This window comes from Meriones unguiculatus, chromosome 10 (assembly GCF_030254825.1).
Source record: "Meriones unguiculatus strain TT.TT164.6M chromosome 10, Bangor_MerUng_6.1, whole genome shotgun sequence".
Classification (NCBI taxonomy): Eukaryota; Metazoa; Chordata; class Mammalia; order Rodentia; family Muridae; genus Meriones; species Meriones unguiculatus.
Window position 1 is genome coordinate 101,951,007 of NC_083358.1, and position 144,179 is coordinate 102,095,185.

Here is a 144,179-nt window from a genome sequence, read left to right on the forward strand (position 1 = left end):
ACATGCCTTTTATTCTGGCACTCGGAAGGCAGATGCAGTCTGGTCTGTATACCAAGTTTCAAGATGATCAGGACTGCATAGAGAGACCCTGTCTCTAAACAAACAATCAAATAAACCACGACAAAAGGCAAATGGAAGCTTGAGGCATCACATGCCCCAAGGATGAAGGTCTATTGAAGGGCCAGGCCTGCTCCAGTCCTCCTGTCAACTGAGACCAGCGGAGCACTCCTCCAGTGTCAACTGCTTATCAGGGTTCTAACCATCACAGCCTCCTGTAACAGCTCCCTCCATCCTCATTTATACTTTTTAGTCTACGTATGAATATTTTGCCTGCACCACGAAAGCGCACTGTGTATGTGCCTGGGCCTACAGAATCCAGAAGAGTGCCAGATTCCCTGGAATTCTAGTTACAGATTGGAGCTCCATGTGGGTCCTGGGAACTGAGCCTGGGTCTATCCACAAGAGCAGCAAGCTCTCTTAACCACTGAGCCAACTCTCCAGTCAAAGAGCTGGTCTTACCCAGATCTCTTGTGGGTTCAGACTCCTAAGCGATTCCCTTGTGTGTTGTACTGTGTCGAGGAGGACATTCTCCCCATTTTTCAGGCAAGCATACTCATGTTCCAGGTGGTTGCTACAGGCCAGAGGCTCATTTCTCTATTAAAGGAAAATCTAGCCTCAAAGCAGAGAAATGAATGCCCAGATCTTCTTAGCAAGCAAGGTGGAAACATTGCCTACACAAGGAATTATAAAAAAAGAGGATGTAGGCCCCATGGCTGCACGGAGGCAATGATGAAATTTTATGGGCCAGAAGATATGTTTGCATGAGTTAACCTGGCGTGCACAAATGGGAGGCCCATGCCAGGCTGGTCCAGCTCTTGGGGTAACTGCTTCTTCCTATCCTGTGAAATGCTTAGAGGAACAAATGTCATCGAAGGCTGTGTGTGACTGCATGAGGTCAATGATGGCAGCACAACACATTTAGGGGTCACAACCCTGTACCAGACCAAGCAGCTAGTGGCACCACACCCAACTCAGCCACAGACTGTAGCATTTGAGTGCCTGTAGCAGTAGTAGCCAATGGCCACCAACCCAGGTAAGGAGAGCTGGGGTATATGTGACTCTGGTTCAAGCCCATAAAGACCCACACTCCAGAGTGTCATTCCAATCCCAGGACATGTTCTTAAGCTGCCACACGAGGAATGCTCAGAAAAGTGAATTCACGCTAAGTTAATAGAGACTCAGTGTGCCAAGAGGCAGGATGGCTCCGTGGCCACAGGATGTGGTGAGACTCAAAGCCAAATTAATTGGATTCAAATCTATTAAGAGTAAGACCTGGAGTAAACTAAGCCTTCCAATCTCATTTCTTCGTTGGTAACATGGCACTGATAACAGAAATTCCTTCCTCTCCTACTGGGGAGATGGAAAGGCTCGAAGCATTTGCCTGTGCATCCTTGTAATGCCAGCATTTGGGAGATGACAGCACGAGGATTTAGAGCTGAAGACTGTCCTCAGCTGTGTATTGGGTTCCAGGCCAGCTGGAGCTACAGAGTGAGACCTTGTAGAAAAGAAAGAAAAGAAGGTATGATGGGGGATGGCTATGTTCAAACCATGACTAGTGGCCAACCATGTAATAAAAGTTGGCTAATGTCACCTTCTAAAGGCTTCTGAATTTGAAAGAAGGGACAGTCCAGATATTCATGGCTACTTCCTCAGTTCACAGAAGTGAAGGGGGTGTGGCTTGCCCATGGGTAACCGTTTTAGAAAAGAGTGCCTCAGGGCTGAGAAGTAGACACTAGGCCAGAACGAGGCATCCTTACACATCCAGGGCAGCAGGTTGTCTGCGGAAAGGCCAAAGGGAAAAGGCATTCTTGTGTACAAAACTACTGTCACAACCCAAGAAAAATCAAACAATACTCCGTATCGTGTAAGAGTTCATACAAAAACCTTTAGAAATGCTCCTCAAATGTCTTTAGTGGCCAAGCTCATGTAATTAAACCCAAGCTGGATCCAGCACACACGGTCCCATTTATACAGGAGGTGGGTGAGAGGATTATTTGCCCCTAGGAGTTTGAGTCTAGCCTCAGGACTCAAAACAGAAAACACCCCAAATTCGCACCCTGCCCTTCATTGTTGTATCTATAATAGTCTCATCATCCTTGTATTCATTGACTTTTTTCTTTTTAAAAATAGAGGTTTTATAAATGTTCCCATATTAGTTTTATTATCCCACATAACTAGACTCGGGTCAAACGCTACATCAATGGTATGGTAGAGCTTTGAGGATATTAACAATTAATTTAAATGTTTCTTAAATAAAAAATTAAATTAAAAAAAATCTTACCCAACATTTGAGGCATTTTACACTATAAAATTCCCTAGGACACGGTCAGAAACAATGTCCCTAAGTATTAACTGTTTTTCCAGCATTGCTAACATCTTAACAAAGGAGAACCTCCCCCCACAGTGTGTTTACTGCTGTCTGGGGCTGTGTGATATGAAAAAGGGTACAGTAGTGGCAAAAATTTCCACTAAGGTTGTTAGTTGATTCTTGAAGTTTACAGATCAACTACACTAATAAGAAATGTTATCAATTTACAAGATCTGAGGACAGACTTAAAACATGTGTAGTGTGGAAGGCCTTTTTCATCACTGAGAGGGAAATGTTTTTAAGACAGGATCTCACTATGTGGCCCAGGCTCGTCCCAAACTAAAAAACTTTACCGTTTTCACCTCTTGGGTGTTAGAACTAATGTGAAAAGAATAAACATTTTAGCTGGGCACAGTGGTGCACACCTTTGAACACAGTACTTGAGAGGCAGAGGCAAGTGAATCTCTGAGTTGGAGGCCCGCCTGCCTGGTTTACAAAGTTAATTCCAGGACAGCCAAGGTTACTACAGAGAAACCCTGTCTTGAAAAACAGCAACAACAAAAAAAGCTTTTTTGGAGTTAATACTGTGCCATGCCTGTGTTATGACACACGGACATTCCCCCTGGGTTCCATGAGCTAATGTTTATTCTCGTTTCACCAAGGAGCCGAGTGACTATGAAAGGTCCACAGAAGCAAACAGCAAAATTACAGCTCGAACTGATGTCTGTAAAATGACCAAATTAATTTTTACCAACTATATCAAGCCCTCCTATAGCAGGGAACAATGATAACTTACAGTCTGATGTTTTACTTGGTCATTCATGTACTTAAGTTATGTGCAACCTACAGAAAGGCCAGGGTCTGCAAGGGTTTCCATATTCATTTTACTAACAGAGTTCATGCAGAGCTGTCTACGGCTTTACTGCTAAACCAAATTTATTCTTATCCTTTGCCGAACCAACCCACCATCTCTCCCCTTCTTTAAAAACATGTATCTCCGCTGTGAGGCACTCATAGGTGTCCTGTGCCAATCACAACACCACTAATAGTCTAAAGCACTGTAAAGGCAGGGGCTCATTTTACCTTGAAGTATCTCCAGTGTCCAGCAGAATATAAACTTTAATGAATTGCAATTAAGTCTCAAAAAGAAAAGAAATTCGTTTGAAAACTTTTGCAATTTTCTAATTTAATAGAAATAACCGAAACAAATGTGGATTTTAAACAAGGCTTCAAACTAATCTAATACAACTTCTACAACACATTCCAGAGCATTGTAACAAGAATTATTTACAGGCAGCTAATGTATTAAATAACCATAAAAAGAGAAAACTTGCCTTTATTACACGCAGCAAAAAACACAGGAACAGAACAATTAGAAATTGTAACCTTGTTTAAAAAATTAAATATGATCATTTAGAGAATACAATACCACAGAAACAGCACTTTTTAAGAATCATTCTGAAGGGTAGTTTAAATATGTGCAAAAATAGTAATGAGGGAGAGCAGTTGAAATACTGGAAGCAAGGAACTAGTAAGGCTGTGACTTTAACCCTTTTGTGTGTAGATATGTCCGTGTAAAAACTAACAGGCTTTCCAATTGCGCACACCTTGCATTACAGGCTTATACCCATGTTTCACTGCTTTAAAACATAGTAAATGCCTACATTCCTCAGATCAGGAGCAGACACACTTCATTCTCAAGAATGACATTTAGACCACAGCCTAAACTGCGGCACTTAAAAAAAAATCATTTTGGTGCCTTCATAGGAATTTACTGAATGTAACACAGTATCATTTAGTTTTTAAATAACACTTGATAAAAAAAAAAGGGCTAACCTTGATTCTATACATTCTGTCGTTTGACAAATATGCCTAACTTATTTTTTAAGATAATTTTGTTTCTAGATACAATAAAAATATATAAAGGATCATGTAAGGAAACATAAGTAACTAAGATTGGAGAGATGCACTTTTGACCAAGTAAAACATGCATTAGCCCAGTAAAGCCATTATATCCAAGAGTAAATGCTGAAATTGGAAATGTCTATGTAAACTGTGGCATATAAATTTTTTTCCTTAAAAAAGTACCTTCAGTTTTTTTTTTACTCAAACAGCTACTTTTAAAAAAATATGCAACTTTCCCCAATTTTTTAAAATAAAATGCCACAATATATTGTCATTACTTCAGCATACATTTAAATTTCTTAATTTTTTTTAAAAGATAGATTGGGTGATATGCATACAAACTTTCCTATAAAATCACCATCCAGGAGAGGATTATGACATGCTATTATTAGGCAACAGACTCAAAGCAGCGTTATTGCTTTATCAAGGAAGTATTAACTGGGAGAAACAAGTTAACATCCAGATCAGGTGTATGATCCAACTGCAATATACCTTGAAAATCTTAATCACCTTCAGCAGATAATTAGTAAGGCGGCATAAACGGTGTACCCGCTTGCATGTCAAGTGAGGGCTCGTGTGTGGTGTATGCACTCACATGTTGCGCGTGAGGGCATGTGTACACGCTAGGGTGCATGTGTGGAGGCTGGAAGACATCTTCAGGTGTTAGTCCTGATTCCCGTCTCTAAAAATCTAATATGCCCGTTGCTAGCCAACGGGCTTCTGGAGACTACCTCTGCCTCCCAACTTCCCATAGCGCTGTACTTACAGACAGCGCACTATGTATGTGCCCCGTTTACATATGCGCTGGGGATCCAAAGCCAGATCCTCACGCTTGTGAACAAGCCTGCTTTTGACCCACCAATCATCTCCCCGGTGCAAAGCTGCTGTTTTAACTCAGGGAGTTGGGTGTGTAGGCTTTTTCCCCCTTAAATTTTTATTAACGAAACTACTTATTGATCCAATTCAATGCTGGGTACAAGAAGAAGTGAGTATTTCGTACTTTTTCTGCTGTATGTGAAGAGGCTGGGTACCAAATGTAAAGGCTGAGGGAGAGGGGACCACAGTACCTAGTCCCCATTTTGGATAGAAGACTACTCAATAACACGTGGCAAGCCACAACCCAAGGGTATAACTGGAAGACCTGAATCTGTTGACTTACTAACACTACTCACCAATAATTACATGGCAGGACACCTGCTGAGGTAATTGAAAAAACTATAATTTGCACACTTTAAAGCATTATGTCTTTGGATTAAAAAAAAAAAATCCCAAACGCAATACCTGTTAAAAGAATAAAAACTGACTTTAATGACCTAAAATTCCCTCCTAGGAAACAGAAATGGGGGAAAAAGAAAAAACCAACCTGTTAATTCTAAAGGGGGCAGTTTCAGCAGGGATCTAATGGTTTACCTTTGCTCCGTGGTTACGGTTGGATGTCTGCATATAGAGCAAGGTCTATAACCTAACCAGACCCTAGAGCCCTAAACACTGCACCTGATAAAGCAGTACGTTCACTCAGTCAAGCGATGGAGTCAAGTGCTGAGATACGTAAATTAAGGCCAGCAGACTGGGCTGAGGAACATTCATTCTTAATTTTCTGATGGAAAAAAATAGCCCTAAGTTCATCAAGAACTTTGAAAGATGTTAAGGAATTATCATTATGTAGACTTTCCTCCACATCTAAGATACAGGCTCTAACAGATACACGAGAGTGTCAGACCTGTACTTGGGAGTTAACAGATGCTCTGTATTTGTTTTAAAAAACAAAGATATGAGATAATTTGAGTAAGAATTAAATTTTTGTATTTTTAACCATGCTTATGTTAATGCTGAACAGCCTAGAAACACAATCATCAGAGTACAGAAGGGACAACATGTAAGCAACTAAGTTAATCCCTCAGCAGCAGGGGTATCTTCACTAACAGAAACGGAGCTGACTAAATTGATGGTTAAAACAAACAAAGGGAAAACAAAAACCCCAAGAAACATGAGAATGCCTTTATGGAACGCATTCTCTATCAGGGCTTCAAACATTGAGAAACATTTGCTTAAATAAATCTGTGGGCCCCACTTAATAGAGCTTACTTACAACTTATGAACAGTTTTAAAAGGATTCGTTTTAGATGCAAATATAAAACAACTGAAACTCAGGGCATCACAAAATGAAGTTAACCCTTTAATCCCCCAGGTGTCAAAAATGTGATATTAGACATACATCTACTCACAAACACGAATCATGGCTATCAAAGAAAAGAAATAGGTATAAAGAAAACATTTTAAAAATAAGTATTCTTCCCCTCATAAAAACCTAAAACTTCAATAAAATGATAAAATGGTTTGGAGTATTTTTTTTAAATGAAGTTTGATTTATAAGGGAAGAGAAGCTAAACAGAAGCCAGGAGATGAAGCAATGTATGATCAATATTGTTTAAGTTCAGTATGACAAGGCCTAAATTAACTTTTTACCCACATCCCTTGTTAAGAAAAAAACAACCCAAAGGAATCTGTATAATAATTTCTTTAGAGCACTTTATTTGATTCAATGCACACTAAAAATATTCACTTCTTCGACAATTACGTCAGATAGTTTTCTGAGGACGTCTACAGTCTGAACTGCTCACGTTGAATGAGACAGAGGATTTGCCTCACATCTGCTGACACCTCAAACTCTTGATGATGGATTCTACTTTGGTCACTTTTTATTCTACTGTGTCCATAGAGAAGTAGGACTACAACTCTTAATCCAATGGCGAGGCGCACACAGTCTAGAGCACACTTCATCTGCGCATCACAACGAAGGAGAAAAATCAAGCAGAGCAGGTCGATCTATCTGCTTCAGGTACTGCGCCTGTCACCAGGTAGTAAATAAAGTTGGTTTACTCCAGTTACCATTCAAGTGGGGATTGGCTCGTTTTCAGGACTTACTTTCAGGTCTGTTTAAGTCGTTTAAAGCCCCCAGTCCATGCACGTGTCCCACTTGGTGGACAGATGAGAAATCTAACCCCACCGGGTTTATTTCAGTATTTTGATATTTCAATAATAAGCTGCTTCTGAAGATTTTTTTTGAGAAGTCTGTTCTCTATTAAAATAAGATAGAACCTCAAAATATGAATGTGAGCATTAGAAATAGACAGCATATATTACAAATCCATTCTTGATAGGAACATTAGTAAGAATACACATTAGCTTAAAAAAAAACAGGCTCAGCAAATGTTGCTGACCTGCCAGAAGTCTGAGCTCACTATGTACAAATAAGACAAAGTGAAATACAGAAAATTGTACACATTTGGTAGCTGACAGATTTCTGTTTACCAATAGTGGTCTACTGGAAACTGGCATGAAGGAGGGCTGGGTGGGTGTGAGTTAGTTTTCACCTTCTCAATGTCATTTACATGTACAGAAATTCTGAAATAAACGTCCTGTCTTTTGAGGGAATAAAACTAACTGTGTGACCAGATGAGCTGACCAGTAAGTGTAATTGTTTAGACGGGTTTTCTGGAAAGGACTTTTCCGTAAGTCTGTATGATCCACTACTGAAATTTATCATCATTTCAGCACACCACTGAAGTTGACTAAATGAGCAATGGTCAGACTCCTAGACTCTACATCTAAGTAGAAAATAAAACTACTGTTCAGTTCTTTAAACCAATTTAAAACCGAAGGCCCAATAGAACAAAATGTGAGAAAATACAGTGGCATGATTAAATTCATCTCTAGTGACATTCAAGTAGAATCTGATATACTCAATTTTTAACCAGAAAATAACCCATCTATGTTTGCAGAGGGAAGGCTCTTAAGTTGTTTGAGTAACTGTGTGCTCTAGCAGAGACACATCACACAACATGAGCCTTGGAGTCTTGCCTGACTCAGTACCCTGCACCAATTAACACACATGATCATCTGTTTCTAATAGCCAGAGAACCATCTTCACTTGTAACAAATCCCCAAACAATTTTACTTGTAATTATTCTTACTTTACAGTTGCAAACACAGAGTTCTCTCCCTCTTTCTTGATAAAAATGTTTTGTGTCCATTATTTCAACCTAATACTGTATGAGAGCTACCAGCTTCTTTAAAGAGGTACCCACTGTACACAGGATATTCCAGTAACACTTAAATAAAAGGGTGTTTTGTTTTGTTTCTTTCTTCTGTTACTTCCTTCTTTTGAAAAACAACTGATTTACGTCCATGCCATTTTACTTTATATGCACTGGCCTCTCGTCTGACTTTAGGCGTTTTCTGCGAGGTTGTACAAAATCTTCATCAGAGTCTTCCGTTACTTCACCATCATCCTCTTCCTGCTCAAACTCTGGCAATGGCGCGAAGGTCCTGTCTGAGTAGATCTCTGAGAGTTTATCTTCAAAGTACAAGGCAACTGCTTTCCCTGCCTGAGCTACTTCTGAATCAGCCTGCAAGCAAAAGACAGGAATATTCACCTACTGATAATGCATATTCCTTCACCAAGTTTGCATGGTCTGAAAAGCTTACCTTCAAATTAATCTCTTGTGTGTCTGCATAAACTTGAACAACTTTCATCATCTAAAAAGGATACCAGAGTCAAAAAAAAAAAGGGAAATTATAATCCTTTCTAAAGTTAAGAAACTGTATAGGATTGGTGACGAAAGTCAGCCATACTAGGGAGAACAAATTGCTAAAACCAGGTTAAGTGCTATCTAAAATTCTATAGAACACGGAACCATTTTCTTTACAAAACTATCAATAAACTTTGAAACCTCAATAACAGTCTCATTCTAAATTATTGAGGTCAATCTTAGTAGAAATTTGTCTGAAGACATTACTCGAGAAAAATAGTATGTTATTTTTTAAATGGTCAAGCTTTCCATAAGATAATCAGAACTCTATCTTTATGGTAATACATTAATCACAAATTAACCTTTTTGTCTTGTTTTTACGACAGGGTCTCCCTACATAGCCCTGGCTGTCCTGGAACTATTCATTATATATAGATCTGCCTGCCTCTGCCTCCCAAGTGCTAGGATTAAAGGCATACACCACTATGCCTGGCTGACAAATTAACACTTAATAAAACAGGCAGAATGTGTCTTTTTTGTCAACGATAGTACACAATAGTATATCCATTTGAAAGTAATCCATATTTTTAAATAAACAAAAATCTGGATTTTATAACTTGTCAACTTGAAGTAAGATTTTACTGATTTTTTCTGTGGCATACTGACGTAAGTTGACTATACTTCACACCTTATGGGGATTTTGGTTTGTGTTGGAGCTCCACCTGCATGCCTCTAGAAACAGCTAGATTCATATCTAAGACCATTTTCTTCTCCTATAATGAAAATCTTCCGTAACAGTAACAAGCGACTATATTCCAAAGATGACGGAAAGCATTTCCCCTAACAGATTATCTATTTTTCTTAAGGTATGGGTAATACATTTTTAGCTCTCAAGAAATAAAGTTAACGAAGACTCCTTGCAGAAACCAGACCCTCGCGATTACATACTGTGGCTACCATGCCACGGGCCTGTAGTCTAGTCTTAACACTCTACGCTTATGTGGCCAGTGATGGAGCGAAACAACACAGGCACCGTCAGCGTTCCCTAAGTAGCCCAATGGGGGCACACAGAAGCACATCTGTACTCAACCACAGTTCCCTCAGGAAAGGATATTCAGTAACACTCTGGGTGTCTTATAAGTAAGAATATACTCCAAATGATACACAATAAACTTTCTTCTCTGGAGTTGAGAAAAAAAAATCAAAATTTGCTTTTATAGAATGAAGCAAGAAAAAAAATCAATTGAATTAGGTGATTCTTTCAACAAAAACAAAGAATCAAGCAAAGGAAAACTAACAAGCCAATACTCTATAGGTTGGAAGCTAACATACTTCATTAAACCTTTCACAGTTCTTGAAGATCAAACGAACATCAGCCACAAAGTCATCTGGGATTTGGTAATGCTGGGAATGTTTTTTCTGAAGCTTCTTCTTCACCGTCGATAAATCCATTGGTTTCTTTATAATTTTATAGTAGTTTGGTATCTAAAAAAATAAATTATGGCATGTCAGAATTCTCTAAAATATCAAACTAAGTTGAAAATATACAGCATATTGATTACATTTGAGGTACAATGAATGTACTTCAAGTTTTCTGTCTCAATTATATCTTGAATATCAAATCTTACTACAAAATATATGCTGGTTTTCATGGTTACTAGAAGTTCTCAAGGTCCTATCATTAATAAGCATGAATGGAAAAAGCCACCTGCAGGGTAAGCTGCCTCCCATAACACCTACAGCCATATCCGGTTCATTTGGTGCCTGATGACTCTGAAGCACTCTTATAAAAAAATTTTAAAGGAGAAAGAAAAACATTTGAAAAGAATATTAATGCTAGAGGACAGTGTTGTAGAAGACATCAACACCTAACAAAGAAACCTCAGAACACCGAAAGAAAAGTTTGTATTCAGTGTTCTGATTCCACCTTTGGCCAAAAGTTTTCTACCTTTAGGACATAAGTGAGCACTGTAAGGCTGTTTAGGGTTTGGCTATTGTTTTGAGACACAGTCTATGCAGCGCAGGCTGGCCTCAAATTAACAATCCTCCTGTCTCAGATAGAGTATTGGGACTGCTATCATGTTCTACCATACTCAGCTAGAGAAGCTATCTGAAGACTCCAGGAAAAGAAAACACTAGGAAGTTCTTTTTTATTGTAAAATCCCTAAACTTAAAAAATTAAAAAAAAAAAAAAAGGTTTTCTAGAAATCAAATGACTAGTACTTTTACAAGATACTTTTCATCTGTCAAAACTTTTATGCTTTTAGACATTCATTTCTTAGCTGACTTAGCAAACAGGTCAGCTACCATGCAGTACTCTGCTAACGTGTTTAGAGCCAACACAAATCGCTAATACATGAGGTACACACAGCGTTCTAATTAGACAGTGAGAACCTCTAGCCCCTCTTTTACTTACTGTAGTTACTTCAGAGCCTTTAGTCCAGGTTTCTAGTAGCATGAACAAAGAACCTCTAACCCGCAAAGTTCCCTCCTTGTCTTTTCTCCATCTCAACTATTTCAATTAAGAGGACCTACACATGGCAAAGCCATTGTAAAAAATTCATCCATACACTTTTATTCAAAATTTACAGATTTGTTTTCTCTATGAGCAACACTGGAAAAGAGTAGATGAAGCATCTTATAAACAATTTAGTATTTTTACTATACAATTAGGAATGAAAGGCAGAAAAGTACAATGTTTTCTCAGTTATAAAGCTCGTTAACACGACATGTGGAAATTCACATTTGAAATCCTAGCTCTCTAGAGTTACAGGCAGGACCCTGTAAATAAAAGAAAACATGGGCTGGAGAGATGGCTCAGAGGTTAAGAGCACTGACTGCTCTTCCAGAGGTCCTGAGTTCAATTCCCAACAACCACATGGTGGCTCACAACTATCGATAAAGAGATCTGGTGCCCTCTTCTGGCATGTACGTGCACAGACAGACAGAACATTGTATACATAATAAATAAATAAATCTTTAAAAAAATTAAAAACGAAAACCACAAAGGAGCAGGTGAGAAGGGAAGAACTAAAAGAACAACTTTCTGCCCCAGTTCAATGTTCTTCCCATTAAAATTATTCCCCATGTCAACCTTAAAAGGGGAATGAAGAAATAAAAAAAGTTCCTATCAGAGCAACATGAACACACAATTTAACTTTTTTAAAAAACATGGCACATGTCTTCCACAAGCTCAGGCTGGCCACAAAAAATTATCTTCCTACCCTAGCTACCCAAATAATAGCAACACCATGCCTGGGCAACAAATGGCTCTAATATCATTTAGCTCTAATAAGGTTTCCTTTCTTTTTTATCTTTCCTTTTCCAGTTTTATTTTAAAGTTTTAAAATTACAACCACAGCAAAACTTTCCCAGTACTGGTAACACTTGTTTAAAGGTCTGTGTTTACGTGTGCGTCCTCTTTTATTAAAATCAGAGAAAGACAACTGTACAGGTTTTCCCCCAGTTCCTGAAGGGAGACTAAGCACTAAGACACAGATATACACATGCACACAGTCCTGGCAAATTCAATTCAACTGTGCTGTGTCTTACAGTCCACTTCCTGCCTCTCCCCCTCCTAGGCTACTTAGAAAAGACTCAAAAAGTAAAAGAGGTTTAGGGATTTTAAGTAGTAGCTGGTAAAAAAAAAAAAAAAAAAAAAAAAGGAAAAGAACAAAGTTCTCCAAGGACACAATCCATCAATGGTGTGGAAAAAAAACCCCAAGTTTCCATAGACACGATGAGGCACTTGGCTGACTCCCCAGCCCTCCCTAAGCCCACTCCCATTTAACCAGAGACTGTTGAAAAGACCCCGTCTTCCCTGATGGCTAGATCTAATAAGGTTCTGATTGTGAAATGAGAAACGGTCACGGAACACTTGCCTTACTTGCTTTACAGCCCGGATTCAATTTCCAAACCAATACACATACAAATTAACTTAACAGACACTTAACAATGTTATATAGCATGTACATATTTTACACTGACTATTTCAGAAAAAAAGAGAGAGAATAAAAAAGAATTTCTACATACTTTATACTATAAATATTTATCAAATGATCAAACTGTGCACCAAAAATCTGTAAAGAAAAAAAGGGGGGGAAGGCTGTCTGAAGAAATGAATCAATGTTCTTGAAGAGGGCATGGGCTCAGTTCCCAGCATCCACATGACAGCTCACAACTGTCTGTTCTAGGGGGTATCTGACACCATCTCCTGGCCTCCAAGAATACCAGGCATGTACAAAGTAAACATACATGCAATTATACACACATTTATACATTTTTTAAAATAGTAAAAACAGTATTTTAGGAGTTAGAGAGATGGCTCAGCAGTTACGAGCACTGGCTACTCTTCCAGATACCTGGGATCCATTTCCACCACCCAGAACAGCTCAAACTGTACATAACTACAGTTCTGAGGGATTCAGTGTCCTCTTCTGGCCTCCCTGAGCACCAGGCATGCACGTGGGGCACAAACATAAATGCAGGCAAAACACCCCTACACACAAAAATAAACTTAATAAAATAACTAGTATTTTAATTTTTTTAAAGGTTTCTATAGAGCATTTAATCCCAGCACTGGGAAGGCAGAAAAAGGCAGATCTCTGTGAGTTCCAGGACAAAGTACATAAAAACCCTGTTTCAAAAAACCAAAAAGCAAGCAAGCAATCAAAGGTGAAAAGGTGATTACAGAGTCTGGAGTGAGAGGCAAGATAATAAAAGATGATGTTACCTAAAGAATATAAAACTTCAGTTAGACTGGCGTAAAAGTTCTACTGCTTCACTTACATATAAATCACATTCAGTGACAAACTGCATATTTCAAAATTCTTTAAAGGAGTTTTGAAATTCCATTCTCATCACAAAAAAGTTAAATTGATGGTGATGGGCATGCTTAGTCTGATTAAATTAAATTTTCAATTTGTATGTAGGTCAAAAGAGCATATTGTACCCTACAAATATACATAACTTGTCAATTAAAATTAAGTTCTAAAAAAATGATGGGGAGGACGTATTGAGTCCTATAGCAGTTAGGCGACTTACTAAAAAAGGCCTATCTAAGCCACAGCCCACAGACTTCATTACCAGGATAATACAAAGGCACACAACTCACCGAAACAGGAACAGGCTCCTGGAATTCAATACTTAATTCATGGCAATAGAGGTAAAGCAGAAGACGTTCACATTTCTGGGCCCCAAAAGGAAAAGAAGACAACTATTTTTTTTTCTGCTAAGATACTTTGGAGAATATAGCTACAAAGTATTATTAGAACAAACTGAACAGTTCCTTCTATATAATTAATATGAAACAAAAAATTTTGCTTTCCATTAAAATGAGACTTTGATCTATTCTACTTTAATGAAATGTATCTTTATTTTAATATAACTAAGGTACTTATAGTTTTTATTTACAGAAATATAAATGAGTCAAACAACTTACAGTAAATGAGTAAAGAAAATTTCACCTAATACCATCCCCTAAGGCAGGCAAAAATGAGTATTATTCCTCGGCTTTTCTTTTTTAAAGCATTTGTTTATTTATGAGTGTTCTGTATTCCTGCACATCTGGCACAACAGAAGACGGCATCAGATCCCATCACAGATGTAGTTGTGAAGCTACCATGTGGTTGCTGAGAACTCAGGACCTCTGGAAGAACAACTAGTGTTCTTAACCACTGATCCATTTCTCCGGCAGCTTTATTCTTCTGTTTCTTAGTGACTCTACTCAGATTTAAAATGAACAAGATCTTTCTCTTTAATCCAATTACAAAAATCTTCCCTTTTCATTCTTTCTTTTATCTTTTTGAGACAGGTTTTTACTATGGAGCTTGTTTATAACTTCTATGTAGACCAGGCTAGTCTAAAATTTGTGGCCACTCCCCTGCCTCTGTCTCCTGAGTGCTGGACTTACAAGATCTATTTTTAAAAGAACCATTACACTAAATTTATTTTACATTAATAGTTTGTACTTACTTAAACTTTCTTTAACGTTAGTTTGTATTTTCAAATAAATAATTAGGTTAGAGGTAAACGTACTTCTAATGATCACAGAACTATGGGAAAGGTATCCAGTCATTAGACATCAGGCTGAGATAAGATCAGCAAAAATTTGAGTGAAATAAAAAAGAAAAATTGAGTTTCATTTTTAACATGAAGGGAAGCTGTTAAAGAATAGCTATTTGTAATTAATAAAATAAATAAATAAAATTTAAAAATAGCTATTAAAGAAGTGGTAAATTTATTTGTACTTTTTTAAAGAAAAAGAACACTGTTTAAGCGGCAAGAGAACAAACAAGGAAATCACCAAAAAATTATAATAGTCCACATAAGAAATTATGAATGTTTTATGATAGGAATGGTGGAGAGATAAAAGAAAATGGCATTATAATCACATGACTTTTTAATCTCAGAGGTTTCTGGTTATAGCAATAAAGGTGACAGGGGAATACTAAGGAAGGAATTCTCTGGTGTTGGCTATCTTTTGAAATTAGGATTTAAGTTGAAGCATATTAAGTGTGAAGTCTGGTCTGATGACACATGCCTGTACCTCACACCCAGCCAGGGCTGTACAGAAAGGGACAACTACCTTTTTAAAAAGTTGTTGGTATAATGTTCTTTTGAAATGTATACAAAAAGTATTGAATTCAAAACTAAAACTAAAGACTTTAAAATAAAAGTCATAATACACCATAATACACATGTGCACATTATAGAGGTGGGGCTTGTATACTGGGTGAGTGGGGAAGGGAACACGAGATGCATGGGCTGACAAGAAGTGTCAGCTCTGACACTTACCCTTTGGTCCACAGGGTTCAAGCCCTGTGCAGTTTTCCCCTTCTTACTATGTTGCATATTATCACAATCATATTCAACTTCTGGCTTCCCAATATCTCTGCAAAATGTGCATATCCAGTCCCCACTACACAGGGAAAAAGGCAATTAGTCCATGTAATTACTATTCTGGAAAAGATAGACAGTTCCTTAGTGCAAGTCTATAGTTTATTTTCTTTTGTTTCCAATTTTCTGGTGAAAAGGAGTTTCGGTATTTGTTAAATCTCTTGTACAATAAACTCTTCAAAACTTTTCCCAATCACAATCAAGTGACAAACTTCTGGAAAACTATAAAATAGAATCTCTACATTAAACATGGATCTGGTCATGGAACAAAGTCAATGACTAGTTCCTGCAGCAAAATGCCTAACAACTTCTCTCAAGTCCCCATTGTCAGTATCCCATGGTCCTAATTCTGTGAGAGGAAACAAGCTATCATTTACTTTCCTGCAAGCACAAAGACCTAGTGACAACTTTAACTCCCATCACTAGAGAAGAAGGGATGGAGAAAGCCTGGGGCACACTGGCTAGCAAGCCTAGCTATTTGTGCTGTTCAAGTGGGCACCTGAGGAACAACACCCAAGGCTGTTCTCTGGCCTAAACATGTACATGCATGTACATGCACTGTGTGGGGAACCATGCAATGTACATACACACAAAACAGTACAGGATATGAAGTTACTCAGGCTTCTTACAGCGTTCTGAGTGTATTAAACACATCAAAAACAAATCAAGTCTTTTTCAGGGCCTCTTAAAAAAAAAACTGGATATACAAACACATGCTTGTACGCAAAAGTATATATACTCCCTTAACTTTTAAGTCAGATAAAATATATACTGTTTTTATCAACATTTCTATTAAATTATAATTTTCACAAATTATTTTTTTTTGTATTTTTCCTTTTCCCTATTTTTCTATACACAAATATACAGAGATAATAGATATATTAATTATCTAGGTAGATGAATAAATAAATTCTAATTCCATGAGTTTTATTTAGAATCTATGCCAACAGTTTATATTCCTCCCTAAGTGTCTCCTTTTGAAAATTGGCAAAACCTTAGCCAGGTACTGTAGCACATGCCTTTAATCCCAACACCAGGAAAGCAGAGGCAGGTGAATCTCTGTGAGTCCAAGACTAGCCTGCTCTACATAGCAAGTTTCAGGATAGCCTGGAGTATATAGTGAAATTCTTTCTCCAAACAAATAAAACAAAACAAAGAAAGAAAGAAAAAAAGAAAACTGATATTACCACCCCAAGAAAAGAAGGTCCAGCAAGCTGGCTCAGAACATAAGAGCACCTGCAAGTTCCCCAGAACCCACACAGTAGAAGTGACTCCTCTAAGTTCTTCTCTGACCTCCATACTCGTTCCAAAGCACCTATATACACATGTGCATGCACATGCACAGACATACATATAAATGCGTTATATAATAAAAAGGAACTGCTTCATAGATCACTAGCAAATTACACCCACTAAGATTCAGGCAGGTATTACAATTAAAAAACAAACTATTGCCAGGCCTGGTGGTGCACGGCTGTGATCCCAGCACTCAGGAAAGAAGAGGCAGGCAGATTTCTTTGAGTTTGAGGCCAGCTTGGTCTACAAAGCCAGTTTAGGACAGCCAACACTACACAGAGAAACCCTGACTGGAAAAAGAAACAAACAAACAAAAACCAAAACCAAAAAATTTTCTGGCATTTTTTTATATAGCTAGTTTTCTTTTCCCATCTTAGTGCTTCAGATTGAACTCAGAGGCCTTATATATGCTAGGCACATGCTCTACCACTGACTACACAGTCTCAGACTCATTATCTGCTGGATTTTGCAGTAAAAAAGTTAGATCTTTAAAATGGACTTTTTTGAGGAAAGACCTGAACAACTTTCTGCTCTATGTTTAGATTTGGGAATAAAAGGACTCAAAACAACTATTTCACTGATACCTTGGAAAGCTGAGAAGTGTTGGAACATGACAAGTAAGATGAAAAACCTTTGGACATTTTTCACAGCACAAAAGATCCCCTCCGTTCTGGCAGACAGCACACCAGTCTTCATTTGGGTCATCATCTTTGCTATTGCCATCTCCTCCGATCCTTGCCGACCTGTGCATGAGGTTTCGAATTGGAGACTTTCCATTCACGAGGCTACTAAGTCCTGACTGTTTGCAGCTTCCGCTGAGATCTGCAGGCTCAGTCTTCACGTGGTTCTCCAGGCTTGTTAATGTGTCCAGCTCACTCTCTAGATGGAGGTGAGTTGAGAGAGGTGGTGTCAGACTACTCTCAGGACTGCTCAACTACAAGAAAACAAAGACAAGTTTTTGTTTTGTTTTGAAAATCATTTGATCTTTAGTTGTTTATAGTCTGTGTGTGTGTATATATATATATATAAAGCTACTTTAATATACATATACTTACTAAAATTATTCTGTAAATCACATTAGTGAAATAAAAGAATACAAATAAACTCCTGATTACTTACATATGCTAACATGATTTTGTAAGTTTTGTCCCTCTAATATTGTTTCACTCAGACAGTTCCAAAATTAACTACACCATTATACAGCAACTACGAAATGAACAATCATACTTTTTTTTTGTTTCACAGAAAGCTTATTACAGCACACTATATTTTTCTAATCAAAAACAGTTAATTATAAAGCATTTGAGAAGTATTTTATACTACTCTTTGGCAAACCTATCATTCAACTAATGGAAGACTATAGCAATATAAAATAGATCTTTCACAATAGCACTCATTTTTATGGGGCGCTTTTTGTTTTTGTTTTACAGGGACAAAGTTTCTCTGTGTAACAGCCTTGGCTGTCCTGGAACTCACTTTATAGATCAGGATGGCCTTGAGCTCAGAGATCACCTGCCTCCACCTCCCTGAGTGTTGGAATTAAAGGCATGCATGGGGGCATTTTCTAAATTGAGAGTTTTAGTGAAAGAAATGACAGTGTTATAAACAGAGCTGAAGTTGTAGCTCTTTAATAGACATTGTACTGAACATAGTAATATGCTCCTATGCCTATATGCCAATAACGTAGGTAGAAAAGTAAGAAGCCTGGGCAAAAAGAATAACAAAAAGTGAAATTTCTGGGGCTGGAGAGGTGGCCCAGTGGTTAAGAGCACTAGCTACTCTTCCAAAGGACCTAGGTTCAAATCCCAGCACTCACATAGCAGTTCACAACTGTCTGTAACTCCAGTTCCTATAATGTCCCCCCTTGCATAGACATACATGGAGGTAAAACACAAATGTAAATAAAATAATTTCAGAAAAAGTAAAATTTCTAAATGAAGATGGGTTTGGACTTTCCTTCATTCTATTTTATAAACTGTATAAACTATTTCATCTGAGAAATTCTAGAGTGATTATAAGACAAAAAGGAAATATTTTTATTATAAAAAGTCTTTGATCAACAATCTTCTTTCATATGAATAATCTTGTTGAGCTCTTAGGCTATAGACAGCAGTTAAGGTAATGCTGTGGCCTTCAGCTCCTATGTATACACTGAGACCAATAGTAGAACAAAATTTAGCACCATTGGCATAAGCATTGCTAAACAGAAATTCTAAGAGAATATCAAAGAAGTAATTAAAGCAATCAAATCTTTTCTGATTAATTACAGCTGACTCTTAAAAGCAGAAATAGAAAAAGAGATACTTAGCTTGTGTCAAACACAAACATTTAAAGACAAATAAGTATGTCTACTGAGATGGAAGATTGGTGTTGTGACTTCCTGATATCCTGTCAAACCGTGGTGGCTTACCATACAGGCACTCCTCCTGCCATCCTCTGTCTTCTCTTGTTTCACAGCTCCTGAAAAGCTGCATATCTCTTCTTCAGTCCCAGGTTCTTGCTTCACCTTCACCTGATCAGACTTGAAACTATGACCACTTTTCTCAGTAGTTCTTCCTGATGATCCACAGCTAATAAGAAACAAGGAAAAGTCACATATTTGATTGTATAGCATAAATAAAAAGTACTTTTTATTAAAGGTGGTAATTACCTCAAAAAAGAAATGTAGCAGACCTAAGCATAGACCTTAAAATTACATTTCATGATCTAAAACACGTAAGAGTAAACCACTGAAGGAGTCTAATTCACATTTCTCCATGCCACCACAAGTTGAGAATCCCTATCTAAAAGACCTGAGACTAGAGTTTTGAGATATTCTCTCCTATTTTGAAACATTTAGTATACAGGCTTGGGATAAGACGCAGGTATAAACATGAATCCATTTATGCTTTTTACATATATAACCTGAAAGTTACTTCATACAATATTTTAAATGCACCTGGCAATTTGGTGGCGACCTAACACATGAGATCAGATATGGAATCTTCCACTTGAGGCATCATACTAGTGCTTACATTTTAGAGCATTTCAAATCTCAGGTTAGGGATGCTCAACCTACAGCATAAAATGTCAGTGATTGTGTCTCTGTATACAGGTAGGTTCAATTCTACCACCTCAAACTTCGGAAGAATACAACATCAGCAGTGTTGAACTATACAGATTCCTAAAAGTAATAATAGTCAAACTGTTGGGTCACTTTGGTGAAGCTCATCACCAAAGTCAATGAAGAAAATTTATCCTGCCTCCCTTAACTTAGTAATTGACATAATTTCTTTACAGTGTGTGTGTGTGTGTGTGTGTAAAAAGGAGGCAATTGCAGAACAGTGGTAGGGTGCACCTTTAATCCCAGTACTCCCAGTAATTGGGAGGCAGGGCCAGGAGGATCTTTGAGTTCAAGGGTTAGTCTGTTCTACAGAGTAGTTCTACAAGAGCCAAGGCTACAAAGAGAAACCCTGTCTCAAAAACAACAAACAAAAAGGGAAGCAAACTAATAACAATATGAGAAATAGAAAAGTCTAGAAGAGAAACGCCTACATCTGCAGAAAAATAAAGTGATGCTTCTGTAAATGCCTCTGGGGATGACAATGTACAGGGCTTATTTAAATGTGGCTCAAAGAAATGACTTGTTTAAAAAAAAAGCACTTATGTGACTAAATATCTACAAGAACATAAAAAATGTGTTGCCACCACAAAAAGGGGGAACTTTATTAATAACTGGATCTAAATAATACTGAATAGTTACAAGTAAAATAATGTAATTTTTGAGATTTGTTTCAAATAATCCAAATAAGAGGAAAACCGAAAAGAGAACAAAGGAAAGAAGACTTGACATAACTAATGTACTAATGTTAGAAGTTGGTATATGAAATAAAAGTTGTAATTAACATAATAATGGGGGGGGGAAACCCAAAACATTCTCACCTGCCTCGACTTCCAGTGCTGGATGTACTAGGGGGTCTCACAGGTGTGTGTGAATTGGATAAGCCTGAAAAACAGCAGGTCAAACTGAGACTCAGAATGAAGTCAGAGATCGCAAACATAATCATTAGTAGTCATCAAACAGTTTCTTTCAGCTGAGTTCAGACAGGACTTATAGAATCCTCTTCCAAACAATCAATATCACCCATAAGCAAAAGCAGATTAAGAAAGCTGTCATTTTTTTCACATCACAAAATAGTCTGTATAGTCCTTTATTTTTAAAAAGTTGAGACAGTTTTTCATTATACAGCCCACACTAGCCTTAAACTCTCAATTGTCCACTGCCTGCATCTGAGAGTTAAGGTTACAGGTACATAAAAACTAATCAGGCATTTGTGCTTTTAAATGTCCCGAAAAAAAAAAAATTCTTACTAAAATTCAATGATACAATCTAAAATGTTAATAATATGCCTCCCATAAAAATCCATGTGTATACCAGGCAGTGGTGGCACATACCTTTAATCCCAACACTGGAGAGGCAGAGGCAGGCAGATCTGTGAGTTCAAGGACAGCCTGGTCTACAGAGCGAGTTCCAGGACAACCAGTAATACACAAGAGAAACCCTGCCTCAAAAAACAATCCATGTTTACCTCTGAACTATTCTTCCTACAGAAATAAGATACTCTGTTTTAATTTAAAAAACAAAACAAAACAAAAAAAACCCCACTTCATTTACATCAGAAAAATACTTCAGAGCTGGATGTAGTAGTTTATGACTGAAATCCTAGCACCTGAGAATCTAAGGTAGGAGTTCACCTACTTCAGTAGATACTAAGTTCCTAGCTGGCTTGGGCTACAAGGTGAGACTCTGTTCCAAAAATCCGAAAGAAAAAAGGAGTGGGGGAAGGAATATATTCTATACATAATGACCTGACTGTTAGCCTGTATGGCATTACTCCAATCATGAATTTTGAATGTCTCAGCTGAAATCACATGACAGTAGAAAGAATAAATCTGGGTTTGAGGAAAGAATCACACTTTACAAATATTTTAATTGTTAAAAGGCAAATTTAAGCTTTTTATTTTAAAATTACAACTTGAAAATCCACATGGTTTTCAACTTCATTAAACAATTTTTTCATTATTTTAAAACTGTTTTGAGTTTAAATTTAAAAACTCAATTCCTTATCTACACTGCAAAAGATAGGACATACAAGGTTAACAGACTCCAAACCCACCAAGAATGAGTACAGCGTGATTGGATGCTTTAGTGTTATTGAAAGACAGGGTACACATATGTTTAGCACCACTCTAGTCCGCTAAAGACTGTCAACATCACTTCAACATATATGTATGCAAATTTGAAAAGTCAATAGACGGTGAACAAACAAACTATCCTTCAGAATCCAAGTGGGCCTCTTTAAGGTAGCTGAAGCCCTTGAAAAGTTAAAGCTATTCCTTTCAGACACTTACTGAATTTTACTTCTGGACACTAGACTGCAAAGAAACTCTTCCCTGAGTCTCCAGCTTGCTAAAACGCCCTGCAGATTTTAGACTTGCCAATATATAGTACCACATTTTTTTTTTAAAGTCTAATACAGATACAAGAAGACAGCCCTCACTCCTCAAACCCTGGCTTAAGATGTTAAGAGAAATGAAGAACAATAGCTCTACTTGTTTTACCTGAAGATCCAGGTGATAACGCAGAGGGTCCTGGGGAAGGATTCATGGTGCTTGTAGGCTGTGGGGGTAGATGACTGCCTGAGATGTATCTACTCAGTAGATTATCTAAACTACTTGAGCCAGCATCTTCCAACTAAAAAGAGACAAAAATAAATCTGCTTTGATTAAACTGAGGATGAATGAATTAATGTCACTGTTTACATTCACTTTACTAAAAGTTAACATAGATTATTCAATATCAAGTTAAACCTAACTGTTGCTTCCTTAGGCTATTTTGAGAACTCACACAGTATGAAGTTTATGTGACTGGTACTATAATTTATATTATACAACAGATATCCAACTGCTAAGACAAACTTAAAAATCCCTAAGCACTGTGTGTAACTATAAAAACAGTTCTGAGTAACACTTCACTTCCTTTGCTCAAAATTGCAGGAGTACTACTGTCCTCAGTCTCCTCGACTTTAGAGTCCCATCAGAATCCTTCACACAGGGAGAAACACATGTCAAAACCCAACTTTAAGCTCTGACAACTTCTTACATCAGCATCCAGCCAGTCTCATCACTGTACACACACAAAAAAGGGCAGAAATCTGAACTCATTTCATAGTTAGAAGCAGTAGGATAGGGTCAGAGAATAAACCATTGCAATTTTGGGACAGTTCCTGCCCCGAAAGCAAATCAAACCAAACAACAAATCCACATCAGTTTCCTGTCCTAAAATAAGCCGTCTACCCTACAGAATGCGATGTTTAAGTGAGAAAAGTTTTACAAGTAAAACAAAACAAAACAAGACAAGAAAACCCACACTATTCCTAAGAAATTGTCAAGTTATTATTACTTGTTTATCTTCTTGCTTATTCTATTTATTTTCATACTTGCTCCCTTTTTCAACCTGTGCTCCAGACAAAACTATGCATTTATTGCCTGCTCTCTGAGAAAACTGAATATAAACCAAAGAAGAACTGGAAACTAAGAATGCAGCAGGTCATGATAACATGCAGGGGAATATCCTCCTAAAAAGCAAAACTGACAATTTCCTAAATCCCTTAAAAAAAGGAAAAGAAAAACAAAAAATAGGGCAGTCACAGTGGGGCTAAGGTGAGAAGGCTGAATTAATCAGAACAAAAAGTAATAGTTCTGCCTATCCTGTGGTCACAGATATTGATTAAACATCCTTCTGTAAGCTGTAAATAACCATAGGATAATCCTTAGCTGTAATTCAAGTTAACTAGATATAAATTGGGAGCTCTTTTTGTTTCATATTTTTAAAAGCTTTATAATTATTTTTAATATGTCTGAGTGTTTTGCCTGCATTTGTGTACACCATGTGTGTGGCCGCACAGGTCAGATGAAGGGACTAGATTTCTGGAACTGGGCGGTGGTGAGGCACTATTGCACTGCTGAAAGCTGAACTCCAGTCCTCTGTGGAACAGCAAATGCTCTGAGACATCTCTCCGGCCCCAGAAAGAGTGATGCATAGCACATAAAAGCAAACAGGGAAAATGACAACCCTATTCCACTCCTTTTATATTCCCTATCTACCATTTTTATCTCTAGCTAAATAGACGGCCCAAAAGTTGAAGGAGCCAACAGGTCAGGAAGAAATAGACATAAAGACTGTCATAGAGTTAAAAGTCATCTAACTGGTTGGATGTTAGGGAAGCAGGAGTCAGGAAGATCTCTGTGGCAAGCCCAGCCCGATCCACACAGCAAGTTCCATGGCAGCCAGAGCAAGATAGTGATAGACTATCCTAAAACAAATAAATTAAAATAAAATAATTTTAAAACTACCTAATTGAAAAGACATCAATTCATTTATTATTAAATGTATTTACTAGTATCCTCAAATAACTACACAGGCATTACCAAAGTTGCATAACTAATCTGTAAAACGAAAGGCAATACAAAAAAATATGCATAACATAACAAAGAATAGAACACAAGATGAAAATCAAGCTGTGATGGTGTACATCTAGAAGCTTTGCACCCAAGGCTGAGCAGGGACCACAAGTTTGAGGCCAGCCTAGGTTACACGGTAATCTGCCTCAAAACAGGGAGGGAGGAGGAAGAAAGGAGTACGTAAAGAAAAAGGGAGGGGAGCGGGAACTAAATCACAATGATGTCATTTTACCTATCAGACTGGCACAGATGAACGAATGAACCACAGAAAGAGCAAGCTGGTCCAATAATGTATACATGACTTGTCCTGAGACTGATGACCTTTTTTTTCCAAGTGTTTCACATCCCCAACAGCAGTATGTGAAGAACCTGATTCCTCTAATTTCTCACTAATGGTACACTTACTATGTAAAGTTTCCATCATTTCCATGGTGACTTACAATGATTTTTCAAATGAATAGCCTTTTTTTTTTTTAATTTAAACTTATTTTTGATTTCTGTTTGTGTGTACAAATGTTTGCCTGCACGCATACATATGTGCACCATGTGCATGCTTGGTGCTCAACAAAATAAAGTACCATGTAGTTTTAAAAGAAAGAAAGCAAGGTTGGGGATTTAGCTTGCCTAGCAAGTGAAAAGGCCCTGGGTCTGGTCCTCAGCTCTGGGGAGAAAAAAAAAAGAAAAAGAAAGAATACTGTATAAAATATGCCTCCAACAGAGAAAGGATACACTCTCTTGAGCCCTCTTGCCATAGTCTGATCATTTATGTCAGACCAAGGAAAAATAATTACACACACTTACACACACACACACACAAGCAATAGAAACTGACAAAAAAAGGGGGGGATTTCACTTTTTTTTCTCATTAACAAGGGAAAAAAAAAACACCTATAATTTTTATAGAAAGTCTACAGAGGCCTCTGAAAATCTCACAGGCAATAGAATATTCTTCCTATCCCTACTCACCCACCATGAAGTCCTTAAATAAATATAAGGCCATTGTTGAATTCAAGACAAAATGTAAAATCCTTTATGTAGCTTACAAAGGCCCGATGCAGCCACTTCCTATTGTCTCTAGGCTCCTTTCATGGCATTTCTGTTTCTTTTTCCTTTCCACATCAGCCTTATTTTTGTGCTTGAAAAAGCTCCTTTCTAGTGGAGTGGTGGTGGTGCATGCCTTTGATCCTACCACTCAAGAGGCAGAGGTAGGCAGACTGCTCTGAGTTCAAGGCTAGCCTGGTCTACAGAGCTCCAGGACAGAAAGGGCTACGTGGAGAAACCCTGCCTTGAAAAAAAAAAAATGTTCCTTTCTACTTCATTGGGCTTTGAAATTGTTCCTTTCACCTCATACAATGTATTGCAAATGCCTCATTTCCTAATTCCCACACAGGTTTCAAGGAAGTTCAACACGAGTCTAGATCTGATTTGTGCTTTCCCCTTTAAGAAACAATCACAGAAAGATTTTAACATGTGTACTCTTCTGCCAGCAAGCCTCTCTTGTTCCCCACTACTCCTTAAGAAAAGAGCTTAACGTATTTGTTAAGGAAATAATTATGTTTCCCTTTAAATAAACGCTGGGTTCTTACACCTAACACAACTTTATAATAATAACAGAAGGCAATCTAATCATAACAACTAATATTTATTGAACATTTACATTGCAGACACCAACTTAAATATACAAATTATTTAATCTCCCTAGTAAACTTAAGAGGCAGATTCTAATAGATTCAAATGTCTAAGAAATTTAAGAGTGGCAAGCAAGGCCAGTATTTAAGAAACCACAAACTCTAATTTCACTTCACTATATTGCCTCCTGAATTACAACCAAGTAATTGATACCCAGGTACTTTTGCATGAGTAATTCCTCCAGCCTGCAGTTTCTTCCATGAATGCCTGGGACTCTTATCCCTTAAATCCATGTTGAAGACAATCTCATATAAAGTCTGACATCTACTGGTAGGAAACTTGGAATGTTCTGCTCTTCTACCAAAATCATTATATATATCCAAATGAAGCAGCAACTTCATGTTTTGAACATGGCTAGAAAACTATATCCGTATGAAGACTGTTTCTCTTTGATCTTCAGACAACCAGTACTGAAAGCCTAATATGTGGCAAGTTCACAAATCTTTGAAGAAAATGTACTATAGTATAGTGATAGACGTTTCCAGGATCTATAGTATAGATCCATGTGTCTACACATGTATCTAGTCTTTAGACTACAGTATACCAAAAATCTGACCTTGAACCTAATAAAAACTATTTACTAATCATGAGGAAAATATTACATTCTGCCAAGACACATTACTGTTGTAAACACAACCAAGCAAGCACATACACTATTACTGTAGGTGAAACATCAAAACATGAAGCACCCTGTTTTCCATTTACTACCTCCTATTACCTTCTCATGGAAGGAAACTATTTTTTCAACAGTTTTCACTTTAGGACAACCAAGGTGGCTCAGCAGGGAAGATACACTTGCTGTACAATCTGCATTTGATCCATGAAACCCATGCAAAGGTGTGTGAAGAGAACTGGCCCTGCAAACTTGTCCTCTGGCCTCTGCATACCTGTTTGGTGCATAGGCACGCATGCATGTGCACACAAACACCCCACACATTTAATTTCTAAATCTTAACTTTATGATTTTCTGGCTACCTAACTGTCAAAATTACAACATCTTAGTTAAAAGGCTATATAATATAGTTAGTAATTTCATTTGTCTTTCTCTCCTATATTTTATTATCTCCCAGTAGTACCTTTTCAAGCCTTCAAACTATTGCTAATAATACTTTCACATCTAAAAATCATACTGACCAACCAAACCACACAGCGTATCCATGTACTCAAGTACAAGTCAGCTGTTTTCTGGATTGTGCAAAATAGGTCAGTCTGAGACTACATCTCTCTATTTCACATTAAATGTACTATTTCTACTATTCATTTACTTTAAGGTTAATGCTGGATTTTCTCTATGTGAATTCTTAATTTAGTCTAATTTCAACTTTACTACATAATTTATTGGAATATTATTATATGTGTGATTGCTACAGTTCAAATCTGCATTTTGGAACAAATGACTACACTGTGTTTTTAACTACTCTTCTAAATACCTATTGCCTAATGATGGCATTCACAACACAAAGACATTATCCATGTTTCGATGTTGCTGGTGCAAACAAACCTACACCATGACAAATTATGTGAAGTGGAACACAATTACATACAGCACATAAAACTTGATAATGAAAATAATGACTGCTCTTGATATATGTATTTAGTACACTTTTTGTTACTTATAGGTCCTGTAGTTATAAAGAAACTTTTCACCGTGGTTTGATGGTGCACACCTTTAATTCCAGCACTTGGGAGACAGAGGCAGGTGGATCTCTGAGTTGGGAGGCCAAGTTGGTCTACATGGTGAGTGCCAGGCTAGCCAGGGTTATAAATTGAGGCTCTGCTTTTTAAACAAAAAAGGAAGAAATAAAAGAGGGTAGATAGATCCCCTGTACACATACTAGATAAGCACTACCCAACTGAGTCACATGCCCAAAGCACGGTTTACTGTTTGAAAGGTTTACTGTCTATGTTGTAATGGCAACAGCTTCATAAATTTAATGTTTAACCATACTTGAGAGAAGCCCCCCATGCCCATCAGTCGATGGCCTACACAAAACAAACTCAATGGTATGATATTTTTTGAAGGGTTTTCTTTTCTTTTCTTTTCTTTCTTTGGGGGGAGGGGGAAGATAGGTCTTTTGCTTATATATTATGGTTTTTGATTTTGTGTCTTCATGGGATTTCTGTGGTATGAATATGTGTGCCTCTACATGTTGTTCCTTGCATTTTTTTCCCCTTGGCTCTCTCTTTTTTTCCTGTCCATTTGTTTTGTCCTATTCAGGTTTATTATTACTTTATCTTAGAGAAATAACTTACACAAAAAGAAAACTTACAGACCAGTAGCTCTCAAACTGTAGGCTGCTACCCTTTTGGGAGTTGAATGAGCCTTTCACAGTGGTTGCATATTAGATAGCCAAGTATCAGATATTTACATTATGATTCAAAACAAAAGCAAAATTACAATTATGAAGTAGCAACAAAATAATTTTATGGTTGGGGTCCACCACAACATGAGGAACTCTATTAAAGGGTGGCAGTATTAGAAAGGCTGAGAACCACTGTTACACATAGTAGACGACAGAAGTATTACTCCTTACAGGCAGAAAGTAGAAACTGAAATATCCATCAACTAATGCATGAACATACTGTGAGATAGATCCAAAGCCAGGAACAGGCCTGGGCTACATGCCTATAATCCTACCACATGAGAGAATGAGGTGAAAAGTCAGTTTGAGGACAGCCTGAGCTACATAGTGGATTTCCAGGACTGACTGTTCTGTATTTCAAGCCCTTATCTATCTTCAAAAGAAGAAAATAAAAGAGTATTCTATACAACAAAGTATTACTCAGCCACAGAAGAAATTAAGTTATAACACAGACACCAGGTAAATAAGAGCTAAGTAAAAAAGGCAAGCATGAAAGGCCATGTGTTATATCTATACATAACGTTTAAAGTAACAAAAACAGGGTTATTAGTGGTTTCTAGGAGCTAGAAAATGGAATGACTGCCGTTATTATATCTTGAAACCATGAAAATACCAAAACTTAGAGGCGACAGCTGAACAATGTTGCAAACATACTAGAAACAGTGACAAAAGAGTAACTTTTCAGCCCATCTCAAACTACCTTCTTAGTGTTTCTATGAATAATGAAGAGGGTCCAATTTTACAAGTGGGAGTTTGAATCAAATTCCAACTACTACCTGCATAGGAAAGCCACTTACCACTCTTTTCTTATAAGTAGAAATATTACATATTCAACCAAGTGATTTCAAGCTTCAAAGCATTGCCTGAGAAAGCTTTTTATTGTAAGATAACTTACAAATACAACTTTTTAACTTACATTCCAAAAATTATTCCATTCTATTGTATAGTCTAATCCTCTCAGCAACAATACTATTACCATTCCCTTAGCCAAAAGAGACAAATGTCTTCTATTATCAAGAAACTGTAATAGAATAAAAGTATCACAAGAAGTCAGTAGTTTCAAATAACTTTGAAGTTATGAAAGCACCTTTTGAAACTCTCACATAACCAGGCACTGGTGGCTCATGCCTTCAATCCTAGCTCAGGAGACAGAAAGAGGTAATCTCAGTAACTGTGAGGTCCACTAGGGATACATACTAAGACCTGTCTCAACAAAACAAAATGGCCCCACTACTTCAGCAACATCACTGCTCCTTGCTGCCACAGTGACCTCCAACTCTAAAATTCATACAATAAGGGAGAAATAACAGTATAATCCTCAAAGACTTTGTTTACAGTTAAGAAAAATATGAAAAAAAAAAGAAAAATATGGTATGAGCTGGAAATTTCAAAAGGCAACAAAGACATGTATCATTAGAAAAATGTCTCAGTTGAATGAAATGAGAAAGAAACCTCAGAGGCACTTTGCAATTCATCTTCTCTTTTTCACCATCATTTCTTCCCTTTTAGGATATTCCCCAAAGCGCCTCATATCTAAACACAATTGTTCAATAAAATGTTCATATACCATTTCAGCACAAGCCTTCTCTTCCCAACTGGTCTGTATGAGCAGTGGACTACCTTTACTTACGTTATCTAAAATAACAGTAACAAAAGATGAGACTGCTTTTTGGTCCTGGGTCTCTTCTAGGCTCCAAATTCTTATCATAAAGGATATTATTTGATTGAGGTCTGACTTTGGAAGGTGCTAAAAAGTGTGAAGAACTGGCATATCAGCAAAGCTAGTATTGGTATATTAGATAGACTCTTAACACAGAGTATTCAGTTTCTTCTAACTTTTAAACATGGAAGAATGTTAGTTTCAGCACAGCAACTTTAAACGTTACATATGTTCCCTTTACTCTTCGGAGGGTTCAAGGAAATAGTGGTCCTGAAACTAAACAAAATCTGAAATACGCATCTTCTTCAATTAGTATGAGATTTTAAATGATTCATTTAGCTTAGATACAAACCTGGATAGGTGGAATATCTGGTAACGATGGAAGGTTTTCTGGATTGGTAACTGAGGGGATTAGTTCTATTGCTGTAACAGAAGGACTGGTGGGACCTCGATTTGCATTTGCCATAGTTGCTGTGGTAGGGCTTGTTGGGTTGATTGGGTTGTGTGCTGATACAACAGGAAAAGGTCCAGCATGCCCTGGGTTTGAGTGCTGTTTAAGAAAGAAGGTGGTATTATTATTACTATTATTATGTGCTCTGCCAACATCAATGAACCACGCCTTAGCAATAATTGTAACTATTTGTAGTGTATCCTTTCCAAACTAAAAGTGCTTGCAGCTGACAAAGTGGAATCCCTTAAACTCAAGCAAGAGAATAGTTTGAACTAATCTTTTCATTTTTCACTCATTTTTACGTACTATTTGGGGAAAAACAGATTTGCAAGTAACTGTCAACCTGTCAGCCTACTGATATGATCTTCATAACATAGATGTATGAAGATGATATGGAAGCCACCAAGCTTGCAAAGAGCAGGCCACAGAAAACACAGTTCTGAAGATATTCCACTTTGATCTTTCAATCTTCTAGCTAATGAAAAAAGAACTACAAAATTTAAGTTGATATGGTAAAAAGAATGGTGAATTTCAAAAAAGAATGACGACGTTGATTTCTGGCTCTGATACTGTACATTCTTAAACAGTCACACAATCTCAGTAATTCTAAATTATGGATAAATGATCCCTTTCTGATTTCATTAAGAGGGCTACTATAAGAGTTATTTAAGGACATAAATGTGTAGGTCTTTGGAAATAAGTTACTGTACACATACAATTAAATCATATAAATATTTAAAAACTAAAAATGCTAACATTGATTTCTGATGAGAAGACCTCAAAACCCAATAGCCAGTTAGTCTGATTCTGTTTCATTTGTACTCTTTCAAATGTTGAACCTTGGTACTAAGAACTACATGAGTATCTCAGCAGTCATAAGGAAACCAGTATCTTCAACCTTTCCTCGGTATTATTTTAAAATCATATTTGCCTAACAATGTGTCATGCATGGTCTTTGCACACCTGTCCTTCTCTCACTTGATAAAATATACTGCTAACTATTATGAGGAAAAAACTAAAACCAAGTAATAAAATTAAACAAAGGAACAACTGGTAAAAGCCTTAGGAGTTAAAAATGAGCTAATACTGCAGACCAACAAAAATTAAGAGCCAATAAACCCCTGCCAAGTGAAACGGAACTATGAGAAGAGCTGTTACAAAACATTCAAAAAGACTGATACATTTTTTGTAATAAAATTTCAACTCTACAATTACATATTTTGTCAAGTTTCTTGAACATTACATAAAAACAAAAACCTGAAACAAAAACTATTCTTATTCCAACAATAAATAATAAGCAAACATGTAGCTAAAACAAAAGTAAAAATTTCAAAGAAATGTACACATTAAAGAAATTTATATTATCTGATTATTATTGTTTTAGATTGTTTTAGATTGTTTTTATATGAATGAGTGCCTGAATGTATGTATGTGCACGACCTGTGTGCAGTGACTACAGATGTCAGTAGAGGGCCACAGATACCTGGAAATGGAATTAATAGTTTGAGCAGTTACATGGGAGCCAAACCCAGGTCCTCTGCAAGAACAGAAGTGCTCTTAACTACTGAGCCATCTCTCTAGCCTTGTCAGCTTGTTCTTAAACCAAATAAACATATTTTGTTTCTATAACTGTGTACAAAAAATACAATTATAACTTTTCAACAGAAACATTTTAAATCTTAATAGGAGCCTCCATTATCAGGAGTAAAAAGGAAATTCAAGTCCAAGGAAAATAGTCTGTAAAGTTTTGAATTTTTTTTCCTTTAAGATTTACTTATTTTGGTCCCCCAACCCCACTCCCCAAAGCAGGGTTTCTCTGTGTAGCCTTGGCTCTCCTGGATTCACTTTGTAGACCACAATGGCCTCGAACTCACTGAGATCCGCCTGCCTCTGCCCCCGAGTGCTGGGATTGCAGGCGTGCGCCACCACACCCAGTTAAGATATACTTATTTCTGTGTGTGCGTGTCTTCCCAGCATGTGTATCTGCACACCACATGCAGAGGCCAGAAGATGTCAGATCCTGAGAGTGGAGTTGCAGATGTTTGTCAACTACCATGTGGGTGTGGGAATCCAACTTAGAAGGGCAGCCAGTGCTCTTAATCACTGAGTCATCCGTCCAGCCCCATATTGTATATTCGTGAGTGTGTTGTGCGTGCACACATGACATGGTGCCAATGTGGAAGTCAGAAGACAAAGTTCCAGTATGTGGTTCTCTCCTTCCACCCTCAAGTTTCTGAGGAACAAATACAGGTCATCAGGCTTGGTGGCAAGTGACTTCACTTGCTCAGCCATCATACACATCCCAATTTTAGTTGTAAATAGTTACAATTTGCTAGAATATCTCAATACTTTTATAAATGTATAAAAATTTATACAAGGTGAGTAGACATTTTCACAAGTCTATCTGGGTGTATTCTTGGCCAGAAGGCTGGGGAATCGTTGCTCTCAGCGTTTGACAGTCCAAATGTTAAACATGTGGACGAAGTAAACTGAGCGAAAGTTTGCCCTATTCCTTCCTTCTGGAAATTACTTGATTCTATTTAAGATTTACTAGTTTGTCATGCATGTGTGCACGCCTGACTGAGTTTATACGACCCATATGTATACAGGATAGGGTATTAGAAACCCTAGAATAGGAGGCTACAGGCAACTGCAAGCTGTCATGTGAGTGCTAGGAAGTGAACTTACTCATCTGCAAAAAGGAAAATGGTAAATGCTCCTAGCCCAAGCCATCTCCAAACGTCCCATCCCTCAAATTCTAGTTAAATGGTTATGATGCACAATCTGTTACAGCAGTACCACCACTGCACTTTACATGAACTGGTGATTTTTCTAAAAGCCTCTACAATCTGCTTGTTTAATTTTGAGACAAGATCTCTACAGACCAGCCTGGCTTCCAATTCATGCATGTTACTTCTCTATCTTGAATCCTAAGATTACAGGTGTGTACTTGTGTACTTGTACTCAGCTCAAAGCATGTTCATGTTCTGAGAAAGTACCAGGAGTTTAAAAAAAAAAAACAACAACTCTATTTTTAACTTATATTGTACTTAAATAATAAAATTTATTTAAAGATCACTTTTTTTTGCTTATTTTTAATTTTATTTATATGTTTGTGTGTATGTATGTGGCTGCATGAGTTTCTGTAATATGTATGTGCAAGAGCCAGAAGATAGTGTTAGATCTTCTGGAACTGGAGTTACAGGTGGGTCTGAGCTACCAGGTAAGTGCTAAGAAAGAAACATAGGTCCTCTGTAAGATTAGTAAGTGCCCGTAATCACTGTGCCGTTTCTCCAGCCCTATCTAGTTGGCTTTTGAGACAAAATCTAATGCCGGCCTTGAATTTTTTATGAAGCCAAAGATAACCTTGAACTTTTGATTCTCCTAACACTACCTCTCTAGTGTTGAAATAACAGTCACAGACACTAAAGCCAGCGTAAGTTCCTTTATTATTATTATCTTGAAGTTTTTGGCAGTAATGGTAAACAAGTCCAGAACCTCAAGCATTCTACAACTGACCTATACCCAAACCCACACTAATTCTTAACATGAAGTGTATCTATACTCTAAAAAGGAAAAAAAAAAAAAAACATACATACATATAGCTAGCACTATTACTTAAAGAATTCTTTGTTATCAAGATCAAATACCATGTTAAAAAGTAACAATATTAGAAAATTGAAGATCTAACCTTGATTTTCAGAATTACTATTTCTGATTAAAGGTAAATCAAAAGTTCCTTGATTTGTTTTTTCACTTTGTAATGAGTTGTTACAGCAGAGTATTTTAATCCATACATAGCATGTGATAAATTTAAAGAGACAATTTTCCTGTGTATGTACATTTTTCTGGAGAAGCAAATATATATGTGAAACATCAAATTACCAGAAATATCAAAGACCCACACCAACAACTAATTATAAAAATGACGTCTTTTAGTTTTAAAATTGTATGACTCTTACAAATGTAACTCTAGGCATACTTGTCTTTGGAGGTGTGGCTGCATCATGGAATACTGAGGGCCGCTGTGCCTGGGTATCCCTGGTATTCTGGCAGCATTCTGAGCCAGTCTCATTTGATGGGCTTGAAATGCTCCACAGTTCATGTTGCCTCTTTGCATTGTTTGCACACTGATCAATCTTGGAGGCTATAAAAAGTAGAAATTGCAATTCATACAGTTTTTTTTTTAAATTTTGCTTTGGTTTTATTTGGTTTTTTTTGAGACAGGCTCTCTCTGTGTAGCCCTGGCTGTCCTGGAACTCACTCTGTAGACCAGGCTGGCCTTGAACTCAGAGATCTACCTGACTCTGCATCCTGGGTGCTGGGATTAAAGGTGTGCACCACCATGCCCAGCTGATAAAATATTTCTACAAATTGAATGTTCAATCATAAAATGTTAAAGTAATTCCATTAGAACAGAAGGGTATAAAGCAGATATTATAATCCACATTTCCTTTTCTAAGGCCAATAATTACAGAACTATTAATTAGTATAATAATTTTTCTATCTACCTTTTCAGGAAGGGAGAGAGGGAAGGAAGAAGGGAAGGAGGAAAGACAAAAGAGAGGAAAAGACAATTAATAATACTTGTTGTGAAGCAGCATATAAGCAAGAAAGAGCAAAGATAAGAATAATTTGAGTGAATGCCTAAAGAATGCATCAGATCTTAGAAACAATCTGGTTCTTTGGCTCACAATTTTATGCATGTGAGGGAATATATGATACAGAGTGAAAAATGTAACTGCGTCCCATGGTCTTACTTAATACCTTTATTCTTCAAAGGTTCCCCACACCCCCAACCTCTGAACTCCATCCAGTAACCCTGAATGTGTAATTCATGTATACACACTGCAGTGTAGTCTTATCATCTTTTTACTTTCTATCAATAATGGAAGGACACAACGCTTACCTGTTGCTGTAACATCTGTGGGGCTGCTTGCCTAGGATGCTGCTGTGTTGTTGCTGTTGTTGTTGGTACCGGGGCTGGCGGCTGCTGCATTCTCATCTGCTGTAGCTGCTGGTGTTTCTGTGCATACACCTGCTGCTGCATGTGCTGGAGCCGAAGCTGTGCTAAGTTAATCTGTCCAGGGGTTTTACTAATGTGGTTTGTCCCTGGAGGAACTTGCCCAACTACAACATTGGGAGTATAACCAGGAGCTGGCTTACTCTCTATTACTAGATTACCTGAGGGTTAAAAAAATAAGAAGGATTTACAAATATTAACTAAACTTTCCACTTTACAAGTGAATCACTGTTTTCCTGCTTCTGACAATTAGCATCTCAGAGCATCCAACAGCACAGCACAGAGGAGAGCTAGGTTTAAGGATGGTAGTTAGAAACTAGATAGATTCCAAAGCCCCTTGAACCTCCCACAAATAGATTCATTATTCAGAATATACTATCTGTTCTCATATATGTATATGTGTGCAAGTGCATTTCTTGGGGGAGGGTGGATGGTTGTGGGCATGTCAGTCCTCACCTTTCCAGCTAGTTTGAGGCAGTGTCTTTGCTGCTGCATAACCCAGGCTAGCTGGCTGGAGACTGAAAGAGACATTATCAGAGGAAGGATCCGGTCAGGCTGACCAAATTCTTCCATGACAAGGACTCCAGGATGCTCATGAAGGGAGCTATACTCATTCTATCTGCTTTCTTTCTTTCTAAATGTTTATCGGTGTTTTGACTGTATATATGTGCGTGCACCAACCCCAGTATGCCTGGGTGCCTGAGGCTACCAGAACCCTAGAACTGGAGTTATAGACAGTTGTGAGATGCCATGTGGGTGCTGAGGCCCTCTGGAAGGGCAGCCAGTACTTTTAACCATTGAGCCATCTCTCCGTTGCCCCATCTGCTTTTGAAATGCCAGTGTTAAAGATTAAAAAAAACAAAACAAAACAAAAAAAAAAACCACTTTTTCAAAATAATTTTCTGTGGAAATTCTGAATGCTTTGAACCATCTATTCCTTTAAATTTTTCCTTCCTTTTTATACAGTTGTTGCTTTCTGAGAATAGAGGATAAGTCCTAGAAAGGCATGCTTTCAGGTAATGTTGGCAAACCACCAAAACAAAAACAAAAACAACACAATCTGTCCCGGTCAATGAATTTTTTTAAAACTTTTATGAAAATGCAGCACAAAATCACTCATACACACTCACACACACAATTAAACCAAACAGCAATGATATTCCGGTGCTGTATTAATGAGTATCTTTTTTTCCGTTTACCCAAAGAAAGCCTTAAACAGTACAATCCAAATCTCAAGAACATGCTTACTTTGCTAGTGGAAACACTAGAGTGGACGGCAGACTTCACTGAGTCACAGTGTGCCATTTCATTTGACGTTAAGAGACAGGGCCTTACTATGTCACCTACAGTGACTTGAAACTCCTAGGCTCTAGCGATCTTCCTGCCTCAGTCTCTTTAGAAATTAAGATTAGATACATCACTTGCTTGGCTTTTTGTCTACCTCAACAGCTTTCACCACCATCTTTGGGCCACCGGTGTGGAGCAACAGAAGCAAAGGCTTTTTCTTTACTTCTTCTGCCTGACACTCCTTGGACATGGCTACAGGACACTTAGTGTACTCAACTTTCTCCTCCACTGAGCCACCTGACATCAAACTACTGAACATCTAAGTAATTATTCACAAAATAATCATTTGCTAACATTTCCATATTAAACAATCAGTATTAATTTTGAAAAAGACAGACAGGAAATGGACCACGCTGAGAAGCAAGGATGCGAAGTAACAGGGCATGCTCAGCATGCTGGAGGCCAGGCTCAAGCCCCAGTACCAAGACCAAAAAATAGCCTACACCTAAACAGAGTTTCCAACACATAACACATCTCTTATCATTCACATCTTAAAGCTTAAAAGCTTTTTCCAGAATTGGCTTAAATGGCTTCTCACCTAAATTCACTACGTTTTTGGCCCAGAATGTGGGATCACAATGGAAACGAATTGCTCCATTGGCAGCAGGAACAGGATCACACCGTGCTTTCAAAATATGACGTAACTGAAAAGTAATCTTAAAGGGAAAAATTTCACATTAGTCTTAAAATAAAATGTCAGTTAAAAAAGCAAACCAGAGAGATTTTTAAAAGTTCATAAAGCCTCACAGTAGGTATCACAGAAGACAGTGTCAATGTCTAAATTAGCAAGCAAATAAAATGCACATATTTGAACTTCTGCCACTTTTGACAATAAACCTATATTAAAATACTAAGTACCCTCAAAAGAATCTATGTGGCATGATCCCTATTATGGCATGATTCATTTATGAAATTCCAGGAAAATGTCAGAAATAAGATTAGTGAATGATAAATAAGAACAATAGAAAAATACAATTTTTCCAGCTCTCTGAATTGGGGAACTGCTATGAAGTTCAGATTAGCCTTGAACTCACAACTGTCTTGCCTCAATCTGCCAAGTGCTGGCTGGAATTACAGTTATATGCTACCATGCTCAGCTTTTCTCTATCTTTATATACAGATGGTTACATTTGCTAAAATATGTTTACATAGGATTTCAGATTTACAACATAAACATTCTTGTAAATAATAGGTCTATTAAGTAAAAATAAAGATTGTACGTCTCACCAGACGCTTGCTATAAAGTAGTGCCGTGCTGCTGCCACTTGCAATGGCCCAGTTTGTAAAGTTCATAACATGCTTCACTTGCCGGGAGAGGCCTGTGATGTCATTCTGCTGTTGTAGTAGCTTCATCTGCCGTTCTTTTGTAACATTCTGAAATAAAAGAGCTTCACTGAAGAATCAAAAACAAACAAACAAATCACATACTCAAAAACCTATATTTTTTTCAAAAATTATACGAGAAGCTTGTAATTATCTAATTAATCTATGAACAATCAGAAGAAAAGTAGCTTTAAAAAGTGTGACTAAACCTTCCTGCTCTAAGTTAATCCATTCCATTCAGAACATTAGCAGTAGTTTATGGCTTTTCTTTCATTGAATAATAGCTGTTCAAAATAGTATCTTCCTGTTTTTTTGATTGATCCAATACAATATGAAGCAACACTGAGGAATCATTTTATATAATCTTAACTGAGAAAATACTGAGCTACTAGTGCCACCTACTGGTATAGTTTGAGGATGAAAATTTCTCTTAACCTAAAACAAAAGGGGGAGGGGAGGAGAGATAAATTCCAGAGGTCTAAAGATGAAGTTAAGTAAACTGGTATAACAAAGTTCACAAAGAAAAAATAGTTTTGGAAAACTGCTGCAAGAAATAATCAAGTGTTGAAAAGAAATCACTGCCCAGAAGGGATGGGCACTGCCCTGTATACCTTGAGATTCAGTGTACCAAAAATAACCTACCTACTGCTTAACCATTTTCTCCCCATAGACTATTCAACTTCATTTACTAAATGGTATTTTTTGAAGGAGAACAAGTTCACTTTAAAATATAAATCAATGAATGAAAGTGTTCAACGGATGAAAGAATTTCAATCTACAGCTTCACTACAATCAATTATTTAACAAAGCTTTCAAAAATGTCTCTTTTACTGTTTAGAAAAATACTATACAAAAAATTTGCTATTTTAAAAATTATTGTTAATTCTACATGAAATATTTATCAACAAGTGCTTATATACAGTTTAGTCTTAAGATGAATGTTTTAATTCTGAAGCTCTTGAAAAGGGTTTGCAATTACCACTTTTAGATGCATAGATAAATGCATGCATTACATGCATTAAAATGTATCAAAAATAGTTACTACCAACTGCTCTGGATTCATAGTTATTCTAGAGACAAAAATCTATTAGTGTTAAAATTTACTGACTACAAATACAATAGGTAAGAGACACATAACTTTAATGTTCAAGACTTTTAATCTCACCACTGTTTTTCAATGTAAGACGTATTTAAACGATAAAAATTCAGATTTTTCACACATTTCTTTCATTTATATGTAACTACCTATCTCCTATCTTTAAAGGGTTCTACGGATAAATAAATTAGCAGAAAAAAAACCCTCTAAGGACAATCTAAGGTTAATAGAAATTAAATTAATCAGCTACATAGTTTAAAGTTACAACTTTTCAGTAGCAAATAAGATAGCCTCAATATAAACATACTGAAAAGCATAAGGTTTATCCTTAAAAAAAAAAAAAACAAAAAACAAAAAACACACAACTCAATTGCTATAAAATTTACATTTGAAACTTTCGAGGAACACATCAACTGTGGAACGTAAAGATTTGGATTAAAATTTTATTCCGGGCCTGGCAGTGGTAACACATGCCTTTAATCCCAGCACTCAGGAGGCAAAGGCAGGCAGATCACTATGAGTTCGAAGCCAGTGTGGTCTACAGAGGGAGGTCCAGAACAGCTACAGAGAGAAGCCCTGTCTCAAGCAAAAAACAAAACACAAAAACTTTATATGGATTTCAGAAAGTGATTATCAGAAAATATATAACTACTTACATATTAATTTCAAAATATGAAAGAGACCTAATACTATAAAATTAATAATTAAGTTTGAGGTTTATATATTTCAAAATGTGGAATATTTTCGACAAATTATAAAAATACACAAATTGCTCAAACCTAAGCCTAACTGCATTTATATAAAAAAATTAAACTGGGGCCTCTTGCTAGAAAAGGAAAAGATTTCAAAGGGCTTGCTTTGTCTTCATTTCCATCACGTTCAGTATTAATTCTTTTCTAAGACAGTTATCACTATTACCTAGTTATATGGCTTCAAACAAGCAAGCAAACAAACCCACCCCCCAAAAAAAAGTGTCTTAGGCCCAGACAGTGGTGACACATACTTAAAATTCCAAAAGTCAGGAGGCAGAGGCAGGTGGATCTCTGAGTTCAAGGCCAGCCTGGTCTGTAGAGAGTTCCAGGACAGTCAAGGCTGCACTGAGACCCTGTCTCAAATAAACAAAAAAACAAAACAAAAAAAATAGTGCTTTATGTTAAGCATGGTGGTATACACCTTTAACCCCAGCTCTTGGAAGACAGAGATAAACTCTAAACATTCAAGACTAGCATGGTGATTTGCAAGCCAGCCAAAAAAAAAAAAAAAAAAAAAAAAAAAAAAAAAAAAAAAAACAAAAAAACAAAAAAACAACCAACCAAGCAACCAAACAAACAAAAAAACAAAAAAACAAAATATTCAACCAGTGTTACAAAATTAAACTACAAAGTAACTACACATAAGTTCTCTTTCCAAATAGAAAATTAAAAAAAAAAACCACCTCATTTCTTATTTTACTTTATTTCCATTATTTCCAATCAATTTAAAGAAACTTTTAATAAACATTAAAGACAGTTAAAGAGTAAAAGAAGCAGTTTCTGTTTTATTTTGGCTTTGAAACATACCTCTAGCTGCTGTAAGAGAGATTTTCCTTTCTTATTAATTTCATTGATAAGGGTGAAGATGGCCACTTTAATTTCCTGTTCTACTCGTTTGTTAGTCTCATTTACTTCTTTAATCCTGAATAAGAGAAATGCATCATTAGGTCATCAAATCAATCTGTGTCTGAATCATCAACCATTTCAAAAATTCATCCAACTAGTCATTATTAAGTCATTAAATTTGTAAAATGTGTTAAAAATCTGGGAGAGAGATGACTCAGTAGTTAAGAGCACGGAATGCTCTTCCAGGGGACCTGGGTTCAATTATCAGCCCCCACACAGCAGCTCACAACCAGTTGAAACTTCAACATCTGACACCCTCACATAGACATCCATGTAGGCAAAATACCAAAGTACATTATATAAAAAAAAAAACAAACAAAGGAAAAGGAAAAAAAAAAACAACCCTCAAAGTATGGAACTTATGTTTCAGCAGATCTAGCCATTCAATTCAATCCAAACAAAGAATCAATTCAATAGATAGTAATTTAAGTTAAGCTCATGAAGGCCAGTTTATTATTCTGTAGAACAGTCTCAAATTGCTAAAGCATGAATGTGATACATAAATATCTAGTACTATTGACTGGATGTCAATCAAATTTGCTGTATTTATTCTGTTTAATCCATTTTTATTCCATTTAAGATGCTTTCTGGACACAAAACACAAAAGAATATCACAATCAAGTTAACAACCTTTGAAACAGCAGCAATTTAAAAACACCCATTTTCACTTCAAACTTCACTTCAGATATGGGTTCTAATTAAGCTTATTTCCTAATTTCCTCTCACAATGGCTTTAGACTGTAGACAGTAAAAGCACATAATAAATCACTGGGGCGGGGGGGGGGGGGAGGCGCACAACTGTTAGCAGTGACCCAGGTCTCTTTTGCTAAGAATGTGTTCTACCCCACAGATCCTGAAACACTCACTCCATTTTAAAAACAGCCACTAAATATTTTAGAAATAAATATACCTATCTACTAAAAATTACATTTATGAAAGTTTTGCTTAAAACTATAAAGTGCTTTCATTATTATTGCTTTCATTATTTATAAAATGAGAATCAGGCAATCTCATTAATATAAGGAAAATGTCAAACGTAACCATAATATGTCATCATCTTATGTATATTCTACTTTTGTATAAACTGTCTTTCATTAGTCAAATACATACACAAGTAATTTTAATACGCTTGGGAATGTGTAACAGTTTTCCTCCTGTGTGCCACTGCTTGTTTAGATATTTATTTGCAAATTTTACTGAATTCTTATTAAAGTAAATAGAAAACAGTAAATAAAAAGTGTTACTAATCACTGATAATAAGATATACAGATCTCCAACATAAAACAACTGAACCAAAAAACAGAAGTCATACAGCATACCTGAAAGCAGGAAATAGTCTCAGACTTATTATACTTAAAAACATGTACACTACAAACTGGGGGGTTGGGAGGGTGGGACGGGGCTGATAGATGGCTCAGAGGTTAAAAGCATTTCTAGAGGACCCAGGTTCAATTCCTAGAACCCACAACCATTTGTGAGTTTAAAAGTTTCCAACTCCTCCTTCTAGCCTCTTTAAGCACCAAGCATGTAGCGTGCACACATATACACAGGCAAAACACCCACACATATAACATAAAAACTGTGGGCTGGAAAGACGGCTCTGTGGTTAAGTGCAGAGCACCTAGGTTCACTCCTGGCACCCCCATCAGGTGGCTCACAACCATCTATACCCCCAGTTCCAAAGGTTCAATCCCTTCTTCTGGCCTCTGTGGGCATTCACTAGTACAGATAAGCAAATAGATTAAAATATAAATAAAAATTTTTTCTTAAAATGGAAAAATATTAAATAAAAGTTTTAAGTAAAAGGGAGGGGAGTCATGAGGAGATGTGTGATTAACAGAACTTGCTGCATACTTAAGGAGACTGACATGAACTCAGTGGCTGGCTCTTTGATCAACTCCCCCTGAGGGGGGAGCAGCCTTACTAGTCCACAGAGGAAGACAATGCAGCCAGTCCTGTGAGACCTGATATGCTAGGATCAGAAGAAGGGGAGGAGGACCTCGCTCATCAGTGGACTGGGGGAGAGGCATGAGAGGAGAGGGAGAGAGGGTAGGATTGGGAGGGGATGGAAGAGGGGGATACAGCTGGGATACAAAGTGAATAAACCGTAATTAATAAAAATTAAAAAAGAAAGGAAGACTGAAGTTCAGATCCAAGTACCCACACAACAACCCAGACTGTTGTGGACTCTGGGTACCAGTCCTAGATCCTCTGGAAAGGCAGTAAGTATAAAACTGCTGAGCCATCTTTCCAAATCTTGCCCTTTATTTTGTTTTGATCTTACTGAAGATAAAAATTCTACCATAATAAGCCTCTATTGTCATTCATTAAAATATTTAACACCTTTGTGCATCTTATTATGTGTCATTTTAACCATCATAAACTAATGGATTTTACTATTCAAGACAAAGCCTCAATGTCATTGATTTTGCACAATAACTACAATCTAACCCATTCACACTCTCAGGAATTTTCAGGCTTAAAGTGTGCCAGTTGCAAGTGCATGTTTTTTTCAGTGTCAAGAGTGCTAACTTTGTAAATAGGCCCTCTTTACTACTTTCCCTACATATAATCTAGTTTATTTATAAATGTACCTAAATAAAATAATGAGGGCTGAAGAGTTGGCTCAGTGGTTAAGAGCACAGGTTCTTGCAATGAGCTTGGGTTGTACTCCCAGCACCTACATGGAGGCTCACAACTTCCTTAGGTACCAGACATGCAAATGGTAAACAGATATATATGCAGGCAAAACACTCATACATACAAAATAAAATAAATGTTAGGAAAAAAAAAAAAAACACAAAACATCTTTGCAAATAATACTAATGAGGATGATGGTCATGGCAATGATAAAAATAGTGGCAGCTTGAATGCTTAGGATGGTCAATCTGTGTTAAACATTCATCCTATAATGCTGCTAGTACAGTAAGTACTTTAAATGCTTGTTTAATAGAAAAATAAATTTGTTCAGTACTGTTTTTTTTTTTTTTTGCTGCTGCTGCTGTTGTTTCTCACCTGTGTGTTACATTTCCACATATATGTGTGGGTGAGGGCAAAATGTAAAGGCTAGGTCTATCACCTATCCCCTTATTTCCTAGAAATGGTCTCTCATCTGGCCAAACACTAGGCTGGTGGGCAGCAAACCCCAGTCATCCTCCTTCTCTACCTTCCAATGCTCTGTATTTACAACCATACTCAGCTTTCTATGTGGTGCTGGGTACTAGGTCCTCATCATTATACATCAAAAATTCTTATCCACTAAAGCCTTTGTCTATTATCAATAGTCTCTCCTCTATATTGTATCTTCCACACAATCTGTACTCTTGTACCTTACAATTCAATTCTCTCCATATCAACTCATTTTCCAAGTTCAAAGCTTAAATACAATGAAGTCTTATTAATTATAAAAAGTCAAACATGTCCAGGTGTGGTGATGCATGCCTTTAGTCTCAGCCCTCAGGAGACAGAGGCAGGCAGATCTCTGAGTTTGAGGACAGTCTGGTCTACAGAGTGAGTTCTAGGACAGCCAGGGCCACACAGAGAAACCCAGTCTCAAACAAAGACAAAAACAAAACAAAAAGTCAAAGATGTATCCTAACAATTTTTAAATGTTTTGGTAAACTTGTTTAATTAACAAATATGTCAACCTCAAACTTGATCATTTTGTCTATTAAAAATGTATTTTATGTTTAATACAGTAAGAACATAAATTTAATCTAGATGCATTCTTCCTTAACAATCTTTAAGGCAAAATTGTATTTTTTAATGCAATAGGCTTACCTATTCTGCACTTGTGTAGCTGCAAAATGAACGTAATTCTTCTTTTCAAGAAGCTTAGCCAACAGATTTTCAATTGCACCTTTCTGATTTTGAAAAGCTTCTTCCAAAAACTGGTACCTTAAAAAAAACAAACAACAATATATTCAAAACAGAAATTGTATAATTAAAACTTGGGAAATGAATTACATGAGTCAAGCCTGAAATAACTCTTTCTTTTTTTTTAAAGATTTATTTATTATGTATAGAATGTTGTGTTTGCATATACATCTGCACACCAGAAGAGGGCACCAGATTTCATTTTAGATGGTTGTGAACCACCATGTGGTTGCTGGGAATTGAACTCATGACCTCTGCAAGAGCAGCCAGTGCTCTTAACCTTAACTCATGACCTCTGCAAGAGAGCCAGTGCTCTTAACTCTTGTTGGTCACTTGTATATTACTACAATAGAAACCCAATGCTATCTACCTGGAAAAGCCATCATGAAAGAAAAATTTCCTCAGAAAACTGTGAGTACTTTGACTTACGTCACAATCTTATCTGAGGTTTCTATTTTTTTAATTCAAATATCTGAATATAGTGCATACAATTTAAATCTGAAAATATAAAATACAACACACTATACAAAATACTATCAAAGTCACTAAAGTTCCAAAATCACTACTAACAGTCTAATGTGCTAGCTACTCAGTGACTGAGTTCTGTAAATCAAACTCATGTGCTAGGCAAGTACTTTAAAACTGATGTACTCCCACAAACCTAATTAAACATTGTAAGATAGAACTGCAGTTATGATACACATGGAATTTTGGATCAGATTTTTATTATCCACTGTTTTATGAGGTGTTCTAAAGAAATTCTATCAAATAAAGACAGCAATGTAATTTACTCTAACAGTGTCAATATGCTCAAACTTTTTAACTATAACACTAGAAATTTAGATTTAATGTTAAGTTCAGAGCCCTTGGCTACCAGGATGCTAGTAGAATAGTTTTATTTCATTTTTATAATTTATTCAACAAGTTAATTTCAAGTTCCTTCTACATGCTTTCATCTTTGTTGTTGTTCAGTGTACTTTCTATGTAAGTAAAAAGACCCCTATCACTTACAGTATAGAATAAGTAAACACAAATATACATTGATGAGGTATAATCTGTACCTACAAATGGCTTCAAGACCTAGGAAAGCTTCAAAAGGAAATCTGAACAGTATCCTCTGTGGTTAGCAGAGGAATTTAGTACATTACTTACTTCATTTTCAACAGGGTCAAAGAATATTCAAATGTCAAAATGAGACAAAACCTAATTTAAAATAAACTAAGTACCAAGGGCCATTCCTTTTATTCTCCAAATAATGAGAAACCCTTAAAGAACTCTAAGAAAAATGTGAAAGTTCAGAACACTCTAGGAAAATCATCCAACAGAAATATAAGACTAAAAATATCATCAAACCTAAATGGGACATTAAAATAAGAGCAGTTTAAACTCTTAAGACAGAAGCACAGGTAAAAGACTGGGGTACTTTTACTGGTTGGTACACCCAAACAAGCTTAAATAACTGATTACTGTGAGAAAACAGATGTTTCAATGATGTGAGAGGTCAATTAAGGCACAATAGTACAACCACAAAATTATATGAGCCCATTGGTACATACAACAGTGGCATAAAAATTATGGGGTAACCAATTACTTCAGAGGTTGGATTTAAGGTCTGCTCCACAGGATGGAATTTGAGCCCTGACTGTAAATCTGGCCCATGGTTAGATAAGTCATAGGCCCTAGGCAAGAACCCTACCACTGTTCTTTTTCCTGAACAAGTTGTCAAACTACCTTCACTAAATATTTATGCTCAGATCCACAAAGGCCTGCCCTTAACCCTGACCAGAGAGGCTTCTCTGTACAATACACAGCAGGTAATGCAGAGAACTGTAACTGGTCAAATGTGCTAGAAGTAAGTCTCTACTGAGTAGTCAGTCCTAAATAGAACCTCTATATCAACACCAGCACAACATATCACACCACACCACACCACTCCATCCCATACTGAGAGAATATCACAGAAGAGCTTATGAATATGAGATACAAGAGAGGAAGGAGAACCGTGAAATGCTGTCTTGGGGATAATGGCGTGATCATTGCAGTCATGAACTCACCGGAGCTATGATCACCTACACAACATCAAGTCAACAACAAGGTCAGTCAGCATTCCACAACTGGGAGCACTAACTTGACTGAGTAGGTACTCAGAAAAAGAGCAGCCAGGCATGGTGGCTCACACCTTTAATCCTAATGTGGGGCTTGGCTGGATTAGGCTAAAGTCTGACATCCCCAGATAGCCATTTTTTTTTTTTTTTTGCAAGCTCTGCTATGATAATAGACTGCCTTTTCTCACGGGGGTTCTAAAACCACCCCTTGATCTAAGTAAACCCAGATCTTGTAAGGAGTATCACACAGCCCCTAGGGAAGACCACAGGCCAAACCCTTTCTTGATAAGGAAACCCGTTCAATTATCTATCTATTCCTAAAAATACCCCATCCTGCTAAGGATCTTGGTCTTCAGCAGTAACCTTCAATTGTACTTGGAGATTTTCTCCTCATTCTCAGGATACTTAAGTACTGTGTTTTCCTTGTGATAGGACATGCTACTGTATGGAAAATGAGGCACTGTACCAATGCATGTAAATCAAGTATCCCTCCTCTTGACCCCAGCGAATCAAACACATTCATCCTCAAAATTCTTCCCACTGCCCAAGGTTTATAAATCCGATTTCAAATAAACCTACTGACTAGCTGCGTGATGCCATCAGCTTTCCACCATGGCTGCCTGAGATTCGTCATTTATCCCCTGCCAGGCCACATCTCACAGGCCTTCCCTCCAGCCTGCTAGGCTTGGGCCTTGCCAGGCCGGTGCCTCTGCTACAAACAGACAAGATGTGGGTTTTTGCCCTCATCTCTGCCATGCTCAGCACAGCAGCTTAACCAAGAGCTGTTTGGTATCGCCCATAGGCTTTGGAATGCCCTTTTTTATACTACCACTGGCAATCTCATGATCTCATTCTAACAGAGATAAACACTTTTCCACATCCCTGCTTAGCACATGGGCCTCTCCCTAAGGTGCTCTAGCTGGCCCTGAAATGGAACCCCCCCCCTCCTTTCAGAAGACAGTTCCAGTGCCAAGTGAAGAACAACACTGCCAAACACTGCCAAGTGAAGAACGTAAGCACATAACATAAGGAGGCAGAGGCAGGTGGATCTGTGAGTTCAAGGCCAGCCTGGTCTACAGAGTAAGTCCCGGACAGCCAAGACTCTGCTACACAGAGACCCTTTTTGTGTCTTGAAAAAACACAAAAGAAAAAAAGAGAGAGAGAAGGGGAAGAAAAAGGCTGTTGAATGCCTTACCAAAAAGAGCCAGGGCCTTCTTCCCTTACAATCCTTGGGACGCTATTGAAGAACTCCCATCCACCCTCTGCAAGTTTTGAGGTCAGCTTGGGCTACCAAGTTAAGTTCCATACCAGCATGGGATAAAGTGAGACCCTGTCTCCAAAAAGCAAAGGAGGATGAAAAGAAAGAAAAGAGGAAAAGTAGGACAGCAGGGATGAGGAATTTAATATACTAATAATTTCAGTTGTATATTTGGATACTGAAATTATAAATGGAAAGGCAAGAAGTGAGTAAGAAAAACTATGATCTTGTCTTCAGTGAGAGTTTCAGCTAAAAATTTTTTAAATGCTGTAAAATTAACATAAAAGATACCTGTTACCAAAAAGGGATTTTAGTAGTGAGATTAAAAAAGGGAAAGAGAATCCCAGCCATGAGAGGCAGAGGCAGCAGAATTGGGAGACTGGGGCCAAGCTTGACTTCAGGAGACCATCTTAAAAACAAACAAAACATAAAGTACAAAGTATGGATATCTATATTTCAGAAACAGCTGCTAAGGTTTTATTTTATATGCTAATCTAAGAAACTTTTTCTGTGGTAAAATATGTGTAATAAAATTTAAATTTACCAGTTGAACTAATTTTTTAAGAGTACAATGTTCACATGGCATTTGAATTCTAACAATTGGCTACTATTTCTCAATACAGAGGATAGAGTTTGACCTGTATGGAAGTATGGCAAGCCACTTAACATTACATACATTTATGTCAATACAACAACAAAAATCTCACAGACATTATGGATAACCCAATAAAACCATACCCAAATAAAAACAATCTATATTATTCAATTTTTATGAAATTCTGATCAAGTAATGATAAAACAGTGCAAAAACAGAAAGGTGCTTTCTGGATGAGGTAAGACAAATTTTTGAGCAAAAGGCTGTTATCCAACTTCACTTTCTATTTTTAACAATCTGATTGACTGAACCTACACATTCCTTCTTGCTATCCACTGTAAAAATTTGACATAGATATTTCTATTAGACACTTTAAGAATACAGTGGAAAGTAGCTTCAAAATGTAATCCATAATTAGCATGAAATAACAGAATTAGAAATTATTATATGTCTAGCCTTAAACTCAGGCCATTCTGAAGTTTTTTTCCCCCTCTAGTTCATAATTAAAACTACTTGTCTTTGCATATGTTTTAGCATCTGAGTTAGGAATACTGATACCAATGAAATGCCTTTATTCTCAGCTTGAGATTCCTATTCAGTTATTTTATACAAAGTTTTTTTTATTTAAAAACTTCTTATTTTTATGATATTTTAATAGGACTGCATAAGAAAAATTATGCAGAGATTTATTACCCATGCCAGGATCCACATAAAGAAAAGTCCAGTTGAATTTGCACTTTCCTCTTTTTCCAGCTCACCTTCACCACAGCAGCAGCAATTCAATGTCTGACTCCTACAAATGATCTCAGTGGCTACAGTTTATACAGTGCTGGCCTAGGTGGATCTTGGTGAGTTTGAGGCCAACCTGGTTTAGGTAGTGAGTTGAGTTCCAGGACAGCCAGGGATACATAGTGAGACTATGCACCCTCAAGGTAGAGGAAGGGAGAAAAAGGGAGGAAGGGAAGAAGGAAGGGAGAGGGAGGGAAGAAGACAGGAAGGTGGGAAGATTGTTTTACTTAAGACCAAGAATCAGGCAGGTAGTGGTACAGACCTTTAACCCCAGCACTTAGGGGCAGGTGGATAGATCTGAGTTCGAGGTCAGTGTAGTCTACAGAGTGAGTTCCAGGACAGCCAGGAATACATGGTGAGACTATGCACCCTCAAGGAAGAAGGAAAAGAAGAAGGGAGGCAAGAAGGCAGAAAGATTTCTTTTTTTTTTTTAAGACTAAGAATTAGGCAGGTGGTGGTGGTGGTGGTGGTGGTGGTGGTGGTGGTGGTGGTGGTGGTGGTGGTGGTGGTGGCGGCAGCGGTAATGGTGGTGTCTGCCTTTAATCCCAGCACTCAGGAGGCAGAAACAGGGGATGGATCTGAGTTCCAGGCCCACCTTGTCTACAGAGTGAATTCCAGGACAGCAAGGGATGTTAAAACAGAGAAATCCTGTCTTGAACACCTCCCTTCACCCCCCCCCCCCAAAAAAAGACTAAGGATCAGAGCTAGAGAAATAGATCAGTGCTAAGAGCACTGGCTGTTCTTCCAGAGACCCAGGTTCAATTCCCTGTTCACAATGGCAGCTCACAACTGTCTATAACTCCAGTTCCAGGAGATCCACCAGCAATCTCTTCTGGCCTCCTCTAGCACACAAGTAATGTACAGACATAGATGCAGGCAAAACATCTACACACATAATACACTGAAAAAGACTGAGAATTGCTTGCTTGTAACTTCAGTTTTTTTGACTGCACATTACAATCTTGAATTAAGTCATAAACTATTCAACTTGCCAAATGAGTACAATATTGTATTCTTAGAATTGTCACTGTATATTGATGATTTAACTCATCCCAATTTGCACCCAAGCTGAATATACAGGGAGACCTTCGTATTAATGTTTCATTTTTCTTCAGCTACTCCATTCTTAAATACATAATTCTGTTGTCATTTTTGTTTCATTGTTGGTGATAATTTGTTTTTTTTGTGGGGTATTTTTTGGGGTAGGGGTTGTTTCTGAGACAGAGTCTCACCATGTAACTCTAGCTAGCCTAAAACACAGTGATCTGTCTACCTCTAACTCCTGAGCAGGGATTAGCTCACGTATTTTAAACATACATTCAAAACTCAATTTCAATGATCCTACCATCAACTTTTATCTCTTTGAGCCAAATTTATCTGTCCTAGATTACTGTACCTAAGTATTTCTTAATCTACAGACCATAACAACTATCCTGTTTTGAGAATTTACTAGCTTTTCAGGCACTGTGTTATCTCATGTTGAACTTTCTTAGTGCTTGGAGACATACTATGGGAGTCTCCCACATTTTAGACAAAGCACTTTATCATACTGACATGACTTAGATATCATTAATATGGCCCACAATCAACAGCTAGATCAAAGAAACAACTTTTTATGTCCTAGTTCTCATAAGTAAAATACAGAATGATCATATTTACCTTTATCAGAATATTCTAAACGTTATATTGGTCAAAACACAAAAAGGACTCATAGCAATAAGGATATATAGCTTGTTGTTATTCTCTGTAATTTGTATGGGTGTTTTGCCTACCTATATGCCTATGCACTGTGTGCAGCCCTGGTTCTCTTGGAGACCTAAAGGCCCCTGGAACTGGAGTTACAGCTACCTGTGAACCACCATGTAGGTGCCATGAACTGAACCCAGTACCTCCAGAAAAGTAGCCAATGATACCTTAACTTCTGAGCCATCTCTCTAGCCACTATAATAATTTTGTGTATGCTCATGTTCATGTGTTTCAAGACAAGATGTAAACACTGAGGGTCATGCTTTAGGGACTACCTCCCGCCGGAATACAGGGCTCACTGACTAGGATATGCTCACCCCAGGGACCCAATTGCTTCCCCACAGGCAGCAGATGATTGTAAATGTATAAGGCCACACCTGGCTCTTTATATGGATGCTAGAGACTGAACTCAAATCTTATGCTTATATGGCAAGCACTTTACCAACCGAGGTATCTCCTCAGCTCTCTTCACAATAACTTCAAGTGTTACAATACAAAATCTCCAGTCTTCAACAGCAAACACAAAGATTTATACACAAAGATCTGATGAGAGGTTTCAGACATTTTGTAAAATGAGTTAGGTTCTTTATTTGTGTCTCGATACTGAGAAAAGTGAACAAAATGAGTTTTATCTTGAAAACTAGCTACATTTGCAGCATGCGGATGAACTAAGAGAAAAGCAGATTGAGACCTCTTTTCTCCATTAGACAAGGTCTGTGATTAGAACTGTAGCAACAACGATATTGGTAACTATAATGAGGTCTCTTGGGCAGATTCCCACAGAAACAGGTATAGGACACAATTAATGAAGTAGCTGGTGATATTTACAACAAGGATAACTTTCTTAAGGATTAGACAATGATAGCAAACAAAAATGAAACTTACAGTGAAGTAAAACAAATCACAGAACTGAAGGCTGGAGAGATGATCAGAGGTTAAAAGCACTCACTCTTGCCATAACATGATATACTTAATCAGCCTGGACTAGGATCATTATTTTTTATTATTGTAGTTGCTGTTGTTTGTTTTTAAATCTTAGGTCTGGGCATACTTTTTAAACTGTAAGCAGTTCTAATACATACCTATATTAAAAATATCTGCCATAAAACATATCTATGTAAAAATCACATTCAAAGTCAACCAAATACCAAGAAAACTACTTCTTTAGAAAAATAATGTAGAGAAATTTCACTTACAGAGTTCCACTCAAGTGACCTTTATGCTACCTTACACTTTTTGTGCATACACACACACCTACATACATATACTTTTAAGCAGCCACATAAATTCTCAATAACACCAAATTGCAATAGGGTATAAAAAAACATTAAGGTTAAAACAAAGATAATTCCCTTTTAAAGCATGATATAATAGCCAATACTATACTAGTCTAGTCACTAAAAACTATAAAACAAGGCAAAAAAAAAAAAAAAAAAAAAAAAAAAGAGGCAATATTCAGGAATTGTCCGCAGGCAAAGAAAGTTACAATCACCCTGCCTTTCTGTCTACAATCTAATTAGTTTTATGATAGGGTTTCCCAAGGATCGATCCCAAGGCTTTGTACATTCTGTAAGGGCTGAAAGGGAAAAAAAAAAGGTCAATTTAGAACCTTCAAGTGGCCTTCTCTAAAAATGTTTCTATGAGCAGCAGCTGCATCACTGCCAGCAATGCTCTAAGAGGGCGAGTGAGATGGCTCAGTCAGCAGAGGTACTTGCTGCAGTAGCCTGGTGTCCAGAGTTCAATGCACAGAACTAATGTAAAGGTGAGCCACCCACCTGCTTTTGTTTGTTTTTGATTCAGGATCTCTTTCTAGCCTGAAACTCAGAGATTAGGCTAAAGTGGCTGAGCCATGAGCGTTCCCTCCCCAGCTCCTCCCCTGCCCTGCATTCAAGCTTGTGCCACCATGCCTGGCATTTTCCTCACTGCTTACACAGAAAACCATTTACTGAACTAGCCATCTCCCTGGTCCAAAAAACAGCTTTTGTTTTTTTTAATTGCTTTTCGCTAGGTAAGGCACTTGCTTCACAAGTGAGACATGAGTTCACTTTCCCACAATTCATGTAAACGCAGAAAAGAACCGCTCCCACAAAGTGTCCACTGACCTCTACACCACACTGTGGCACGCAATTACACAAATTTTTAAAAATTAAGTATCTATCTAAGATAATAATATGCAGTGAGGTTAGGAATTTAACATGAAATTATTTTGTAAACTTACTAAAATTGTGAAATGATAAATACTAAAACTACTTAAGACATTAAGTTGGTAGAGTTACAGACCTAAAGCCACCCCTAAGACTAGGAATAAAGAAGTACAGCTTTAAGGGCCAAAAATAAACACAAAGTAGTGAAAAAGCATTTATAAGCCGAACAAGAAAAAAAATAACAAGAAAACAAAGAATGGGAAATAAAAAACAAACAGCCAGGCTAGAGATGTGCAGTTCAATGGTAGAGTACATGTTAAGTATGTACATGGTCCTAGGTTCAACAAGCAGTACCACAAAAGACAAATCACATGCTCTGACATGTAACAGAAGGAAACATTCTAGTTAAAAGAAAGGGACCGGGGAGACGGCTCCGCTGGTTTACTGGCCAAGCAAGCCTGAGGATCTGACTTCGGATGTCCAGCCTTACAAACCAAAGCCAGGTGTGTGCTGCATGCCTGGAACCCCAGGGCTGAGGTGGTGAAGAGACAGAAAGATCCCTGAGGTTTGCTAGCCAGCTAGACCAGCCTATCTGTAAGCTTGAAGTGCAGTAAAAAACTTGTCTCAAAAAATAAGGCAGAAAGTATCAAGGAAGAAAGCTGATCCTGACCTCTGGCCTGTACAAACACATGCACTCACACATGCACACATGAGCATGCATATACCACATACACAAGATAAAGAGGAAGGGCCTCCAGTTTAAAAGATAAAGCAAGAGGCTCTCAATTACTCATGCAACTTAAATTTTTTCTGTAAAAATATAGTCATGTACTACATAGGCTGTTTTGGTCAAGAACAGACTATTTTTATTAGTCTATAATAGAGTTAAAATTCCCATATTATGTATCTGTTTAAAGCTCAAATCTTACTATAAAAACATTAAGTTTTAAGATTTTTTAAATCATATTTTAAAATTTAGTGCAGCCCAAGTACAAAGGCCTCATGAACAGTAACATTTTGAGGTCCTGGTTCTTCAAATTGATTCACCTTTTATGAACTCATCCAGAGCAGCTTTCAGGCGTGCAACTACAATTTGTGGTGTCTTACAGAGTGTAGGATTTTAATTTTCAATGTCATATATTTGCTGTATTCAGTGTATTTGAATTTTTATATTTATATAAAATTTGTATATTTGCTGATATACAGTGACTTCCAGGCTAGGCTGAGCTAAGAAACCCTATCTCAGAAAACAGAAAGAAAGGAAGGGGAAAAAAAGCGGGGGGGGGGGGGCTACAAAGACAAATGGGGTCTGAGGGAACAAACTGCTACGTATTACAACTGTCAGACATTAAGGTAATAACATTCTATAGTTAACCACTGAGTTAAAAACTAACATGTTTAAAGAGAATGACCTGAGAGCTTTTGGAGAAGAGCAATAACAATTAATTATAGATGATGGCATAATTTTAAAATCTGGAGATCTGAAAGGAGGAAAGAGAAAACATGACCTAAACAACAAGTAACTATCTCATAAGGTCCAATAATAGAACATTAACGACAACAACAACAACAAAAAGACAGTCACTAGTTAAGAGAACCACAGGAAAACAGTGTCTAACTGCAGGGAAAAGGACCTAGAAAAGGGTGGAAGAAGAGGTTGAGAACACAATCCATCGACAGCAAACCACATCAGTGAACAAAGAGACCAGACACATGATGAGTCTTAAGGGAATAATACATTATGGATGATACCTGGGAATGTAGTACTCTCTTGGGGCGACAAGAGTAAAGGATAATATTAGTCTCAGTAGACTAATGGTGATAGAAAACCTTCAAAAGGTGATAGTAAAAAATAAAGTCTGGGCTTTCTTTTGTAACCTATCAATGTGAAAGAAACTAGTTTTATACTATGCCAAGCCCATCTTCATTTGAGATAGGATCTTAAGAGTGAACAGAATGTGACCTTTGAATGACTATTCATTTCAAGAGAAAAAAGCCTCACTATTAAGTGTGTATGGTCCATTTTATGGCATGCTGACATTCTCCAACAGTTTCCCATTAACATCTTTATTTTTCACAGTTAGTGTGACTAAGCACTCTAAACAGCCCCAGCCATCTAACCTCACTGCCAATATAAGCAGAAAGCGTACTACAGCTAAACTTTTGTGGCTATGATATAATATTGCATCTTTATGTTTTTTTACCTCTCTCTCAAATGGAATAATGGAATAATATCATGTTTAAGTCTGATTAACTTTTGCCAATAGACTGATGTGTATTTCATAGTAATAAATGAGAAAGAACACTGTCTATACATACATAATAATTCAGAACAAACTTCAAGTTTTCTTATTTGAATCTATACTTCACTACACACATTATCTGAGAGTTCTTTCAGAATAGCATTAATTTCAAAAAATAAAAATAAAAAACATAGTAAATGGGTCCACATATTTCAAACCTTTATGTTCAAGGGCTACCTGTATATACATGAGTGGGTAAAAAAAGCGAGGTAGCACAGAAGGACACTCCACAGGGAAACCCAATGCACTAGGATTCTAAAACCCATTGTCCTAACAGTTACAAAAGCTAAAGTCTGACACACAATAAAGTTAGACTACGAAGTCACAAAATGTGCAATGAAATTAAGGGAAAAATTAAAATGACTTTAATTGATTTATGGGACATAGTTGTAATTGCTTTACCTAAACATTATTACTAGATGGGTGAGCACATCACCTGCCTAGTATTATAAAATGGACAGCCAAATGGTAGGTACTCACACCTTTAATCCCAGGACTCAGGAGGCTAAGGCAAGCAGATCTCTGTGAGTTTGAGGCCAGTGGGTCTACAGAGCAAGTTCCAGGACAGCCAGGATACACAGAGAAACTGTCTCGAAAAACAAGTAAGAAGCAAGAAAGTTCATCTGAAAGACAACTTTGACAAGCTAAATGGAAACCATTATAACTACTACAAGTCCAGAGATTATTAAAACATAATATACCTGGTAAACAAATTAATCACTTTTTTTTTAAAGAAGCCAGTACCAATACATTCTCTGCATAATAACCCTGGTTTAGCCTATTTTAAAAGTAGCTACGTCAGAAAGACTAACAAATAGCAACACTTGAAAGAAGAAATGCCACCCACCCCTCAAAAGTCCCTGATATTCCAAGCTAAGGAGTTTTATGAAAGAGTGGGAGGAAGGACTGAGAAAGCCAGAGGGGTCAAGGACACCACAAGAACACCTACAAAGTAAACTAATCTGAGCCCATGGGGGCACACAGAGACTGAACCACCAACCAAAGAGCATGCATGGGCTGGACCTAGACCCCATACACATATTTATCAGGTGTGCAGCATGGTCAACAGGTGGGTCCCCTAACAATGAGGTATGGGCTGTCTCTGACTCTGTCACCTGCCACTGGATCCCTTTCCCCTAGCTGGGCTGCCTTGTCTGGCCTTGGTTGGAGAAAATGCACTTAGTTCTGCTGCAATTTGAGTTGCCAGGATGGGTTTATACCCCTTGGGTACTTCCCCTTCTCTGAGAAGGAGGGGGAGATAGGGCAAGGTGGGCGTGAGTGACAGTGCAACTGGGAAGAGAGGAGGGAGGGGGCTGGGATCAGGGTGTAAAGTGATTAAATAAGTAATTAATTAAAAAAAAGTCCCTGGTATGGCCTTAGCTTCAAAAGCTTTTAACAGGCCCAAACAGTCCTGTTCATGATTTCCCACCCTACTGTAGTTCCCCATCATAGTTAACTAAACCTTGCCTTCACATGAGAAGAATCCAATTCGTAGTTAATATACTTATTATCTACTGGGTAATTTCAAATTACCATCTTACTGTTACAATTTGGTTAAGACTTGTTACAGGTCTCAAGTGTAATAATACACTAGATTTAAATGCAATGGTGAATGTGGGCTTAATAGAGACTTGTCCAAATGGCTGAAATAAGCTGGATGTATGATATCTCACAGATGAAAAATTGCTTTCATCACAAGCTCAGTATTTACTTGGATTTTAAAACATCTACTTTACATATGGGAATACCATTCACACCTATCATTAAATCTTCCAGACAAGCCGCAGAGGTGTCATAGCAAGTAAGAGCTCTTGCCATGCACACTTGAAGCTTTACTTCAATGCTCAGAAGCTGAATGTGGTGGCTCAGATCCACAGTCCCAGCACTCCTACATGAGTTGAGGCAGAGGCAGGAATGCCAACAGGCTTCTAGAAGACAGCATAGAATATGTAGTACAGCAGCAAAAACAAGGGACCCTGTCCCCAAAACAAAGTGGAAGGACAGAACCAGTGAAACATTGTCCTCTGACCCCCATACATGTACTGTTTACACAAAACAAAATTGTAAATTAAAATTTTTCAAATTAAAAACTCCCAGAAAGCACAGCTCCATGCAGTTGTCTACTATTTAGAGAGTATCACACCCTCGCTCCATGGGTACACCACTTACATCTGGGTTTTTACTCTACTCCAAAGACGGTATCAGAAGCAAACGTTGTCTTGTGAACAGATGGTGAAGAAAGAAAGTTAGATAATATATGGTATGCTGAAACATACCTTTTTGACTACAGAGAAATTACTTAAAGTATTTTGTTGGAGTTGGAGTGATGGCTCAGTGGTTAGGAGCACTATCTGCTCTTCCAAAGGACCTGGGTTCAATTCCTAGACCCACATGAAAGTTCACAACTGCCTGTAACTCAAGTTCCAGTGGATCCAACTCCCTCACACAAACATACATGCAAGACAAACACAAATGCACACTAAATAAAAATATATAAATTTTGTAAAAGTATTTCACTGTTGCTACTGAAATTTTACATGATCATATATCAACTAAATGTTGACAGGAAATATTTTAACAAAACAGGCCTCAGAGCAGACAGACCAGTGATAACTTCTTTGTATAAATGGGAAACAGGGCTTTTGTGGTTGTTGTTGTTGTTTTCTTTTTCAAAAGAGGGTTTCTCTGTGTGGTCATGGATGCCCTATTGCTCTATAGACCAAGCCGGCCTCAAAATCAGTGAGAACTGCCTGTATCTATGCTGCAATTGGAGGTATGTACCACCACGGCCTGGCAAACCAGCTTTTAAAGTACATTCTACAGACATACGTCCAGGCAAAGTATAATGGAAGGGTAGGTAGGCCTGGGCTGATGGCACATTCGTGATCTGAGAAACTATGGCAGGACAGCAAGACTGGACACAGCATAGATTACACAGCAAGACATAGCCTCAAAAAACAAACATTCACTTAAAAAAAAAGAAAAAGTGCAAACACAAGAGGAAGATATGATGATACTGTGAAGTCTCTCAACAATGGGGCACATTGTAAGTGCTATGTCATTAGGAAATGTCATCTCTGTTCTCTAACCTTAAAAGGGATGGTTTGAAGGTTGAGCTGGTCACAAATGACCAATGATATAACAATCATGATTACATAATGAAACCGTGTTAAAAAAAAAAAGGCAGAATTTGGGTAACTTGGTCTCTGAATATATGGATAGTAATAAAGTTCCTGACACATCCCTTCTCCTATAGCTTGCCCTATGGAACTTATCACATGGCTATTCATTTATATTTAAAATATAATAATTAACACTCAATTGTAAATTAAGGAGATATAGGGTTCTCTGGATCATAACCCAATTTACAACTAGTATCTCAAGTAGGAGCACCCACCAAAGGACCTTTAATCAGTTGAACCAAACTAACTCCAGGTATATAGGTGTTCTAACTGAATTAAAGGACATTTATTTAGTGTCAAAGAACTGTTAACACTGATAATCAAACAAACAAACATATGAGATGTCATAGAAATGTTCTGAAGCTGGATGCAGAAGGAAAAGGTTTTCCCCTCCCCACCTCTGTACTCAATACCTACGTTAGGGCTCAGCAACAGCACACTTGTAATCCCAGTACTTAGGAGACAGAGGCAGAAAAGTTTGAGGCCAGCATGGTCTACACAGCAAGTTCCAGACCACCTCAAAATAGAGACAGAGGTAAGGACCGACAGAAACAGGAATGCACTGATATAATTAGGACTAAGGTGTAAATGGTAAACTTCAAGGTGGAAAAGCAATTGAGGCTACTTTTCTACTACTCCCTATTCATGAATCCTCTACTCTTTTAATTTAAGCAATGACTAATAAAGCCATTTTGTCACAGGGAAAAGTATATTTTCCTTTTCTCGATGCTTTTAACAAACAATTCTGTAACATGCTGCAGCCTAAGAGATGGCACAGCCAGACTAGAACACTTACAGCAAACCTTAGCAACCTAATTTGTGTTGAAAAGAGAACAAATTCTCAAAGTTGTACTCTGGCCTCCATACTGAGCTTTGACAGTCCCTGCCCCAAATAATCAATTGTAATAAAAATTTTTAAATATTGGAGCAGTGGTGGCACACACCTTTAGCCTCAGAACTTGGGAGGCAGAGGAAAAGAGATTTCTGAGTTTGAGGCCAGTCTGATGTACAGAATAAGTTCCAGGACAGCCAAAGCTTCAAGAAAAAAAACCCTGCCTCAGAAACTTAAATAAATAAATAGATAGATGGATGACTGGATTAAAAAAATGCTATGTAAGAAATCTGAACTATCAGGGCTGGAGAGATGGCTCACAATTAAGAACACTGGCTGCTCTTGATTACATCCAGGGCAATGTTGTTTTTAACAGGCATTACATCTTTTAATTGCTCTGTGGATGAGTTTCTCAATACCAACAGGGAGCATCTGAATCAAATTTGATGTCTGGCCTATGGGAGGCCCCCTTTGGGCATCTGCCAAGAACTTCCAAAGTTTAAAACAAAAAATTTCAGGAGAGAGCAGAATACAAGTATTTTTCCAAACTACTATAAATGAACTGAGACCTAAGCTGAAAATACAAATAAATGGCATTGAAATTGGAGTTTTAGTAGAGACAGGAGCAGATGTAACAATAATTTCATCAAAATCCTGGCATCTAGATTGGCCCCTTCAGCAGGTAAATATCTAACTTCTAGGGATTGGAACATGATCTAACATAAAACAAAGTGCATGATGGGTCCAGTATATAGAGCCAGAGGACAAATAAGGAAAATAAAGCCGTATGTGGCTAATACAGGCATGAATGTATGCAGATGGGATTTGTCGCAGCAAAGAAAAACACAGATTATCATTCCTCCAATCTCAGAAACAAACCATAAAATAAAGCATGCTTCTGAGAAAAAAAATGTTAAATGTATTATCAAGAATAGTCATAGACATTTAGTCTCCATTTTAGTTATAAAGTAAAATGAAGATGAAGTTTTTAGGCTCTGCCTCCCAATGATTAATATGCTGACACTCTGTAAGGTCAGAATAGGTTCTTTTCTTGTTATGTCTCTATGGTTTCATTTCTTATGTCTCAATGGTTTTATTACTCAAACTTTGTATACTTTGTTATGCTCATATTCTGTAAAGTCCCCAACTGAAACCCCACTTAGGCCCAATAAAATTAAAGGTCAGTTAGAAATGCTTTGTCTACCTAGTAAAAATGATGTAATGTTCCCCTCCCTTTGCTTCCTACACCTGATGGCAGTTTTGTTACCTGGTTAGTACCTGGTTGCAGTTTTTCTTATAAAAAGCCTGCCTTAGAAGCAGACCAATGTCACAGGTTGGCTAGTAAGTCTACTCTGGGTCCCTGATCAAGATCAGTCTTTGGCATGTGTGTTCAATAAACCATCAATATCTGATGGGGAGGGGGGCACTGGCTGTTTTTCCAGAGGACCTGGGTTCAATTCCTAGCACTCACATGGCAGCTCACAACTGTCTGTAAATCCAGTTCCAGAGATCCAGTGGATCTCACACCCTCACACAGATAAATATACAGGCAAAACACCAATGCATATAAAATAAAAATAAATTTAAAAAAAAAAGAAACTTGAGCTATCAAAATATCTGGATGAAGCTATGACAAAGATAATTTAATGGCTTACTGAAACAATTAAAGGTCAAATAACACTGTGATTTGACCCTAAAGGTGAGCTCCTCCCAAGATTAGTCACTTCAGGTAAAATACTGGCCAAGTTACATGTAAGACACATAAAACATGTCTGAATAGAATAAATTAAGGCTATATTTTTAAAAAAAGTTATGTAACAGTCAGAGTTCTCTGGGGGGGGGAAGGCATTACTTTTATATAATAAAATATGAGCGGTTTTTATATACTGTAGTATTATACAGTCTCTATACAATATGAGGAGAAATCAACATATAAAGAGATATGGTACTCAAATCATGGCTCTACCACTTGTACAAACCACAGCCTTTTGAGAACTGGTTCTTTGACCTTTGAAACAGTCTTAGCACCAGCACCTCAATACTTCATAAACTAAATGAGAATCTGGCATTGAGAAAAGTGCCTAACATGAAATACAGTAACTGACAGCAAATAGATGATAACACCCAATGACTCAATAAATTCAGTAAAGTATACAGTTAAGAAAAATATTTACTCCAGGCATAACTGAACATTCCTATAATCCCAGCTGCTTGGCAAGATCATGAACTGGAAGGCAACTTGGGTAACTCAGCAAGACCTCATTAAAAGCATAAAGGAAAAGGCAGAAAATATAGGTTAGCTGTGCTTTGGAGGAGAAACCTTTTTACTATCCTTTCTTGACAGAAGACTGAAAAAAACTTAACTTTCATCCATTCAGAAATCTACTCTTAAACAAAACAACTCTTTATTCTAGTTTGTGGATGGGCCATATCACCTATTATTTGTAATAAATGGATGCCACGGAAAGTGAAAAAGCTTGTAAAAACTGTTATATGTCTAACTAAAACTCCTACTACAATTCTAAAACAATTCAGACGAAACAGATGTGAGCATTGCTGATTCAGTTAAAATATAGTTTGTTTTTGTTTTTCAAGACAGCATTTCTCTGTGTATAATTTTAGCTGTTCTGGAACTCACTCTGCAGACCAGGCTAGCCTTAAACTCAAAGAGATCCACTTGCCTCTGCCTCCCAGTGTTGGGATTAAAGGCGTGTGCTGCCACCAGCCAGCCAGTTAAAATATAGTTAATAAAAAGTTATACATTAAACAGTTCTATACTAAGTAATATTTACTTGTCTATATAGTTTTACTACAAATTAGACATCTAATGTGAAGCCAGTATTTTGTTTAGATATTAAAACACGGTATCAGTCATAAACATGAGAATAGTTTATCAGTTCCCTCCAAACAAATACTGTCTTTTCATATCATAGCCTCCACCCTAAATAAATTATATTTGGAAAAAGCTTATTTTGAACCATAGACAAGTGAACAAGGAAAGAATATATCTACAATCTTATAAACTCAAATTAATGATACACCATAATAAATATAATTAGATATGAACATGAAAAACATCAAACATACATTGCTTCAAAAAGTAAATTCTGGGTTTAAATACTATAAGACAAAATTTAAGCAATATTTAAGAACAAATTTATCAGTACTATTTCTAATATTTTTCAGTAAGCAATTATGACTTCTGTACCTATGTTCTTTGTGCTCCAATAGCTGACAGTCTCTACATGTCAGTCTATCACATGTTTCACAGAATAGTTTCAACTGCTCTTGTTTATGTACAGGACAAAACACAGGGCGTTGACCAGATGTTCCAACAGACTCTGTAACAAAATAAAACATTTTTTATCAATAAGATTTTTGACTAATTTTCTCTATTTTCTTAGTGCTACCATTCCAAAATCATAGTAGAACATGTTATTTTGCACTCAAAAGGTTAAATATGATCATTAAAACTAAACTACAGGGACAAGCAAGACAGCTCAGAGATAAAGGCATATGCTGCCAAGACTGATGGCCTGTATCAATTCCTGGAACTCAAATGGTAGAGAATACCAATTCCTGCAAGTTTGCCTCTGACTTCCACAAATAAGTGCACTGTGGCTTGAGCATACACACATATACACGCACACACTCATTTTTTTTGAAAAACAGCAACTGTATGTATCATACCTGAGACATCTTCTTTTTTCCTGATCAGATGATCTTTAGTGAATTTTACTCTTTGATGTGCTTCAATACATGTCTTACATAGCCACTCTCCACATTCTACACAAAAACCAACTGCACTTGCATTGTCTTCACAACTAGTACATACCTAAAAAGAAACAAACACTATTATACATTACATTTGCCAAATGTTGATCCACAAAATATAGAAGTGAAAACTTTGTAACTTGCTCTCAAAAACAATTCATTATACAAAGCAAAATTTTTATCCATTTATCATCAATAAAATTTCTTAATAAAACATTTAGAAAGACAAAAAAATATTCAGAATAAAAAGCCTATGCAAAAGTTAAGTTTTTAAATAGCAACTATTTTATTCCACCAACTATGAGGGTGTAAAGGGTTATTTTTTTATTTCTATATACAGGTAGAGCTATAAAAGAAGTGCCTAATTACTTAATCAAATATTTTTGTTATAATTTACATTTGAAAAGAAGGAAAACATACAGGAGTATGCGGAAAAACTGAGATTCATACCTGTTCTGACTTCTCATCAGAACTGCTAGGCGCTTCAGATGTGTCTTTCACAAAATAATTATCCACAAGATCTATCTGTCTGCATTCTTGGCGACACACAGGACATCTTATTACACCAACTTAAAAAGAGAGAGAGAGAGAGAGAGAGAGAGAGAGAGAGAGAAAGGGATTAATGTTCTTCAAGCAAATTCTTCATAAAACCCATATAGAAACTACTCGTGGTACCACAGGAAAGACCAAAGACATGAGAATAAAGCAACCCGAGTTGAGAAAATGACACCCATTTGGGAAAAGAAAAGATGTATTAAAATGCTGACTAACAGGGTTAGCTGACTAACAGCCCTAAAGAAATCCTAATCTTCAAAGCCTACGAATGTATAAAGGGGAAGGCATCTGGATGCTGGTGGAGCACTTCTTTAATCCCAGCACGTAGGAGGCAGAGGTAAACACATCTCTGTTGAGTTCAAGGCCGGCCTGCTCTATGTAGTGAGTTCCAGGATAGCCAGGGCACAGGGTACAGAGTGAGACCCCGTCTTAAAAAGGGGGTAGGAGGAAGGAGGTATCATCAAGATGCGTAAGACAGATTGTTTCTGATTTATTCAGAGGGACTCTAGAAAGTGAGGTAGATGCAGATTAGTGTGTGTGTGCAGGTACCCAGGGAAGACAGAAAAGAGTTCTGGATCCTTTGGAGTTACAGGCAGTTGTAAGCCACCTGACTAGGGTGGGTGCTGGGAACTGAACTTGGGTCCTCTGGAAGAAGAGGAAACGTTCTTAACCACTGAACCATCTATCCAGCACTCAGATGCAGATTAGAAAACGAATCAGCTGAAGACGATCAGAAGACTGGAATGATGTGCCAAGGAAAGTGGCCACTAAAAGCTAAGAATAAATGAATTCTTCCCCAAAGCCTGTGCAATCAGTCCTGTCAACACTGCCTTTAGGTGATTTCAAACTTCCTGCCTCCAGAACTTTAAGAGAGTCTATGTGTTCTAAATCAACAAATTCTTGGGTGATTTTTCTTGCAGCAAAGAAGAAAATAAGCATCCTATGAGTTTTAGTTTGGTAGTTAATATAATCTATGCAGCTGTGTAAGAGCTCCCGTGCTTTTACCTATTCATGTTCTACTATCAGACAGGGTCAACTGCTGAGTAATATACACAAGCTAAGGAATAAAACATGGAAAAGTCAATAAAACAAACTACTGACACGTCAACCATGAAACTAAAGGTGCATATACAACACAAATGAAACTATCTGAGCTGACAGGTGACTTAGCAGTTAGGAATACAAACTACACTTCCAGAGAACCTGAGTATGATTTCCAGTACCCATGTCAAGCAATTCACAGCTGCCTGTAACTCCAGTTCCAAGGGTGAGCCAATGCCATTGGCTTCCGAAAGCACATGCACTCATGTGCACATGCCCCCACACAGAAACATACTTTTAAACACACACATTTAAAAATAAAATAAAATACACTTAAAAAAAACAAGTTATAAAAATAAAATTAAAATGACATTACTTATGCTAGATATGATGGCAGATGTTGCTAATCCTAAAACTTGAGAGACAGAATGATCCTAAATAAAAAGCCAGTCTGGACTACAAAGCAAAACCCTATCAACAAACAAATGAACAACAACAACAACAACAAAAATATATAATCAATACAGGCTAAATTTAGTGCATGTTTACGGCTTATGACATGCAATTCTAGGAAATACCATATGTAAATACCAAGGTAAGTTCTCAAGAATTACTTAGTACACAAACCACAGAATCTATACAATCATTCTGACAGAAAATAAAAATGTAAACAAAACTTCTCATTCTAGCCAGGCATGGTAGAAAGCTTGTCAGGAGGCTGATGAATGAAAATCACTTGAGCCTGAGAGTTCAACAACAGTCAACCTAAGCAACATTAACTAAAGACTGACTCAGCCCATCCCCACCTTACACACACACACTCATTCTAAAGCAGTGGTTCTCAAACCTCCTAATGCTGCAACCCTTTAATACAGTTTCCCATACTGTGGTATCCCCCAGCCATAAATTTATTTTCATTGCTACTTCATAACTGTAATTTTGCTATTATGAATCATATGAATATCTGTGTTTTCCAATGGTCTTTGGAAAGCCTTGTAAAAGGGTCGTCTGCCACGACCCCAAGGCGTTATGACCTACAGGTTGATAACTGCTGTTCTAAAAGCTCATTTCCCAGGAGACATACATACACTGTAAAAACAAACCTACGAGATGGAGTTGCTTGTGTCAGCCTTTTCAAAAGTAACTAAAAGCCAAGAGATTATGAAAAATGCTTTTAAAACATGGTTACCTAGCACTGTCTTTTAACCTCAGTCCCTACTTAAATTCTACTTATTGTATTTGTTTCAGACATAGACATATTCCACCTCAAAATTTAAGAAGTTAAAATAGAAAGTGGGGAAATGAAATAAGCCTAGCAGAAATTCTTTATATTCTCTAAGTTCGTGTGATAATGGAGTTTATGTAACTGGGGAAAATGCCTCATAACTTTGTTTAGTCTATCAGTAAAATTTAAGTTTGTTTATTTATATCTTATTTATTATTACAAGTTATTTTTGCTTGCTTGTTTTCCAAAACAGGATTTTTCTGTGTAGCCCTGGCTGTCCTGGACTCATTTTGTAGACCAGACTAGCCATGAACTAAAGAGATCACCTGCCTCTGCCTCCCAGAGTGCTGGGATTGCACACCCGGCTTACTAAGAGTTAAGACTTTGAAAATTAAACAATGCTGAACAGGCTTAAACTTTGTGAAACCATGTTCATTTCATACTATTTGGATGTACATTTGAAGATCACAACAACTTTGAAAAAGATATTACCCTTCTTCCGATTGCCAAGCTAAGACTATTTCCAAGTCAAGGAGCCAATCAAGGAAAAGGGAGAAGGAAGGAGAAAAAAAAAAAACAACACTAACACTTTGTTTTAAAACAGTAACTGAGGATTTAAAAATTGGATCACGGGCTAGAGAGATAGTTCAGTGGTTAAGAGCACTGTCTTAGAGCACTCCAGAGGTCGAGTTCAATTCCCACCAACCACATGGTGGCTCACAACCACCTAAACTGAAATCTGATGCCTTCTTCTGGCGAGCAGGTGACCTGCAGATAGAGGATTCATGTAAAATAAAAACTGGATCACATAAAATAGCCCAGTTGCTGGAAAGTCAATCTGTGTAAGCCAGCTCACCCACTACTTTCAGAGGTTAACAGAACAGTTGGATGTCACACCAACACTACAACTCTGAGGACCTCACTCTATATTTTGAAAATAACTATTCTAAAGTATGGGCAAAATGTCCAAGAATCTCTGTTGGTACCTTTTATTTATCATCAGCTTGATCCACAAAAACAAAAATCAACAACAAAACAATACCCATAAAAGCAGTGCAGACAAAGGAACAAACTCTACTACTCCCGTCCGTCTGATGCTTTGGGCCCAGTTCAACTGTACTCAGCAGTTTACTTTCATTCAACATCTAACTTGCCCATTAATTTGAAAATAGACCTATGACTGAGACAGGAGTCAATAATAAACAAGTTTTATTTAAAATTTCATTAAAACGAGGATCTTCTTTGCTTTTTTACAGTTTTTTTCTTTTAAGATCTATTTATTTATTCATTCATTCATATGAGTATTTTGCCTGCCTGCATGTCTGTGAGTTACAGACAGTTGTAAGCCACCACGTGGGTGCTACAAATGGAACCGAGGTCCCCTGAGGAGTAGTCAATGCTCTTAACTGGTAAGCCATCTCTCCACCCTTTTTCTTTTTTAAGACAGGTTTCTCACCATGCAGCCTTGGCTGGACTCACCTTGTAAATGCACAAGAGATCCACTGGCCTCTCACTCCTAAATTCTGGGTTTAAAGAAATGCACTACCATACTCTAACAATACAAAGTGTTACTGTAAAATGTATGTGCTTAGTTTCACTTAAGTCTGTAAGTATGTGCTTAGTTTCACCTAAGTCTGTAAGTACTTTCAATTACTGGCCCCATTTTGAAGGTGAAGAAAACTTGCTCAAGGACATATGGAGATATAATATAAATGGGTCAGAGGCACTTGGGATCTAAAATCAAGATATGAAGATCTGTAACACATGCTCTTGAACTGTTAAATCCTTAGACTGGGGCAGGGGAAAGAAAGTACAAATTAAAACTACCTTGAGATTCCAACTCACCTGAGTCAGAAAGAATGACAATCATCCAAAAAAGCAAAATCTTGGAAGGATTCGAGGAAAGGAAACTCCTATTCATTGAGAATGTCAACAGATATAGCCACCATGGAAATCAGTGTGAAAACATCTCAGAAAAATAGAACTACCATACAATCTATCACTCCTGGGCATGTCCCAAAGGACTCTACATTCTACCACAAAGATGCTTATATAGCTATATTTATTGCTGCTCTATTTATGACAAGCAGCAAATGGAACCAGTATATACATTATTACAAATAAGTAATGAAAATATGGTTCATATACAGAATGGAATTTTATTAAGCCACAAAGAAAAAGTAAACTATTACATCTGCAGGAAAATGGATAAAACTGGAAAATATATTAACTGAGATAACCCAGGCTAAGAAAGACAGTATGCAGGTTCTCTCCCATACCCAGATCCTAGCTTCTAAATTTTATAGCATATTTAAACATATGATGTAAGTTTTAAATTAAATTGATTAAGTGATGAAGAGTTAATTATTAGTGATTAAAAGTAGTTTAATATGTTTATGTGTCTATGCAGTAGTGTACGTAAAGGCCAGGTAGCCAGGGGGAACCCCACGGGAGGGGAGTGGTGTAAGGTGGTCGGGCAGTGCAAGAGCGGGGTGCAGTGGTGCACACCTGTGATCCCAGCACTCAGGACAGTCAAGGTTGCGCAGAGAAACCCGGATTGGAGTGAGGGGAGGGAGGGGAGGGAGGGGAGAAGACAGCAGGGGAGCGGAAGGGAGAGAGTAGTGAGAATACTAGGCGTAGAAAGATTGATTTAAACAGGAATAAAAGGCAGAGACATGAAGGAGAGGTGGGAAAGGGTTAACTAAAACAACTAATGTATGAAAAGGGAAACATGCATTTACATATACATATGCAGGCAAAATACTCATACACCTAAAATAAAAAATAAATAAATCTAAAAAGTAAGTTGCCGAGCATGGTGACACACACCTTTAATCCCTACAGTTGGGAAGCAGAGGCAAGAGGATCTCAGTGAGTTCAAGTTCAGTCTGGTCTATATAACAAGCACCAGAACAGCCAGAACTATAGAGAAAGACTGCCTCAAAAAACATTGGATGGATGGATATAATAAAAAGTAATTTAATCTAATTAGAGGGTAACAGCACTTCCTGCTTTAAGAAAGGACAGAATTCTGCAAAGGACCAGAGTCTGGTCCCCAGGGTGCTCCCAACTGCCTCTAACTCCATCTCCAGAGATCCAGTGCCCTATTCTGGCTTTTGCAGCATCTAACACACACAAACACGCATACACCAAAATAAGCGTTTTTGGAAATCAAATTAACAGACTGAAGAGACAAATGAGGAGAGCACGGGTTGCTCTTGCAAAGGGCCTGAGTTTGATTGCCAGCACTTACACCAGGTGGCTCACAACCATCTCTAACTAGTTCTGGGGAATCCAATGCCTCCTCAGGCACCTGCACACACATCCACATACCCAAACACATATGCTTATAATTTTAAAAGTAAAATAAATATTTAGTAATAAATTAACTAGTTAAATTGAAAAGAACTGTGTTAAGGCTGGATGACTCAGAGATTAAAAGCACTGGCTCTCTCCAATAGGACCTACCTTCAACTCAACATAGCATTTTACAACCACCTGTAATTCTAGTTCCGGATAATCTGATTCTCCATTCTCCATTCTCACTCATGTGTTGCGCAGACAAAACACCCATACACTTTAAATAATAATCTTAAGAAAAAATGCAGCAGAATCAAACGGACTTAAATGATTGCATAGGGGCTAGAGAGAAAATTAAATCAGTAAAGTGCTTGAGAACCTGATCCCCAGCACATACTTAAAAGCCAGGCATGGTGGTATTTGATGGGAAGTAGAGAGGAAGATGAACCCTGGGGTTTGCTGCCCAGCCAGGCTGGCCTACCTGTTGAGTTCCAGGTGACAAAGAAACACCATCATCCTCTTCACATCTATCTACTATCACCTCCACTGATGTAAAATTTCTGTAGGAAAGATGAGTGACCTCTTGCTTCAGGGTCTAGTTATTACCTTTTTGTCTTCCCACATGTGAACAGTTACATATTTCTTCCTGACACATACAACATACAAAACATAAATAAATGCCTTCATGATGATAAATGCAGTAAGATTTATAGTTAAGAAAGAAATTAAGACTTCTAGATGACTATCAAGTTCCATGTTGTTAATTTTCATGAAAAACTACACAATTATTCAAAATAGGGACAGTTTAGTCAAAATGTAACTAGTAGGTTTTGGATAAATACTATTTAACTTGCTTCTCAGCTGAACCACTGGGCTGTACGCAAGTCAAACCTAAAATACAACTTTGATTACTGAAGAAGTAAAGGACAGAAAGCTTGGGCTTGGGCTGGATGAGGACATAGCTCAGTGGTAGAAAACTTACCTAGCATGCCTAAGGACTGAGGTTAGGTTCCCAGCCTAGACATAGTACCCTTGAAGAGACCAGTATTTACACATTTAAGGGAAGAAAGAGAGTTCCGAGATATAGAAAGCAGCTTTCCAACTGAGGTATATAAACATATAACTGAAACAAACTGCTTTCCCATTAATCATTTATAATTAATGAAAGACAGAATGGCTATTATTTGATATATGAAGTTGGATAGATGCTGTAGAGATGTCTCAGTGGTCTTCTTCTAGAGGACCTGGGTTCAATGACATCCACATGGCAGCTCACAACTATCTATAGTTTCCAAAACTCTAATGTCCACTTCTGGCCTCTGAGAGTACAGTATGCACATGGTGTACAAACACCCTTACACATAAAATAAAAATAATACAGAAAATAATTTGTGAACTGGCTCAACACCTAAAATAATACCACAGAGTCACACATGTTTAGATTATGTTCATAAGTATCCAGCAAACTTTCACAAGTCAGTTTTAACACTATGCATAAAGATATCTATTGAAATTATAGTTAAATTGTCATATGTGCACACATGATCATATTAAACCCAATCCTACTATCAAAAATAATGAAATATAAAATTTAGAAACTTATTAAGTATATAATAATGTAAATAATTACTGACAATCTTAGTTTCATAAATTCTTAAGAATCTATACATCTATAAATGTTTAAATTTTATGTAATCAGAAAGTCAACTTGTCAAATATAGCAAAATAATAATATTCAACATCATTTAAATTAAGGTACAAGTTTTTTCAATGTGGCAGAAACCTGTGTAAAAAATTTACAGACTTTTCAAATAATGATACAAATAATTAAGATAATTACAGCTTTTTAGCTATATTTTTAAAGTAGAGCCAACAAAACTACTCCAAACACATGTTGGGGGGGAGAGAACTGACTCCTACGTGTGCTGACCTCAAGAATGCCATGGTAGAGTTGGCAAGGTGGCTCAGCGGTTACGAGCACTGCCTTTCCAGAGAAGACCCAGGCTCATTTCTCAGCACCCATATGGTGGCTCACAACTGTCTCAAACCAGTTCCAGGGGATCCAATGCCCTCTTCTGGTCTCCATGAATACCAGGTATTTGTGTGTGTGTTGTACAGATAAAATAGTAAAAAAATATTTTTTTACTATTTTATGTGTATGGTTGTTTTATTTGTGTGTGTACAGACACACACACAAATAAAACAACCATACACATAAAATAGTAAAAAAATATTTTTAAAAAACAAGCCATGATGCAAATGCATACACAGACACTGAATTAATGAGTGAATGTATTTTAATAAATGTTTAAGTAAAACAAAGCCGTAATTGTAGGGCTTTGAAAGAGTAAGGGATGGGCATGGTGGCCCAGGCCTGTATCCTAGCACTCAAGGAGGCAGAGGCAGATGAATCTCTCTGAGTCTGAGGCCAGCCTGGTCTACAAAGTGAGTCCAGGACAGCCAAGGCAACACAGAGAAACTCTGTCAGGGGCAGGCGTGAAAAGAAGAGAGAGAGTGAGGCAGGAAGACTGCTGTGAGTTTAAAGAAAGTCTGGGCTATAGGGTAAGATTCTATCTCAACGGAAAAGCAAACCCAAACCAAACCAACAGTAAAATATTTAAGCTGCTAACTAAAGAATTACTTTTAAGTAGGAGGAGGATTTGGTGAGGTGTTCACAGTAAGGGGAAATAAGGATTACAAAAAAAAAGCCAAGAAAAAAATATATATATGAAATTGTAGAATATTGTTTATTTTTAAAATGATTTTTGTATTTTTACAGAAACATTTACTATATAATCCTTTACATAAAGTTTGCTGAGTGATTTTTCACTAAAGTAGACAGAAATAATTGTACCTCATAATCAGAAATTTCAAGATAGCTCTTAAAATATTCAATTCCACCCCAGCACCCAGGAGGCAGGGACAGGCAGGTCTCTGTGAGTTTGAGGCCAGCCTGGTCTACACAGTAAGTGCCAAGACAGCCAGAGTTACACAGAGAAACACTGTTTCAAAAAAAAACAAAACAACAAAACTGTTTCAATTCCAAACTAAGGAAATCCCAAGTCTAACAATACATTCACAGGACTTAGGGCTTTTTTTCTGCATACAGACACATATACTTGCATATGTAAAGTGACATACAACTAGATTTTCTCCTTTTTTTTTTTTTAATGTAGGAAGGAGGTACTAAACTGTACAGAGCTGGGGAATCTATGACTGCCAGGAGCCAATGCAGCAGCTTATTCACTGGCTCCTTTAGAGGTCATCTGAATTCTGTACTGAGAGGCCTATTCTAACCGCGTTTGTAGTAGCTGAGAGGGGAACAGTGAGGATCTGTTATTCTTGGTCTAGGACATTTAATTTGAAAATGTAGTCAGTATAGGGCAAATGAAACAAAGGTGTATCATGTCTACTATGGTCTGCTGGCTCACCACTGACCAGTAACTACAAAGTCACGCACTAACTTGACCCTGTAAGGGAGTCACACTCATGAATAAGCAAAGAACATGTATATCCCATTTAAGGAGACTCGGTAACTTGAAGGAAACCAAGCTGAACAATCTGAACAGGCTGTGGCATTCCTACTGAGGCATAACTAATAGAGGAAACAAAAGAAAACCTGAGGTTTTTGTTGTTGTTGTTGTTGTTGTTTAATGGAGGAGGGAGAAGAGGAGGAAGAAAAGAAAGAGGAGATCAAAAGGAGGAGACTGCACTAGCGTCCGCAGCAGCAAGAACTCTTAGAGAAATTCATTAAAAAGGAAAAAGCTCTGCAAGGGTGAAATTAATGATTTCTACATTTTAAAATCTGGAAGACAGGTATATACTCACTCATATAAACATACAACACAGGATAAACCCGCTAAAATCTGTACATCTAAACAAACTAAGCAAAAGAGAGGACCCTAACTAAAATGCTCAATCCCCATCCTGAAAGGCAAAGAGGATGGACATCGGAAAAAGAAGAAAACAGGAAACAACCTAGGAACCTGCCAAAGAGGGCCTCTGAAAGCCTCTGCCCTACAGACTATCAAAGCAGATGCTGAGCCTGATGGCCAACTGTTGGGCAGAGTGAATGGAATTTTATGTAAGAAGTGGGAAACAGCAAGAGCTGGAGAGGACAGGAACTCCACAAGGAGAGCAACAGAACAAGAAAATTTGAACACAGGGAACTTCCCAGAGACTCATATTCCAACCAAGGACTATTCATGGAGATAACCTAGAACCCCTGCACAGATGTAGCCCACGGCAGTTCAATGTCCAAGTGGGTTAATAATAATGGGAAGAGGGACTGCCTCTGACATAATCTGATTGGCCTGCTCTTTGATCACCTCCCCCTGAGGGGGGAGCAGCCTTACCAGGCCACAGAAGATGACAATGCAGCCACTTCTGATGAGAACAGATAGACTATAGACTAAGATCAGAAAGAAGGAGAGGAAGACCTCCCCTATCAGTGGACTTGGGGAGGGGCATGCATGCAGAAAGGGGAGGGAGGGTGGGTTCAGGAGAGGAGGAGGGAGGGGCTTATGGGGGGGATACAAAATGAATAAAGTGTAATTAATAAAAGTTAAATAAAAAATTAAAAAAAATCTGGAAGACATTTAAAAAGAACAGCAACAGAAGCAAATTATCTAGGAAGGTCAAATTATAAAATGTAATTAAACACTCAAAAGCAAAGGCAACAAAACCAGAAAAATGAAACTTTTTGTAACTAAGAAAACAAAGTGGGCTGGAAAGATGGCTCAGAAGTTAGAAACACTGGCTACTCTTCCAAAGGTCCTGAGTTCAATTCCCAGCACTACATGGAGGCTTATAATCATCTATAATGAGATCTGGTGCCCTCTTCTGGTGTGTAGACATACATGCAGGCAGAATACTGTATAAATATTAAATACTTTTAAAAAAAAAGGAAAAAAAGCGAAGTACACAAAACACCTTCAAGATGGGAAAAAATATCTGCAAATTATTCACCTGACTAGGAATTAATACTAAGAATATATAAGTAAAACAATAGCAACTACCAGTAGTAGTTTTAATCCAAACTAAAATAGGGATGAAGCTCAGTAACAGAGCACTAGCCTAGCATTCAGTCAGTCCCAATCAAAACAAATGAAGAGTGATCTGGATACTCAAGACATACAGATGGCCAGCAACTACATAAAAACTATTCAAGGACTAGCAGCATGGCTCAAAATGTGCAGCTAAGCCCAAAGGCCTGAACTCCACTCCTGTGATCCAAGAATAGGAGAAAACCAACTCCCAAGAGTCATTTTTACACACACACTATATGGAAATGGAAAATTTACATCACTGATAACAAAGAACTATAAACCAATACCACCACAATGAGTTATGATCTTATTCCAGTTAGAATGGCTATTATCAGAAAGACAACAGAATATAAATGCTGTTGGGGAAGCAAAGAGAAAAAACTCTTACGCAGTGTGGGTGAGAATGTAGAATTAGCACAGCAATTATACAAAGCAGAATGGAGGTTCTGAAAAACCAAAATAACACTTCCCTTTAATTCAGCTGTCCTATTATTGGGTATATATTCAAAGGAAATGAACTTAGCATGCTCTAGAGATACCTGAATTTCCGTTGTCTACTGCAGCACTAGCTACCAACATATGGAATAAAATAAGGTTCCAGCAATGGGTGAATAGATTTTTTAAATGTGGTAAAAACATACATGAACACATATCATGCACACACAAACACAGGAGAAAACATTATTCATCTGTAGTGGCTTGAATAAGTATAGCCACCATAGACTCATGTGTCTGGATGTTTGGCTCAAAGGTGATGGCACTATTATGAGGTGTGGCCTTGTTGGAATAGGTGTGGCCTTTTGGAGGAAGTGAGTCCCTGTGGTGGAGGGATTTCAAATCTCACAGAAACTCAAACTCCACCCAGTGTGAGTCTTTTACTGCCAGCAAATCACAGCTCCTCCAGCACCACGTCTGCCCTGTACTCTGCCGTGCTTCTTGCCATGATGACAACTGAAGGCAGCCCCAATGAAATGCTTTTTCTTTATAAGAGTTGCCGTGGTCACAGTGTCTCTTCATGGCATTCCAAACTACATCATCCAAATAAAATCAATTACATTCTACAAGGCACTTGCTATTGTGCAAGCCAGACCTGAGTTTGACCCACTGAACCCACATCTCCACTAAATGTATAAAGAACTTAAAAAAATTAAACACCCAAAATAAAATCACAATGAGCCAATGCATTACACAGATAAGATCCCAAAAGTAATGAGAAAAAAAAATTACCTATAATATACTTAAAACAAGTTTTTCAAAAGTCTTAACTATCAGGGAAATGCAAATTAAAATTACAGCAAAAGGCTAGGAGACAGCTCAGTGATTAAGGTGCTTGTCCCACAAATGTGAGGACTGAAGTTCAAATCTGGTGAACCCATGAAAATGCCAGGTGGTGAGGTGGACACTGAGGCTGCTTGTAATTCTAGCCTCTGAAAGAGGAGTCAAGGGGCCCCCAGAACAAGCTGGCTAGTGGGCATAGTGGGTTCCGGGTTTGACTGAGAGACCCTGTTTCAATTAATAAGGTGGAAAAGCCACTGAGGATTTCTGATCTCAATGCTGGACATCCATATGTATGTGCACATGCACCCACATACAAACTCCTTGTGTGTGGAAAAAAACAAACACCTACTTTGAGATTCCATCTTACCTCAAGCAGAATTGATTATCATAAAAAAACAAACAAACAAAAAAACAAGCAACAAATGCTAAAATGGTAAGGGGCAAGGAACAGATCTCTTATGTACTTTCATTAGATTATGACTACGGGTTTCTTTTCCACTATCAGTCTTAATACACAAAGAGTAAATGTGAGTTGTTTTTTTTTTAATTAAAGCTGCAATTTAGGATACATATGCATCTCATTCATGCTAAATATATTTTCCATAATGAAAATTACGGAAGAATCTCATCACTAACAAATATTAACATCTGGAATACGGGTCGGTTTACTCTGTGTAACAAAAGAAAAGCTGTGCTGTTTTACTACAGAGCTACCTAGTACCTTGCATTTCAAAAAGTTCTAAATTGCTTTTTCCCAGACAAACGAAAGTATAAAATTAAAAAGTTAAAGCCAAGCCAGGCATGGTAGCACAGGCCTTTAATCCCAGCACACATGAGACTGATGAAGGCAAATCTCTGAGACTTCAAGACCAGCCTCATTGCAACAAAAATGATGGAGATGGCTTAGCAGTTAAGAACAGTGGTTCAAGTTCAATTCCCAGCTCACACAGAACAGCTCACAACTCTTTATAACTCCCATCCTTGGAGATCCAACACGCTCTTTTGGACTCCACTGGTACTGCATGCACAGAGTACACAAACATACACTCAGGCACAATACCCACACACATAAAAGGCTAAAAAAATAAAGATTATTTTCATATACTTTGTCAATATTGATATAGACTAATTTTGCTGTTAAGAAATAAGGCTGTAGCTCAACATTAATTCACTGCTGATATTAGTGTGTACACTGTAAAGTTACCAAGATAATATCAGTACTATCCACAAAAAGGCACTATTACATTTAAAATCTGTTCACTAAAATCACTAGACTCAATATTTATGTTTACAAAAAAAGTGTCTGTAATATGCTGTACATATCTGACAGATATAACATTATTACATCTATAAATGTCACCCATAGTGACATATACTCCATACACTTCAGAGTATAGTTATAAATTAATTAGGGTTAAAGAAAATAAATCTTACATGATTTATATAAAGTAAGATTGATCATAATTGAAATGTTTATATAGGTTTTTATACTTTGTATCAAAGCAATTAGACTTTCTCAGAATATTACTCTACTTCTAGTAAAATTTCAAAAGGATAGACCTGACAGACTAGGATCAGAAGGAAGGAGAGGAAGACCTCCTCTCCTATCAGTGGACTTGGGGAGGGGCCTGGGTAGAGAAGGGGGAGGGAGGGTGGGATTAGGAGGGGTGGAGGGAGGGAGCGATACAAAGTGAATAAACTGTAATTAATAAAACTAAAAATAAAAAATACAAAAGTTTTAAGAAGATGAAGCCTGTAAAACAAGTATTAAATGTTTTGATTCCTGTTAAAATTTTGTCAGGCATTTAACAGCATTGGAGCACACTTAAATTTCTAAGGGCACAGAAACATAAATACACACACACACACACACACACACACAACTTGGCAGAGCCTAATTGCTAGCTGTGACATAAAGAGGCAGAGCACTCAACAGAGATCTGTCTTACTGAACCTGCTAAAACCGTTACCTCTCATGAAAACCACAAAGATTAATGCCCTCTCAAAGTAGACACAGACAGTTCACAATGCAGAATATACACTAAGAAAAATCAGTAAATAACTGAGAGAACTAGAAGTGAGGACAACCCACAGCTGAATCAGGTAGTAGGACAGGGATGCTCGGTTGTTAGAGTACTTGCCTAACATGCAGAAGGTGTGATCTTGACCCCAAGCTTGATCCCCAGCACCTCATAAAGTGAGCTACGGGCAACCACTATGTAATCCCAGTACTTGGGAGTGGGAGGCACGATGATCAATAGTTGAAGGTCATCCATGACTACAAAGCAAGTTTGAGGCCAGCTAATACATGAGACGCTGTCTCAAAAAAACAAAAACAAAAACAAAACCCACCTAAATTAAATAAATATACGCAATAATGAGAAGAGGAGCATATGATATATGAGATATAAGATAAACCAAAATGGCATGTGTAAATCCAAGTCTACCAATAATATCATTAGGTACGAATGGATTAAACAATCCAACCAAAAGGCAGACATAAAGCAGTTCTGAGTCATACAGCAGTGGTAACTTAACATAAACACGGCCCTCAACTCAAGTCCCAGAAACAAACAAACCAAAATTAGATTAAAATCAAGAACAAGATCCAACTATATGTTGTAAGTGAAAGACAGTTTACACTCAAATATATAAATACATTCAGAGTAGAAGGGCGGGAAAAGATGTTATCATGCCAACAGCCAGGGTGGTGGTGAACACATGCCTAGAGAAATGGCTGAGTAGTTAAGAGCAGGCCGCTCTTCCGGAGGACCTAGGTTTGATTCCCAGCCCCTACATAGTAGCTTACAACTCTCTGGAACTCCAAGTTCAAAGAGACCTGACACTTTTCTACTGCCCAGATATAAAAAGAGACAAAACATCCATACCCCTAAAATGTAAAAAGGAAACAAAAAACAAAACAAAACAAAAAAACTGTAGTGGCTATATCAAGACAGAAATAATAATGACACTCTAAAGATGTCTACAAAATGTTATAAAGTAAAAATCAATACACTAATTTTAATTGTATTTGTGCAGTAAGCTGGGGGTGCAGCTCATGTGTGGAGGACATAATTAGCAAAAAAGCCCAAAGGGTCAGTCCCCTGCATGGCTGAACAAACAAGATTGTGGACCAAATGAATACTGACATACTGATGTCAACATCTATCTATCTGCAGTGAAAGTCCAGGAACCCAGAAATCCTTTAAGAACAAGGTAGTGTTGGGGAGATGGCTTAGCCGTGAAGCTCTTCCAGAGAACATGGAGTCAGTTTCTGGTGCCAACATGTCGGCTCACACCTCCAAGCCTTATGCCCAGCCAGCATTTAAGGTTTGTTTTTGCAGTGACAGGGATTGAGCACCCAGGGCCTTGTGGCTGGCAAGGCATGCCCCCTTCCAATAAGCTATATGGCAAATGGGAAAAATAAGAAGTGGCTATATTAATATCAGAACAGTCTGCAGTAAAGTGTTTCCATTTACACTGATGACTTTATTTGCATTGACCACTCTCATTACTTAGGATAGTTATCTCTATAAAGTTGCTTACAAACAAAAATACTGAACTATTGTCCTGTGAAAAATACAGGCGAGGTTTCTGCAAGGCTCTGGGTACATCTTCATCAACCATCATTCAATACACAGTATTATTCTAAGCACTCCTGTGTTTAAAACACTTTAATATGTATTGTTGGTCTACTGACACAGAATCCACAAAGTTCTGTAAGTTGTTTTTTAAACATGGGGGTGGGTCTCTTTTTCCCTTTTTTATATTTTGTATGTATGGGTGTTTTCCCTGGATGTATGCCTACGCATCTGGATGTGTGCCTGGTTGACTAGAAGAGGGTTTTGGAACCCCTACAACTGGAGTTACAATCAGTTGTAAGCGGCCATGTAGGTGCTAGACTCAAATCTGGGTCCTGTGGAAGAGCAGCAAGTGCTTTAAAAGCTGAGACACCTCTCCAGCATTTTGTTCTGTAAGTCTTCTTGCCTGAACAAAGCCTCTACTACTTTCTAAACATACATACACAATACATATATATAATATCCATATTACAATAAGATATACAATAGTATATGCAGTATACAATATAGCTGCACAAAAACCCTGATATACTTAGAAACACTAGAGGGCAATTCAAATTTCCACTTTGGGGGCATTTTTAAAACAGTGAAATCTCAGCTTGGGTGTGGTGGTGTATGCCCTAATCCCAGCACTGGGGAGGCAAAGGCAGGCAGATCTCCGAAATAGATAGATGGATGATTGATTGATAGACGGACTGACTAAGTGACTGATTCAGAAGGCACATACACAAAAGGAGAACTATGTAGCACTACAGAAACCACAGCGAGGATTGGGTCCTTATTGTCAAAGGCTGAGAAAAGGCAGAACAGTGCCTAGTTCAGCTTCATACCTAAGTCAAACAAATACATTAAAAAAAAAAAAAAAGGCATGCAGGCAAAAAAACAAAGCACATAAAAGAAAAACTAAACAAAAGCGTCACAATCACTGATATCGGGTTTACAAGTATATTTCAATGATTATGTATTTTAAAATAGAGAATCTTGCCAGGCAGTGGCGATACATGCCTTAAATCCCAGCACTCAGGAGACAGACATGTGGATCTCTGATTTCTCTTAGTTTGAGGGCAGACTGGTCTACAAATCAAGTTACAGGATAACCAGGGCTACAAAGAGAAATCCTGCTTTGAAAACCATAATAGACAGACAGAAAGACAGAATAAAATAGAGAATCCAAACAGATAGACAGACAGACAGACAGACAGTGAAATAAAACAAAATATAGAATCCTGAAACTGAATATAGTTCAATGGCTGAGCACTTGCTTCTTATGTGCCAGGCCATGGGTTCAATAAGCATCACAGTGGCAGTACCATTTTGTGTTCCTGCCAGCAATGTACAAGAGATAGAAATTCCCCACATCCTGGTCAACAGCTCCTGTTTGTTTCTTTCAGACATCCTACTGGGTGTGAAGTAGCAGCTTACTGTGGTTTTGTCGACAACCTCCACCCCCATCAATCACACAGTTTTATGCTTTATATAGTTCTACTGAGCCACATTTTCAGCCCAGGATTATACAACAAAGAATTCTGAACACCTTTCTGTGTGTTGAATGGCTATATTATGCCTTTCTGCACAATATACCATTGTCCAATATATTAACTTTAAAATGTTTTCTACATTCTATAGGTTTTCTTTTCATTTTCTTTTTTGAACAGTTATTTAATTTTTGTGTGTATTTTTATGTGTGGTGGTTCCCTTGTGTGAAGACATGCACGTGGATGTAAGAGGATAATTTGTGGGTGTCAGTTCTCTTCTTACACAATGCAGATCCTGGGACATAAAACTTGGGTCAACAAGTTTTTTGCTTGGCAGCAAAAGCACCTATCTGCTAAAGTATCTCACTAGCCTTCTTCACGTTCTTAATATTCTTGTCTATGTTTCTGTTAAAGTCCAGCTTACCTTTTTCTGCATTTTGCTGCTCATACTTTTAGTGTCGTATATCAGAGTCCACCATCAAACCCAATCATGAAGCTATACTACTACTTCCTTCAATGAGTTTTATGATTTCAGCATTTATCCTTAGGCTGTTAGTCCACCTGAAGTTCGTTTCTACACACAGTATATGCAGAGCTGACTTCATTTGTCCTTGAAAATCCAGTTTTCCTGAAGACACTTTATTTTCCATCGGACTTGGCACCCAACTAGACATCAACTTGGATACACTGACAGTCAAAATAAATTTAACACGGGCTATGAGTTGGGGGCCAAGAACCTCTTCCTTGTATAGTTTTGTATACTTATTTAATGTTTGAACCAACGTAAAAATGAATGTAGTTTTTTAAAATGCAAGTATGGATCAACAAATGAGTTAAGCACCTACCAAATAAACCTGATGTCCTGGATTCCATCCCCAGAACCCATATAAAGATGGCCAGTGAGGATCAACTCCACTGGCTTCCATTCAAGGGTTGTGGCACACATGAATCACCTTGTCCCAGGATATCTGATCATACTGTAAAGCCCGAGATTGTGCTGGTTACTAGAATAACCTGTTTCTATTTGTGGTGTGGCTCAGTCCTAGCACACACCTTTAATCCAAAAGTTTTCTGCTTGTAAACAGGATTAAATAAAGTCAATTATAGTTCCAGAGGCAGAGGAAGCAACCAGTTGACAGGGAGTGAACATAGGAAGAAAAAAAAAAAGAGTAAGAGGAAGTCAGGAAGACTAATAGAGATACACACAGGAAGTAGAAGGGAGGGACATTCAGTTTAAGAGTTTTTGAAACAGCTGGGAAAAAGAACTTCATTTTCCTTTTGGGATATCAGCTGGGGAGGGAGGTCAGCTGGGTGATTTTTCTACCTCTCTGAGCTAGCTATCAGGCTTCCACCCCAGCATCCGGCTTCTGAGTCTTTATTGATAATATTGAATGTTTGAGATTATGGTAGAAACAATTATTTGCTGCTCTAACATGCAGCAAAGACAGAGAAATCACACCAGCTGCAGACAAACTGAGAAGCCATCAGATTTGGTAAGTGACCTGGTAAGTTCTTAAGGAGAGAGTTAAGGCATTAGGACCCTGTATAGTGCTACTTTAGATGGCTTGAAAACAAAAGCAGAGGGGCTGGAGAGATGGCTCAGTGGAGCACTATCTGCTCTTCCAAAGGATCCGAGTTCGATTCCCAGTCACCCACATGGCAGCTCACAACTGTCTGTAACCCCAATTCCAAGGGATCTGACACCTTCACACTAATGCACATAAAAAAAATTAGATTATTAAAAAAAAAAGAAAACAAAAGCAGAAAAATAAAAGGCCAAATGGCTTAACTGAAATTGGCTCAATACAAATAACAATTATCATTTTGGTATTTCATATTTTATTCTTAATAGAAATAGTGGCTTTCTAAACCCTCTCAAAGAAAAAAGCTTTAGAAAATTATGAAAAATGGACTGATAAGATAAAAGCCAAGAAAAATTAGACTTATAAATGAGAAAAATGCTCAGACACAGACAGGAATTTTGGCAAGAATCTACTGTGCCACCCTTCAGATGAAACTGAAGAAGGGTGGCCCAAGGTTGTTAGAAAACCAACCTTAGTTTATCCAGGTAGTACACAAGACTTACCAGAAGAGAATGAGCACCCCCAAGGTTATGAAGAAATTAAATAGAATCCTAGAGACGCAATAGATGTGAGGAGATTTTAGGAAGCGGCCTTTTTACATTCACCCCATGTGAAACAGACATTAAACTCATGAGCAACTCAGAACACAATTATCACCCAACACTGGAAAGATCTGGCAACAGTAATATTGGAAGCTTGTCCTCAGTTACAATGGTGAACATGGTAGAAAGAGGAAGCTGGGACCATAGAACAATGAAAAAGGCCAGGGGTATTGATATTTCCCAGGATCAACTGCTAGGTGAAGGTCAATATGCTGAGTTAGAAAAGCACCTTTAATTTAAGGATCACACCTATGTGTGGCGCTATGTCATGTAGCACCTTTAAATACTTGGGACATGGTTGAAGAATCAAGAAAGAGGTCTGAGTCATTTACTAAAGTATACAAGGCCCAAAAGAATCCTTTACTGATTTCTTGCAAAGACTGACTTCAGCTGTAAATAGAATAGTATCAGATTCAGAAACCAGACAAATATTGAGCAAATCTTTGGCTTTGGAAAATGTTAATGCAAAAGGATGATCAAGCCTTTAAAGGCAAGATCGGCACCAACAGATACGTGGATTAGAAATACAGCTGATATTGGATCTCGTATTTATGATGCTATTCTGATAGGAAAAGTAATTTCTAAAAATTTTAAAGAAAAATCAGAATGTCAGATGTTTTAATTGCGGTAAGCAAGGTCATTTGAAAAGGGATTGTAGGCAAGCATTCCTAGAAACAACGTTTTTTTCTAGAGATAATTCAAAAGGTGGCCCCAGGCCTCTAGCGTTTGCACAGTGGCAAAGGCCAGCACTGGACTAATGAATGCAGATCTACAAACAGGCAGATCTCTCTAAGTCAGTTTTCTAAATTCTAGAGTTACAGTGAATGTGACGGTGGTGGTGGTGGTGGTGGTGGCGGCAGCAGTAGAACAAAACTCAAATACAGCTTCTACTTGCTAAGTTTGCACACTAGAGAAATCACATACCATATTTACAGACAAATATTAATTATAAAAGCCCTCTACAGGGTTACTAGAAAGGCAGCTAATTTCCAATGGGGACAACTGCCAGTAAGCTCATCTCCATGCATGGAAACCTAATACTGAACCAGATGATAGCCTAATTACGGATATCATATTCTTGGTGAATTGGTAACTGGGGACTCTTCATAAAACAAAAAGGTGTCCACTAATATTTGCTTGTAGGCTTCTACTGCAAATGCTTTCCAGATACAAAGAAGAAACAAATCTGGACATTTTACTTAAGTCACTGCCAACAAACCTATGGTCAAAGGGTGTCCCTTGCAATGCTGGACTGGATCCATTTGAAAGCAGAGTCCTTTGTAGCCTTAGCCATGGAAGGATAGAACTGACTATGGAACTGGTATCTACTGGAATCCTTTCTTGACCAGGATGTAGTAGCCAAAGGGTCTGTGCCTTCTCTTGCAGAGGAAATAGCTCAGAGGCCTATAATCCCATCTCTAAGCCTATTACCCCTCCCCAAAAGAGGTGGCAATGGGGACTAATGGAATGGTCTCAATATTTGGCTAATACATGGTTAATGATGAGTCAACCATTGATGGAACTAATGGAAAACTGCAGCCCATAGACTGGGGAGGGGAGAGTTGGAATGGTCAATACTGAGGAAAGAACCACAAAGTCAGTACAGTACTAGTAAGACAAGCAACTAGGAAAGCAAAAGGAAAATCTCTCACTTCTCCAAGTCATGGTGCATGTGGAATGTATAGTTATATGGTCATGAAAATGAAAAACCAGTACCTGGCAGATAAACAGCAAAGATATCTGGTCATGGGAGCCTGAATCGAAATAACAAAACCTAGCAAAACGTATCAAAGTCATCAATTTTATGTAGCTCATACAGGCAAGAGATAAAATGTCTGAAAATGATGAAATAGTGCACAAATTGGTATCGTGTTTAATTAAGATTACATATTTCAATTTGCCAGAAACAAATTCAGAATAAGTCAGAAAGAATGATAGATTACACATTCAGAAGAACTTGCAGAGGGTGGGATTGGGAGGGAATGAGGGAGTGGGATGCAGCTGGGATACAGAGTTAATAAAATATAACTAATAATAAAAATTTTTTAAAAGAATGAAAAGAAAAAAATTTTTAAAAAACTTGCAAGTTTACCCCAGCACTAAAAAAATAATTAAAGAACCAAATTAACCAGGACAACCCTATGAGAATACCTATTATAAGGAACCTATAGCCAGATGGTGGATCACACCTTTAATCCCAGCACCTGGGAGGAAGAGGCAGGCAAGTACGAATTACAGTGTTTTAAATTTAAAATCTGCTTTCAAAAGGCAGGCTGAAATTCAAAGTGAATGTCCTTTGTGATATAAAAATAAATACACTTAAACCCTGAATTGATATAGGAGAAAGGGGAATATAGGTATATTTATCCACACATACTAAGATATATTTAGTTTCAAATTTTCAAAAGAATTTCTTTAATTACAACTGAAATTAAATTAAATTTTCTGCTGCCAAAAACATTCTGCCTTGGGAAAGATATAACCTGCCCCCCAAAAAGAACTCCCCAGAGTTAGGGTTGGAGCAGGGTTTTGCTTTTATCTTTTCAGGAAAATAAAAGCATCTAAGGAATCCAGAGAGTACTGGACAAATGAAACACCTGAAGAAAAAGGATGGAGCATCAAGAGAAAGTATCCCAGGAAAAAGAGTAAATTAGCCAAGTGGTGTCACTTCCCTCTACAGAAAGAAGTGGCAAGTGGTCTTTATGTGGTCCCAATTCCATTAAAAATTAAAGCTGGCTTTAATTTGGAATTGGAGCATGGCTCTCTCTTTCTCTAAACCCATGCATGCTTGTTAAAGGAAAATCCAAATTTTCTGTCTCCTATCAGAAGAGCCACCGGGTATGGGACAGAGGAAAACAAAAAATAAGGGATTATTCTATTGCCACTAATCTCATCTTTTGGTTTTTCATTTGACTCTTTAAAACTTTTCTTAAGGTATAACTATCTCAGATCTATAAGATTATTAGATAAACTGTAGTGATACTAATACTCATGAAGAGTACTAACTAGTTCTAGAAATAAGCTTTATCTAGCTTTCTATATGTGTATTCAGATTTGAGTCTGAAGCAGGTAACTAGGAACAAAGTTTTTATACCTCAGATGTACTCAATAGATTGTGGTCCTGAAACCATTTGGCGATCTCCTGATTATGGCATTTAAAATGTTTATGTTTTCTATAACAAACCATGACTATTTCTAACAATAACCTCTGAGGTCTCCAAGAAGATGATGGGGCCTTGCAACAATGAATCCACCTGTATTGTGGTAATGCTAATCACTCGCCAAAACTGTCCCGTGCCTCTTCTGTTGCCAGGTCCTGCACAAACTTTGACACCTTTGGGTTGACTGCTATGTTCTAACTAGTCAGCACTGCCACGAAGCTGACAAACACTACCCAAAAGACCAGCTTCAGACTACAAACTGCTGAGGACATTCAAACTGCTGGTTTATATGAGACTGACATACAACCAAACTGGACATTATGGAAAGCTTGGCAGAAATAGCCTCATTACTGTAAATAATTTTACTCTTGTTGAGAATTTAAAATCTTTCCTTCTTATTTAGACAAAGAGGGAGAAATGTTGCAGGATACTTGATCACACTGTGAACCCCGAGACTGCATTTACTAGAAAAGCCTGTTTCTAGTTGTGGTGTGGCTCAGCCCTAGCACACAGCTTTAATCCAAACCTTTTCTCCTTGTAAACAGGACTAAATAAAGTCAACCATAGGTCAATAGGTGGATCGAGCAACCAGTTGACAGGGAGTGAACACAGAAAAAAAAAAGGGGGGGGGGAGAAGAGGGGGGGAGAGAGAGAGAGAGAGAGAGAGAGAGAAAGAAAGAAAGATGTGGGGCAAAAGAAGTAGAAGGGACAGTCCTTTTCCTTTTGGGAGGTCGGCTAAGGAAGAAAGCCAGCTGGGTGCTTTCTCTGCCTCTCTGACCTCAGCACCTGGCTCCTGAGTCTTTATCAGTAAAATCAAATGTTTGAGATTTTGTTAAAAAGAGTCTCACCTCCCTTTTCATATAGACACAAAATGCAAAAAAATAATTTTAATTATAAAACACAAGTATAAGCTGGGCACGGTGTAATCCCAGCACTCAGAGAGGCAAAGGCAGGCAGGTATCTGTGAATTCGATGCTAGCCTGATCTACAGAGCAAGTTCCAAAGAGCCAAGGCTATAACAGAAAAACCCTGTCTCAAAATCAAAACCTAAAAAAAAAAAAAAAAAAAAAAAAATAAAACAAAACAATGAAAGCACAAGTGTAAGGCAAATCAGAAACCAGGCTATATACCGAGAAAAAATTATAAACAGAAGCACTGGGGGAAAAAAAAATAAAACAGAAAACCCACCAGGAAAATGTGAGCACACTGGAGTGAGGAAGTATAGCTCAGTGGTAGAAAAAAATAAGACCAAGTTCAATTCCCAAAATTGCAAACAAGAGGGAGAGATGAGGAGACAGCACACAAAATAATGTTCAACATTACTAGTTCTTAGGGAAATGAAAATTAATATCTAGGGTCAAGATAGGCCTTGGCAGAAAAAAAAAAAAAAAAAAAAAAACCTCTTATCAAGTCTGATGACCTGAGTTCAGTACCCAGAACCCAGTGGAGGAAAGAGAACAGATTCGCACAAACTGCCTGCCAGCTGAACGAACGAACGAACAAACGAACGAATGAACACACACACACACACACACACACACACACACACAATCTCTCTTTGATATTCTAGCCAGGCATGGTGGTGAGCACCTGTAAATCTCAGCACTCGGGGAGGCAGAGGCAGGTAGATCTCTGTGAATTCAAGAACAGCCTGGTCTACAAAGTGAGTCCAGGACAGCCAAGGCTACACTGTCTTCAATATTCTACACTATTACATACTCACCAGTAAGATTCAGTGTTATTCTGAAGACACCTATACCATAATTAAAAGGGCTTATGTGAATTTTGAAACCTAAACACCACTTACGTTGTTGCATTCCAATCATTTTCCAAATACTACAAGATTCAAATATTAATTTGAAAACATGTTTGCATTTGTTTCTTGTACTACAAAATACTGATGATTATAATGATGCTTGTTAGTAACATATTATACAGTACTGGGAAGAAGGCTCACTGGGTAAAGTGCTTATGACCTAGCTGAAGAATCTAAGTTCAATTCCCAGCACCCAGATAAGAAAGATGGGCTAGACACTGTGGTACACACTGGAGAGGCCAAGATAGGAAAGTCTCTGGAGTTTGCTGGAAGCCAGTCTAGCTCAATCGGTTCAGTAAGAAACCCTTTCTCAAAAAAATAAAGTCTAGAAACTAACTTAGAAGATCTGACTTCAACCTCTGGTTCTAGGCATACCGCAGACAAACGTGAACAAACACATAAAACACACTCACACAAGTAACATCAACGTATTACAATACCGCTACTGAAAACTCTAAAAAGGGAAAGTTTACTTAAGTACTTAAAGAACTTAAACTTCAAAGTTAGTCAAAATGAGGAGCTAGAGATGGCTAGGCGGTTAGGAGGCTGCTGGGATAATCTGCACTGTATAAAGGCTGTCTGTATATTCAAACGCTGATTTCTGCACTGGCAGAGAGTTAAGAGCAGGCTGGCCTTTGGGATTGTTATTTTTATGAGGCATCACCTGCCTCAATGTTTTGTAAACATTTTTCTCTGTTACCTTCTGATTGGTGATTGGCCTATAGCAAGACAGGAGAAGATAGGTGGGGCTTCCTGGCAGATAGGAATGCTGGGAAAGCATAAGGCATGGGGGATTTCCCCAGCCAGTAGCAGAGGAAGAAACAGTGATAAAACACAGATTAGTATAAATGGGTTAATTCATGTTATACAAGTTAGTTGGAAATAACTAAATTTAAGGCCAAGCTTTCATAATTAATAAAAGGTCTTCATGTCATTAATTGGGCGGCTGGCAGGCTGACACAATCTGGCCATAATTGTAGCCCAAAATGAGGTGATACCTAGCTGTTAATCCAGCTAGATTCAATCCCCATCACCTACACAGTAGCTCACAACTGTCTGCAACATCAATCCATGGGTCCAACACCTTCTTCTCAACTTCAGGCTCGATTTCCTCATTGCTCCCTTTATCTCATACGCTAATTTGAGTATGATTTTATCAATCTACCTCAGTGGCCTTGTTTGTTTATAGATAAAATTAAAAAAGGTGAGGGGCTTTTTTAAAAGAGCCAATGAATGAACAGGAAGGGATGGCCCTGGGTTTGGTTCTTAGCACGAGAGAAATGACATTACCCCTATGAGGAGATCTTTGTAAGCAAAGACGATATCATGAAAATGTTTTACATTGGGACTGTTTCTTTGTTTTGTTTTTGACAGAGATCTTTCTAGATGTAACCCAAGCTGGCTTTAAATTCCAAATCCCAACTGCTAGGATTATAGATAAGCAATTTTATAACTAAGTGGTCTAAATGAATTCAAGAAAAGTATTCAAATAATTCACTGTCTAGAGCTAAATTGTCCTGTCATTATTAATTCAGAAAAATCTATTTGAGTTGCAACTGAAAGGATAAGGAGCAAAATCAACGATATATAAAATGCATTTAAGAGAAAGCGATCACCTCCAAGTGGGCAAAAGCAGCAGGTTTCAGCCATAATTACTCTCTACTCCTGAATATTTCAATGAGTATTTGCCTTACTGTTGGAAAATACCTTACACCATTTTTTAATTAATTTGAGTGTTAGTCGCCTCAGCAATGTTCAATATGTTCAAGGTTTATTACATATACCCTATAAAATGCTTCACAATACATGAGGGTAATGTTGAGAAGAGAACTATACGGAGAACACTGAACTGCAGTGTTTTACTACTTTTGATTCTTCAGACTTACAAGTACAAACAGTGACATTATATCGAAGCACCCTACCCTTGTATCAACTGTTTTTCGCATAAAAATGGGTACATGTGGGGCTGGAGAGAGGGCTCAGAGGTTAAGAGCACTGGCTACTCTTCCAAAGGTTCAATTCCCAGCATCAAGATGGTGGCTCACAACCATCTATAGTGAGATCTGGTACCCCCTTCTGGTGTGTAGGCATATATGCTGGCAGAACACTATAAATAATAAATAAATATTTTTTAAAAAACTTCTAAAAAAAATAGGTACATGTTTTCAATGACATTCACTCTGCACACTAGCACTTATTATATAAGGTTGTTTCTAAAAAACGTGTTGTACAGTTTGGGTTATTAGCATTCTATTAATAGATCACAAGTGGGTAAGAAGCCAAAGTACTCCAAAAATTTTATTCTAGCAGTCATTTGTAATGTTCCAAATAAAAATCTAGGTGATCTCTTTCGAATCCTGCATAATATACCAGATTCTCCACATACTTCTTAAAACCTGACTTGTAACTGTTACCTAATAATTTTCACCAAATCCAAATATGGGGACACGGTATCAAAAGGCACAGCAAATGTTTCAGGTTTTGAGACAGTATCAAAAAATGAGAGGAACTTAAAAAATACGGAAAACTAAGTTCTATAATCTTATTGACAAAAATTTTTAAATGAAGTAGTCTAGTAAAACCACTTATAATTACTGTTTTGTTAATGGAACTGTTTTTAAAAGAATTTTGGACAGAATTTTACACAAAGAAACTGTCTTGAAAAACAAAAACAAAAACAAAAAACAAAAAACAAAAAAAAAAAACACAAAAAACCCTTCAATTCACATATTCAACAAAAAGTAATGTACGGAATCCATTGAGAATTCTTGCAAAAACAAAGTACCCTGAAAAAAGTAGAAAACATACGGCCAATTCATAGACAGAAGGAAGATAAATCATATGTACGCACTCAAAAAGTATTACTGGAGCTATGCTCAGCAGCAGAGCATCTGTCTAACATTTCACATAAAGGTCCTGGGTCTGATGCCCAACGTATGGTAAACGTGGGGCGGGGAGTGTTCATTAGTACCACGTTGTGCATGGTTTTTTGTCACTAAGCCACAGACTTTTAAGTATTTCTCCACAAAGGATAAATCTGTGTTCATTCATTCTTGCAGTTTTTTCCCACTGTCCCTTGGGTCTAATGACTAGGGACAGAGGAACAGTTTGTGACTCACAGAAGAGACAGAAGTTAAGTTAACCATCACCCTGAGCTTGATCTCTAAACGTGGCACTAGGAAAATACAGTGATGAAAATGTAACTATAAAGAAAACCAAATAAGTAGGTCTATGGTGAACTATTTATGAAAAGGCCAACTTAAGGTAAGAAAAACTCATGTTTACATTCTGTTAGGGGCTCACTGATGCATCTAATCTAAAGACTTTAAATGAAATATTATGCCTCCTATCCTTCTCACTGTCCCAATGACTGTAAATTATCATTTTCTTATTGTCCTAAGGAAGGAACCAGGTCTTATTTTGGTTTCAGAATCCTTACATTCTTGTTAAAGAACTCAAAGCACTTCTGCCTATGTTATAGCTATTTATATTTTCACTATTAAAAATTTTTAAATACTACTCTTTTTTTAATCTTCATGTTTTAGTATTTTAGGGAATGGGGAGATGCTCAATGGATAAAATGTTTTGCTGTACAGGCATGAGGACTAGAGTTCAAATCCCCAGGACCCACATTTTAAAAAAAAACAGGGCAGTGCAATGCTCAGCATGGTAGCTTACACCTTTAATCCAAGCACTTGTGAGGCAGAGGGCAAAGGGAAAGGGCAGACAGCAGAGACAGACAAGCAGATCCTGAGTCCAAGGCAGCCTGGTCTACATAAAAAGATCCAGGAGAGTCAATGAGACACTTATTAAAAAAAAAAAAAATGTAGGAAATGTCTGATTGCTGACAGTAATCTCAAAACTTGAGTGTCAGAAACAGGGGAAGCACCAGACGACTAGCTGGAAGTGGGAAGAAACCCTGCCTCAGTAATGTGGAGTATTCAAGGAAGACACCCAACATAAACGTCAGGCTTCCACAGGCAAGCACCCACATGTGAACATATATTTGCACATATGTGTGCCCATACACACATAACAAAAAAAAAAAAAAAAGAAATTTACCACAAATAGTTTTTCAAATTTAGAGAGAAAAAGATAACTCAGTGGTAAATCACATGCATGAAATGTTCCAGACCATGAAGTCAGTATCTACCACCAAAATACATACATAGTTAAGAATAGCACTGTGCTACATTACTTTCAATCCCTTTATTGTCTGCTTTAGTAGACACTAGCCTGATAATACACTTCTGCATTTGACCTGAGTTGTCTAGCCAAAGTTCCACTAGGTTGAAAGCAAACTGGCCCCGACCTTGTAGACACAGGCAATCCTCCTCTCTCAGGTTCTCAGGTAGCACCACCAAGCCACGCTCATTTAGTCTGTCTTTAATTTTTTCCTTTGAAGAACATAAAAAGCTGACCTCATATAACTATACTTAAGAAAAAGGAGCCACGCCTTTAATCCCAGTCCGTGGGAGGCAGAAGCAGTTAGATGTATGAATTCAAGGCCGTCCTGGTCTATCGAGTGAGTTCCATCACAGCTAAGGCAAAACAGAGAAATCCTATCTCAAAAAACCAGAAAAGGAAGGGGGAAAAAATGGAAGGAAGGAAAGAGAAAAGATAAAAAGAAAAGGAAAACACATTTAGTAGTATTTCCAGGTAATGTAGAAAAAAAATGACAATCCCTTGGTAAAACAAAAACTTAAAAAGTATTATTTAAGTGCCCATAGTAATGTGGATTCCTACTTCTCTCTCATATTAATGTCTATGTATTTCTTGTCTGCTGTGCTTTGACTCTCTTTCCTAAGCATATCACAGCATTACATATCAGTCAGTTGGGTAATATTCATTCACTGAATTGTATAGCTCTTCCAAATGCTAACATTTTATTATCCAATATAAATATATACAGCCTGGAGAGATGGCTCAGAGATTAAGAGTGAGCGCTGGCTGCTCTTCAAAGGTCCCGAGTTTAATTCCCAGCAACCACATGGCGATCCCAACCGTCTATATTATGAGATCTAGTGCCCTCTTCTGGGGTGCAGGCAGACATGATGACAGAACATTGTATACATAATAAATAAGTAAATCATTTTTTATTAAAAATACATGCACACGCAAACACTATACAAATCTCACCAGAAAAGGATTTAAATACTGAAAAACTATCAGGATCACAGCAACAGATAGCCTTTTCCCAAAATTCCAATTTTCATCTAGAAGCTCAATTTTTATCCTTGGCAAACATATACTGCAATTTGTTTTCATAGAAGTGACAGGCTCAATTCATTTATTCTTGAGATAATGGCTGCCAAACACCCATGACTGAAAACATCATCTGTCAGTCACTTTCAATTAAAATATTATTTTCCATTAAAAAAAAATGTAACTCAACTCAGCACTCACAACTAAGTGGCAGTAAGGATAAAATGACTTGGGCTGGGTAGCATGAAGCCACCATCTTATGCTTCGAGGCCAGCAGTTACTGCTCTATTACCATCACTGTGTCATCACGCAAATAATGTAGCAGTGTCGCTATAAAAAACAAAAGGCTTTATCCCTGCAAACCACTGAAAGGGTCTCAGAGGTAACAGCACTCCCATTCTGTAGACAACCCCATAAGAACTGCTGTTTAGCCAGTCAAGGCAGTCCCTAGCCTAAGGTCCCAATTTCTCAAGAAACTGAACCGGGTAGATCAATTACTTGAGCCCAGAGCCCAGGGTTCAAGGACAGTCTGGACATAGCAAGACCCTACCTCGAAAAACAAGGCTGAAATTATAGGTTGGTAGAATTTTTGCCTAACATGCATGAAGCCCTAAATTCAATCATCAGCACCACATAGCCCAGGAGTACATGCCTGTAATCTCAGTACTCAGGAGATAGAGGCAGGAAGATCAGATGTTCAAGGTTATGCTCAACTATATATGAGAGTTCAAGACCTAGCTATATAAGACACTGTCTCAAAAGACTAGAATTAAGAAAAAGGTTAAAGTGAGGTTGACTCTGCTATTATTAGGACATACTCTTCTTCCAGAGGACCCACACAATTACCCATACCCACATCAGGCAGCTTACAACTGCCTATCTTAGATCTCCAGGAAATCCAAGGCCTCTGGCCTTTTCCGTCACCTGCACTTGAATGCACATACCTACACATAGATAAATACACATAATTAAAAATAAAGTAAAAATCTGCTAAAATAGCAATAATAATAAATCAGTGCCCAAATAAGTAAGCCACACAGAATCTAGAATCACCAGTGTGAGTGTGTGTGTGTGTGTGTGTGTGTATACACACTTCTTGGGACATAAACCCCAAGGGTCAACCCCACACAAGACTTTAGAGCAGCTCAACCAACTATGGTGAACAGTCAAAAATACTACAGAGGGCTACTCTGCAAAAGATGTTCAGGATTTCCCTTCCACTTACTATTTAAGACTTTGCACAGTAAATAGAAGAAATCAACAGAATAATTTTAAAGTTGAGACAGGACATCATTCCTACTTGAGCAACAGGATTACAGACACAGACCACTAAATCTGGCTTTAAATCATTTTATGTTAATTCTTTTATCATTCCCCACAAACTGTAAGAACATTAAACCCAGACCTAAGAACTGAGCGCCAGCCAGGGATGAAGAGAAAGTCAGTATGTCTATGTCTGTCTCTGCCTGCCTGACCCTCCCACATGCCCCCTCCCTCCTTCTCGCTCTATCTCTGAATATAAATTTATATTGATATAACAGGTCAGTATGCAACAAGAGAATCTTAGAAATTTACAAAAACTCAACCTCCTCAGATTGTAGAAGACCTAGACTGGTTGGACCTAGACTGGCTGCCTAACACTTAACCTTTCCTAAGTGTTACATAGTTACAGCAAAACCCAATGTAACTTACTCTGGATTCACTTCTTCAGCCACATCACTGTGCTATCACAAATGTACCCAAACAGGTCTCCTCTTTAAGAGTTTATCTGAGGGAAAGGGAGGGAGAATGGGAATGGGAGGGGAGGAAGAATGGGGCTACAACCAGGATGTAAAGTAAATAAAAAATAAATAAAAAAAAAGAAAAAGTTTATCTGAAATTTTTGTTCAGATGCAACAATAAAATTTGTATTTCTACTGCTACTTCATAACACACTACTGAAAGTTTTTCTGACACAACCTGACAAGGCACCAAACATTTTTTAAACCACAAAAGCACTTTTAATGGCTCACTACTGAGATTCAACAAATATGAACTAGTTTTGATTTTCCAAAGCTCTCACAGTAAATTAGACTTGTTCCCCAAAATAGTTAAGTCCAGAGGCTGGAGAGATGGCTCAATAGTTAAAAGCACTTACTGCTCTTGCAGAGGACCCAAGTGAAAACCAGCTTCCACCATAACCCCATTTCCAGGGCTCCAGTGCCCTCTCCTGACCCACATGGACACTGCATGCATGTGGTGCACATACACATCCAGACAAAACACTTGTAAGATAAATTTTTAAATTTTTTAAAATTTAAATCCAAATTCTTCAAAATATGGTAAATATTGTCTGCACCAGAATCTCAGGAGGAGATGTTGAAAGTATATGTACAGTCTGGTGGCACATGCCTGTAATTCTAGCTTTTGGGAGATCAGGGAGTTCAAGACCATCCTCAGTTACACAGCAAGTTTGAGGCCAGCCTGGACTACATGAGACCATTTCAAAAACAACAATAAAAGTACAGAGACAAGAGATGGAAGTATAACTCAGTAGTAGAGAGCTTGCCTCAAATGCTTTTTAAGGCCCTGGATTCAACTTCCCTGCCTTGGAAAATACAAAAAGGCACAGTGCTCTTACCCACTGAGCCATCTCCTTAATTCCTCTAGATCAGTGCTTTTCAACCTGGGGGTCACAACCCCTATGGCAAACCTCTGTCTCCAAAAATATTTATGTTACAATTCATAACAGTAGCAAAATTACAGTAGCAACAAAAGTAATTTTATGGTTGAGGGTTATCACAGCATGAAGAACTGTACTAAAGAGTCACAACATTAAGGAGGTGGAGAACCATGCTCTAGATGATTCTTACTTGTTCAAAAGCCATTTATTAAACAAATATTTTATACTATTCTAATTGGAAATAGAGATGAACAAATAAAAAATTAGATTTTAACTCTGCTATGAAATGCAAAGGGTACATACACAAATTACTATTGACAAAATATTTTCTAGAATGCCTGGCTAAAATTATGGCTGATTCCATACTCAAATTGTTTTGGCTACTCTTCAGAAGTAACATTATTTAGAAATTAGCACTATCTAGAAATGACTGTGTTTAGCCAGGCACAGTGGCACACACCTGTGATCAATGCAGAAGGAGGCACTGAAGGCCGGCCCAGTCTACAAAGCAAGTCCAGGAGAGCCAGGGCTACACAGAGAAACCTACACAGAAAAGTCCAGAGGGGGGAAAAAAAAAGACTTAACTGCATTCACTCCTTTCCACTTATTTTCGTTCAAAAACATAAGGGTAGATAACTGAGGGAATTAACAGATTATTCTTTCTCCTTCACAAAATTTCACAGAGCCAACTTTGTAACCTTAATCCCTCAGCTAATCAGTCAGATTCATTTGCATCTTTGGTTCCCACTTACTGCATCCTCAACACAGGCTTTCACAATACTGAATCTCATGTGTCTTACTCACTGTGCTCTTCAGGGTCATAAGCAGTTACACTCTTTACACCTATTATCACTTTGGTTGACAGTATCTCTGTCAACCAAAACTTAATTTTCAATTTATTTGGTGTTATTGTCATCATGTAGAGAGACAGAGTTTCTTTATGAACTCAGTATGTAAACCGGGCTGGCCTGAGCTCAAAAGCATTCCTCAAACCTCAGCCTAAGTGATGGAATTATACGCATATGCCACCACATCCAGATCAGAACTATATTCTTGTCTGGGTTGTGGTGGTTCACACCTTTAATCCCAGCACTAAAGAGGAAAGAAAGACAGGCAGATCTCTGAGTTCAAGGACAGCCTAGACAGAGTGAGTTCCAGAAAAGCCAGGGTGAGAAGCAGTCTCTAAAAACAAACCAACAAAAAAAAAAAAAAGGAAACTTATTCTTAACATTCTTGCCTGTATGTTCCAGTAAGATTTCAAAAATAAAATCATCATATCCTCCTTGCATCACCAATACCTAACTCTGTGCCTAAAATTTACTTAAATAGAGGTACAACCCACCAAACAAAAAACCTGAAATTCATCTAGCAATGGTGATCTGCTTTACACCAATCTCACTACTCTCCTCCATTTCTATAGTTACTTACACTGAGTTACTGGTAATAAACTGTAAATGTTGTTTTTATTTCCTTTGATGAGAGGATTAGATGAGAGCTGAACCCATGCTTTACTGATCTATGGCTTGGGCTGAGCCCAGAGTGTTTCTATCTAAATATCCCTAGGCCGAGGCCTGGAAGCTACTAGCCCCATTCAATTTAATCTTCTGCAAGCTTGGACCTTAAAGGCTACAGCTTCCAGTCTCCATCTGCTAACTTAGGTCTAAAATGTTTTCAAATTGGCTTCTCTCCACTTCTCCCTGAATTTCTCTGCTTGGGAAAACTGCCTCTGAACTCCATAAACCAAACGGCCTACACCGAACTCAATCAAGCTGCACCAGCCTGCACTGTACTGACTGCATGAACTCTACCTACTGTGTTCCTGTACTGTACTCTACTCCTTTGTACCCTCTGCACTGCTCTTAAGTAGCTTCTCTTTCCTGTCTGTTCTCCTGAGATGTGGGCATGTCCTATCTCTGCCTCACTCTGTCCAATTTTTCTCTGATTTGTCACTTTGTCTGTCCCTCTACTAGACATCATTGTTTGGGATTAAAGCTTTGTACAAAAGCATGTCTGTATTCCAGGCAGAGGGATTAGAGGTGTGTCATGTCTTTATTCCAGCCAGAAAGACTATATGCTAAGGTTGTGTCTGTACTCCAGGTCTGTAGTTCAGACCTAGGTCTTTGGATATGATCCCTTGCCAGAGTAGCCATGTTGCCAGATTAAAATTCCTCTACAATAAACTGGCTGTCATTCTGTGAGTAACTACCATGTACTAGTTGTTTTACATTTTCTCTCTCTTTATTTTTCCAACCCTACAGTGTATGTATCTCTGTCTCTATTCTACAAATGAGGAAAAATAAGGCTATTAAATAATTCATCAGTCCAAATCCTAGGGAAAAGCCCAAATTCAGCATTTCTCACGAAGCAATACCTACCCTGATACCAAATGTGCCCTTATTTAATATCTGGTATCAGTCTTTACTACTCATTCTAAAAAAGTTCTTGCCTAGATCATTACCAAGGTTCTCCTAACTGGGGTCCCCACCTGAAACCTTGCCTCTAGCCTCATCCCTCCAAGTGCCCTGAGTCATTTTTCTGGATCACAAATCTGATTTTTTTTCCCCTCTTGATATACAACTCTTCAGGAGTTGAGCTAGTTCAATTGGCTAAGTGCTTACCTAGCACACATGAATCCCCACCCCCGCCCGATTCCATCACCCAGCACTGCATAAAACCAGGAGTAGTGGTGCACAGATGGCTGTAATACCTGAACTTAGGCAGAAGCCCCAGGATCAGAAGTTCAAGGTCATCCTAGCCACTACATAGAATTTGAGGCCAGCCTAGGATAAGAGAGACCCTTCAGGAAGGTCTACAGGATAAATTCCAACCAACCCTTTGGCACAGTCCACAATCCTTTCCCTGTAGTTCCAAAATTAATTCAAACACTTTGAAATTTTAAGCCTTTTAGCAACAAGCTTGTCACAAAACCTAACAAAAAACTAGAAGATGTTCTCTATGCCTCATTCATATATTATTTAATTTCTACATAGAACACCGTTTCTTAAGAACATGCTAATCTAGACCCTACTAGACCACTACAGAAGAGATCTTTCTAGGAAAACGGAAAATTCCAAAACAGAACCTCAAATCCAAAACACGTCCAAAGCTAACAATTTCCGAAAGTGAAGGACGAACGCCTAAGTATTCAGCCCATTAACAGAACCGAACTTCCACCAGTCACTTAGAGTTGTGCCGGGGACATCATCCACCCCACGGAGAGGAGGATCACTCTTCGAGAACCATGCTCCAGGACTTCCTTTACCAGGAAGCTTCCCAGACCTTCCATCCATTATGCCACAACCACGGTACCCCACGTCTACTGGTACCCCACGTCTACTGCTGCAAGGTTATACACAGGATTCCCCCATTCGACGGAATGACATCCTCACGGAGTATTTCATTCAGTCCTAGCACCGTGCTCTCAACACAAACAAACAAATGAACAAATGAAAGAGCGTAACAAGACAAACTCTCCCGAACACTCTGTTCCCTCCGAAGTTCGGTTCTTCATCCTCAAATCCAAGGATTTCCCCTAACCATGCATGCCTCTCACAACTCCTATCACTTACCAAGCTCCCCACTGCAATGTCACCAGGGGCCTTCTTTCACCCCAAGACCTCCAATGTCTTTTCCTACCATTTAATCGGTAGGTAGTTCTTTCTCCTGACAACAGGCCAATTCCCCAATCCAATGCAATCCATCCCAACCCGTATCGGACCACACTCTCTCGGACCAGGCCCTTCCACCCAGAAACACTTCTCAGGGGGGGGTTTGCACACCCCTCTTCGGTCTCCGTGAGGCCACCCTCTGCAGAAGCGCCTCAAACCTCCCTCGCAGCATCCCCTCCCCCAGCCCCTCGCAGCCGGCACCCCTCCCTCCTGCCTCCCCGCACCTCCGGCGATGCAAGCTTCTCTGGTAACCGGCCTCGGCGCCGGGGCTCTCGTCCCTGAGACCTCTCAACACTGCCCGCTCCGCGCAGCCTCGGGGACACCCCCACCCGCGTCACCAGACCCTCCCGGGCGCGGCCCTGCTGCTCACCTTGCTGGACGTCGCCGTTGCTGCCCCCGGGGATGGGCACGCTGAGCTGGCGCTCCGGTTCCGGCAGGCAGCGCAGGCAGAAGGAGTGCAGGCAGGGGAGCAGCTTGGGCTCCGCCTCACGCCGGCTCTGCAAGCTCTGCTGACACACCGCGCAGGTGTCCAGGAGCGAGCCCGGCGGCCCGAGAGGCGGCCCCGAAGACGGACCCGGGGCCGGGGCCGAAGCCGCAGCCGGGGCCGGCGTCGAGGTCGCGCCCCCGGGGACCGCGGAGCCCACGGAGGCCGCGGGGACCGAGGCGGCCGGGGCCGAGCCCGAGGAGGCCGCGGCCACCCCCCCGTCGTCGGGCCCAGCCGCACCGCCCTCCGCGCCAGCCCGGCCGCCTTCCTCCTCCTCCTCCTCCACCAGCACCGCGGCGAGAGGCGGCTCCGCCTCCTGCGCCGCGGGCCCGGCGGCCCCGGCGGTTACCGGCGCGCTGCCGCTGCCCCCGCCGCCGCTCTCCGCCTCGCCGCCGCCTTTGTTTTCCGCCATGTTTTCCTCTTTGAACCCGCCGGACCGCCCCGCGCCGCCCGCCGCTCGCGCCGCCGCCGCCGCCCCCAGCCTCAGCCGCAGCCACAGCGAGAGCGGCCGCCGAGAGCGAGCGAGGCAGCGAGCGAGCGAGCGAGCGAACCCGCGGGAGCGCGCGCGCACGCGGCGCCCCCGCCCTCGCGTCGCGCGGCGGGAGGCCGGGGCGCGCGCACGCACGCGCCGACGTCCCCCCGGGAGGGAGGCGGGAACTCCGGCGGCGCGCGCACGCGGAGCGGTCCGCGAGGCCGGGCCGGGCCTCGGTGTGGTGCGGTGCGGTAGAGCCGGGGCTCTGTAGCTCTGAAGGAGGTTTTTTTCTTTCTTTCCTTCTTTTTTATTTATTTTTTTTTTAAAGCCTGAAGCTGGTGGAGCTGGGTCCCTACGGCGTGGAACTGGCTGCTGGCGCCCACATGGCGGTGGGGCGTGGGGGAGAAGGGAGGGACAGCGAGCGTCCCCTCGGCGACGCCGTCCCCAGCGACGGGCGCGCCTCACGGAGGCTTCACCTGCCGCGCGCGCGGGCTGGAGGGCCTCCTGGTACGGACCAGGAGGTAGGGAGCGCCCGGGTGCTCGCTTGGTGCTGCTGGACCGCGATCTCTGGAGGGCTGGGGCTCCGGAGAGCGGCTGCGCGGAGCGCCCACCCCCGCACGCACACCCCCCGAAAGGGCTCCAGAAATAGGCTCCCCCGGTGAGAAAGAAGTCTCCTAGCAGCTATTTTTAGCTTCTTAAGGTGATTCTCCGGCGTTGCTACCTACCTGAAAGCCAATCGAAGGAGCCTTTCCTAAACAGAGATGCCAGGGCCACACCCCAGAACAGAATCAGGAAGTTGGAAAGCAGATGAATGTCGAAACGCCCCTGCGGCTGATGTGCCAGTTTGGGAGACCACGTTTCTGACCAATCTTAGATCCTGAGAGTCTCACCCGGCGTCCCTGGGCGAGCTAGCCCACTGTCCTCATAAGCTCGGTTTTAGAAGCTGTCCGAAAGGGTTTTGCTTTATTTTTCTGAGATCGGGCCTCTACCTCAGGCCGCCGTCTGACCTCCACTTCCCCAGTGCTGCGAGTCCAGTCCAAGTGTCACATGATATAGTGCCCACCTGCAGGAACACTGGTTGAGTTAAAGGCCTGCTTAGGCTTGGTGGGGACACTTTGCCTCTGAAAGGAGATGAGGGAGGAGAAATGTATGTATTAGCAACAGCTGTTTTAACGTCAGTGTCAGAAGTCCGATCTGGACAGTAGGTAGTATTACAGAAAGTTTATTTGAGTGAGTCCTTAAATTCACAGAAAAAAAACAAACAAACAAAACGTTTTTCATCAGTTCCTTCAAAATTTCTGCTGATCTCTACTGTGTTAGATACAAAAGCTGGGGTTTTTGCAAGGCTGGAACAAAGAGGCTCTCTGCCTTCAAGAAGCTGACAGTTTAGTGGATGAACATGGATGCTAAGGAGTTAAACTAAGGAGGGTGGAAAGGTTTAGTGCTTATTGAGCAAGGGCTCTGTGGATAAGGTGAAGACACCTGGCTTGCACAAGAGTATCCCAGATAGAGGAACAGGTAGCAAATACAAAGGGCCTGAGGCAAATAGAGATTCTTGGTTCAGTAGAGGAGCAACCTGGAGTCCGTGTGGTTGGAATGACTTCAACCAGGAAAGGAGCAAGCAGAGGATGAAATGAGAGGTGTGGTGGTTTGACCAAGAATGGCCCTCACAGGCTCATTTAAGTGAATGGTTGGCGGCCTGGGAACTAACTGCTTGAAAGGATTAGGAGGTGTGGCCTTTGGGAGGAAGTGTGTCACGGCAAAGAACAACGTCCAGATGCTTTGTCACTAAATCTGACAATCCCAAATATCAAATGAATGAGAATAGATAGGAGTTCTGCATCTAATCATTATCTGTCAGCTTTCCTGTATTTCCAAGATCACTGAGAAGCACATTGGTATTCCAATAACAAATACAACAGTATTTAAGCAGAAACTTCTAATTTACAAAGTGCTTTCAAACATCCCTAATGGTTTTTGTTTGGTTTTGGTTTTGGTTTTGGTTCCCCACCCCACACCCACTACCCACCCCCAAAACCCCCCAACCCTGAGAATGGGGTTCTCTTTGTAGCCTTGGCTCTCCTGAACTCACCTTGTAGACCAGGCTGGCCTCAAATCACCTCCCCAAGATCTGGGATTACAGGCATGCACCACCAAACCAGGCTTTCAGACATCCCTAACTCTTACAATTAGTAAGATATATCTTAATTTAGACACTAAGTAGATTTTGAGTGCTACATAAATGTATTATAATGCATTGGGTATTTATTGCTAATCAATAAAGTAGTTTCTGTTTTTTGGTTTTTTTTTTAAACCAATACTATGATAAGTACTGTGGTCATACTTTACACATCTCTATTTCTTATTTCTTCCGAATAGTATTTTTTTTCTTTTTTCTTTTTTTTTTTTTTTTTTTTTTTTTTTTTTTTTTGGCTTTTTGAGTAACACAGCCCTGGCTGTCCTGGACTTGCCTTGTAGACTAGGCTGGCCTCAAACTCATGGAGATTCAACTGCCTCTGCCTCTCCAGTACCAGGATTAAAGGAGTGCAACGTCAAACTGGACTCTTCTGAATAGGATTGCTAATTCAAATAGTATGGCCTTTGTAATGGTTTTTAATAGTACAAATTCACTATCTTAGGCTATTAAATAATCATTAGGCTAGGCAAGAACCTTCTGAACAGAACAGTGACACAGGACTAGCACCAGGTGTCAACAGATGGAGAGTACAAGGCAAAGGAAGCTACCAGAGAACAAAGCACACAGGATGGGATAAAATCTTTATTCCTCAGACCAGGGACTAGTAACCAGGAGTTATCAAAAACAGAAAAAAAAAAAAAAAACAAGCAACTAAATGACCAGTCATCAAAGAGTTAATGGATACTTTCCAAAAAAGAAATACAAATAAATGGCCAATAACTATTTTTTTTTAAATATTCAACTTCCATAGTCATCAGGGAAATGCAAATTAAAACTAAACTACTTTGAGATGCCATTTCACCACAGTCAAAATGGCAGTCATCAAGAAACTGAAAACAAATGTTAAAGAGGATGTGAAAAAAGAGGAAACCTTATTTTAAAAAAAAGTTAATGCATTTTTATCATAATTACGGATGAAATTAACTTTCCTTTTTTTTTCTTTTTTTTACATGCTTGTCTCTATCTTATCATATTCCACTCATTCCTGAATTCACTGGCCAGGTTTCCAGTCATAGCACTCTGCCAAGACTGCTTCACCAATACTGTAGTTTCTATATTTTTGCACTCAGTGTACCTGTCTAACCCTTCACCTTCTTCTCAAGGGGGGGGGGGTTAACGCTGCTCCCTCCCTCTTCCAGAATTGCTTCCTTGGCTCTCATGCCATGTGCCTCCCATGACTTTCCTCATGCCACTTGAACTGCTGTTTCCATGTTACACACTGTGTCAGAGGCCCCCAGTACCAGCTCTGGGCTCAGTGATTTGCTGAATGGACCTACAGAATTTCAAATGTCTGCTACAATTTATAAAGTTGAGGGGAATAGGTAAAAATCATCAAAGGCAAAAGTCATGGGGAACAAAGTCCAGCAGAAGACAGGCTCAAAGTTTCCAGGTGTCCCCTTGTGTTACAGTTACATTAGTCTCCAACAATGATGTGTGACAACATGTATATTGTGCCGACAACCAGGAAGCCCACCGAAGCCATGCTGTCAGAATTTTTATTGGCAGTCAGTCTCATAGGCATGCAGTGCCCTTGTGACCTCTCAGCTACTCAGACTCTACCCTCCCAGAAGTCAGAGTACACCATGGCCACTTCGAAAGCAGAAGAAACTCATTTTAGAGTATTAGAGTATTCAAGGACTCCGAATTATTTCCTAGGAAGCCTAAAGACGAGCTTTTCATTAGAATGTGTACAGTTTGAACAAACAGGCCTACTAAGCTAAATTTTTGTGTGCACAGTTATTAAATACTGGAGCTTCTCAGATCCTGACTTTTTCTTCTGAGTTTTTCTTCTCAGTCATTTTCCCCTAGACAAATTCATTCATGCCACAAGTTCATTTACTGTTGGTGGAATGACAACTCCCAAAATTTTACGTCCGTCCAGATCTTTCCTTTGAAGTCCAGGCCCTCCGGTACTGCCTTCTTTCTCACTGGTGGAAGGCTCCACAGACTCAGCATGCAGAAGATGCACCTCCTCCATGCAGGTGTTCCTCCTGCCCCACCTTCCCAACCACAGGCAACGGTGGTACTGATCGCTGGGTTCCAGTAGACACTTTCAGAATAAATACTGAAGGCTGTAGAAATGGCTCAGCCATCAAGGATGGTGTTCTTCCTGAGGACCAGAATTCAATTCTCAGATCCACACAGGCTGGCTCATAATTGACCGTAACTCCAGCTCTGGGGGATCAGGTGCCTGTGGCCTCCGTGAGCACACATGGCAGACACTCAAATACACACACACACACACACACACACACACACACACACACAAATAAACTTAAGGGAGGTGGAAAGATGGCCCATCAGTTAAGAACAAGTTTTTTCAGAAGACTGGTTCAGCTTCCAGCTCACAGTAGCCTTTAACTGAAGTTCCAGGGCATCTGATGTTCTCTTCTGGCCTCTGCAGGCACAGACAAGTGCACACAGTCTGCACATGTACATGCAAACAAGCATTCATACAAGAAATTACAAACTTTTTAAATGATAAATACTTTTCCTTTATGTTGAACATAGAGCGGGTCATGCTTGCAGCATACCATTTCTGACTCCTCCGGTCCAGTCTGCTCCTGCCAGGAATGGTGGGCCAACACTTGTAACCCCAGCACTTGAGAGGCTCAAGGAGAAGAAACATGAATTAGAAACCCTATCTCCCTATCTCGAAACAGAACAAAGCAAAATATATTATCCATTCTTTCAAGTTTCATTTCCCAAATATTTGTCCAGATCTCTCCATTTGTCTCCATTTCCACAGTCACCCTCTGCAATCAACTTTCTACCCTTAGACCAATACTGACTTAATCTGTGTTCACTGTCCTCTGAAATCCTTGTCCAGGCTGCAATAATTATTTAGGAGGAAACTGATCCTTGCTCCCCCAACCACCATCCCCATGCCTTCCCACTGCTCTTAACATGAAAAAGAAGCTCTTAAATGCTTCCAAGGCCTTCTCTGATCTGGCCCAGGCTGTCTCTAACTACCCAGTTCTCTCCTGGCTCCCTCGTAGCTTCACTGGCCTTCAATGGGTTCTCTGTGCCACACTCTCCTTGCCTTAGGGATCCTGTACATTTTCTTATTTAGCTGGACTGGCCGTTCCCACCATCATCTATTCAGGCAGTACCCCCTCAGAGAGGGCCCTGACTTGATCAGCTCTTTGTTAGATATGCCTCTCGATTGTCAGTAAGTGCAGTCAGTAAGATAAAGCCTAACTTTAGGTGATAGACTTCATTATGTGTTTGTATTTCTTTTTGATATTTTTATTTTTTATATTTTACTTTATTTATAAAGTACATATTACATCCTGTCTGCAGCTTCCCTTCCTTCTACCCCCAGTCTCTCCCCTACACTTCCCCTTTCCCCCAGATCCACCCCCTTCACCTCTCCTCAGAATAAGGTAGACCTTCTATTGTATTAGCCAAATATAGTGTAACAAGCTACAATAAAACTAGGCACATATTTTCACATCAAGGCTGGACAAGGCAACCTAGCAGTCCCAAAGGCAAACAAAAAAGTCAGAGACAGCTCTGGCCCGCACTATTAGGAATCTCATAAGAACACCAAGGCACACAACCATAGCATAGATGCAGAGGACCTAGGTCAGACCCATGTGGGCTCCCTGATCTCTGAGAGCACATTGGAATCCCATCAGCTGGTTTTGTGAGTCATGTTCTTGTGCTGTCTATGATACCTCTGGCTCCTTCAATCCCTCCTCTTTCTCCTCCAAAGATCTCTCCCAGCTCCACCTAACATCTGGCTGTGGGACTCTGCATCTGCCCCCATCAACTGCTGGATGAAGTCTCTGATGGTAACTGCTAGGCTCCTGTCCCAGCACATCCTACTGGCATGACAAACTGTAGGTCAGAGGTTTTGTGGATGAGATGGTGTCCCAGTCTCTCCACTTGAGGCCTATCCTGGTTACACAGGATGGCTGGTTCAGGCTCCATATCCCCCATTACTAAGTTCCAGGACAGCCTGGGCTACAGAGAAACTGTCTCTAAAAACCAAAGACCTAGTAATGGGGCTCATGGTAGAATGCTTGCCTAACATGTTTTAGGCTGTATGCTCAATCCTCCGTATGTTTAATTAATTAATTAATTAAAACAATTTAATTAATTAAGCAGAAAATTATTTTATTAAAATAAAAGTTACGTAGTAATTTGCTATGAGGACTACCTATATATTATTATCAGATCATGAGAAGAGTTGAATTATGAAATACATGATCATACAGCTGGCTTTTCATACACAGCAAAAAAAATTTGGAACATTGACTATCTCACTGCTTTCCAAATGCTTTTTGGAAAGCTTTAAGGTTTAAAGATGAAAGGATGGAACATTAAGATGCAAAAAGAGAATTGGGATGAATGTTTTTGATAAATTTGGGATGGGAAATGTCTGGATTTAACATAGAACAAACAAACAAAAGCTAAGACTGTGGATTTGAGTACAGGGCTGGTAAAATGGCTCAGTAGTTAGCACTGGCTGCTCTTGCAGGGAGGCTGAGGTTTTACTTCCAAGCACCCACATAGTCACTCAACAAACATGCAACTCCAGCTGGTCCAGGGGATCTGATGACCTCTTCTGACCTCCCAAGAACATTCGTGTGTGCAGCCACGCACACAAACATACACACATAGAAATGAAAATAAAGTTAAGACAGGCTTGCTCCTCCCTTCTTAAAAACTGAGAGTAGCTGTTGAGATAGTTCAGTGAGTGAAAGTACTTGCTGCCAAACCTGACAACATGAGCTCTGAGTTTAACCTCTGGAATATACACAGTGGAAGAGGTAAACTGTCTCCCACAAGTTCTCCTCTATTACACACACATACACACACATACACACACACACAGAGAGAGAGAGAGAGAGAGAGAGAGAGAGAGACTAAATACATAAATAAATAAGTTAGAGGGGGAAAAGAGAAAGATTAGGAAAAATTAGGGGTATGGTTCAATGGTCAAGTAAAAACGTGCTTAGATATTTAGCCTGTGGAGGCCCTGGCTTCAATCCCTGTATAGGGGACCTTCACTCACATTGTATTAAGGTGTGTCTCTATATATTCTGTTAATTGCTGAACTGGCAGTGAGCTAAAAACTAAGAGATTCTGGTATTGTCATTGCTATTGAGGAATCTCCTGTCCAAGCGCTGTGTGAAAATGACTCCCCAGTTATCTCTGATTGGGTTAATGAAGAAGCTGAAAAGCCTATGACTGGGCAGAGAAGAGAATAGGTGGGACTTCTGCTCCCAGTCTGAGGGTCCCATGTAGAGAGAAAGAGGGAGGAAAAGAAGAAAGTCTCTAGGCCATGATGTAGCCATGAGGCCAGGCCAGGGCAGGCCAGGAAGGTTGCCAGAGAAGAGGTTGCAATGCTAAGAGAAGGAGGTCACCATGGAGGAGCCCATGGGGACAAGGATGGAACAGAGGTGGCCAAGGTGAGACTAGAGGGCAGGTGACAGGACATGTGGCTGGGAGGTAGGCCAGGCTAGCTCAGACAGATTGGAATGGATCAGCATCTGCCCAGTTATAATAAGCTCAAAGCTTAAAATAAATGGAACAGGTCTCTATATCATATTTTGGGAGCTAGAGCAGGTGTAGAAAAAAAAAAAAAACCACATTAATTCCAACAAATCCCCAAATCCCCAGCACACACATAGATGGATGGATGGATGGGTAGATGGATGGATGGATGGATGGATGCAGGTTAAAAAAAAAAAAAACCAAGACCATAGAGGGGAAAAAAATCAGCATATATCAGGTCTGGTGATACAAGTTAGTTAATAGAGAGCTTGCTTAACATGCACAAAACCCTAGGTGGGTCCCAGGATCATATAAAAATAAGCATGTCTATAATCACAGGTGTGTTTCTTTACTCACAGGACCTGAGGGATGCAAGCAGGAAGATCAAGAGTTCAGGGTCATTCTTTACCACATAGCAAGTTCAACGCTACTTAAAAACTCTTTCCAAAAAAAAAAAAAAATCCTCTTTAGCTGGATATGATGACACATGCCTTTAATCTCAGTACTTGGGAGGCAGAGGTAGGATCTCTGTAAGTTTGAAGACAGCCTGGTCTACATAGCAAACTTGCAGCCAACCAAAGCCAGGCGGTGAAAGCCTGTCTTGAAAACAAACAAAAACTCTTTGAGGAGGGCCCAAGCCATGTCCTCGCTGGCATGATGTCTGTCATTAGACCCAGCTGTGGGCTCAAGAGACCCAAGGGACTCCTCACCCCCTGCTGTTGGAGACATTCAAACAGCACTGTTCCTTCCGATAAAGGGTAGGTGACATCCATCTCATCAGAGAGACATCAAGATCCCGGTGATGTTAGAACAATAAAAGGGTGACAAACAGCTGCCTGTCCAGGATGAAATCAAGGTCTGGTACCGGACTCTGTCGGCATGAGCAAGCACACCAAGAGAATTAGAAGGTGCTGATCACTTACCTTGCTCACCAAGCCTTGCTCCCAGCATGGTGGGCCTGTCCATACCATCTCTGAGATGACGGACATGAAGGCGTGTCACTCCAGGAGAAACTTGGAGTGACATAGCCTAGCTATGATTAGAATAATGTCTAAAGTTGTTTGTGTTTTGATATTTATTTAGTACGTGTTCGTGTGTGTGTATGTGTGTGTGTGTGCGCGCGCGCACCCACAAACCCACTCATGTGTGTTTGCATACGTGTTTTTCCCTACCCGCAAAAGAGAGGTATATGGTATAGATACCCCACTCCTGAGAAACTAGGCCCTTACAGAAAAAAGGGGCAAGGGTCTCATGTTCTGCTGTCTAGAGATAGTTCAGGAGACTTTATCTGGATGTGCAAAGGCCCGGGGTTGAAGGAGCTGGAATAGATGAGGACTTTGTGTCTCTTTCAGCTGAGTAAGCTTCCTAGGCTCCTCAGAAAATTGTGAGCAATTTGGAAGCCACAAGGAGAGATGAGCACCCAGGAGGCTTTAGCTGCAATAGTGAGTGTTAAGAGAGGGCTGACCATGTTTGTTCCCGAAGAGCATGGGCTGTCTCATACTAATTACATTAGGGTAGTAAGATATCTAAAAATCAACAAGCCAAGAAGCAGCCAGGCATGGCAGCATACACCTGTGATGTCAGCTCTCAAGAGGCAGAGGCAGGCAGAGCTCTGGGAGTTCAAAGCCAGCCTGGTCTACAAAGCAAGTCCAGGACAGCCAAGGCTACACAGAGAAACTCTGTCTCAGGAAGAAAAAAAAAAGCATTTAATATGAAATAAAACCACAATGAACAAATTACACAAAAATAAAAATAAATGATATATATATGAGAAAAATGTGCAAAGTATATTAGCCATGAAAAAATTACACAGAAAACAATACAAATGAAACATGACATCATTTGTCATATACTTGAGATAACCAAAAAAGGTGACATTGATTGTGAAAGATGTGAAAAATATTTATTTCCAGAATCTAGAGGTGAAGAGTGCAACAAATCAGTATTATGTAACTTTTAAAGTGCACTATTCAAAAAAATAAACACAAGTGGGTTTCTAAGGGGATAATTACCCATTCACTCAAAGATTTGGTTTTTTGAGCAGTCACTGTAGCACTGTAAATAGTGTAGTTGATCCGTGCATACAAAAGGCCACTGTGCCTTGGAACGGCCATCAATAAAAGAGACTGGTGCAATGCACTCCAAATTTATGAGAGTCCTCAGATTTTCATTGTTCTAGTGCCTACATTATTAGAAGATCACTCACTACCTTCCAACACACACACACACACACACACACACACACACACACACACTCCTAGCTAGACATAAATTGCAGCAAATGCAATAAGCTGTTTGTGACAAGGATGAAAGAAAGTAGTCAAAGTTGAAGAGTGATGTATGCTGTACTCATATTTCAGGGGCTGAGGAAAGATGACTGGGAGTTCCAGACCAGGAACTGGACTACATAGCATAACACTCACGCACCCCACCCCTACCCTACACACACACACACACACACACACACACACACACAAAGTTGAGATATATATATGTATTTATGGGTGCTTGTGTGGGGTGTGTGGACATGAATTCAGGTGTCCACAGAAAAAGGTGTCGGATTCTCTGGAGCAGGAGTTACAGGCAGTTATGAGCTACCTGACCTACAAGCTGGGAATGGAACTTGGATTCCCTGCAAAAGCATTACATGATCTTAATCCCTGAGCCATCTTTCCACTTCCCGCATTACATGATCTTAATGATCGAACCATGTCTCCAGCTCCTACCCCATCATCCCCACTCCCTCCCACAAAAAAGGTAAATGAAAAAAGGAAATAAGAAAGGACTGGAACGTCCCAGCATACAGAAAATTTGACATTTTGTTGTTGTTGTTGTTGTTGTTGTTACTATAAAGAGTGCCTAGTGGCTGGGCATAGTGGTGCATGCCTTTAATCCCAGCACTTGAGAGGCAGAGGCAGAAAGATCTCTGTAAGTTTGAGGCCAGTCTGCTCTACAGAGCTAGTTCCAGGACGGCCAAGGCTACACAAAGAAAACTCTGTCTTGAAAACAACAGCAGCAAAAAACCCCAAACCACAAAATACCTCACACTTATTACCTTCTTTTCGTCTCCTATTTTGTTAGTATAAATACACATAAATTATTGTTTTATCAGAACATAATACACATCGCATATTTTGATCATATTCATCTCACCCGTTACTCTCTCTTGTCTCCCTCCCACCTCCTACTTCTCTTGATCTTCTCCAGTAGTTCGAATGAGGTGTCCTCCATTAGTCTTGGGCATTTGAATATTTGCTTCTGAGCTGGTGACCCTTAGGGAAGAATTCAGAGATGTGGCTTTGTTGGAGGGGTGTGCCACTGGAGATGGCCTTAGGTGGCCATCTTCAATGCACTCTGTTTCCTGTCTGTGGATCAGGATCAGCTCTCGGCTGATGCTGCAGTGCCACGTCAGGCTGTCTGCTGCCCTGCTCCCTGCCATGAAGTTGCTGTATACCTACCCTGCAGGAACTGTGAGGCACAACGAAGCGCCTCCTTCTGTAACTTGTGTTCATGTTCATGATGTTGTCTTATCAAAACAAAAGAAAAGTAACTAACTGCACCTTCCTCTTTCTACTTTCCCTTCCACTTTCATGTCTGTCTGCCTGCCCCCACACCTGTGTGTGTGTGTATGTGTGTTATTGTTGTTGCTGGGAACTAACAGGAATTGAGCTGGAGTCTCACATATGTTAGACAAGCACTCTACCTGGCTTTTACGTGGGTGCTAGGATCCAAACTCAGGCCCCACTCCTGCACAGTATGTATTCTACCCCCAGAGCCATCTCCGCAGCTCCAATACTTTCCTCGGCTCTTTATATATTTCAGGTTGTAATCTCTTGTCTGGGTGTGGTTGGCAAGGATGCCAATCCCCCAACCTCCACTGTACAAGCCTTTCAACGTGACATGGAACAACAGCAGAGACAGTGGTCACACTTGCCTCATTCCGGATTTTGGAGAAAATGCTTTCAGTTGCCCATTCAGTTTTCCCCATTTAGTAAAACGCCGGCTGCAGGTTTGTGGGGTCCACCCTTTAATATGCTGAGATATGTTCCTTCTATTTCTAGTTTCTTCAGGGTTTTTAACGTGAAGCCACGCTCAACTTCCTCAAAGGTTATTTCTGCTCTTATCAACGTGTCTTTAAATGTTCTCTATTGCACGCATTGATTTGTATATATTGAAGCAAATTTGCATCAGGGATGAGACTAACTAAATCAAAGCATACAGTCTTGTAGTATGTTCTTGAGGACATTTGGGAAGAATTTAACTGAAAATTTCGTATCTACGTTCATGGGGAAACTGGTCTCAATCAGTTCCCCTTCTCCAGTCTTAGTGTTGGAGTTCTGCTGGCCTTTGCACTGGCCTGGAGCTTGGCAGTGCCTTCTCTTTGTGTCCTGGACACTTTGAGCGTGGTGCCCTTCCTCTTTCACGCTGGGTAGAGTTCAGCAGTGAATCTGTCTGACCCTCAGGCTTGCCTTTGTCAGGACCTTTCCAGTTACTGTGTCACTCCCATTGACTGTTAATGGAGCTGTTTAGGCCAAGGGTTCTCAACCTATGGGTGTCGACCCCTTTAGGGGTTCGAACAACCTTCTCATAGGATCGCTATCCCGCATATCAGATATTTACATTGTGATTCATAACAGTGGCCAGGCAAAGGTGGCGCATGCCTTTAATCCCAGCGCTCAGGAGCAGAGGCTGGCAGATCTCTGTGAGTGCGAGGCCAGCCTGGTCTAGAAAGTGAGTTCCAGGACAGCCAGAGCTACACAGAGAAACCCTGCTTAAATTACAGTTACAAAGTAGCAAGGAAAATAATTTTATCATGAAGAACTGTATGAAAGGGTCACAGCATTAGAAAGTGGGAACCACCGGTTTAGGCTTTTCGTACTCACTTGATTTAACTTTGACAAGTCACATTTGGCTACAAATTTACTTACCTCTGGGTTTTCCAGTTTTTCAGAGCCTCAGTTTTCAAAGTTCCCTGTGATGTTCTTAGATGCCATTAGCATCTATAATAGCCATCCTTTGTTTTTATTTATTTGTTTGTTTTGTTTTGTTTTTGAGACAGGGTTTCTGTGTGTAGCCCCTTAGCAGCCTTAGCTGTCCTGGAACTCACTCTGTAGACCAAGTTGGCCTCCAAAGATCTGCATGCTTCTGCCTCCTGAGTGTTGGGGTTAAAGGCATGCTCCACCACCGACCAGCTTCTTTTCTCTTTTTTAATGTTCTTGCAGCTCGTCCTGTAGCTCTGTGTGGCCTGGGACTTCTTATTTAAACCAGGCTGGCTTTGAACTTACAAAGATTCGCCTATCATTATCTTTTGAGTACAGGGATTAAAGACATGGGCCACCATGACCAGCGTTTTTCTTTAAAACAAAACAAAACATTTATTTATTTATTCATTTATTTATTTTGTGTGTGCATGTGCCACAGTGAGTGTGCAGAAGTCAGAGGACAACCTGCTGGAGTTAGTACTATCCTACCACCATTCCACCATACGGATCCTGAGGATTGAACTCCGGAAGTCAGGCTTTGCAGCAAGCACCTTTGCCCACTGAGCCATTTCACTGGTTCCCACTCTGCTTTCATCTCAAGTGTTATTAGTTTATTTGTGCTTTTTTTTTTTTCCTGGTTAGTTTGGCTTGGGTTTGTCAATCATTTCATTTTCTTTTTTTAAAGAATAAGTTCTGAATTCTATGCATTATTCTTTTAAAATCTGTTCATTAATTCCTACTATAATCATTATTTCTTTCTCTCTACTGCTTTTGAGTTTGTATTGTCCTTGTTTTTCTAAAACCTTGAGATTATTTAGGTTATAACCTAGAGTCACATTAGGTTATTTATATGAGATCTTTCCTGTCTATCTACTTATCTACTTTCCTATCTACTTATTGGCTTAGCTGGTCTAGAATTCACTATGTAAACAGGCTGACTTTGATTTTGTGGCAATCTCACCTCAATTGGGATTACGGGTGTGCACCACCATTTCTGGATTCTTTCTGAGATCTCATTGCTGCTTTTGTTCCTGGTTGTGGCAGGCTTTAGAGGCCCAGCTAGCTCCAAACTCACTTGTGGTTGAGAATGACCCAACTCACAAGTTCTAGGGTTACAGGTACGAGCCACCGCACCTGTTGTCTGGTTAGTTAACAGACAACTTGACACAACCTAGAATTATTTTTGGCCAGGATGTTTTATCACAGCAACAGCAATGAAATCCTGGGGCTAGAACCTGGGGCTTTCTGCATATTAGTCAAATGCTCAACCATCCGAGTCCCATCCTCAGCCATTTCTTTCTGCTTTTCATTTCTTTTATTAATTTGTTCTGTGTGCGTGTGTTTGGGTCTGTGTGTGTTTGTGTGCACAAGTGGAGGCTGGAGAAAAACTTGGCAAGTCAATGTTCTCCTTCTGCCGGCTAAGTTGGGGGAGGGGTCAAATACCAAGCTTGGCAGGAAGTTCCTCTACCCACTGTGGTGATTTAAATAAGAATGGCCACAATTGGCCCATGAGTTTGAATGCTTAGTCACCAGGGAGTGGAACCTTTTGAAAGGATTAGAAAGATTAGGAGGTGCAGCCTTGTTGGAGGAAGTGTGTCCCCTGGGGTTGGCTTTAAGCTTTTTAAAGCCCTTACCAGCTGCCCTCCCCTTTCCTCTCCCTCTTTCTCCCTCTCTCCCGCCCTCCCCCTTGTCCCACCCCCTTCTCGTTGCACTTCTTTGCTGCCATGCTTCATGCTATAATGGTCTAAAACCTCTGAAACTGTATGTAATTCCCAATTAAATGTTTTCCTTTATAGGAGTTACCTTGGTCATAGTGTCTCTTCAAAGCAATAGAACAATGACTATGACAGTCATTGAGCTACCTTTCAGATTTTTTTTTTTGAGACCAGATCTCCCCTTGTAGCCTTAGATGGCCCAGTACTCAGAAATCAGCCTGCCTCTGCCCCTGGAACGCTGAGATTAAAGTCTTTTGTGTAAATTTCCTCAGAGATCAAAATAATCCATCCTTCAGGAGAGCTCCTTAAGCAGGAAGGTAAACAAGTAAAAAATAGTTTCAAAAACTTCCTGAAACTGACCAGACTCACTAGGCCCCGCCCTGCCAGAGTAAACCATAAAAAGAGTCCCTCTCCAACAAGCAGTAGCTCTCAAGAAGACTCAGAGAAGGAAAGCTGCATAGAAAACTCAGACCAAAAAAAAAAAGGTGCCTGGAAGAGACTTAGGCTAACCTAGACACTTCAAAAGAACATTCTCCAAAAATACAGAGCTGCCCGCAGGCTGTACAGCGTGCCCCAGGTTCCCAACTTTTGTGGGCTGTCACCATGCTGGAGTGGGCAGGTCTCCATATTACTGTAGGAAATGCCAATAAATGTATTGGTTCACCAAGTTGGACCTTGGTGTTCTCTGTAAGGTCATTTGTTGTGGGTTCCCTTATCTAGGGTGAGTAGATGTTTTGTTTGTTGCATTTCCCCAGGAAAACTTTTGTTACACAACAAAGTCATGCTCCACAAGGCTGAGCATCCCTTTTCAGATTTTTTTTTAAATTTTTATTTTATGTACATTAGTATGGAGGTGACAGATCCCTTGGAATTGGCGTTACAGACAGTTGTGAATTGCCACATGGGTGCTGGGAATTGCATTACAGACAGTTGTGAGCTGCCATGTTGGTGCTGGGAATTGAACTCAGGTCCTTTGGAAGAGCACACACAGTGCTCTTAACCACTAAGCCACCTCTCTAGGCCCCCTTTCCAGATTTTTTAAATTTTATTTTTTATTTTATTGTTTCGTGGGTCTGGGGTTTTGCTTGATGCCTACAGAGGCCAAAAGAGGACATTAGGCTTCCTGGAACTGAGTGATAGACCATAGTGAGCTGCCACTAGGTGCTGGAAACTGAATCCAGGTCCTCTGGAAGAGGCCAGTGCTCTCAACGTCTGATCCACTTCCCCCACAAAATAAGTGACTAGTCTATTGCCACTGACCTCATAATCTTTTGGTGTCCCTTTGACTCTCTAACTTTTTTAAGGTATAAAAATTATCTGCAAATCTGTAAGAGCATTATGTACATATTGTTGTGTTCGATTCGCAAGACCCCAAAAGACCACCACCAGGCGTCAAGTCCACTGTGAAACACATGAGAATCTTTTTATTAGAAGACACAGCTTGGGCTCACACATCCTCACCGCCGAAATGGTGAGAGTGGAGAGCCCTGTGCTCAGATTAGTTGGGTGATTTAAAGAGTCTGGTCCCTCCCAGGGTGCCCAAAGCAAGCAAGCATCTATTGGTCAAAACACAAAAGGGGATGTTGCATTTTGAATTGAGGCTTCCCTTGTTTGGGTGCCCTAGAGGAGAGGGTCCGGTTTCCTAGCAACTGTATCTCTAGTGGGCAGGAAAAGACTACAGTAAGGCTAGTTCTTCCCTTCAGGTGGCTGAACACATCTCCACCTAGACAGCCTTCATTCAAGCTTGTGCTTTAAACTTTAAAACAATACCCACTGATTTTTAATTCTTTGGTCTCTCACATAAACTTTCTGTCATGACACTAGTAGTCATACAGAGTATTAACTAATTCTAGAAATAAGCTTCATCTAGCTTCCTGTACATGTTTCCGAGTTTGAGTCTGAAGCAAGTAACTAGGAACAAAGTTTCTGCACCTCTTACGTACTCAATAGATTATGGTCCTCAAACCTTTCTAAGACCTGCTGAACATGGCACTGAAAATGTTTAGGTTTTCTACCTCTCCTAACAGTAACCTTTTAGATTTCCAAGAAGATGATGGGGCCCCCATGTATGAATCCACCTAGACTGTGTAACACCAACCACTGGGAAAAACTTGCCATACTCCTTCTGTTGCCCAGTTCTGTAGAAACAATGGACACCCTCAAGTTGACTGTTATGTACTACCTAGTCAGAATCACTACCAAGCTGACAAACTCCATCCAAAGATCAGCCTCAGACTACAGACTGTTTAGAATATTCAGTTGCTAAGTTCATATGAAACTAACACAAACATTTTACAGAACTTTTAATTCTAAAACTGCCAAATACAACCAAGCTGGACATTGTGGAAAGCTTAACAAAAATTGCATCGTTTTTGGAAATAGTTTTTCTTTATTAGAGTTAAAAATCTTTCCTTTTTATGTAGACAAAAGGGAGGATATAGAAATAATATAGGAACAATAGAAAAAAGGGCACATTATTGAATCTACTCTTATAGATCTTTGTACAAAGATTGATACAAAGTTGATACAAAGTTAAGGTTATAATTGGTTACATTTGTATAGATATTTTGTATATTGATACAAAATTAAGGTTACATTTTGTTTACAGCATACTATGTATCAAATGTATTTAAGGTATTGTACTTATGTAATTCTTAAAAAAGCAATGTGAAATTCTAGTCCTTTTGAAAACCACTATCACAAACTCTTTAAGATAATTAAGAAATTCAAACTAATAGTCAATCAAACTTGTGGTTTATTAGGTACTAGTTTAGTTAATCACAGGTGTTTTCTAAGTTAACAGTAAGTGTATAGCTAGAAACAAGCAAACCAGATATACTAGAGATAGTCTTCAAAACCTCAAAGATTTACAGAACATGGCGTTTAATGATGTTTTATTAATTCGAGAGAACTTTCTGACAATGATACATGTCAGCTCCTGGCAGCACCCCCTTTCATCTTTGAAGATGATGATGAGCATCAAAAAATTCTCCTTTAGGAGATGGCTTCATGTGTGGCTAGCTAGCCACTGGGCAAGCAATGCCCTTGCTTCTACTACTACAGAATACTGGACAAACTGGATGCAGGAAAGTCCGCTGCTGAGCTTTGCAAGGACAAGTTAGGCAAGTCCTTCATAATACCTGTGTCACAGAAAAGTCTGTCAGATATTCTAAGCCAGAAGGCTGAAGATGACGCGCCAACATTATAGAGAAATCTTGAGTGACTGTCCAGGCAAGTCAGCTGTCTCTTATTTTTATAGTTTTGAAAGCTGCTTGCTTGGCACTTCTGTTTGTTCAGATAATATTTATCCTTCTCAGGGATGGGGTTGAAGACTAAATAGTTCTATAGTCTTACAATTAAGCTTAAGTTGTTTAGGACTGAAAAAGATGTTTTTTGATTGGTAATGCAAGTTATGATACAAAGTGATTTAGGTACAAAACCTTGGACTCACCAAGAAAAGATTGATGATAGAATGCTTTCTCCAAGATTGCCAAATACTAATAGACTGAACTTTATGAATGTATTTTTTTTTACCAGATAGTGTATAGTTTATTGATGTTAGAGAGAAGTCTTTTATTTAGACAAAAAGGGGGCAATGTTGCAGGATATGTGATCCCACTGTGAACCCAAGATTGTGAACTGCAAAAACCTGTTCTTGTTTGGTATTGTTCAGCCATAACATACACCTTTATTCCAAGAAATTTGTTTATTGTAAACAGGTGATTATAGTGTGGCTCATACCTCACACACACCTTTAATCCAATTGCTTACTGTATACAAGATTTAATAAAGGTAACTCAAGGTCAAGAGGCGGAGCAAGTAACCAGATGACAGGGAGTAAATAGAAAGGAGAGACTTTTATTTTATTATTATTTAAAAACAAATGTAGGGGCTGGAGAGATGGCTCAGAGGTTAAGAGCACTGTCTGCTCTTCCAAAGGTTCTGAGTTAAATTCCCAGCAACCACATGGTGGCTCATAGCCATCTATAATGAGATCTGATGTCCTTCTCTGGCCTGCAGGCATACATGCAGACAGAACACTGTATACATAATAAATACGTAAATCTTAAAAAAAAAAAAGAGTGAGTTGTGTTCAGGGGGCTTAAATGCTTTATTGACAAGGGAAAAAACTGCTCTACAACCAACATATTCATCATCTTCATCTTCCTCCTCTTCTTCCTCTCCCTCATCTCTTCATCTTCTCCTCTTCTTTCTTTTTCTTGCTCTTTTAAGCCTTGACCACCCCACCCCCCTTTTCTTTTTTTTTCTCTCTTTTTTTTCTTTCTTTTTGTTTTGTTTTGTTTGTTTGTTTCTTTTTCAAGACAGGGTTTCTCTGTGTAGCCATGCTGTCCTGGTATTCATCCTATAGATCAGGCTGTCCTTGAACTCACGGAGATCCACCTGCCTCTGCCTCCTGAGTGCTGGGATAACAGGCTAGCACCACCACCGCCAGGCATCCACCCCCTTTTCTGCTGCATCAGGTTTTCCTTTACCTCTGTAGGCAGCAATATGAAAGGAGTTAAAGAGTATTTAAGACAGCTTGGAGAAGCGGAAAGCTCTTTAGCTTTTTGGCTTTCGGCTTTCTCCTCCTGGGCTGTCCAGTGAGCTAGCAGGCGTTTTCCTTCTAGGCTGTCAGCTGAGCTAGCAAGCTTTTTGCCTTAGGTTTTTAGCTTTTGGCTTTTTTGGCTTTTTCCTTTGGGATGTGAGCTGAGTAGGAAGGTCAGCTGGGTGCTTTCTCTGCTTCTCTGAGCCAGCAAGTTTTCACTGCAGCTTCTGGCTCATGAGCCTTCATTGGTAAAATTGAGCGATTGGTATTGACTTTTTTTTTTTAATAAGAGGCCAGTGCTCTTAACCTCTGAACCACTTTCCCCAGTCCTTTCAGTGTTTTTATTGAGAACTTAGAGTTTCAATCTTTGCTCCTAGAACTCCCTTACCTCTGTCCTGAAGGTTCTACTTATGTTTAAATTTCCATTTGAGTTTAGGGATTTTCAATTTTTCTTTCTGGTTTCTTCAATGACACGGTGGTCTGAAGTTGGACTGAAGAGATGGCTCAACCAGGCTGGCCTCTGACTGACAGAGATTCGTCTGCCTCTGTCTCTGGGATTAAAGGCATATGCCACCACTGCCTGATTTATTTGACTTTTTTTTTTATGTTTTGAAGTTTCTGGAATTTTAGTTTGGATGGCTTCTGTAAAGGTGGGAGTAGAGTACCAAAATCACCTATCATAATTATATCAGGACCGATCTGACATTTTATGCCCATTGATATTTGTTCTTTAAAACTGAGATGGCTCAGCAGCTGGACAACTGATAGACTGCTGCTCTTGCAGAAGACTGGAGTTCTGTTCCCAGGAGCCATATAGGGTGGTTAGAACTGCCTGTAATTCCAGCCAGGAGATCTGGATAGTTGTACCTTTAGCATTTATCTTAGCTCCTTAGGCTTGGTCTCTTGGTTATGTCCCAGAGGACATGGACATGAGGTCATGCTCTTTTTTTTTTTTTCCTTTTTATGTTTGATATAGTATTGTAGCAACATTGGCTGACTTGGAACTCACAGTGCAGCCAAGCAGGACTTTAATTTTCAATTTTTCTGCTTCACCCTCCTGAGTAGATGGGATTACAGCAGTGGCTCTCAACCTGTGGGTGGAGAACCCTTGGAGTCACGTGACAGAAATCCTGTATATCAGATATTTATGTTACGATTCATAACAGTAGCAACAACAGCAAAAAAGTTTATGATTGAGATATCACTACCAAATGAGGAGCTGTATTAAAGGATTGCAGCATCAGGAAGGTTGGGAACCACTCAGTTACAGGCTTGTGCCGCTGGGAACAGCAGTTGCCTGGTTTTCAGTGGTTCTTCTAAATGTCCTTCCCGCTCCTGGTTTACTTTCCCTGCTCTCACAGTGAAGACTTTTCTTTTTTTTTTAAGTGATTCCTTTTCATCTTATGTGCATCGGTGTTTTGCCTGATGTGTGTCTGTGTGAGGGTGTCAGATCCCCTGGAACTGGGCTACAGACAGTTGTGAGCTGCCCTGTGTTCCTGGGAATTGAACCAGGGGCCTCTGGAAGAGCAGCCAAGCGCTCCTAACAGCTGAACCAGCTGAGCCACTTTTCTTCGCCCCCTCCCCCTTCGAGACCTGGTTTCTCTGGGTAGCCTTGGCTGTCCTTGAACTCAGAGCGATCTGCCTGCCTCTGCTTCCCTGGATGCTGGGATCCCAGGCGTGTGCCACCGCGCCGGGCTCTGAGCCACTTTTCTTAATTGAGCATTAGTCCTGCTGAAACAAAACAAAACAAGAAGCCCGCCGATGGTGTGAGCCTCGCTTCCTGGCCTGGCAGCAAAACGTGAGCCTTGCCCGAAGAGAGGCCTGTTCTTTGCTCTCACTTCCTGGGACATAATCTCTCAAGTCTTGGAATGTTCTGACTGATAAGAATGTCTGTTTCCCTGAGGGCCCCAGGGCCCTGCCAGATAGTCTGCGCTAAGAATGTGCTTTGCGGGAGACACTTTGAGCCCGCAGTATCAGCTCACGCTCAGGAGGGCCTGGGGCGGCAACCACACCATCTGTGTCTGTGTGATCAAGCCCCAGTGGAAAATTCTAGAGGCCCGGGGCTCAGGTGAGGTCCCGGGCGCAAGCAAGCCACATGCAGTGTGGACAGAAGAACCGAGGGCAGACTTCCACTAGGAGAGGGCAGACAAACGGATGCTCCAGAATGAAAACAGTCCTGGATCACGCTGCGTATGCCTCCTTTCTTGAGTATTTCATCTGCAGCCTCTGTTTTTAATAAACTAGAATACATAACCTGAATATAACTGCTATATTATATTCAGTGGGTGCTGTGTTAGCCAATAGGATGTCAAGTGCAAGACTGGGTGATGAATGACGGATAAGGAATAAGCTGAGGCTTCATCTTGGGTGCTCTCTCTCATGCATTGCTTGCCCAAGATGACTGCTGTCACGCCCTCAAGCAGCTTGTAGAGATGCCCACTTACCTGGGGACCAACGACCTTACAAAAGAGCTTGGAGGTAGATCCTTCCCTTTGTTGAATCTTCATGTAAGACTGCAGCCCTGGAGGGAAATTTGACCTAAATCTCATGAGAAACCAGGAGCCACAGAGGCACGAAGTTTAGCCATGTCCACAATAATGAAGGTTTGGTTTATTTATTTTTTTAAGACCCTATATTTTCATTTTAATTACAGTTTTAAATTTTTATTTTTCTGCCTGTGCGTGTGTGTGCCATGGAGGTTAGAGGACGGCTTTCTAAAACCGATTCTCACCTTTTACCACGTTGGGTTCTGAGGATCCGACTCAGGTCATGGGGCCTAGATCAAACATCTTTACCCACCGAGCCATCTTGCCAGCCCCTCAAGTCCCTAAATTGTCGATAGCAATTTGTTTATGTACAAGTAAACTCTGAGGTAAAGCCTCATGTATTCCAGGCTGGCCTTGAACTCAACCCTGAGCTTCTGATTCTCCCGCCCTCACCACGCTGGGTTTATGCAGTGCCTGGGCACAAAACCCATAGCTTAGCTTGCCTGACAAGTACCCTCCCAACGGAACTACGCAGTCTCCAGCCCGGCTATCCTCGTGTGGCAACTGTGTAAAGGACACTTATTCATTTATTGTGTGTGTGTGGGGGGGGCTGCATGCATGCATGGGGGTCAGAGAACAACTTAGGGGTGTCAGTTTGCTCTTTCTATTTTTATGTGGGTTCCAGGGATCAAACTCCGGTAAATCCCCCACCCTCTAATCCGTCTTGCTGGCCTTCGTTCACAACAGTGCCCCCGAGAGTAGAGACCTGGATGCCTGAGTTCAAGGCCTAAAGCTGAAGGTAGAAATCTCTGGCCTGAACGGGTATCTGCATTGACAGCACATCTCCTCTACACACATGTATATGCTTTAAAATAAATCTTTTTTTTTAAGTCAATAAGAAAGTAAAGATAACCCCGTGATGAATTAAAAAGAGAGGTGAAAGAGCGTGGGTGGAAATGGCCTGACACAAATAGGAAGTTTCAGCACCTCTACCTGAGGAAGATGGTGGACTTAATATTTAGATGACATTATTGTCTTTCTAAGAAGGTAGCCAGGCCTGGCAGTGCATTCCTGTAACTGCAGTTCTTGGAAGGTAGAGGCAGAAGAATCAGGAGCTCAAGCCAGCCTGGGCTACACATAGCAAGCTCCTGCCTCTGAAAGGCCGGTGGCTAGGCTGCTGGGGCCTCTCCTGGCTGGTTTTTCAGTGCAGGCTGGCTCTTGTCTACCTGCAGCAAAACCCGTGTACATCTGCACAGGTTTTGATCTTAATGGCATGTCTGTGGATCTCTCTTAAGTGTCTTGGTGGTTGACTGTAATGGAACTATGTCACCCAAGGGATGTACAGAGACGGTCCCTTAGTCCTGGGGCTGCAGTGGCTGACAGGAATGCTGTTCTCCTGGAGGCCTTTTTGCATTTTACAGTTTAGTCAATTGTGGAGAGCCGGAGGAAGGGCTTTAAGGTCTGGACTCTCGCAGTCTTTCCCCAAGACCAGAGCATTGATTTGTTGGGTTTGCATCAAGCCTGAGTAGAGGTAAGTGGGAAAAACACAGCCAGATGCAGCCAGTAAAAGGGCCTCCAGCCTGAGGCCATGAAGAACCCACATCCCTCCCAGGGCCTCTCCCTGCAGCTCAGTCTGGGGTTGCCAGAGCTCCCTAAGAGGAAGGACAGTCCCTGCTCTAGAGAGATCTGCCCCAGGGCACCTTGGCTACCCAGACCCAGCCTCTGCCAGGAAAAGCTGCCTCTCTCTGGATAACTCAGAAGCTTTTATTGCTCAGCTTGTCTGTTCAGGATGAAGGAGCCCGCCAAACTTCTTGTACCTGCAGACTTTCTCCACTGCCCAGAGGTCATGAAGACCGGTACACCTGTCCCAGGGACACCACCCGCTCACACCCAACCTTGAAGTCAAACTTACAGGAACTCTCCGACACGCCTGCCCACAAGGCCGACCCCAGCTGCTACAGCATCCCAGCTTTCTTCGTTTCTAAGTCTGACTGGAGTTCCTCTTTCCAGCTGTGACTCAGGACCTTGTAGAGATGTATAGACACTGTGGGTCATCAAAGACTCTGTGGATGTGCAGTTACTATATGTTTACAATTGGAACTTTTTTTCTTTCTTTCCTTTTTTTGAGACAGGATTTCTCTGTGTAGTCCTGGCTATCCTGGAACTCATGCTATAGACCAGGCTGGCTTCAGAGATTCTCCTGCCTCTACCTCCCAAGTGCTGGGATTAAAGGTATGTGCCATCATTACAATTGGAAATATTAAAGATGTATCCGATTGTCTGAAAAGAGGGAGAGGTCTAAGGATATACACACACACACACAAAATGCATGAACCTTATTTTATTTTTTTCGAGACAGGGTTTCTCTGTGTACCCTTGGTTGTCCTAGACTTGCTTTGTGGACCAGGCTGGCCTCAAACTCACAGAGATCCACATACCTCCACCTACCAGAATGCTGGGATTACAGGTGTGTGCCACCAGGCCCAGCAAAATGCATGAATATTGAAACACATTTTAAAATAAAACAAGATAGATGGGAAAAGATGTCACTATATTTTAATTTCAAAAAGATAGGTGCGAGGCAGTGGTGGTACATACCTACAATCCCAGCACTAGGGAGGCAGAGATAGGTGGATCTCAGAGTTCTAGGCCAGCCTGGTCTACAAGTGAGTCCCAGGACAGGCAGGGCTACACAAAGGCACCTAAATAAATAAATAAATAGAATAAAAATAGGGGTCTGGAGAGCTGGCTAAGTGGTTAAGAGCACTGACTGTTCTTCCAGAGGACCTGGGTTCAGTTCCTAGTACCCACATGGCAGCTCACAACTGTCTGTAACTCCAAGATCTGATACCCTCACACAGACATACATGCAGGCAAAGCACCAATATACATAAATTAAAAAATAATACATTTTTAAAAATTAAAAAACAGTAAAAAAAAATAAAAAGAACATAGGCTAGTATATTTAGCTCAGGGGCAGAACACTCGTTTAGCACATATTAGGCTCCAGGTTCTATTTTTAGTCCTGTGAAAATCAGTCTCTCTTTGTATGTGAAAATACACAACAATAAATATAATATTTATGTCCCTAACTAAGCAAATAATGCATACATAGATTACAAAACTATAAAATTTTAAAAAAGCATATGGTTCTCATCAGAGTGGGGGAGGTATTTCTCTGTGTAGGGGATTACAGTTAGGAAGAATGCCAGCAAGTATGCATTTTCTGCCTTGAATAATGCATTCTATATTTATTGATTCTTTGTAATTTATATTTTATGTATTTTTCTGTATGCCTGATATATTTAATAATTAAAAGTTTTATTTCTGTATGTTTACCTTCTCTCTATAGACAGATAGATAGATGAATGGATGGGTGAGTGGGTGGATGGATGGGTGGGTGGATGGATGGATGGATGGGTGGGTGGCTGGGTGGGTGGGTGGATGGATGGCTGGCTGCCTGGCTGCCTGGCTGCCTGGCTGCCTGGCTGGTTGGGTGGATGGATGGATGGATGGATGGATGGATGGGTGAGTGGCTGGCTGGCTGGCTGGGTGGGTGGATGGATGGATGGATGGGTGGGTGGGTGGATGGCTGGGTGGATGGCTGGGTGGATGGCTGGGTGGATGGCTGGGTGGGTGGGTGGATGGCTGGGTGGATGGATGGGTGGATGGCTGGTTGGGTGGATGGATGGATGGATGGATGGATGAATGATGGGTGGCTGGATGGGTGGGTGGATGGATGGATGGGTGAGTGGCTGGATGGGTAGGTAGGTGGATGGATGGATAGGTGGGTGGGTGAATGGATGGATGGATGATGGGTGGGTGGCTGGCTGGCTGGCTGGCTGGATAGGTGGGTGGATGGATGGATGGCTGGGTGGGTGGGTGGGTGGATGGATGGATGGATGGGTGGGTGGGTGGATGGATGGATGGATGGATGGGTGGGTGGGTGGATGGATGGATGGCTGGGTGGGTGGGTGGATGGATGGATGGATGGGTGGGTGGGTGGATGGACGGATGGGTGAGTGGCTGGCTGGCTGGCTGGGTGGGTGGATGGACGGATGGGTGAGTGGCTGGATAGGTAGGTGGATGGATGGATGGATGGATGGATGGATGATGGGTGGCTGGATGGGTGGCTGGATGGCTGGATGGATGGCTGTTTGTACTGCCTGAGACTGAACTGAGGGCCTTGCACATGTTCAGCAAGCATCCTACTACTGAGTTGCACCCCTAGTCCTAATGACACTTCCTTTTCTTTTTTTTTTTTTTTGTATTTTTAAATTTTTATTTATTACAGTTTATTTACTTTGTATCCCCCTAAGAGAGAGGGGAGGTACAGAGAGGAAGAAGAGAGGCTTCCCTGACCGGGAATTGAACCCCGGGTGGCGGGTGGCGGTGAGAGTGCCAAATCCTAACCACTAGACCACCAGGGAGCGTCTGTCTTTTCCTTTTCTTTTCTCTTGTGTTTTCTTGGTTTGAGACTGAGTTTCATGTGGACTAGTTTTATGTAGCTAAGGCTCTTTTGACCTTCTGTTCCTCTTGCCTTCATCTCCTAAGTTAAGGTTACAGACATACAGTACGATGCCCAGCTCCTCTGGCACTTTTAAAAGAGATACTCTTGGGGCTGGAGAAATGGCTCAGAGGTCACTGCTTGTTCTTCCAGATGGTCCTGAGTGCAATTTCCAGCAACCACATGGTGGCTCACAACCGTCTACAGTGAGATCTGGCGCCCTCTTCTGGTGTTTAGGTGTACATGTAAGCAAAGCATTGTATGCATAATAAAATAAATAAAATAAACCTTTAAAAAAGAGAGAGAGAGATACTCTTACTCTGGTACAAAGGAAACCTGTTCCTAGCAACTATATTTTTGAAGTTTTGGAAGCAATATGAAAGAAAAAAGTATAACTGATATGCAATAAATGTACATATTTACATCTATTATTTGGTGAATTGATAGAAGTTTAACATACAGCTTTTCAGCATATGGTAATTGTATAAAATAATGGGTTTCATTATGACATCTCAAGTGATTCATTATATTATTTATTTTGTGTTGTGGTATATTAATATTTACTATTGATTTATCTTTTAGTTAAGTAGTGGTTATTCCTAAACCAGCTGTATACCCAAATCACCACACAAAGACCAGGATTTATTTAATTAACCTAGAGCACAATGCTGGGCAATAGTCATTCCATCCTAAACCTCCAAGACCACATAGCTTCCTACCATTCAGATTTCAGCCATTATACTTGCCATTAGTCATATCTTAGGTCCGGTCCATCTCTCCATGTGGTTCCAAGTTTTGTTCTGCCAATCTCTGCTCCTCCCTCTCTTCCTCTTTGTCCCCTTCCTCCCCCCAGACCAGGATGTCCCACCCTATCTTCTCCATTGCACAGCACTGGGACTGTTTGTTTAATTGACAATACAGAGAACAAATGGTGGCATGTTTACACAAACTTGAGACAGGTGATGCTTAGAATAAGCATCACACTACAGTGTCTGGATTGAGAGCAGATAGTGGGGTAGAGAAATCAGCACTTGAATGAACAAGGGTAAATTGTGTACCTTCCAAAAGAACACACTAACAATTTTATAAGCATATATATGTGGTCATGTGCATGTCTGTGTGTGTGGAGGTCACAGAACAGCTAATGAGGTCTTTGCTCTCTATTCACCATGTGAGTCACAGGAACTAAACCTAAGTCTTCAGGCTGCTGCAAATACATTACCTGCTAAGCCATCTCACAGGGCGAGGTTCTGTGGTGGCCTTCTTATACATGAACATAACGTACCTTGAACACATGTAGCCCCCGTACCCTCATTAGTCCCCTTCTCCTTTGCCTGTTTTTCTTCATTCCTGGGGATATGTGAACAAATGTCTACTCATCCCAGTTAGGGAACTCACAACAGAACAAAGTGTAGATATACCACCAATGAGTGAATCAGTGAGTTTTATGGGGGTTATTTGCAGGAGTATGGCTAAGGGATAATTTAGAGGAGCAGAAATAACTCACAGCCATGCATAGCTAAAGCCAACCCCAGCATGGGTGACAGCTCGTGAAAGCTGGAAACATGGGGCTGCTCACTGCACAGCCTGTTCTTTCCAGGTAGCTCAGATGGTCTGAGCCTCTTCTAAACAACTTAGCTTGTGTGGTAATGTCTCTCAAACCTTACAGTTTCAGGGACTTCCTATAGCTATGGGATTGTTTGAAGAGTTTCCCTGCAGGGTGGAATGCTTCACCTCCACTTGAACGTCCAGATGATGTTTGATTTTTTTTTTTTTCTTTTTAAAGATTTGTTTACTTACTTCAGGTATATGAGCACTCTATCTGCATGTGCACCTGCATGCCAAAAGGGGGCATCAGATCACATTATGGTCTTGAGCCACCATGTGGATGCTGGGTATTGAACGCAGGACCTCTGGAAGAGCAGACAGTGCTCTTAACCTCTGAGCCATCTCTCCAGCCCTGCATTTTTTTTGTTGTTGTTGTTTTCCAAGACAGGGTTTCTCTGTGTAGTCCTGGCTCTCCTGGAACTTGCTCTGTAGGACGGAGTTTATACAGACAGTCCACAATAGCAGGGACAGATTGGAAGTAGGCGGCAGGCACGATGGCGAGAACTGTGACGCTGAGAGCTCAGATCTCAAACCCCAGGCACGAAGCAGAGAGTGAGCTGGAAATGGCACAAGGCAATCAATCTCGGAGCCAGACCTCAGCGACAGACTTCCAGCAGCAAGGCTGTACAGCACCTAAACCTCCCGAAACAGCGCCCCCTGGAAACCAAGTGTTCAAAGACCGTGGGAAGCATTTTTCATTCAATCACAAAAGCACCTTACCCCAAATGACCAGTCTCAGGAAAAAAAAAAGAAAAAAAGAAAATTTTTGACAACTGGGTGGTAGAGGCAGGAGGAAGAGACAGGAGGATCTCTGTGTTCAAGGCCAGCCTCGTCTTCTACAGAGGAGTGAGTTGTTGTGGAAAACTGGTTATTATTATCTACTATTAATACATATAATTACTGTGGCGGTCTCCGTTTATCTGCTACCATATCAATGAAAGACACAGACACCTGATAAATTTTTTATTTCACCTGGGGCTTGGCAGATTTTAACCCCCTAAACTACCTCATTATCTCCCAGTCCCACATCCCATGCCATTTGCTCCAATAATCTGGACTACTTCCCATCCAAAATAATATAAATACTTGCGCATGCTTTCCATCTGGGCATCTTCTCTCCGGCCACACCGATCCTCGGAGCAGGCTCCTTCTGGCCACGTTAAGCCATGGCCGCCTGCTTTCTTCTTTGCTCCCATACCTGTCTCTCCTCTCTGTTTTCTTTGATCCCTCTGTCCTTCAAGCCCAAGCAAGAACTTTGGCTCTGCCTACCTTGTTTCTGCCCTGCTCAGGTGTGTAGGTATTTATTCATCCTATCAGGGAAAATTTGGAGGCAGGGGATTACAAACGTCATTTTTGTGTACATGAGTGTCTGCCTGTGAAAGACAGCAAGCAGACCTCAGGGGGCAAAATAATTAACAATCAAGTATGAGGCACCAGACCATGCTGTAGCAGGGAGTTCTAGAACAGGCAGGGCTACACAGAGAAACCCTATTTCTGGGGCGGGGGTTGGGAGGGAAAGAAAACATTTGACCTAACAAGATAATAAGTGGTCCAGCTATATACTTAAAGATGAATGACTCCACATGAGTGGTCCGTGAGATAAAATGCAGTCACTTCTCTCCACTGATACAAAAGGATCTATTTCCTCTCAGGGCTGTGATGCTCTTTCTCCGGGAGTTCTTCCACTGTCTTCCTGTGTGCTGTGTATATTTATATCAAAATGTATATATCTCTCACATGAGGCCTGTCTGCCAGAGCAGATATCTGCGGGCCACCCTTAGGGGCAGATCTTCACCCAGCACCAAAGACATCAAGAAGATTCTAGACTGTGTGGGCACTGAGGTGGACAATGCCCGGCTCAACAAGGTCATCCGTGAGCCGAATAGGAAAAACACAGAGGATGCCATTGCCCAGGGTGTCGCCAAGCTTGCCAGAGTGTGTGCCGGCTGGAGGGGCTGTGGCTGTTTCTGTTGGTCCTGGCACTGCAGTCCCTGCAGCTGGTTCTGCCTCGGCTGCAACAGAGAAGGAGCCTGAGGAGTAAGATGGTTACGTGGGATTTGCTTGTTTGATTAAATTCCTGCTCCCCTGCAAATAAAGCCTTTTTATGTATCTTGGCGAAAAGAAAACTTATATGTCTCTTTAACTCCGCTCCTTGGGCTCATTCCTGCTGCAACACTTATCAAACATGAAAAACACGAGAAGCTGATGCCATAATGACTGTTCTACAATTGGCTGCTTTACAAAGGAGTCCCATATCTTTGCTTTGTAAGTTGAGAATATAATTATGCATTTCTACACATTTTATAAATTCAATTTATGCAGATTTTGAAACATTGTATGTTTCTGTGGAAACTGTATAAATATCCAGAAATTTATTCGGGCAAATTTGCGAAGGTTGTGTATACTTTAAATCCAAGTCGCTTAGTTTTTAAGTGAGAGAAAAATATTGTTTATTTCGTGTTTTGCTTCCATAGCATAATATAAACTGTCTTGGCGACAAGCATTAATAATAAAATGTTCTAACAACCGCTGACATGCTGGTACTTTTCTGTGACAGAAAAGGCTGGTCATGTAGCCACTCTAAGGAGACCCTTGTGCCCTGCCATTAGTTACCAGATTATTGAAACAATGGGCTCCAAGAAATTGGAATTTCCATGGAAATCGAGGGCTGCAGAAGGCAAAGATGAAGCCTCGTGCCAGCCAATGGAGGAACCGCCTCCCAGGAACAGATTTCAGACAGCTCTGACAATCAGTGGTGGGCAGGCCTACACATTAACCAGCCTGCTTAATTATGCGTCCCTCTTCCCAGCAATTCAACCCAAACCTGATGTCAGGACCCTAAAAATGGAACAGGCATATGACTGGACCTCTTTATTCTTCTACCCAATGTGGCCACGTTAAATCAGCCTCCTTTCTTTTAATCTTCACTTTCTTTAATTCCTCTCTTTAACTGTCCCATTGAGGAAGGGAGGCAGAGCCTAGCATGTGAGAACAGCCAGGGCCCATGTTCTAACCCTATCAGCTCTGATAACAATAACATCACAATCTATGTTAGCCAGCAACTAAACATTTGTTAAAGCTATTCCATGTGCAACGCTGGGGAAGCTGAACACAGAATCGGTTTTAAAAAATTATTGTGTATGTATGGATACTTTTTCTGTCTATGTCTGACTGTTCATCACGTGTGCATTTGATGCCTGTGGAGACCAGAATTGGGTGTCAGGGTGTCAGGCCACCTGAAACCATCTATAACTAGAGTTATAGATGGTTCTGAGCAGCCATATAGTTCCAGGAATGCTCACTGGGTCCTCTGGCCAGTGCTCTTAATTGCGGAACCATCTCTCCAGTCCTTTTGTTTGTTTGTTTGTTTGTTTGTTTGTTTGTTTTGAGCCAGGGCCTCACCATGTAACTCTGTCTGGCCTGGAATTTGCTCTGCAGACCTGGCCGGCTAGCCTCAAACTCACAGAGATATACTTGCCTTTGCTTCTCAAGTGTTGGGATTAAAGGTGTGCTCTGCCATCCCTGGCTTAAATATAAGATCTTAAAAAGTACCGCAAGCAGAGATGAGTTCACAGAAGCATAGGCTAATTTATATACAGAAATGCTAGATTCCAAGTATGATAAACTACTGTACATTAAGCCAAAGAGAATAACATTTTAAGAAGCTTTGGGTGTGCCGGTGTGGTTTTTAATCCCAGCACTCAGGAGGCAGAGGCAGGCTGATCTCTGTGAGTTGGAGGCCAGCCTGGTCTACAGAGAAAGCTCCAGGACAGCAGGGGCTGCAGAAAGAAACCCTTCTCAAACAAAGCAAAACAACAGAAGAAGGAAGAGGAGGAGGAGGAAAAAAAGAAAAAGCTTAGGGTGAAAAATACCTAGTAAAACCTATTTTTTAAAAAAATGCCTTTAGGTAAAGATTGAATTAGAAGGGCAGTCTTCATAGCTATTGCGCTCTTTTGAGAGAAAGCCTCAATATGTAGATCAGGTTGCTCCGGTACTGGCTATCCTTCTGCCTCAGTGTCCCAGCTTCTGGGGTGACTGGTCATGCTTGCTCTTAAGTCTCCAGTGTTGGGCTCTGGTGTTAGAGTCCTCACCTTGTGTGCGTGACCACCCCTTGGGTTCCACCATCAGCACCACACTAAGTGGCACAGTGGCACAAGACTATAAACCAGCATTTGAAAGATGGAGCAGAGCAACAGTAGTTCAAGGTCAACCTCTGGTACCTCGAACCTGGTCCTAAAGACCTGGCCCTGGCCCGGGATAGAGACTTTATCTCAAAGTAACAAACCAACAAATGACATCGTCAATGCTTTAAATGCTTCCAGTAGAACTGAGGTTAAAACTGGAGTTCCTCATATAACCTGCCATTTGGAAAACAAACAAACAAACAAACCATCAGAGCAGAAGTCAGTTAGGTTATTTGTCTTGAAATACTGGGGCCTGAAGCTGAGGCCTTTGAAGTGCCAAGCAGGTGTTCTGATAATGAGTGACATGCCCAGCCCTAATACTAATACTTTGGTTTTTAATTTTGGAGACAGAGTCTCTTTTGTATTGTTGGGAAGCTGGCAGGCATTAGCAGTTCTGGATGCCATTAAGGATGTACCCTTCCTTCGTGCTCAGCTTTGAACCCCGCCTCTTATTTCACTGTCAGCACTAGTACCTTGCCTAATCTCGGTTGTCAGCTTGACTACATCTGGAATCAACTAAACCTCAAGCAGCTGGGCACATCTGTGAGGGATTTTTCTTGGTTGGACTGTTTGAGATCAGAAGACCCTCCCCCCCCCCTAAATCTGGGCCACACTTTCTGGTGGCAGCCGGCGTAACAGGACACGAACGAAGGAAGCTTTAGCTTTTCATGGTAAGTCACCTGTCCTGTTGCTGAAGCCTCGCTTCCCTGGTATTAGAACCAGCTTCAGAATGCCAAGGGAGACTGAACACCAGCAGTGCTCTAAGACTGCCAGGGACTCTGGCACCGATTGGAACTGCTGACGTTCAGTCTCAAGGACTGGATAATACTGGATTCTTGCCCTTTCCCACAGAAGACAGTCACTGTTGGACTGGACTACAGGGCGTGTAAGGCACTTTAATAGAGCCCCTTTAGACATCTATTCAGTCACTTCTGTTTCTTGGGAGGGCCCTGACTGACACATACAGAAAGGAAGGCTCCATTTTACCTCTTCTTAAGATTTAAAACAGGGCCAGACTTGGTAGGGCAGCCCACACCTTCAATCCCAGGTTCCAGAGGCAGAGGCTAGTGTTCTGGGACAACCAGGGCTATGAGACTCTGTCTCAGAAACAAACAAGCAGGCAGGTGTGGTGGCACATGCCTTCAGTTCCAAAACTCGGGAGGCAGAGGCAGACAGATCTCTATGAATCTGGGGCCAGCCTGGGCCACGTAGGCGTTCCAGGACAGCTTAAACTGCACAGTTAGACCCTGCCTTAAGATGCCTCTAAGTCAAACTCCTGGAGAGTCAACATTGTCTTCTCATCTTCTGCTGCTCCCTGCACACCCACAGGGCCATGTGCGCATATTACACACTTCCAAAAATCTATTAAACCAGGGAAAGATGAAGGTGTCTGGGCTTTGTTTAGGCCCACGAAGGGAAAGCTGCTTCCTCCTGGTCAAAAGAATAAAATCTCAATTCTACCTCTGGCTGTTGTCTCCTTTCAGAGTTAATCCAGCCAGCCCCGTGAATCACCTCGCCAGGAGGCTGCCCCTCCAGAAAACTGATTCATTCACCTGAAGACACACTACGCAGGTAATATGTTTATACCTCCAAGAAGCCTGATGCAGTTGTTTATAGAACTTGACTACCTCGGGATGTAGTTTGTTTATGTTTTTTTGTTTGTGGGGAGGGAGCCAGGCAGAGTCAGAGGACAATTCGTGGGAGTTGGTTTTCTCCTACCATGTGGGTTCCAGGAACCAAACTCAGGTCACCAGGCTCAATGGCAAAAGTCTTTAGTGCCTTTACCCACGGAGCCGCCTCACTGGCTCCTGAATCCATCTTAAAATTCTTTCACTCGTAAGACTAAAAACCCACAAAAGGAAACCCTGCTTTCCCCAGTCACTCTAACTTTCCTGGGGCTGCATACAGAAACAGCTCTTCGCCCCAGAGAGAGAGAGAGAGAGCACACAGAGACAAGAGAAAGAATTCCAACCAGCCTGGTAAACCAATCAATTTCCTGGTAGTCCTTTCCGGAGGCTTGGTGACTCACAACTAGCTACACTGCCAAGAAATTCCATTCCCAGCCAGCCGTCTCGCAGATGCCACAGCACCCTCAAGATATACTTCATTTGCCACACAAGTATGCACACCAAGAAGGCAGGCGGGAGGGGTTCTGGAACCTCAGGTGAAGGTCTCAACAAGGAACTGAGCCTCATTACCACCCTAGACTAAACTATTGGCCATGCTTATTATCAATATTGTCAGGGTCGGATAGAGACAGTATCACACAGCCCTTTGCAGCAGCCTGAGGAATTGCTTTTAGAGACCTCAGCTCGGGTAAAAACGGGATCCGTGTCTGCACCACAGAGAGGAATTTCAGGACAAGCAGGTACGGAGCAGGGTTGAGTTTATTTAGGAGACTTCAACAGTGATTTAAGTGTGGGGGTTATGAAAATGAGAAGAACTCAGTTATGAGTGTGGGCTTTCCAAGTTAGGTGTGGGAACCAGACATAGATGTGCACAGACATTTATAAAATAATCTATATATTTTTTCTTTTTGAGAAAAGAGGGTTTCTCTGTGTAGCCTTGGAACTCACTTTGTAGACCAGGCTGGCTTCAGACTACCTAGAGCTGCCTGCCTCTGCCTCCTGAAGGCTGGGATTAAAGGCCTGAGCCACTGTTTGCCCAGAGTCTAAAAATAATTTTAAGTCATCTGATAGAAATGCAAATGGAGTCTCCATTGATAAGATAACCCAAACTAAGCTGCACGGGAGATGATGGAGATGCAAAGGTGGCTGTTGAGTGCTACAGGTAGGAGAACTGAGCTGAAATGTGCTTGCAAAGAGGAAAGGGTGAGAGCAGGTGCAGAGCAGGAACAGTCAAGAGAAATGGAGGGCAGATCCAGACGGGTGAACAGGCAATGGGGAGACAGCGTTTGGCTAGACCCCATCACCTGCAAGGTACTAGGCTGAGCTGGAGCCCTGGGGACCGTCAAGAATTCCCTGCCTGTTGGTTTTTGATGCCCAGACCAAATAGCTAGGTGACAGGTCAACAGGGATGGGGCCATCTCCATTGTAGTGCTGGGTAGCCTCTTTATGAGGTCCGGGTGTGTCTGTTAAGTTCTTAAGCCTGGTTTCCCTGCTATGATTTTAATGTGCCCATATGTCCTCAAATCTCAGTCCATCCTGATAAATCCAGAGTGTCACTCTCGTTCGGGAATAAGTCATTATCAGCAGTCTGTGCTGCATGGCTGATGCCAGACGCTGCTCATGAACACACTCATCCTCCATCCTCAAAATGGAGTCAAAAGCTGCTTGTAAAATGGAGTCTCTCAGAGCAAGGCAAAAGCTGGGAAACCACAGTTTAATACAATACAGATTAACTTGGGGTGTGGCACAGGCGAATCTCTACAGTCACCCCGGCTGTAGGGCAGTTAAGATGTGTTTTATTGTGAGCAAAATTACATAGTCTTGTTTGTGGGACTCTCAGAAAGCTCTTGCTTTTTAATTGGAAAAGTAATAAATTCACATATCAAAGTCACACACACTTAAGCCCTAAGCATGGTTTGTTTCTGTTTTAACATGCTTATTTGAAATTACCTCTATAAAAGGGGAATCTTTGCTCAGTCAACCTTAACAGCAAATGTTAGCTGCAAGTCACGACATTTAGCTGATGAGAGGCTGAGTTGATGGGCTCCTTCCCCTCTTTAAGCACCCTTAAAACTTCCTACCTTTCTGTCTGTTGTTTTGGCCTCATCTGTGAGGCACGCTCCGGCTGTTAGACTTTTTGATAGGAAAGTTCCTGGTAAACGCTCACCGTCCAGACACTGGTTTGCTCTGTGTTCTTGGTGCCAATTTGTGAAGAAAGTATGTTTGAAATGCCTATCACTTGGAAGACTCAGCCATTTACTGACCACTTTCAGAATCTAAAGTCTCATTAAAGATCCATTTTCCTGATTGGGGGTGAGGATGGGGGTGGCACATGCCTTTGATCCTAGCACCAGGAACGCAGAGAGAGGCAGGTGGATCTCTCAGTTCTAGGCCAGCCTGGTCTACAGAGCATGTTCCGGGACAGCCAGAGCTACCCTAGGCTCCTATACAATTTAAATAAATAAATTCTACCTATTCCAAAAGGGAGGAACTAGGGCATAAAAATAATCAAAGAATCAAAGTGTAACTGGTATTTGCTGCTTTGTGGGTTCCATTCTCTCTTCTACCCTTCTCCACTCCTTCCCTTTCAACCCTGTAATACCAGATAGGAGGGAAAAAAGGATAGAGGGGGAAGGGGGCGAAGTTATCTGCTGATCAGGGGTATCTAGTTCTTAGGGCAAGTTTGATCTTCGCCATCAAGATATCTAGTTTCCCATTTCTTTGCACATAGCTACTTGACAAACGGCAACCAGCAGCCTCCAACTAGCAACCAGGAACACACCTACCGGAGCTCTAGCATTTATATAGCCTCTGAAAAGTCTTCAGAATTCCAAATGTCACATGCTTGAAGAAAAAAATCTGCAGCTGGCAAAACCACACCTCTGCCAAAGCACAGAGCAAATCACAGTCGGCTGCTGCAAGGCAGCTCTATGTCCCACAGCTGGGATTAAAACGAAAACATACTCCCATAACATTTCCGTGGGGTTTTCTTGGTTTATTATTATTATTATTATTATTCACTTTACATCCTGGTTGTAGCCCCATCCCTCCTCCCCTCCATGTTCTCCCCTTTATTCCTCCCTCTCTCCTTCCCCCCTTCCCTTTCCTCCCATTCCTGTCTACCCCAGCTCATCAACTTGTATCAGGACTGTCCTCTCTCCCTGTGGCTTGGGCAAGGCAGTCCCGCATGGGCAAGTGACAAAAATCTGGCAAGTGCGTCCAAGTCAGATGCATGGAAGTCCCCACTTCCCTTACTTGAGGACCCACATGAGGCCTAAGCTGCCCATCTGCTACATCTTTGTAGGGTTCTAGGTCCAGTCCATGCATGGTCCCTGGTTGATGCTTTAGCCTCAGCAAGCTCCTCTGGGCCCTGGTTAGTTGGCCATCTTGTGGAGCTCCTGTCACCTCCAGGTCCTCCAGAGGATAACTCTGACAGGCTCCTGTCTGCAAGCTTAGCAGAGCACCATTCATAGTGTCAGGTGTTGGCATTCTCCAACAGGGTGGGTCTTTGGTTAGGCCAGGAACTGTTTGGGCATTCCCTCAATCTCTGCTCTATCTTCTCTAACTTCATCCTTATATGTCTTGTAGGCAGGGTAAATTTTGGGTTACAGTTTATGTGGGTGGGTTCTCCCTCCCTCTACTCGGAGACTAGTCTAGGTATAGGATGTCTTCTTCAGTCTGTGTGGCCTCTGCTACTAGGAGTCTCTGCTTGAGTTTCCCTCATATCCTCTCAGAGGCCTACCCTGACTTAGGTCTCCAGCTTGTCACAATTTACACAGTTCTCACTATATGAAAGTAAGACCAAAATTCAGCAGCGTGATCTAGCTTTTGAGCTCAGGGTTCAAATCTGGAGCTCATGCTTCGCGTCATCCTCATGTGCTAAGGCTCGGGCAGTCCCTGCTCCCTGTTTCTGTCACTGCAGCAAGCACAGCTTGCCTCATAGGCTTGGGACAGCTTAACTCCACACCTACCATCGTTCTTTGAGGACATGCCAGGCTCCTGGCACCTCCAATGTCCACATTCAGCAGCGGCTTCTCCTGGGCTCTCCACAGGGCCTTGGATCCCTCGGCATGGTACCAAGCCTCCGCTGCTCTCCATGACCCTTCAAACCTTCACCACCAGAACCACCTGGGTGACTCTCACATGCTGTTTGCCAAGTTCTTCTGAGAGCTAGATAGGCAATCTGCTTCCCCCCACCCCCCCACACACACACCAGTTCTGTGATCTGACCCACCCTGCGGAAATAATTTCCTATCGTCCCAATGAAACTCGCCCAATTTCACCTCAGCACCCGATTTCTTATTAACGATTGCCGATTCTTCAGCTTCCCGCTGCTCAGTGAACACAGCTTCTCGCCGGAATATTGAACAAATGGTCTCTACCCTGCTTCTGATAGAATTCTTGCTCCCTGTTGAAACCTCACAACTAAGCATCCACATTTCCCTTAGCCTTGTATCTTCTACGCTCCCTGAAGCATGGTCCAAAAGCTCTTCTCACGCTGCTTTGTTGGGGGAATGGTCTAGTGTACTATGTATTCCGATGCTGATTTCTGGGCCCTAGATCTGTTTGCAGTCTGACATGGGTGCAGTCATTTTTTCTTTTTGTTTTGTTTTGAGACAGGGTTTCTGTGTGTAGCCTGGGCTGTTCTGGACTCGCTTTGTAGACCAGGCTAGCCTCGAACTCAGAGAGGGCATTGTTGTTTATATGAAGAACCTCCTGTCTTAATGTTTTGTAAAAAAAATTGTTCTCTGTCATCTCTGATTGGTTAATGAAGCTGATCAGCCAAGAAGAAGAAAGAGGGAGGTCATCATGAAGAGTTGCCATGAGGACAGACAGGCGGAGCAGCAACCAAGGCGAGGCTAAGATGGTAAGTAGCACGGGGCACAGGGCTGGGAAGCAGCCAAGACAGTACAGATGGGTTAGAACAGATCAATATCTGCCCAGCTGTAGTGCTCTAAAGCTTATCAATAAATGTAATAGGTCTCTGTGTCATTATTTGGGAGCTAGAATGGGTAATAGAAAAAAATCTATTAAAGTAATTTTACAGCACTTAATGCTTTCTAACAGTTCCAAACCCTTCCACAATCCTGCAATAAAGTATTTCAAAGGCACCAGGCGGTGGTGGCTCAAGCCTTTAATCCCAGCACTCAGAAGGCAGAGGCAGGCATTATCTCTGTAAATTTGAAGCCAGCCTGGTCTACAGAGAGAGTTCCACGACTAGGGCTACTCAGAGAAACCCTGTTTTACAAACAAACACAAAAACACCTAATCCAACCCCTGCTCGGATGTAGCCCATGGCAGCTCAGTATCCAAGTGGGTTCCCTAGTTAGGGGAGCAGGGACTGTCTCTGACATGAGCTCAACAGCTGGCTTTTTTACACCCCCCCCTCCAAGGAGGAGCAGCCTTGCCAGGCCACAGAGGAGGACATTGCAGCCAGTCCTGAAGAGACCTGATAAGCTAGGATCAGATGGAAGGGGAGGAAGACCTCCCCCATCAGTGGACTTAGAGAGGGGCAGGGAGGAAAAGAGGGAGGGAGGGGGCTACAGCTGGGAGACAAAGTAAAAAAAAAAACTGTAACCAATATAAAAATAAAATAAAATTTAATTAAAAAGAAAAAAAAAACAAACAAAACAAAAACATCCAGTCCAAAGGCATGAAAAGCTACAGTCTGTCATAGCAACACCCCACTTTAATATCAAGTTTTAGCCCTGTTTTCTTTCTATTGCGGTGGTAAATACTCTGACCAAAGCAGTTTCGGGGAGGAAAGGGTCTGTTTGGCGTATATCGCCTAGTCATTGCCAACCACTGAGGGAGGACAGGGCAGAAATCACGGAGGATGCTGGTTACCGCCTCATTCTCAGGCACCTGCTTGGTGAGCTTTCTTACCCAGCCTCTGTCCAGGGAATGGTGCTGCCCACTGTGGATTGGCCCACTTATATTAACAATCAAGAGACTCCTTGACAGATGCGCCCACAAGGCAATCTGATCCTGGAGGTCCCTCCCTCGAGAATCCTTTCTCAGGTTACTCTAGGCTACGTTGAGTTGACAGTTACAGCCAAATAGGACAAAAATGTATGCAAAAAGGCATTCGAAGGCTACAGACAGGTGTTACTGTTCTGATGTCTAACAGAACAGGCAGACATCGGAAAAATAGACTTAACCCAAAACTATCAGTTAAGGGGACAGTCCATTGAGAGGGCGTGAAAATTGTAAACATACGTGCCCTGCGTGCAAGTTTCAGAATTTCATAACACAAAAACTACATCAACCTTGGTGCGGTAATAGTGGGTGACTTCCATACACCGTTCCCACCAAAAATAAACACAAGCACTCGCTTCGGCAGCACATAGACTAAAATTGGAAGGATACAGAGAAGATTAGCATGGCCCCTGTCAAGGATAACACGAAAATTCGTGAAGTGTTCCATAGTTTTCACTGTCAGAACCGTCTGCAGTCACGTTCAGAACATGATCAAGGGTGTTACCCTGGGCTTCCGCTACAAGATGAGGTCTGTGTATGCCCCTTCCCCATCAACATCGTTATCCAGGAGAATGGGTCTTTGGTTGAAATCCGAAATTTCTTGGGTGAAAAAATACATCCGCAGGGTTCGAATGAGGACAGGTGTTGCTTGTTCTGTCTCTCAAGCCCAGAAGGATGAATTAATCCTTGTAGGAAATGATATTGAACTTGTCTCAAATTCAGCGGCCTTGATTCAGCAAGCCACAACAGTTAAAAACAAGGATATCAGGAAATTTTTGGATGGTATCTATGTGTCTGAAAAGGGAACTCTGCAGCAGGCTGATGAATAAGACCTAAGTTAACCCTGCTCCAGAAACAAGATCCTGAATTATAAGTTTGATTTGGGGTGTCTTTTGGAACAATAAAACTTACTGATTTGTGTGTCAAAAAAAAATAAACACAAATATCTGAATTAAATGACATCATGGTTAAAGCATTTTGAAACTTAAACATTAATAGTCCAGACTCAAGGCTTATTTTTAATCAATATACAATGCTTGCAAATAAGTGACATCCATAATTTGCTTGGAGTGTAGATTTATATAAAGTATATAAATTTATATGAAGCTATGTATTAAGACATGAACAAAAATTACAAAGAATTTTATTATTTTATTATTAAATGTTACTTGAAGCTAGGTGGTGATGCACGCCTTTAACCCCAGAGCTCAGGGAGGCAGGGGCAGAAGGATCTCTGTGAGTTCAAAGCCAGCCTGGTTTACAAACTGAGTTCCAGGACAGCCAGGGCTGTTACACAGAGAAACCCTGACTTGAAAAACAAAACAAAACAAACAAAAATTAAATAAAAAAATTAAAGATTAAAATATTTGGGGCTGGGGAGGGGGCTCAGCCGTTGAGAGTACTCGCTGTTCTTCAAGAGGATTGGTTTTAGTTCCTAGCACCATCCTGGGCTGCTCACAGAGGATCTGACGCCCTCTTCTGGCCTTTTCAGGAACTGCACACACTGCACAAACATACCTACAGGCAAAACACTCATACACAGAAAATAAAAATAAGTAAAATCTGGGGCTGGAGAGAGGGCTCAGAGGTTAAAGAGCACTGACTGCTCTTCCAAAAGTCCTGAGTTTAATTCCCAGAAAACACATGGTGTTTTCATGACCATCTATAATCTGATCTGGTGCCCTCTTCTGGTGTGCAGGCACACATGCAGGCAGAACACTGTATGAATAATTAACATATAGTTAATCTTTAAGAATTAATATATAATTAATCTTTAAGAATATAAAGAATAATTAATGATAATTAATCTTTAAAAAAAAAAGAAAAAATATTTATTTTATGTATACAAATGCTGTCTGCTTGCACACCTGCATGCCAGAAGAGGGCATCAGATCACATTATGGATGGTTGTGAGTGACCATGTTGTTTCTGAGAATTGAACTCAGGGCCTGTGGAAGAGCAGGTAGTGCTCTTAACTGCTGAGCTATCTCTCCAGCATGGTGTTTCACATTTTTAATCTCCGTGCTAGGCAGGCAGATCTCTGAAGCCAGCCTGCTCTACAGAGCGAGTTTCAGGACAGCCAGGTATACACAGATAAAACCCTGTCTTCAAAACAAAAACCAAAAAGTCTAAGTGGTTCATGGTTACCAGATGCTGACTGAATGCCTTTTACCTTGGTTTCTTGGGCTCACGGCATCATATGCAGGCACAGCACATCCCAGGAATTTTCACAAGTGTTAGATGTTGGGCTGCTGCTTTACGACCCCAGCTGGCCTCTCTGGGAGATCAGGTCTGCAGCCTGGAAAGTCAGGCCACACCTGCCCTGGCTGCCCTGATCTCTATCTTCTGCAGAGGCAACAGAATTCATAAATGGGCTGGAGAGCCGGCTTAGAAGATAAGAGCACTGAATGCCCTTCCGGAAGACCCCAGTTCAAGTCCCAGCACCTGCATGGCAGCTTACAACTGTCTGTGACGCCAAGATCTGACACCTTCACACAGACAAAACACCAATGCATAGAAATAAAAACTAATTATATTTTAAGAGAATTAATAAACATGCTCTGTTAAGATCTCTGCCTCTCCAGCTCTCACAGTGCCTACCAGAAACTGGCTTTGAGGCCATGGCTGGGCTCCACACCCTGGGAGGGTAGCCAAAAGAGGGCTATTTCCCTCTGTGGCTGGCTTGTTCTCTTCCAGTTCCGTGGCCTTCCTCCTACCCACCACCCCCATGCGACACATGACAGCATCTCTTGTACTCTAAGCTAATACTTTTTTACTGCCGGATCTAAGACGTGTGTGCCGACACCGAGCCTAGGCTGTGGCTGCTTCTCTCTGACACACCACAGGGGCAGCGTCCCCTCTCCCTCCCTGGACTAAGTATGCCCACTCATGTGTGGCAAAATGCACAGGTTACTGGTAACTAGGGAGACTAGCCGGGTACCGCCGTCCACAGTGTTAGGGCCGTTTGTTTTTCTTTCGCCTTTTTACTTATTTTTATCTTATGTGTATGGATGCAGGGTGTGTACCATGCGCACGAAGTGCCTGAAGAGGCTGGAGAAGGGTATGGGAGCCTGTGGAACTGGAGTCACAGATGGTCGTGAGTTGCCGCGTGGATTCTGGGAACGCAGCCCAGGTCTTCTGCAAGAGGGACAAGTGCTTTTAACCACAGAGCCACCTCTTCGGCCTGACATTAGGACTTAACTATACAGAAAAGGCAGATTTATTTATTTATTTATTTATTGCTTTCGTGAAAGGGTGCGTGTGTGTGTGTGTGTGTGTGTGTGTGTGTTACACACTCATTTACGCATGCAGGTGCACACACCCGTGTGCTTGCGTGAAGACTCGCAGAGGAAACCTGCTCTGTCATTGATCATCTTATTCTCTTCACAGCTTGGTCTACAGAGTGAGGTCTTAGACAGCCAGGGCTACACGAAGAAACCCTAGCTAAGAAAAAAAAAAAAAAAAAAAAAGGTCTCCCACCAAACCCGGAGTAAGGCTGGTGGTGAGAAAGCGCCAATCCTTTTTCTGTGAGTTCCACAGTGCTAGAGTTACAGAAATTACAGAAATGAGTATGATTAGACCCACATCCTTACCTGGATTCTGGGCGTTTAAACTTCAGGATTTTATGCTTGTGCAACAGATGCTCATACCGGCTGAACCATCACCCAAACCCAAGATTGATTTTGTGATAGGATCCTTTTGTCTCCACTTCCTGATACTGTACCTCACTTTGCTAGTCTTTCTGGAAATACTGGGGAGCCGGCTGCTGCAGTGTAAATCTTTTGGAAGGTAGGAAGGTATTCTAAAGAGATTTTTCTTCCTCTGCTTGGCTATCAAAATGTTGAAACAGTGGACCTCAGTGCTGGCCAGGTTTATCAATGAGTAGACATGCTTATACACAAGACTGATACCCAAGTTGGATGTTAGCACCCACTGCAAATGGAGAAGACCAGAGGCATAATGGGAGGGAC

The 144,179-nt window shown here is 40.1% G+C and overlaps 1 protein-coding gene, 1 long non-coding RNA gene and 1 other non-coding gene across 4 annotated transcripts; 1 reads left to right on the forward strand and 2 right to left on the reverse strand.

Moving 5' to 3' along the window:
- Window positions 1-3,528: 3,528 nt before the first annotated feature.
- On the reverse strand, window positions 3,529-100,927 carry Trim33 (tripartite motif containing 33). Of its 2 annotated transcripts, XM_021653344.2 has the most exons (20): window positions 100,286-100,927; window positions 64,166-64,284; window positions 63,632-63,776; window positions 63,150-63,282; window positions 44,892-45,008; window positions 41,013-41,127; window positions 38,262-38,408; window positions 37,573-37,690; window positions 35,574-35,848; window positions 34,647-34,811; window positions 30,566-30,763; window positions 22,600-22,732; window positions 20,920-20,983; window positions 19,409-19,568; window positions 17,583-17,932; window positions 15,601-15,724; window positions 13,919-13,993; window positions 10,138-10,290; window positions 8,762-8,812; window positions 3,529-8,682 (listed from the first exon to the last, which is right to left on the reverse strand). In XM_021653344.2, the coding sequence occupies exons 1-20, from the start codon at window positions 100,809-100,811 to the stop codon at window positions 8,470-8,472; spliced, it is 3,381 nt and encodes a 1,126-aa protein (XP_021509019.1). In that variant the 5' UTR covers window positions 100,812-100,927; the 3' UTR covers window positions 3,529-8,469. The 2 variants fall into 2 exon arrangements, with proteins under 2 accessions (XP_021509019.1, XP_021509020.1); XM_021653345.2 differs by lacking the exon at window positions 8,762-8,812.
- Window positions 100,928-104,493: 3,566 nt separating this feature from the next.
- Window positions 104,494-111,775, reverse strand: LOC132657070 (uncharacterized). The gene is made up of 3 exons (XR_009594914.1): window positions 111,727-111,775; window positions 105,603-105,679; window positions 104,494-105,178 (listed from the first exon to the last, which is right to left on the reverse strand). It is a non-coding gene; the product is annotated as an uncharacterized LOC132657070 (long non-coding RNA).
- A 28,781-nt stretch (window positions 111,776-140,556) lies between these two features.
- Window positions 140,557-140,662, forward strand: LOC132646129 (U6 spliceosomal RNA). The gene has a single exon (XR_009584260.1). It is a non-coding gene; the product is annotated as a U6 spliceosomal RNA (small nuclear RNA).
- The last annotated feature ends 3,517 nt before the right edge of the window (window positions 140,663-144,179 follow it).

Coding starts and splice junctions, on each gene's coding strand:
- Trim33 (XM_021653344.2), bottom strand. CDS start 100,811: ATGGCGGAAAACAAAGGCGGCGGCGAGGCGGAGAGCGGCGGCGGGGGC. Junction 37,691..38,261: donor TACTTTATAGCAAGCGTCTG/GTGAGACGTACA, acceptor TTTCCCTTTAAG/ATTACTTTTCAGTTACGTCA. Junction 22,733..30,565: donor CAGATATTCCACCTATCCAG/GTTTGTATCTAA, acceptor GTCTCTTTTTAG/TTGGAAGATGCTGGCTCAAG.